The following is a 122,773-nucleotide window of genomic DNA, read 5'->3' on the forward strand; positions in this document are numbered from 1 at the left end:
TCACAGTACAATGGGTGAGATGGTAAGGAACTTCCTTGATGCTGTGAACTGGATGCCGTAGTCCATCTGTTCCCAGTGAGTAAGCAAACGTGCTTTCCCTTGGTCTGGCGTCTCAAACGGTGTGCCTTTGACGGTGTGCAAAAACAGATACATCACCTAAAGAGAGAGAATTGCGTTAACAACAGACAACTAAACTTAGAATACAACTTCTACATATTTTCCATGACGTGGCTTTATTAATTCTACCAATTAAGTGATTTTTAAATGCTCACCAAGGCTGCATTTATTTGATCAAAATTACAGTAAAAACTGTAATATTGTGAAATTCTGAAGGATAGTGTGATACTGAAGACCATGGGAATAAATTAGATTTTAAAATATATATTTTTAATTGTAATAATATTTCACAATATTAGTGTTTTTATTTTATCTTGTATCAAGCAAATGCAGCCTCGGGAGAGCATAAGAGACTTTATTTCAAAATCTTGATTATTCCAAACAGACCAGGTTGTGTATGACATTGGTGAGCGTCCACACCACAGGCACACTGAGGAAAGGGATGCTGAGTAAGACTACATGCAGGGCAGTGGTGAGCAGCAGGTAGGCCAGCCAGATCCCCCGGCTGTTCATCACCCGTGTGTTTGGGTTCACCTCGCTGTGAGCAACGCCCACATTCATCCTGCAGAAAAAACAACAGCCGTGATATGCTTCCCTCAAACACCCAAAGCCATTAAAAAACAAATAAGGATGCCCTTTAACAGAGCACACACTCTTTACAATGAATAACATGCGTTATCACGTAGACATGTAACTTCCCCGACGACAACCTGTTTGCGGTTTATTTAGGGGTGTATACCACGGACCAAGACTAGTGTGTACTTTGCGGGGTCTTAATGCGTAGTATGTACAACATCCATGATGATTAACATCTGAACACTGTTAGCTATCCAGCTAATGGATTCAATAGTAGTACAGTCGCTGCTGCTGATAAAAGCTGAAGAAACCCCGCCAATAAATATAGTGAGGTTTGAAGTAAAAAATGAAGCAAGCAATGAACACAGCACAAAATACAAGTTAAAGTACGTTAAAGTTTTGTAAATAAAGAGCTAATGTTGTCACATGAGAGCCACCCACCTTGCGAAGTAACCAGGAAATAGAGCGTCTGCGGCTAGGTTTCAAAACCTAGCGAGCTGCCTATGTAGACAGCATCCCACGCGCGTGTAGGGCAGTGCGCGTGTGCGTTGACTAGGTAAGCAGCGCACTAGGTGTTGAAACACGGCCTCTCTCCGCCCATCAACAATGGGTATTTTATTTTATTTATGTATGTATTTCTTAAACTTCTGTTACCAGTGTTTCTTTTTTTTGTTTTGTTTAATTTGTCTCAGCCAGCTTGTTGGGAATGTGTAATTAATTATTTTATTTTCAGTTATTAGGGCCCGAGCACGCTCCGTTTAATATTTATTCCTTTCTATAAATTAATTTAAATAAAATTGTAATAATCTAATTAAAAATCTACATTATAGTTTATATTGCTTTATTTGTATAGCTTGTATTTTTTTATTAAGTTTCAACAAGTATTGCTATTGTTGTTGTAGTTACATTTGAGAAATTAAACTTCATATAGGCTGTATTAAAAATATTTCATGAGAAGTTATCAGAGATATCTAGAGGTTAAGGTTCTCTGGTATTGGCAATAGTCCTACTTCCTCTTCATATATACCCTGACCACAGGAAAATTTCACACGTTTGCCATAATAATAAGAGTGACCGTACAGTTAAATAATTTAGAGTGTCAGAAAATGTCTGATGATGATGCTTGCACTCTATTATATTTGTAATTATAATTTTGATGTAGACTACTATTTCTTTATTGTTTTTGCCTCTTGTGTCTTTCCTGTCAAAAAAACAACACACTGTATTATCTGGAAAAAGTCAATAACGTGTCCTCTGTCTTTGCTTGTCTTGTGTGTTTGTTGGTAAACCAAGTTCCCTTTTGTAACTATATATGACATCATCCTTATGGGACAATACACGCATTCCTGAGAGAGCTGAGTGGTGGCAGCATCTGAGTTTGGGACATATTTTGCAGGAAGCTTGCCACCATAAAGAGTAGCATGAATGTTTATGGAAATCACATCTTCCCTCTCCTTTTACAGAGAGCTGTTGACTTCAGACTGGGAAATTTGACAGCATTAACTCTGTCATTTCCTTGTTGATTAGAGTTCTAGTACTAGTAAAAGTAATTAGCTAACATGTTAGTTCTTCAATGAATTTCTTTGTTCCCTTAAAGAGCAATACGCAACAATGAAGACAACTTATGAATACAGAGTTCTGAAATACTTGTTCATATATTTATTAGTTATAAATTACACACCTTCTTGGAAGTTACATAAAATCATCATACAATAAATACAGAAATAAATAAGAACACAATAAATAGTTCTATAAATATATCAAATCATGTCACACATGAATCCTTAATGTTAATGCAACTTTGAGTTGAATCTGTATTATTATAACACAGGAGAACCTTTGTAGAAGCAGCAAAAGCTGTTTGAACATTTTGACCAACATGATCACTACTAACATGTAGGTTATACCTCTCTTTCTTTCCTCTCAATCTAACACTGTTTCATCTCAACCATAGGAGCTACTGGGGATGCCAGAAAAGAGAAGACGCGTGCAGATATGATAGAGAAGGAGTAGAGCCTTTCCACACTGTCCAGGCACAGAGCGTTGTCGTACCAGTCTACTGCAGTCAAAGGAGCATCAACCACTGGTTCCTGGTCATCAAACAAGACAATAATGAAATTAAAAGGGTTTACAAGAGCAGTTGATAAAGTAACACATTTACATATGAAACTTTCCAGGAGGATAACAGATAAGGATGTGGGAATAACTTTTTGCCTCTAGTTCTATGAAACGTGGCAGGTGTGCGTTACATCAGAAGGAAGTACATGAAACGATTTTCTAGCAAAGATTTTGAATAAAAACACACATACCTCAAGCACCCGCAGGATCTCTCTGGTGACATCAGAGATGTTGTTGGCCTGCTCTCTCCATCCACTGCAAGCTGGATTCTCAAACACACCGTCCTTGTGAAAAATTCTGGTGTAGTTTTTCAGAGCCATAATAATTCGTGATTGACAAGTCTGAAAAGCAACAGACAGATTACAACATTTGACAACACTTTTATATAAGCACACTCTCGGAACAAATTATACAAAAGCGGTAGCCTATCCTTTAAAAAGGTTCCATGTACCATTTAGGTACTAATATGTACACATTTGGTACCAATATGTACCTTTAAGGCACTTTTTAGGTACAAAAAGTGTGCCTTTTTTGAAAGAGTATTGCCCTAGTGACAGCTTTTATAACTTTTTTTCTGAGAGTGCAGTGCAGTATAGCCTATAAAACGTATGATCTACAACATGTGGAATCATTAATAGACCAAAAAGAATGCATAAATTATCCTGTTACCTCTTTGTTGTTTTGAAGGTTCCAGGGATCACATGTGTCAGTTGGTCCTATAGACACTGGAGCGTCATCAATGATACTTGCCATTTTAGGAGACTCAACCTGCACAGAGCATACAATTGCTTTATTATAATCAACAACAAAAAATGTTTGCTTAAAATGTCTGAAACACTAAAGAATGAATTTAGAAATTAAGAAAAATGTAAAATATATTTATTCTTAAAGTAGGCATTCATACCTTGTTGTATAAATTTCTCGCCATCTCGTTTAGTTTGATAGAGAGCTCTTTACACTTCGTGAACTTCACCTCAGATGCGGGAGTGGGAGCAGCATTGGTTCCTAACGCCGAAAACGCGACGCAAACTACAAACAATAACGAAGGCGACATAGTGACAAATTGTCTTGTGCAGTCCTGTTAGAGTTATCCTTTCTTCTGGAGAGGTTGGAAGGTAAAGCTATTGTAGTGACATTGGCTTCGAATTATATAGGCCTAAATGGCTGGTGAGTCACCAGGAGTTTCCCCGCGATCTCAGGTAGAGATCTAATTAAGTGGTTTCGCTTTCATTAAAAATATTGGTAACACTTTACAATAAGGTTCATTAGTTAACTACATTAGTTAACATTAACTAATAATGAACTGCACTTATACAGCATTTGTTCATCTTGGTTAATGTTAATTTCAACATTTACTAATAGCCTACTTTATTAAAATCTTGTTAACATTAGGTAATGCACTGTGAACTAACATGAACAAACAATGAACAGCTTTATTTTCATTAACTAACATTAACAAAGATTAACAAAAACAGTAGTAGCCTAAATGTATTGCTCATTGTTAGTTCATGTTAGTTAATACATTTACTAATGTTTAATAAAGGAACCTTATTGTAAAGTGTTACCAAAATATTGTTCCTCAAATACCAGTCTCCAAGATGCTCAACATAATGCTCGAGAAAACTTGTTATTATTTTTAAAATCTTATAAGTTATTAAAATAATAACTTAATAGCCTGATTTCGTTATAATGGAAGGCCAAAAGAAATCATGCTAGTGAATCGTAATAATGACATACTAAGTCATAATTATGAGATTTAAAAAAATATAAATTCTGACATATCGAGTCATAATTATGACATTCTTAGTTATAATTCTGAGAATAAAAAGTATGACATAAACATTTAGGCTATGGCATAGGTTACGAAGTCATATATTGTCTACTAAATTTCAAATAAAATAATTAAAAATATAATCAAATGATATACCAAGTTAAATTATGACATTCTATGAATTTGAATGTCATAATTTCTACTTTTTATGTCATAATTACGATTTACCAAAGCATGACCATGTGATAAAAAAAAAAAAAATGAAATGGTAGGGGGAATTCAATGCTTTTGCGTTCTCAATTTATTTATTTATTTATTGCAGTTTTCTCACAATTTTTGCAATCCCTCTTAAAATATATGACTTCTCCAGCAAAACCTTTGCGTTTCCCAAGAAACTTTGCGTTAGTTAGCAAAGACTGTTTTTATTTATTTATTTTGCTAGCGAATAAAAAGTGGGGAACGCAGACATTTTGCGAGCGAAGGAAAAGTTTCTTGGAGAACACGAAACATGTGTGAGGTAATAGGCTACGAAAGCATAGCAAAATATTTTTTTTTTCCATCACCATGTCCATGTTCCTTTAGGGGCTCCGTGACATTACACGTTAGCCTAATGATTGCGCTTAACAGATGCATTCAAACATAAGTCACGCACCTTACAAAACTAATTTCAGACTTGCTTGTGAGGCTGCATGATGCATGAATCATCTACAACATAATATAGAGAGACCTTTGATGAAAACAATGAAATATTTAAGTACCATGATAGTAGGACTAATTTCTAGCGAGAAATGACATAAAAAGTGGAAAAGGTTAGTAAAAATGTAGGCTACATTTACACATAAACTGACCACCACCAACAACAACTTTCAGATGCCATCTTTATTTTATTGCTTAACTGTAACAGAATTCGGTAGCCTATATTAAAGGCAGTGAAGGATACATCTATGCTGCCTTCAAACATTGATCAGATGAAGGTATCTCAGGAGACAGGCAGTGAAGCTAACATTGGATTCGGACGTGCCTTGATGCTTTCCTACCAGAAGCAATTTAAGGCCTCAGATGCAGCCATACACAGACAGTCCAGTTTGCGCTTGGATTTACATCCAGGAATTATATATCAATTAGTACTTTGATTAATTTATATATAACTATATATTAAAATGAAATGTAAAAACTCTCTCACACATACTAAATACATATATAAGTTAATGGCAATATATATATAGGCTATATCACCCTATATATATATGTAAATGTATGTATGTATATGTGTATATATATATATATATATATATATAGTTTTTTATTTCTCTGACAGAATCTTTTCCCCATGGTATCATGCTGATTGTGCCGTGAGTTTGTGGAATTTTCTTGAAAACTTGACCTCTGATTGATATTCGTACAAATATTATGAGTCAACAGCTTCCTTTTTAGTGTGAAATGCAAAGAATGTCCACTATCGGTAGATAAGCACACTTTGTGATGTACTAAAATGAGAGCCATAACAAAAGCATTACGGGAAGTGTGATGATGTAATAATTTTTAAATGTAATGCACCCAATGCTGAACCACTGCATAGTAACGTAACTAACAAATAACAAACTTGGCAGTAGCTCCTCCTGAATTTCTCATGTACTTCTGAACCAAGGTATTTTTGGAGTGCAACTCCATATTGCTGTTAAAAGTCACCAGTACATTACCATTAACTTAGAAGTCAGTATTACTTAGTTACAGGAATTTTCTTCCACCTCAAGCACATAAGACATTCGTGAGAATTTGAGGTGGTAAATCTCTTCTGTAGATCTTCCCATTCACAAATTTTTCACCATTTCATTGACATTACAATGGAGCAACACAATTCTCCTATTTAGACAATCGAAATGATAGAACTTCCAAAGCTGTAAACCTATAACCACTCACTGTTCTAGAATCCTGAATGAGATAGTTCCCCCATTTGAGAGTTTTTATTAGGCTATTAAAGGAAGTGAGACTATGTCCGCAAACCAAGCCTTCTGTCCTGAAGATGGCAGTCTGTTGTGGTATCATTTTTATAGATTTTCTGGTAAGGTTTGTTCTGGCCCTACCTCAACTCACCACCACACCTATCTCATTTCTCTCACTTTTTCACGAACATCATATTATTTGATTTTAAATGTCATGTTTTTTTTGTTTTTTGTTTTTTTTTAATAAGATGTCCTGTGTTTTTTTTGTTTTTTTTAATTAAATTGTATTAACAAAAGCCTTGAAATAACTACTGAGTCTACTGAAACAAAACATAGAGAGAGAGAGAGAGAGAGAGAGAGAGAGAGAGAGAGAGAGAGAATATATAATAATAATAATTTAAATATTGTTCTACAACTTTTCCATAGCGGAACATTTTCTGTTATTTGTTTATTTTTTTCAGAATTAAAAACATATTTAATAGACAGGCAGACAGACACAATAATATTTTCATTTTAGCGACCGTTTTAGAGCCGGTGATAATCCCGGATGCAGTTCGATCTCACCCGGAAGTGTGTGCTTGTTTTTGTTTTGACTGAAGGGAGGTGTGCACATGGATCCGAGGATAACTGTAGTCTAAAGGTATGATTTATCCTGTTAAATGCTCAAATTACACATTTTAAGGCCCTTCCTGTTACGCTGTCAAAAGGATTTTTTTGCTATTTGAAATCGTGAGTGTAACGTTAGATGTCAGACGTTCCACGCAAAGAAAACAAATAACATTGCTCTTTAATTCAGAAGTTTAATGCACACCCGATTTAAAAAGATTTTTCTTGTTTGTACTGCGGTAGGAAACTGGAAAACTGTCGCAGACGGTAAAATAACGTCTCGTTCATTTACGTAGAGTCCAACAGTAACTTACTGTTGTGTTTCAAAACCTACAGAGCTGTCTACCTAGACTGCAGTATTGGGTGTCATAGGCGTTTCACTCCGAATTGGAATGCGCTTATTGAACTCATGGTGCTCAAAAATGCTGTCTAGGTAGGCAGCTCACTGTAGGTTTTGAAAAGAAGCACATACGTCTCCACAACTGGGTCCATTATCTAAAAGGGTGCCTTTCCATTTTCCGTTTCTGGCTGGATGAAGGACCACCACCTTCAACTTAAGCTTGCGAAGACAGAGCTGCTTGTGTTCCCGGCCAACTCAACACTACACCACAACTTCTCCATTCAGCTAGGTTCATCATCCATAACTCCATCAGTTGTGATTGATGATCAGTTGAACTTCACAGACCACATTGCTAGAACTGCCCGGTCCTGCAGATTTGCCTTATGCAACATTAGGAGGATCAGGCCCTTCCTATCAGAGCATGCTACGCAACTCCTTGTCTATCCAGACTGGACTATTGTAATGCTCTCCTGGCTGGTCTTCTAGCTTGCACTGTCAAACCTCTGCAACTGATCCAAAATTCTGCAGCTAGAGTGGTCTTTAACGAGCTGAAGAGAGCGCACGTCACTCCTCTCCTCACAAAATTGCACTGGTTGCCAGTTGCCGCTCGTAACTAACGTTGGCCTACTGAACAACCACTGGCTTAGCTCCCTTTTACCTAAACTCATTACTTCAGGCTTATGTGCCATCCAGAAACTTGCGCTCTGCAAGCGAACGTCGTCTTGTGGTGCCATCTCAAAGAGGCACAAAATCTCTTTCTCGGACCTTTACCATGACTGTTCCCTGCTGTCAATGATCTGCCTAACTCAACCAGAACTGCTCCATTTTCAAGAAACGGCTGAAGATGCATCTTTTTCGGCAACACTTGATCCATTAATACTAACACTTTCTCTTCTATTCTATATCTATTTATAAAAATAAAAAAAAGTACATGTACTGCGTTAGATTAAACTGAGAAGGGTCATAGCACTTGCATATTGTTGTCCTATTGTTAGTTTCACTGCTTTATTGTTCTCATTTGTAAGTCGCTTTGAATAAAAGTGTCTACTAAATGAATGAATGTAAATGTAAATTTCTTATAATTTTTTTTTTTTCGTTTTTATTTTAGCTATTACTAGCCTGATCAATTTCATGACACTAACTAAAAAAAAACATTTAATGCTAATTAATATTAGCAAAATATTAAATAAATTGGTAATATATATATATATGTATAATAAATATGAGCATTAAAAAATGTATGGGGGGGGGGTATGATTTTATCATTCTTGATTTTAAGAAGAAATTGGAAACATAGAGCTGGGAAACCGTAAAGCCATTTCATTAAGGAGGAGGATGAAAGTTAAATAAAAAGTTAATTGATTTTTTGTTGATGTATTAAGAACAATACCTTTAATGACACACACACACACACACACACACAAAAAGAAAGAGTTAAAGCTTTTTGTTAAAGTCATGTTTTTTCATAAGTGACACAAAAGGCACCCTTGACCTCATTCTGTTGTCCCTCTAACTCAGCATCACCATCCTCATGATGAACTTCGAGGGTCTGGACCCGGGCTTGGGCGAATACGCACCCGGCATGCACGGCAGCCTGGAGCCCGGCCTGGACTCTTCCCTGGACCCGCGGCTCGACCCCGCGCTGATGCAGGGTGTGGAGCTCGACCCCGATGCGTTAGCCGTGCCGGTGTCCGACTCCGTGCACATGGTGGAGGGCATGTACTCGGAGCTGCACAGCGTGGCTGCTGAGGTCGGGATCCCCGTGACGGCCACACACTTCGACCTGCAGGAGGAGCTCCTGTGGATGGGGAACCACCGGGTGAAGTGACGCATTATATCTGCATTTATGTCATTTACCGAAAAAACACACCAAGCGAGACAACAATGAGACTACATCCAACATAGAAAGTGTTTTCACCAAAAATTTTGCATGAATGGATAAATGTTTCTATTGAAGTTGGGAGATTTAAAGTTAAAGTTTAATCTCGCTCCAAAAATTCAGCTGTGCTTTTGATAGTGATCCAATGCAGTGTCTCTGATGTACTTCCACATTCAGATGATGTCATTTTATTCATAAGCCTGAGCCGCAATACTGACTTGTGTGTGTTTGTGTGTGGTTGTTCTTTCCTCTCTTTCATAACAGGGACATGCAAGTTCCTTCTTTGGTCCGACAATGGGCCGCTACTCCTCTTTCCAGGTACACATGACTGATGACATTCGCCACATCCAGAGTATGGACACGGGAGTGCTGTTTCTGACCAAAAACAACCTCAAATGCCTCACGCGAGGAGGTTTTATTATGTTTGATTTTCCGTGAGTTGCACACCTACATTTACATGTCCAGATAAGCACTGGTGTGTCCTCAAAATGGGGTCATACAGAAAATACTGTGAATACTGTAATAAATGGTTTTATTTGCTTGTGTATGCCTATGTGTGGGTGTTCATTCTTTCATTTTGTTTTCAGAATGGAGGAGGGTGCAGACATGCACAGTTTGATTCTGAACGATAACAACACATTGTTAATGGGGGGTCTGCAGAACTATGTGGTAGAACTTGACCTCACCACAGTACAGGAGACACAAAAAGTAAGGTGATACAATACCACTTCGGTAATACTTTACTAGCTCTACCTATTTTTATAAAGCATTTATAAATGAACTTTTTAAATAAAGAATAAAGTTAAAACATTAAAAAAAAAAATTGTAAACATTTTATAGTTCATTTTTAAAATAATGTATATATATATAATATATATTTTATTAATTTGATTTTTTTTATAGATCATTAAACAAATACAATCTCTAGAAAGCATATTTTCTTTGTTTCTTTTAGAAATAATGATAAAAAATATATATAAAAATACATTTTTAATATTTTATAGTTCAGCTTTGTTTATAACTTTGTTCATTTTTATTATTATTATTTTTTTTGTCTATATTTATTTATTTAATTTAATTTATATTTATTTTTAATGCCATTAATTTCATTCTTTTAAATTTATATTATTTTGTATATTATTTAAAAAAAAATTTTTTTTAGATTAATACATCTATGGATGTTTTCAAGACTCATTTTACAACGTTTATTATCGGATGTTTCAGAGATCTTTTTCTAAAGTGTTCATTTCATTTCTACTGTCATTCTAGTTTACTGTTGAAGTGCCTGGAGTCGCCATCATGAGACAGTCCAATCGCTTCTTTTTTTGCGGTCACACATCCGGCAAGGTGAGTGAAGGAGTAAAACGAAAATGGATGTGGAACACACAGTTTCCTCCTTTCGCTTTTCCCACAGAAATAGAGGGATGTGGTGTGTGAAAAGTTTGCTGTTGTCTCATGTTTCCCGTGCTGCCTACACTTTAGCTATAAACACGGGTAGAATACATAGGGCTTTTTCTTTTTGTTCATTCATACATTCCTAAATTTCTCAAATGCAGATCAGCTCAGACTATTTGGTAGTTGGAATTTTCAGCTTGTCCACAAAATTAAGTGGAAGAGCTTTATGTGCATGGATCGATCTGTCTCACCAGAGCAGTTTGTGTGATCACATTGCAGTTCAATGAAAATATTTATTTCGTTAGTAACTACAGCTAATGTCATTTGCCAACATTTGTTTAAATATAGTATTTTAAACAACATTTTTTTGTAAGTTTTTTTTATCCATGCAGTTTTTTGAATGAGGTACATATTTGTATACAGCAATAAAACTAAAAGGTGACTAACCTAAAATCTTAATGCTGCAAATAAATTTCATTTGTTTCTGGTGTAGATTTATAGATAAAGAACGATTCCTCCAACCATTATTGTTGAATGCGTTCATCAATATGCATAACCTTAATTAACGGTATATGTAAGTATATAAGTATATGGTAAAAAAAAAATATATAGTAATCAATGTTAAATTAATCTCCCCATTTTCATTTCTGAATTATTTGTCACAGGTGTCTCTGCGTGATGTACGTACATTTAAAATGGAGTATGAGTTTGACGCGTTCTCCGGAAGCCTGTCAGATTTCGACGTACACGGTAACCTGTTAGCGGCATGTGGTTTCTCGAGCCGTGGCCTGAATGGACTGTCATGTGACCGGTTCCTCATGGTGTATGACCTACGCATGATGAGGGCCATCAGCCCACTGCAGGTCCATGTGGACCCCGTTTTTCTCCGCTTTATCCCCACATACACCTCCCGTCTGGCTATCATTTCACAAACAGGTATGATGCATGTGTGTGTCTCAGAAGTGCTAGTACTGGTATTTACCTAACTATCACCACTAAAAAGAAAACATTAAGTGGTTGCCACACCCCAGTCAACAGTCAACTGTCAACAGCCAACTGAAATGTTGTGGGACTTTAATTTGCAACTTGCAAATGATTTTCATCAACCTATAGTGGTCTTCTTTGGGCTACCGTTGTTGTTCCCAGACTCATGTTGAATCTAGTTATTTTTTTTCTGAAGCTTGCTGATTTTATATCTCCATTAGGTGCAGTTTTTCAGCATTTAAAAGTCCCACCTTGCTTTCATTTCCCTTTTGGTGTTTGTCATGTTGTCCACATAGATTTTCAGTCACATTTTTGGGTCACATGAACTAATCCTGCTGAAGCAGCTCAACAGTGTCCCAGAAATGCATCGCAATGTCCTTGACTTGAAGACATTCTTACACAGCATAATGTGATGTATTTTCAAGTCGAAAAAGAACAATGTTGGCTGGAGTTTGATTTCTATCCTTTGGGGTTTGGTTGAAATCAGAAAAAAAGGAAAGAAAAGTTGTTAGAGAAGCAGAGTTCTTAAATAGTTTTTAAAGTTTGCACAGAGGTTGAACATATGTGAGTATTTTGAAACTTGTTGCACAACTTTATTGCCTTTACAGTGCTCCAGACAGGTTGCAAATGTGCACAAAAAAATTGTGATAAGTTAAAATGTATTTTGGAGAAGTCCATGTGTGGTAGATATCATCTCGCTAGAGTTTGCTACTATATGAACTATATGCAGATATTTTTATTCAATTAAACAATACTGTATTTGTGAGCAAAATTAATTGGTTTGTAATTAAAAGATAAAAGATTGTAGAAAAAATGAAATGTCTTCTTTACAAAAACAAAGTAATTGATAAGACTCTTTTACTTACTCTCTCACATACTGTACATATAGATGATGTGATGAATCTTAATCAGCATCAGTTTGATAAATATAACCTTTTTGTTTGAGAAACATGGGAGGAACAGAATCTGATGGCGAGTAATTTAGCTGTTGAAAACCGTTTAGTTTTTTTAGTGACTTAGAAGTTATTGATTCTATGCGGTATGGGGATGGATCTTAATCAGTAACCAAACGCCTCTTACAAACGGGTTCTTTTTCATCTTAGTCAAAAAGATTCACACAAAAAACCCTTTGGTTTTTTGGTTTTGAATCAGGTTCCAAATGGACTCACTGATTTGTGAGATTCATAAGTCACTTAGTGACCAATGAATCATTCAGAGCTGTTACGGAGTTTACAGTTGACTCCATTAAACGGCAAGCCATTTTTCCATTATATCCGTTACTGTGATGTATTAGTCTATTAACTTACTAGTTGTTCATATGACGATGTATGATTGAAGATATCTGTTTACAACAGAGTTTTGGTAATTAATAATGGTATTCTAAAAAAAAACATTCAAATATTATACAAAAATATTATTGCTTATTATTTGTCACTGAGGTCATGGTGTGTGTGTGTCGCTGTAGGTCAGTGTCAGTTCTGCGAGCCCACCGGCCTGGCCAGTCTGGCTGATATCTTCCACGTCAACACTGTGGGGCAGCTGCTGATGAGCTTTGATGTGTCGTCCAGCAAACAGGCGCTCTCCTTTGGGGACTCTGGTGGCGGTGTGCACCTGTGGTCCAGCGCCCCAGAGGTGTCCTTCAACAGTTACTCCAGGGAGACGGAGTTAGCCCTGCCCTGCCTGGTGGACTCCTTGCCCCAGCTGGATTGGAACCATGAGCTGATGCCTCTGTGCCTTCTGCCAATGCCCCTTACCAGCACAGAGCCCCTGCTCTCTGATTGGCCCACCGCCCTTATCACGCCCAGCCCCAGGTATGACTGAGCCTCATTCTGCCTTATATATGCTAATGCTCACCAAGGCGGCATTTATTTGATCAAAATACAGTAAAAACATTCATTTCAATATTACAATTTAAATAATAGTTTTAATACATTTTAAATTTTTAATTTATTCCTGTGATGGCAAAGCTGAATTTTCAGCATCATTACTCCAGTCTTCAGTGTCACATGATCCTTCAGAAATAATTATAATATGCTGATTTGGTGCTTAAGAAACATGTTTGGAAACAGTTGTACCACTTGATATTTTTGTGGAAAACATGCAGATTTTTGTCATGATTCTGAACAACATTTATTTGAACATTGTAAATGTCTTTACTGTCACTTTTAATCAGTTTAATGCATCCTTACCAAATTATTTCTTTCTGACCCCAAACTGCATATATAAATATTTTGAAATATTTGGAAAGGATATAATGCTTGAAGATCCATGAGAATAAGGTTATTATTATTATTATAAGATATTTTGTGTATATCGGATATAAACTCTTATGTCACATTTCTAATCCAATTTTGTGGAAACATTGCCTTTTCAATCAAATTATAAGTAAAAAAAGAAGATAGAAATTGCTGCTGGTATTTCATTGGAAATTAAAGGTTGATCATACTTCATTGTGTTCTTTTGTATACTGCATGTTTTGGCAAATGTAGTAGGTCATCTTGGTATTCTATGCATACATTCAGTTTGTATACTGTGCACAATATGTATACTATTTTTTGCAGAATGTCATACAGTAGTATGGTGTTTTGCACACATCCCCTGTATCCGAGTGTTATTGAGTAATACTGCCCCCTTCAGTATGTCTCAGGTCATGACCATAAATACTAGAACTGGATTTGTTGTGATATTCTTCAATTTGAGCAAAATTATATCTGGTATCACACTTTTTTTTATTGACACCAATTTTATTTATGTAGTTTATGAATATCAATTCCCTCCTCAACAAATGAGATGTGTGGCGGTTTGTTGATGTTGATTCTTTTCACTGTGTCAGACGAGCCCCTGCGGTAGATGCAGAGATTCTTAGGACTATGAAGACTGTGGGCTTTATTGGATATGCCCCCAATCCTAGAACCCGTCCCAGAAACCAGGCAAGCATGTGCTCTTTTCAAACTTGATTCTAGTTTATGTTTGAATCATCTAAAGATGGCAAAATGCTGAATTGAAATGTTTCAATGGTTTCAGCATCATTAAATGTGTAAACATGGTTACTAAACAATTATTGAGTAATTAAAATTAATCAAGACAAACATTTTCCATATGTTATGAGTAAAGTCATATCTTACAGTATTGTAGCTGATCTAGTGTCTTTGGTATGTTATTTGACAATGTGTCAATCATTTCAGTTCAGTAATGCTGTATAACCGGTCATTTCTTTACAGATTTTATCTCTGTTTTTCCCAGGTTCCTTATAAGATAAAAGACGTAGAACTTGAGTATGACAGCTATAATCAGGTCCCGGAGTCTCCTATTGGTCGAGATGAGGAGCCGCATCTTTACATGATTCCAAAGAAATACAGGAAGGTAGTGATGAGCCATTATTGTGCATAAACCAATGATCTTGGTGATGTTTTGTTCAAATAATTACATACCACTTGAGCTATTTTGTCCATTACAAATGTTTGCATGCAAATTCCTTTTAGATGAGATTATGTTTTATATATATTGTTTTTAGAACAAAAACTGAACTGAAGTCAAAGAAAGTTTGCTGCAGTTGAATAATAAAATATTAATAATTAATCACAATGCCCTGTTGTGGGATCCGTAGTGATTCTCATGTTTATTAAATACACCTGAAACACTGGGATAAGGCTGTTCTGATTATGTGACTTATGTTTATGTCAGGTGACCATTAAATATTCCAAACTGGGACTGGAAGACTTTGATTTTAAGCACTATAACCGGACTTTGTTTGCTGGTCTGGAGCCTCACATACCCAATGCTTACTGTAACTGCATGATCCAGGTGAAAACACACACACACACACACACACACTTTTACTGCAATATTATATATTTATTAATAATTAAATATAACTAATAATCAGTATACAAGTACATACATATTTTAAAGTAAAGTAAATGCATACATATTTTATATATTATATATTTTAGTTGAAATGCAATTTGAAGTTTGTCTGATGAATCTGAAAAAAGAAAAAAAATCCCAATACGTCACATGCCGATTGCTCTAAAAAGTCCTTGGGATTTTTTGTGCTCTCTAAGGAATTTTGTGAATGCATAACTTTCACTTTGGATGTATTGGCCCTCTAGAATTGTATTAATAGTTAACCCTGTGTGTGCTGTGACAGGTGCTGTACTTCCTGGAGCCAATCAGGTGCCTGGTACAGAATCACTTGTGTCAGAAGGAGTTCTGCCTGGCCTGTGAGCTGGGGTTCCTTTTTCACATGCTGGACTTGAGTAGAGGAGACCCCTGCCAGGTATACGATAGAGCTTGTCATCCAATCAGAGTTCATCACCAGCTTTGGTTGCATATCTATTCCATCAGAGCTGTCAGTCATGCATAGCGTATGCACATGCACATGCACAGAGCATTTGTTTTTTTGTTTCCTTCACAGGCCAGTAATTTTCTCCGGGCTTTCCGGACAATTCCAGAGGCATCGGCGTTGGGTTTGATCCTGGCTGACTCTGATGAGCAGACAGGGAAAGCACGTCTGGGACGTCTCATCCAGAGCTGGAACCGCTTTATTCTCGCACAGCTGCATCAGGAAACACTGGAGCAGGAAGGACCGCAGGCGTACAGAGGAGCCAGCAGCAGGTGTGGACTCCACAGTGGAGCTGCATCATTCATGAAACACAAGCCCCATCAATACAATGCAACAGATTACACAACACTGAGTTAAGAACAATTTGTGTTTTGTGTCACTGGCAGTGCGCTGGGTTCCACAGGCGAGTCTGTGATTGGTCGGTTGTTTGGCTGTGAAGTGGAGAACAGCAGTTTGTGTCGCTGTGGAAAGGAGACGGTTCGCGCTTCTTTGACTCTGCTGTTTACCATGCACTACCCGGAGCACAGCTCTCAGGGTCAGAACCACCACACCACACATTATATTCACACTATATAGACCAGTTTTTAAAGGTTTTGGGGAGAGTGGTTTGATTTAGATTTTTCTTGTTCTAGAAACTAAATTAATTAAATAACTGGATTGCTTTTTTAATTGGATGTGGACAGATAAGACGATAGAGGAATATGACTTCGCAGACATCCTGAAGAAGAGTATCTGTCTGGAACAGAGCACACAGGCCTGGTGTGAGAACTGTGAGAAATACCAGCCAACAGTAAGTCATTCCCTCTTTCTCTTACAAAATTTGATGAATGATTACAATGACTTCTGAAGGATCATGTGACACTGAAGAAATGAGAAATCAGCTTTGCCATCACAGGAATAACATTTTAAAATATACTAAAATAGAAAAAATTTATTTAAAATGTAACAGTATTACTGTTTTACTGTATTATTGGTCAAATAATTGCAGCCTTGTGTGTGCATAAGATACTCCTTTCAAAAACATTCAAAAAATATGGCTGAGTGTACATACAGTATATGGCTAAATACTAAATGCATATCTATTTTTAGGTGCAGACCAGGAACATTCGCTGTCTGCCTGATGTTCTGGTGATCAACTGTGAGGTGAACAGCGCTAAAGAGGCAGAGTTCTGGAAGGCACAGACTGAGGTCAGACCCATATCCCTTTCTGTTGCCAGAATATATAGTCATGTGTTTACAGACATAAATCTGCCCTTAAATGTTCTCTAATTCTTTACACATCCGCTTGCGTCGTGAGTTAAAAATCCTCATCAGCAATGCAACAGCCTGTTCATTCAGCTGGTCGGTGTATAATTGGTGTAAAAAACTCTAGGCACATTGATTTGTCTTGATTTTCCATTCATTCAGCAATGAATACTCTTTTTGTTTACAGTATGCGTTCAACAAAGCCCTGAAGAAAGAGGCTGCTGAACCTCAGAAACCCAAAGAGCCTCTACCGACAGAATGGTGTTTAGAGTAAGTGTGATGATTGGAGAAACGCGCATATGTATATGTATGTGTGTGTGTGTATATGTATATGTATGTATATATATATATATATTATGTATATGTATGTATATATATTATGTATATGTATGTGTGTGTGTGTGTGCGCGTGTATATGTGATGTTTTAATTTTTATTTTATTTTATTTTTCATGTTATTTCTGGTTTCATTTTTAGTCATTTCAATATGTGCAGTATGTGCATTTTAATAGATTTTTTATTTTTAATAATACTATTTAAATTGAATTATTTCCAGTTAATAATTTTAGTGCTTCAACTTAAACTGCAACTTCAACTTAAATGCAACATTTCTAATTTTCGTTTAAATTAAGTTTTTCAACTAATGTTTATATTTTATTTCAGTTTTATTTCAATTAACAGAAATATTGAAATAGTTTTAGTTAATGATACTAAACCTGATACATATATATTCTAATTATATATGTGTGTGTGTGCACGTGTTGTGTACAGGGAAGAGCTGTGCAGTGTGGAGGGCTTGACATTTGACTCTCAGGCGGAGGACATGAGGCACGTGTGGATCCCTCTTAGTCTGAAGATGTGCATTAGTAAGTCTCAGGGCCTGGAGGTCAGCTGCCTGTCTGAGGGAGAGGAGGTGAGGAACGCCTTTTCACTCTTTCCAACAGATGAACTTCATTAACCATATCAAGGATTGTCAAACCTCAGACAGATGACATTGGAGGTTATTAAAAGAAAACTCTGCTCAACCAAATTGTGACTTATTTCTTCTCATAGCTGACTGAAAGTGCAGAGGCAGATGGGGCTTCTGTCTATGACTTGGTCGTCACTGTGTCTCATATCCAAGATGCTCGGACCGGAGGAAACCTGGTGGCACATATCAAAGTGGGCGAGACCTACCATCAGAGGAAAGAAGTGAGCAAAGTCTTTTAAGCACTTATAGATATTCGACATATGTTGGACATGAACTGAGTTTTCTGTGTCTTGCTTTCAGGGAGTAACACACCAGCAGTGGTATCTGTTCAATGATTTTCTGATTGAGCCGATTGACAAGGTAAAAATACCAAACATCAGTCAAATTTACTCTTTACACACAACCCATTTAATGTATTAGTTCAGTAAATACTGTTTTTTCATTTTGTTTCATTTTATGACACCGAATTGTTTCACGAAATATATCTTCATTAGGCTGAATCAGCACAGTTTGATGCGAACTGGAAGGTTCCGGCTGTACTTTACTACATCAAGAGGAACTACAACGCCAAGTATGATTTGCGAAGTATGTGATACTTTATCTGACTTTAAATACATCTTCTCTTTAAAAATGTGTCAGTTATCACACACACACACACACACACACACACACACACACACACAAAAAAACACACATTTTGCTTGCATTTTATTATAATTATGTAACATTTGTAATATACATAGCAAGGATGCATTAAATCAATCAAAAGTGACAGTAAAGACTTATAATGTTACAAATATTTCTGTTTTAAATAAATGCTTTCTATTAATCAAAGAATCATGAAAGATAAAGTCAAGAATCCACCAAAATATTAAACAGCTCAACTGTTTTCAACATTGATAAAAATAATAAATGTTTCTTGAGCAGCAAATCAGTATATTAGAATGAATTCTGAAGGATCATGTGACACTGAAGACTGGAGTAATGAAAATTCAGCTTTGCATCACAGGAATAAATTACAATTTAAAATGTATTCAAATAGAAAACATTTATTTTAATTTGTTACAATATCACACAATAATTCAACTGTATTTTTGACCAAAAATACAGCATTGGTGAATATAAGACACTTTCAAAAACATTAAAAAATCTTTCTCACCCCAAACTTTTGAACTGTACTATAGTGTAATCTTCTCACTAAAAATGTTTTAATGTTTTATTCCTGCATCTACTCCATTTCCTCATAGTTAAGAACCCTATTGAAGCCAGCGTCCTGCTGACGGAGGCCTCGTTGGCACGGAAACAGAGGAAGAGTCACGCCACCTTCATCCCCCTAATGATGAGCGAGATGCCGCAGGCTGGAGACCTTGTTGGATTAGACGCAGAGTTTGTCACACTCAACCAGGTCAGTAGGAAACACTAATATTTGGTAATTACTGGCATTTTTTTTAAACATATTTTTTCGTACCCCAAATATTTAATGCTTTCGTGTGCTTGAACAGGAAGAGGCAGAACTGCGCAGTGACGGGACCAAGTCCACCATTAAGCCCAGCCAGATGTCTGTCGCTCGTATCACATGCGTGAGAGGCCAGGGTCCCAATGAGGGAGTGCCGTTCATTGATGACTACATATCTACACAGGAACAGGTCAAGACTCTGTCAAAACATTCTAAGGACATGTACACACTGTAAAGTTTCAGGAGTGACAACTGCATTTTAATATGGGAGTGAATCCCCTAAATTATCATTGTGTTTGTGTGTACTGAACACAACTCCTGAAACTGTGATGACACCTTGGTAATCATAGCAACAGTCTGGTATCCGCTATTTTACAAAAATAATGATATTACAACAACAAAAGACTCATTGGCTGCGTCCGAAATCACGTACTCTCTTGAGTAGGTACTTATTTTGAATAAGTAATTACCTCACGACCACAAAAAAAAAAAAACATTCTATATAGTATGAGTGTATTTAGTATGAGTGTAATCTGGACTTACTACATTCGCCATGTTGTCATTATCACGTGACCTAACAGCGTCAGTTACATCTCTTCACTGCCATTCATAAATCCTCTCCCACGGCATCATGGGATGGTAAAGTGTCCGAAATCACTTCCGAAGCTCTCCAGAACAAGTATGTAATCCGGGAATTTTTGTGCCTACTCTTTTATGAGTACTATGAATTGACATACTTTTTTTTTGTCACATACTGTTTTTTGCCTACTATATAGTAGGGAAGTTTGCGATTTCGTATGCAGCCGTTGTGTTTTGCAATTGAAACTGGACCACCCCCGACAGAGGTGTCGTGTTCGCAGAGCGCTCTCTTGCAGTGTTGCCATGTTGCCATGTCCACTTATTATAAGTGTTTTTGGGGTTGTTGTTTAAGCTTGGCTCATAAAACATTCAAGAGTTATTAAAATGGGAACGTGAGAGTCACGATATTTTGATCTTATTTTCAATATAAAGCATTTGGATTTATTTTGGTTCATTGGGGTGAGCTTGTTTCTTGTTCAGTGTTTTTTTCCAGTCAAGGCCCATACCTCTTTCCCTGTGATTTTCTTGCGCTGCACACATGCAGAAGAGTAACATGTGTGCATTTAAATACGGCAGTAACAACAACTGTTCAGTCCGGTTCCGTACAAACTGCACATTTTTGTAAACGTGGTTGTCACTACCTGCATTTTTCTGGATTTAACTTGATTGTAGAATGCGGTTGTCATTCCTGTAAATTACTAAACTTTGTGTGTACAGAAAATGTTTAAGCACTAAAAGCTGATTTTAGCTGCTGTGTGTATGTGGCCAAAATGTAACTCGCATAATAGGGAAATTACCTTTGGATAAGGGCTTTTTAATGACCTCATAAAGTGAGAACCGCAGTTTTGTGCCTTATCAGGAGAGATCTGTTACTGTCATTATACCGGTCATTATTTTTGAATAATTTAAGCGCAAGGTGAATCACTGTACTTGACTAATGACTAGTAGTTTGCTTTCGGTATTTTTTGTCAAAAACATGAAATCATGTTCAAAATGTTTTGGAAAACACTTTCTGCTTCTTACTAGTTACTTTGCATGTACAGGTGGTGGACTACCTGACTCAGTACTCTGGTATCAAACCTGGAGACCTGGATGCAAAGATTTCATCCAAACACTTAACTACTCTGAAGTCTACGTATCTTAAATTGCGATTTCTTATCGACACTGGCGTTCGCTTTGTCGGCCACGGCTTGCAGAAGGATTTTCGGGTCATTAACCTGATGGTGAGTTGAATTTGTCTAAGTTAATATTTTATTTAGTATGTGGAAAGTAAGTTTAAAATGGAAACCAATATTAAGCCCCTCAAATTTTGTAGGTTCCAAAAGACCAGGTGATTGACACCGTCTACCTCTTCCACATGCCCAGGAAACGTATGATATCTTTGCGTTTCCTGGCATGGTACTTTCTAGGTGGGTTTCTCGCATTAACTTTCCTTATCACCTGACCTCATATGTCATTTTCCGTGTATCAGCGTTTTATGGCTTTTGGAACATTTGTTTAGATCTGAACATCCAGGGTGAAACTCATGATAGCATTGAAGATGCACGGACTGCCCTACAGTTGTACAGGAAGTACCTGGAGCTGAGTCATAACGGAGGAAAAGAGGAGTTCCGGAAGGTTCTCAAGGCTCTTTATGAGAAAGGACGCAAGCAAGACTGGAAAGTCCCAGACATTGACTCTGCAGACGGTCAAGGTAGCCCAAAAAGTACGAATCAATGACATGGCAGTGACATTATTTCACATAATATATATCATTGCTGATGTCTATATACAATAATATTTTTAGAGGGTGATAAACTGTTTAGAAGTAAATATTTTGCAATGCATTCACAGTTGACCAGTTGCTAATACTGATATCCTTTGAGCTAATTTGCTAATATACTGTATAGATAATACAATGAAATACATTGAAATAATACAATGAAATGCACACTAATTTTATATCATATTTACTTACACGTCACATTATTCCTCATTTAAATCATTTCAGCCTAAGGCATACATGACAAAAATGGGTGAAGTTGCAATGTTGAGTTGCATTAGTAGTGTGATAGACAGATTTATCTTTCGGTAGATTTTTATAACTGACACAATGAGGAGGTAAATCTTCTGTAAACCGCCCAAAAAGGCAGAATATTGACCAAATATTGGCCAGTTAATTAGCCTGGGAAATATTTTTGCCTTATCGCTGCAGTGTAATTGCAAAAACCACATAACAAAGCATGTGCTTGTCTTTTTTTTAAAACTCTTTCTTTTGTCATTTTTGTCATTTTTATGTGTGTACAAGTTTAACAAATGTTGTTAGATGGACTTCTGATGCTCTTTTCCCTCTGCAGGAACAGCCGTGTTTCCCTCGGTTATGGGTTTATGATTCGACTCTCGTGTTGGTTATATTCCTGCCAAACAGATGCCAGCTCACGTCATTTCTTGTACAGCCTTTCAGTGTTCACCATCAACATGTCTTGAGCCAAAATTGCCACTGAATAAGTATATGTCATGTCATTAGGTAGCAAATCTGAAATAAGGCATGTTATTTTGTGATATAAAAAGTCTGTTTTGCCCTTTAAAAATTGGGGAATCAAAAGAAATGTAAAAAAAATAAATCATCATGTCATGTTTTCTCCACAGAATTGTGTATCCTGTATGTGTCTGTCAGGAAGAATATGAATAAGGGGGACAGATTTTTTTTTTCCAGGACTGAGACTTTAAATTGTGAATTTAAAATGTGTGAACCAAGTGTTGACTCCACAGTGGCCTTTTGCACCAGGGTATTTATACTGAGTCAGAAACTTCACTAATATGAATTACTGTTCACAGAATATGGATTAAGCTCTCAATGGATTTACTGTTATTTTCTACTTTGTATCTATGATGTACATTTCCATAAAGTGGCAGCTGAATAAAGACTTTTGGGTAAATCTCTGAGTCCATTTGAGGGCTGATGTAGTTCTCAAAGTAAAAACCAAATGAAAATCTCTTTATGTTATAGTTATGTTCTCAAAGGCCATATGCAAATGACACTTCAAACTATAAAATGCTATTCTATTAAAACACATAAAACAGCAATAGAGTGCAACAATAGAGTTGAAATTGTTTTCCCGGCCTGGTTAAGTCACAATAATGAATTTAAAAAAGTCATGGCAATTTATATAATTCATAAACATTTTCTGGATTTGCTCTGCTCTCTAAAATACTCAATTAGCTGGATATCGTTCTTGTGCTGTGTATATTATTCTCACAAGAAATATTGATTTAGGAGTCAATCATTATCTTGATTTTGTCTCTCTCTTTTCAAATAAAGTAATATCTTTGATTTAGCAATAATTTATGATTGGCAAACTTTTTGGGATGTACAGTACATGTTTCTGGTCTGGTTTTCTTATCTTATTCAAGTACCATTCAAAGTTTAACACATTGTTCAATGTTGTTAACCAGAATTTAACTGCAATTTACTTTGCTGCTGGGGAGATGTGAAGGATGTGAATATGTTTAGCCCTTGACACGGTATGTTCTGCACTCTTGCTCTTAACTAGAGTGTAACATGGCAACAATGATATATTATTTCTGTATTATTGACTGAAAAATGCATGCATAATCTATTCCTTACGGCAAGTAACTCTGTGATCTCAGTATAGTCTACACTAGAAACATTTATTTTCCTAGTCTATCCATATAATGTTCACTATGCTAACAAACAATCCATATTACTGCACAATATTTAGTATGATTTTTCAGTCTTTATGCTTTATTATACATTATTTGCTTGATTATCATGTTTTTTTCTGTGTGTTGAAAAAAAAAAGATTGACAAACAAACAAAATATTACAAAATGTAAGTCTGTTTTCATATTCTCCTATTAAGGGCCATTAAGTACTCACAGGTATTGAGATGGTTGTTAGTAATTATATAAAGGTAAAAACTAGATGTGAGGTGTGCATATATATTTTTAAAAGACAACATTATGCAATTACTGTAACCTTGCTTTAACATTCGCTTGCATTGATGCAAGTAAAGATAATTGAAAATGTCAAGAAATATATTGTTTTTAAAAGCAGTCTTTTGCACTGCAAGTGTGATAGCTTTGTTTTATTTTGTTAAAGTAAAATAAATTCTATTATATGAATTTAATAGCATTTTTACAAATATTCTAAATGTGATTGTCTGTTTTAAATTAGTTAGTTTTCATTATCCACATTGAGCATATGAATATATAATTCTCTACAACACAGTAGTCAACATTTGAAGTGGATCAAAAAAGTTAATCAAAGTTGTCCTAAGACTGTTCCAAATTCTCAACTTTGATGAAAGCTTTTGATCCACTTAAAATGTTGACTACTGTATAATACTTGGATTTATTCATAAAATAAATTATCATAATTCTTATAAAGAAATTGTTTACACTGGCTGAGATTCTTCAATGAGCAATTACCGACTATAATAATATAACAATTTAAAGAATTTTCATAGACAAATAATGTCTCTTGTCCTGACTGCTTTTTCTATACATTCAGTTTCTTATAAGACTTTCCCGGATGCTATTGTTGCTCGTGGAAAATTATTTCATGATGGAAACTAAAACGCTCCATTGTGAAATGGAAACAATGTTAGAAAAAACGTTAGACTCATTAGGCTACATATATTCAAAATAAAAACGAAATTGTGCTAAACGTTACCTCAAAACAATTCATAATGAATTTAAAATGGAGGGAAACGTTGTGGTAAGTTTGTCATATTCGTTCCCGCATGTAAAAGTTGCACTTAGTGCAACAAACCTTTGGACGTTGTAAATTAGTCGAATGATAATATATTAATTGTATCTTGTCAAATACAGTATTATTAATGATAATAATAAGACGGTAGCTATAAGTTAATTTTCAGAAACTTTAATTGTTCTTTATCTAGTAGCCTAAGTTGAGCTAGGCTTGCTTACTGTTTTTGAAAATTGCTATTCTACGAAATTTAGATTTGTTTTTTAGTTTATTTATAGGACTCAAGGTAACGCCATGTGAGTGTTTGGGATATTTTAAATGGTGAAAAATAAGAGTGAAATCCAACCCTGAAAGTTGGCCAAAGTGGCTGACGTCACGTTCCCACAATGCACGCGCCCATCAAGCTCGAGCTCGAGCGCTCGCCGCCGCTGTGTGTTTAGAGGGAAAGAAACAGCAGGCCCGAAAAATAGACACATTATTGAAAACAAAAATAAAGTATCCACTGCGAACAGTTCTCGAGAATTCATCGAGATATGTCTGAGAAACGATTTTTTTTATTTGCACCCATGTGAGGTGTGAATGGAGAATGCATGTGAAATGCAACTTTTGCGGGGATCAAAAGTTTCTGGTGAGCACAATACTGTTTTTTATGCAAATGTTATGTGTGAATTTAGGACCGCGTGGACTGTTTGCATTGATGCCCGAATGTTTGAAACCCTCAGAGAGTTTCGTTGATAGTATTTTTAGACTTTTGAGAAGACAAATGTGTGTCATTTACCCATTTAAGAGGTTTAAATGTTGCGTGCATGAGCAAACAACATTAGCTAACTTACGCGACACTGGTAGTGTATTTAATGTATTAATTTTTTTAAATGTTTTAACATGATGGAAAACGTGAATGGATAGTCTGATTTGTGTTGCTCTTTATTACGGATCCTTCCGATTTGACCATTTAATCACAATGTTCCGCGGTTCTTGAGAGATTTTGCTGAGCGAAACGTGCCACGGGTTTCTGACCCCGAAACGTGTCAGGAGTAAATATACAAAAAGATGCCAGTTAAATCAAAAAGTTTTTTTTATTTTAAATAAGTTATTATAAAATAAGACACAACTTTATATATGACTATAATAAATTGAGTGCAGTTAGTTTGATATTATTTTAAATTAATCAGATTTACCACAAACATGTCATTTGAAAATGTGTCATTGCATGAAACTGTGAAATGAAATGGGGAACAAAATGCTGTTACTATGTAATTAGCATAGCCACTTGATTGTAAGCCATTTGTGATTTTGGTAACAGTACAATAAGTTCTCATTTGTTGATACATTACCTAATATGAATTAACAATGAGCAATATATTTTTACATAATTTATTAACCTTTGTTAATGTTAGTTAATAAAATTGCTCATGTTAGTCCACAGTGCATTAACTAATGGTAACAGATACAGCTTTTGATCTTAAAAATGTAATAGAAAATGTTGAGATTAATAAATGCTGTAGTATTCTTTAGTTTATGTTAACTAATGTGGTTAACTAATGTTAACAAATTAAGCCTTATTTTAAAGCGTTACTGTAATTTTAAATATTCAAAGCTGATAGGCAAACATTTTTTTTTAATTAATTATTGTATTATGGTAATTATACTCTCTATCTACATGAACAGTTTTGTTTGAAAATTAATACATAGAAGAAGCACATTTTGTCCCAACTGAACTCTCAAGCACCTACATTTATAACATTAAAACTAAATCTGAATATTGAAATAAAATAGCACAATACTTCTAATGATTGCTTGAATGATGTCCATCCATTCTCTAAAAGGGAGGGAGTAATAGTGGACATGCATTATCCGGAGGTCTGTCAAGATAATGAATGTGCTTTTGTGAGAGTTGAAACAGGTAAACAAACCCTTTATAAATGTCACTAACTAATCATCATGACGTCCCTTCAGGGTGTTTTTAAGTTTCTTGTGTTGAAATCTGCTGCCATTCAGAAGCAATTTGGTTCAAAGTCTGTACTGCATTGCCATCAAACACTTCAAGGTTTTGTTTAATTTGTATAAAAAAATACAAAAGGTTTTATAAATAAATACAAAGTTCTTTTATTGTTCAAATACATTTCTAAAATGACACAAAAAGAGTAAATCAATTGCAAATCCTTTGTCTGTAATATTTTTTTTACAGTGTTATTAAACGAAACAAATTATCTTCATGATTTGAAAAATTTTATAATTCTTTTTTACCAAATGAAAAAATTCCATATCAGAAATTCTCAAGTGGACCTTTTTACTTTTCAGAAATATGTGTTCTCTAAATAATATTTGTTGAAAGGAGACAATAGAAATTGATGCATGTATGTGCTCCAGGAATTTTAAAACAAATGTTGTATAGAAGCATAGATATAAATGTTTTATAATTATATTGCATACAATTTTTAAAAATAGTTTTTGTTTGTATAATCTAACAACATTATGGCTGTACATTTCATATATATTTTTAAATAATCGTTTTTGTTTGTTAGTTTACCCCAAAATGAAAATTCGATCATTTACTCATCGTTCTTCTGTGGAACACAAAAGTTATTTTGAAGGATGTTGGTAATCAAACCTTTTTGGTTACCATTAACTTACATTGTGTAGACAGTTTTTCCCCCAAAATGACTTATTTTATGTTCCACAGAAAAAATTCATACAGGTTTGGAACGACATAACGGTGAGTAAATTATGACAGAATTTTCATTTTTTGACAAACTATCCCTTTAATGAAGCACATAAATCCATTGTGGCTTTATTTTTTTAGATGAACCTTATGGTAAAAAAAAAAATCCTCAACAGCTGCATCTTTGTGTTTGTGTGCAGAATTTTGAACATGCAAAAAAACCACCAAGAAAAATCACCTGTTGGAGCTTCTTCTCAGGTACTTGTGAAAAAAAACTATGCATGACTGACTATGATTGTACTCTCTCTTTAACCTTCAATTATTGTGGTAACTGATCTTCTTTGGCTTTTCCCAGAGTGACATATGCCCTGAAAACTACACATATAAATGAGAAAATGTTCCATGGCAAAGACCAGCTGAACGGACACCTGCAGAACCACGACCCCAACAAGCAGGAACTGCAGTGTGAGGAATGTGGAAAGTGTTACAACACTCGCCTGGGTCTAAGACGCCACGTGGCCACACATGCCACCTCTGCCGGCGGTGACCTCACCTGTAAGGTCTGTCGTCAGGTGTTCGAGAGCATGCCGGCGTTACTCGAGCACCTGAGTACACACACTGGCCGGCCGCCCCCGGGGACTGTGGTTCGGGAAAGGAAGCATCAATGTGAGCGGTGTGGCCGGCGCTTCTTCACTCGCAAAGATGTACGGCGTCACGCAGTGGTGCACACCGGCCGGCGGGACTTCCTGTGCCCGCGTTGCGCCCAGCGATTTGGCCGTCGTGACCACCTCACCCGACACCTGAAGAAAAGCCACGCGCAAGAGTTGGAGACCCTGCCGCCGATGCCCATTAAGGAGGAGCCTAGTCCCACCATGTGCTCTGTCGGATCTCCGAAAGATGCCACAGAAGCGTTTTCCATGGCCATGTTCAACCCGCAAGGCTTCCCGAACGCATCTACCTCAGGGGTCAATCATCATCATCATCACACGATGGTGTCTGGCCCCCTGTCCAGCCCCATGGGTGTGGGCTGCTACCTCGAGCCAAACAAGCCTCCGCCGCAGCAGTACCAGCAGGCTCCCAGATATCAGCCGAGCTGCACTACCTCATTTCTAAAAACAGAGATGGAGAACTTCTTGACCGAACTCCAGTGCGGGCCTATGCCGCCGCAGGCCGCCGTGGCGACTGCTGTCTCCCGGCCAGGCGACCTCCTCCCCGAGGGTCTGGGAGCTCAGAGTGCCCATTTCACCCTCAGAAACTCGGCGTTCACCTCCGCCGAGCCGCCTACCACCTCCGCCAACATGGACCTTTCGCACCTGCTGGGCTTCCTGCCGTTCGGCTTGCCTCCCTACAGCACTCCCCTGGGATACTCCACCACCACCAGCGCCGTGTCCCAAAGCCCTACCTCTCAGTTCTCTGGGCCACTTACCTCATTTCAGCCACAGTCACTGCATGAGCCTCAGGCTTCAGGGCACTTAAACCAGCTCTCTGGTTTCTCACCAACTCTACCTCGATTCCATCAGGCCTTCCAGCAATGATGTTGCCTGTGTCCACTATGACCTGCCAGTCAAATGCATTGCCAAGTAGCTTAAAGGTAATGAACTGGATACATTAAGTGGGTGCGAGGTCTTCAAATGGATCCTGTAGAAATAGATGAGATGATCACTAGGATAGATGGAGTTTTGCTTTTAGAATAGTTTTAACTTTGTGGTTTTTCCTAGAGGGTCTTTTGAGTAACTGTTTTGTAGTGTTAAATGAACTCAAAAAATTCATGAACTGAAAAGTTAGCAAAAAAATACCTCAATATTTTTTGTCACGAAGGAAAATAATGCTATTACAGTGTTCTCCGTTGTAAAACGAAGCACTTTTTTTTTATCAACGGCACTTCTGACTAAAGGTGTGGTCACATTTTTCGTTGCTCTGCGAATTTTTGCCGACGAAATACTGTCATTTAAATAGAAATCCACGTGGGGGCGAACGACCAACATTGCCGCATTGATCAACAGAAAGCTGCTTGGTGTGACACTGACTTCTGTGAAAGCGGTGCTTCATACATCTGCACTATTGACAAGTAAAATAGTTTTGCCTGTGAAATTTCGCAGAAAATTCACTAATGTGATCGCACCATAAGAGTCAAGTTGAACTGTGGCCGTAGATGTACCTCTCAGCTCACGGTCACACAACACAAAAAACCTACCTCTCTAAGCTGAACTCTTGTCATGAAAAGGTTTCAACCATTTGACAAGAAATGAAGCAAATCCTCACGCTAATTGCGTGAAGAACATTATCTCGTTTTGTTTTTGTTTTTTTTAGAAAGCTCAATGGTTTTAGTTATGAAAACTTTAGAGTCAGGTGATTAATTAGCATTTAATTAATTAGCTTGTGTTGATTTTAGACTTTAGATAAAAGTTTTTAGGTGCTGTTGTTCACATCCTTAATGCTTATGAAAGGAATCACACTTATGTGTGGAGACTCGTCTCCTGTGAATCCCCATCTCTCTCTGTTCATTCCAGAGTATTTTGCAAGTGAAATGCAAAAAAATAAAAAGTATTGTTTATTGGAATTGAAAATCATAATTATAAGTATACATTTGTTTAAAATTAGCCCATCCTGACAAATTCCCAATATGGGAACTAAGTATAATATAAACTTTTTTTGTTGTTGTTTAGTAATAAACAAGAATTGATCATATATACGCCCTGCATATCACTGTAAAAAGTATCTTGGGCAAATAATTGGTAATTACACAAATGATTCTCACACTACCAAGTTTTCCCGAATGTTTTGCCTGGATTCAGTATTTTCAGACAAACCCTGTTATTGCTGAAGCACTTCATGTATCTCTCCATGCAAAACCAGGAGCACTGTCAGGAGAGAAAAAAAGTGTTTTTTTCATGTAAATTTGAATGGCATTTTAGCACTGCTTCACTGTCTATTCTTTTGGCTCAGTGTTATATGCACCAGTGACCTATAAGGTAACTGTTGGTATATGTTGTTGTCAACTCCATTTTGTTTATGCCATCTGAAGGGGGTGAATTCATTTCATGAGATCCTTCTGTTCCTCCCATTTTTTGTTAGTAAATCATCATTACAAATCATGCCAATTGCATTTCCTCCTTTGGCTGAACTGAAATGGAATTGGCCTCAACTCAACTGTGATGTTTAGACTCAGACTAATCTACCTCAGTGAGATGCACACTGTGCACAGCTGTACTGTACCTTTAGTGAGAAATGTAAAGTTTCCATTGCTGTTTAGCTGGAGTAAACAGGTGTTTTACATCTTTAAAATTCCAAGCATTGGCATTTTTGTGTTTCAAGGACTGTTTGTTTGCATAAACATTCTGAAAGCAAAAGTGAATGAGTGAGAGATGAAGGTGCATGCAGAAACAATGTTAAGGATGAATTAAAAAATAAAGCATCTTGTAGAACTTGAGTTTCTGGTGTGCTTCATTCATTTACTGTTGGTAAAACAAAGTTTTTAGCAAGCCCACTTCAGTATTTATGACAGTTATATTTAGGTTATACTTAAACTTAGGTGGCTTTTAAAAGAAATTTTATTTCGAAATGTAAACTACTTTAATGGTTGCATGGCATTGCAACAGGCTACTGAAACATTTTAAAGGCTTAATGATATATAAAAGATAAATACATAAAATTAGATGACAATGATTGTAAATAAATTCATTTACAGTTTTATACATCTAGCGTTTCTACTTTTTTTTTTATAACTGAACCACTATTTTATAAAATACAATACAATCGTATAAACACTTAACACTAATGTATACTATTAGAACTGCAAAAAAAAAAAAAAAACGTTGGTACTACATTGTGTTCAATACTCAATTGTGCACTAGTATTGATAGTTGTGAGCCCTCAATTTAGTAAAACCAAGAAAGTTGTTGATTGTAAACGTCAATCGGTTGTTCGTGTCTTCACTTTTCCATTTCTCGAGAGAGAAATCGGTTTCCAAATAAAACAAGAGAAAAGCAAATTGACTTTCAGGCAAATACAAGGGCAGCTAATTCTCAGGCAAACAGGAAGTGGAACAGATGTGAAGAAGGACCCTATTAATAACAAGCTGTCGAATACTATACCACACCGGCGAAATATTTGAATTTAATTGATATCTTCACACAATGAATGGCGCCTGTTTACTAAAGTAGCAGCTGATTTATACCTGTAGTCAGTTTGTGTCGTACGGCCGTTGCTTGTCGCCTGTCAGCTTCAGTCTGGCTTTGGCTGAACTGGCTTGAGATGGCAGACGAGGCTCTCTTTCAGTTCCTGCACAGTGAAATTATTCAGTATGTCAACAGTGCAGAAACTGGGGAATCGGTAAGAGCTGGAGATATACTGAAAACACTGTCACAGAAACGTAGAATAGCGTATTAGAACTGAGTAAGCCAAGCACAATAATAAAGCAACTATTGTTGGAATGTTGCGTGTTGAAGTAATGTAGTGTACTTCTGTGCACAGGAGAATGGACGATGTGTTTCTAAACTTGAGAACATGGGGTTTCGTGTGGGACAAGGACTTATTGAGAGGTATCATAACAGACATTTACATCCTATTCATAATCCAATCAGATCATCTGATGACATCCTATAATCAGATGTTATGCTTGTGCAGTTCTTTTTTAGTTTTGTACTAGAACAGATTGTCACTTGAATATCCAGACTTTAACTCTGAACAAGTAAATGGGTTGTTTTAAATCAGTTCGCAGAAGTGTAATAGACCGTTTAATTAGTAAAAATATAATTTTTTTCTTGAGAAGATGTGTCTCAACAGCCATAATTTCTGTTTGCAGGTTTACCAAAGACACGCCACGTTTCAAAGATGAGCTTGATGTCATGAAGTTCATCTGCAAAGATTTTTGGACCAGTGTTTTTAAGAAGCAGATTGACAACCTGAGAACAAACCACCAGGTGTGTACAATATCATGGAAGTCCAGCTGTTTTTATATATATATATATAACAAAAACATCATTGTTATGTCAATTTCATATAGCATAGTGAATGTCTTTATTGAATAACATGACAAAATTGTTTTTAGGGTATTTATGTGCTACAAGATAACAAGTTCCGTCTGCTGACCCAACTGTCTGCTGGCAAACAGTATCTGGAACATGCGCCGAAGGTATAAACATAAACAACATATTTTAAAATGAAACTCCAGAATCAATATCTTTAACACATATCATTTATATATATATATATATATATATATATATATATATATATATATATATATATAACATTAAAACATTAAAAATAGTAATGTTTACAAACTTTTGACTGGTACTGTATATATTCTGTGTTTGGTGATTCTCATTTATTTATGTCTACAGTTTTTAGCCTTCACCTGTGGACTGGTCCGAGGAGCACTTTCAAACCTTGGTGTGAAAAGTATAGTCACGGCTGAAGTGTCAGTCATGCCTGCCTGTAAGGAACAAATTATATGCAAAAAAAAAAAAAAAAATGTATTGTACTTTTTCTTTTATGATATTACTCAATCTGTAACTGATCAGCAATGAAGTTATTTTTCCATCAAGCTCTAATTAATTGTTTCTTACTTGTCTCTCTCCATCCCTCTTTCTCTGCACCTTGTTTGTTCTTAGGTAAATTCCAGGTGATGATCCAGAAGATTTGATTCACTACAAAGAAGAGTATTGCTCATAACACGTGCATCTGTTTTATTGCCTTGCCATTTTTTTATTGCCTTGTCCATTTTATTGCTAATGTCACTATGATTATTTTTTATTTGCAGTATCTTGACAACTACTGGCATTAAAAGTGTTTTGGCATGCATCGTCAAGCCTTATTGTACTGTATTTTGTTAGTGTTTTGATAGTCATTATTCTCTGCCCAAATTCACTTTGTTTTGAAAATTTATTTGCACTGATAACATTAAAGCTGGAATCCTGGTATGAGTTTGTGGTTCATTTTTGGAAATTAATAAATATTGGGAATTAAGATTAAATGTAGGAAAATGTTTGATGTTAACAATAAGGATTCATTTGGTAACATTAGTTAACTATATTAGTTAATATGAACTAACAATGAACAATCCTAGCATTTATTAATCTTAGTTCATGTTAATCTCAACATATACTAAAATATTTATGAGGTTAAATGTGTTTACAATGCATTGTGAACTAACACGAACATTTTTATTAACTAACATTAACAAAAGTTAATAAATTGTGTAAAAATGTTGTTAGTTCGTGCTAGTTAATTAATGCATTTGCTACTGTTAACAAATGATACCTGATTGTAAAGTGTGATCAATGTTTTTTAATAGCAAGTCATCACAAAAAGATCACTTTGTAAAACAGTAGAAGATTATAATCCGTATTTAAAACAATTACTGATATATTTAAAAACATTACAGTCGTTTTTTTAAATGTCCTTCGTTTATGCTGCTGAGCTAGTCACGTGGTTATTGCGTTCTAAACGTCACAAGCGCGGAGCTAATAGGAAATCAGACGCGAATCGTTAAGCACTCTGATTGGCTGGTTTGTAAACTCAGTTCTAACGGCACCAACATTCAAACTAAGCATTCGCTTCGAGTTGTTTGTGACTGCAGGATACGAGCTGTCTGCTGTTTAAACGTAATATATCTTTTTCAGCCTTTCAGGTTGCGATAGGAGACAGAGGCATTGATTTGAACTGTAAGTGTTTATACATTTTGATGGGTTGTGATATTTTATTTGACACGACTGCTGCGTTTAAGATTAACGTTAAGTTGGTGTGGTCGTTTTGGGCTGTAACGTTAATCGTCGATAGCCAAGCTTTTTATTGTTTGATGTAATAGAACGACTGAATTGAAAGTTTATCTCCTCGTTTTATTACTGCGATCTTAATCTATATGATTATATTATTTAGACTGCGTTTGTTTTAATTTTAACGTTACCCTTTTTCGCGCTAATGAGTAATGCAAGATACAGACTTTTCTTTCATAATAACTGGTTTTAAAATGATAGTGTAAAATGCTAGTCTGTCATTGTAATATTACTTATAATATTGATACGCTTTATAAATAAATATGATATCCTTAACTGGCCGATACTGCTGCATTACAGGCTAGGCCTTTAGTCTGAGCTCGGCCATTAACTGCCATTTTGCGCCACTCTGCAGGAAATGCAGTTCCAGTGTTGTTCTTCATGTCCCTTTATGACTTATTTGATGTAAAATATTGTTATAGATGACGTTTGACTGTGAAAATACGTGATTTTTACAGGAAATTCGACGGTGTAAATATGGAAGGGGGCTCTGCTGATGCATACACATGGGATGCCCCTTCTCATGTTATAGAGTCTATAGATGATTTTGTCCTGGACCCTCAGGATAATGCAGACCAGTGGTTTGGTAAGGCTTTTTAATTATATAATATACGTATTTTTGTTCCTGTCATGAATTAGAATGTAGTGTATATTTTGTTAATTTTAAAATGATCTTTCAAACAATATTATCCTGTAGTGTGACTTGCTGAACGCCTTCAGCACAATTTTTCACTATATTATTGTATATGCAGGCTTGGTATCTCAGCAATCTTAGGACTTTTATATGAAATATTTGTACTTATCAGAATTTGTTACACAACAGGTCCACTGAAAGGACCTCATGAAATCAAAATGTTGACTAAACTAGTAAAAATTTCTTTGTTCTGTTTTAATTTTAGAATTGAAGGCAGCTCCTAAAAGCGGTGCTGTGGAACAGCTAACCACCCCATTACGGACTGCAAATCCTTTTGATGAAAACCATGATACAAACAGGCCCAAAGCTTTGGTATCTCCTATGGTCAAACAAGTTGAGATGACAAGCTCAGGTTGGAAAAAAACTGCGTTGTTCACTTAGAAATCTCTCTTAAGTATGGAAGCTCGTTTCTGTTTTGGAATAAAGATAATAGTGACACTTTATCCAATAATTCTGAAATTGTGAGATGGTCGCACTGACTTTTTTTTTTATTCCATGGTGGAAACAAGCTTAGATACTTGAGGCCTGTTTACACAGAGAATCACAAAAAATATGATTACAACTTTATTTTAAGTTTTGTTGCCTGTCTTAAATGCTCACGGTCTTTAAAATCAGGTTGATTCTGATTGGCTGTCCGTATTTTCATCAGCTGGAAAAATAAAACCTGAAAATGATTTTACCTATCATTATAGAAGTTGTATTGTGCACTTCCCTATTCTCAGAATTGGAATGATTATTAAAACTTTATAGTAATTGTCTTTGGTGTGTACAGGCCTTTAGAAACCATTTGAAAAGGTGTTTTTGCATGTCTATTCTTAACATCTACTCTGCTTCAGATGTCACAGAAAGCTCCTCTTCAGAGGTCCCATCTAATATAGTCACATCATGGGGGAACAGCAGACCAACTACAGCTCCTGGCCAGGCCCAGAAAGCTGTTCCTGCTCAACCACGCAGGTAAAGAGAGATCTGCTTATTAGAGATGCACCAGTCGACCGGCCAGAAATCATGGCTATCTTTTTTTCTTTTTGGTCGATCTCTATTCCGGACTTGCGCACAAACTGCTTTGCGATCATTTACCTAAATGTAATTTATGTGGAAATATTGTGAAGTCTTGAAACAGGACGTTAACACAGGCCAGTGACAGAACCTGCTGAAGACAGGTGCAAAGAGAAGAACAGTGATGTCCCAGCAGAGAAAATACTGTACCAGGCACAGCAAGTTCACGGTTTGCGATGCCTGAAATATTAAATTGTTTTTTATTTTATTAATGTAGCTCTAAAAGCAACTGTCTATCTTCGGAAAACTTTCAATGGCATTTTCTTACCTCTGTATAATGCCTGTTTATCAGTGCCTATACAACTAGTCAATATTTGTTCTCACTCTCTTCTAACTTTAGCAATGTTTCCACCCATCTATTTTTATGCTCATAAATTCTAAGTATGCGCTCGTTTGAGTCGGATAAGTTTATCCGATAAGTAAACGCGGGCATGAACTACGATGGAAACGCATTTACCGAGTAAATTCCTTGATGCGCACAAGAAAAAAAAAATCATGTGACTGCGATGGGACAACATGACATGACCAGTGTACTGATCTCATTTCACCGTATCTGAAAACCTGTTTGGGTTCTCAAATGCCTGAGCAAAGTGTTGTCAAAATGGTTGGGTATAATTCCCTCCCAGAACTCTTAAATGACTGCATTCCCAAACAGCAGCAGCTGCTTCTGAAAGCAAGATAAAGTGTTTATTGTGTTCCGTCTGCGCAATTAAGTAATTTATTACAGGCCTATACAAAAATGATTATATACAGTGGCTTCTCCTACTTTTCTTGGTGATATTCAGCAGCAGTTTATCAGCAAGTGAAGTTTTTTGTTCTCTTCGACTCACTGGATTAAACGGTGAACTGGAACGGTGCTTTATTCGCAAATGTTTTATGCAATATCTCAATTTTGCACATAAGTTAAATTCACAACTTTGAATGGAAAGATGGCTACTATCAGTTTACTTTTCTTCCTGCAGAGTGTCTAAACGGCCAGTGGCAAGAAATGAAAATCCTACAGCCATTTCAACACCCCCTGTTGTTAAGAAAAGAAGGTATGTGTTCCTGGTATTTGGATTCATTGTAGTATATTACCGAGTCCTCAATTAGCGCTTTGTCTTGCTGCGTAGAGTTGTACCAACTGCCACTGTGAGGAGAGTTTTTGATCAGCGGCGAAGGTAAAACTAGAGGGTACCTAGTGGGGATTTAGTAGACTTCACTGGTGAACTGGCTAGTAATGTGGGGTGTTACTTGAAAGTAACAATATTTTGTTATTTTACTGTTGTTGTTTATCTCCTCATAGAAGCTCAACATCCAGAACTGTGCGACGCAGTGGTGCTGGTGCAAGGAGCAGTGTCCGGCTGAGGAGCAAACCAGCCATTGCCTCCAAGACCTCAGATACTGCTTCTGCCTCCAACACTAAACAGTAAGTGAGAATCTTATTAGACTGCATACAGTTAGCAAAGTCAAACTACGCTACAGTTCAAAAGTTATTTTGAGTTTTAATAAAATAAATGAATTATTTTATTTAGCAAGGATGCATTAAATTTTTTTCAAATTAAGGCTGTTCTTTTGAACTTTCTATTAATCAAAGATCCTGAAAAACAAGTTTCCAACAAATTAAATTAAGCAGCACAACTTTTCAACATTTACAGTAAGATATGTTACTTGAGAATTTCTGAGGGATCATTTGACACTGGATTAATGGCTGCTGAATATTCAGCTTTGCCATCACAGGAATAAATCAGTTATACAGTTTTGTACATTTGATTTATCTTATTTTTTATTGTTAAGGAACTGGAACTCACCTTAATGTCTTGTCAAATGATGTATACAATCTTCAGTGTTGTATATTTTCTTATTTTTTTTAAGTAAATAGTTAAACTCTGTTTTCTTTGAACTTCAGACAGAAAAGCTCAGAGCAGCAGGAGCTGGAGCGCATCGAGGCTCTGCAGAAAGAGGTGGCAGAACACCGTCGTAAGAACGAGGCCAGCTACAGGGCTGCCCTGGCAGGAAGTGAGTCACTGGCAAAACTTAATTCATCTACTATTTGTAATGAAATACTGCCTTTTTAATTTTTTTTTTTAATTTGTTGTTCTGGTATCTTAAAGGTCAGCCTCTTAAGAAGCAAGTGCTGTCCACCACCATTCCTAAAGAGTTCAACTTCCGCTCTGATAGCAGGCTGAAGAACCACACGGATGGAGGCTCTGCAGATGACAACTCGTACAGGGAGATCAACTTCACCTCTCAGCTCCGCAAGCACCCATCTTCCCCTGTGAGTGCCATCACTAGGATGGGTCTGGATGATATGTTGGATTAAGTTGCTTGATGATTTTTAAAAATTTGACTGCTGTCGTCATTCTGTAGTTGAAGGCTCCAAAGGGAACAACCATTCCCAAACCCTTCAACCTCTCCAGAGGCAAGAGGAAGCATGATGAGGCAGGAGCCTACGTGCCAATGGCCCAGCAGATTGAGCAGTTCCAGAATCGCACACCCACCCGCTATCACCTGCGCAGTCGCCAGAGCCAGGAGAGAGGTGAGAGCCTGTTTCTGGTGGCTTTGAATATTGATAGCATTGCATTCTCATAGCGTTAAATCATTCAATTTATTTCTTAAAATATGATCCTTAATTTCCCCTTTTGACTAATTTTCCCTGTATTTATTTTGCAGGACCATCACCAGTGAAGACAGAGAAGCCAAAAATCACACACCCCAAAACGCCACAGCTAATGACTCGCCAGCGACATCGTCCCACTCTGGTGAAAAGCTCTGCAGAGATTGAGGCTGAGGAAACAGAAAAACTGCAGCAGTAAGCTTTGCTCAGATGTTTTGCACATACCTTTGAGCTTCAATAATGCTTAATTTTAATGTGGCATGAGTAGCCTGTTCAAACTTTCCTTCTGTCCCCTCAGGTTTAAGTTCAAAGCTCTAGAACTCAACAGAAAGATTCTGGAAGGAGCTCTAGTTCCCAAAAAGCCTGCTAGTAAAGGAGTCACCAAGTCTGAAGGCTTCCATCTGGAGATTGAGAAGCGACTTCAGGAGAGGCAGGCCTGTAGGAAGCCTGAGGAAAAAGAGGACCACACATTCCATCCCAGACCGTTACCAACACGAATTCTGGAGGAAGTTGTGGTTGGTAACAGTTCCTTCAACCCTCTTTTAAACGATGTGCCAAATTAATGTCATTTTTATAATTCTGTTGTTTTAATTCTTAAAGGGTGTCCCAGAGAAGAAAGTTCTACATCCAACCATTCCAGAATCACCTGCGTTTGCTCTTAAAAACCGTGTGCGAATTGAAAAGAAAAAAGAAGAGGTACATTTTTAATAATGTATGCTTTATATAGAATATAATGAAAATGATATTTGAGTCTCAACTAATTTCTTTGCACCTCCAGGAAAAGCCTCCTGCTCCTATTAAGGCACTTGCTGTGCCCCACTTCCTGCCCTTCCATCCCAAACCGCCAGTCAAGAGCCAGGTAGAAATGTGCCCTTTCTCATTTGAGGAACGTGAGCGTGAACGAAGGGTCATGAAGGAGAAGAAACTGGAGGAACTGAGACATGAAGAGGTATTTTTTTTTTTCTGGACCTGAAAGTGTCTTGACACCATGAACCTTCATAATTTATATTGTGCCTAAATGCACTGCCTCGCCAAATCTTACAGGTGCCAAAGTTCAAGGCCCAACCCCTTCCTGACTTCCATGAAGTGCACCTCCCTGAGAAAAAGGTAGCAGAGCCCACCAAACCTGCTCCTTTCAAGCTGATGGTTGATGAACGAGGAACTGCAAAGGGAGAACGCTGGGAACAGATGGTAAGATCTTTTGCCATTTCTCCTCCTCTTCCATTGATGAATGCTTTGTTCTACTGGACCACACACATCCCATGTGTTGACTTAGCAGTTGTTTGCATACTTGCAACTAGTTAGCCAGTGGAAAGTCCCTTTAAATTTGTTGCCTCTGCTTTTAAGTGGCATTACAGTCTGTATTTTAACAGGTTAATTCCATTTAAAATGTTTCCCCAGATGAAAGAGGAGTTGAAACGTCAGGCTGAATCAGCATGTTTTAAAGCACGGCCAAACAATGTAACTCACAAAGAGCCATTTGTTCCAAGGAAGGAGAATCGTTCAATCCTAGGTATGCTGTGTTTGTGGTGGATGGTTTTTGTGCTCTTACCACTTAGTGTTGTACTGTCTCCACTTCCCTTGGGCTTGTTGGCTTTGTGTGTTTTGATGTTGAAGTGCAGAGTTAACTCCAAAAACAACTCTTGCTTCCTTCCAACTTTCACTGCTGCATCACTGCTCTCACCTCTACCTGACCGCTTCACCTGGTCCTCTTTGTTCACATTTGGCACATTCTTAAGCCAATACTACTAATTCTACAGTTCCGGAGGGCTTCCTTTTGGCGACGGAGCGGAGAGCTATGGAACGCCTAGAGTTCGAAAAGGAGATGAGCGAGAAGGAGTCCCTGAAGGCTCGCATGGAAGAGGAGCGGGCTAGAGAACAAGAGGAGCAGGAAAAGGAGGAGATTGCAAGGCTACGCCAGGAGCAGGTAAGAGATTCCAGAATGAATTGTGCTAAATCAGAAGCACAGGTGAGAATTTCTTTTTCCCTGTAGGACTAGAAATTCAAATCTTAAAGGGATAGTTCACCCAAAAATGAAAATTGTCACCACTTACTCACCCTCAGAGTTGTTCCAAACCTGAATTAGTTTTTCTTCTGTTGAACACAAGATATTTTAAAGAATGTTGGAAATCAAACAGTTGACGGTAGACATTTACTTCTATAGTAGGAAAACAAAAGTCATGGAAGTCAGTGGCTACCATGAACCGTCTGGTTACAAATACTCCTTAAAATATCATCTTTTGTGTTCAATTTGAGGGTGCGTAAGTGATGACAACTTTTGCTTTTGGGTGAACTGTCTATTTAAGTCATCTGACTTATTTGTGCTAATTACGGTTTTTTTTTTTTTGTAAAACTGTTTGACATTGAAAGTTACTTTATTTTTAATTGATTCCATTTTTTTCTTTTCAAAAGGTGCGAAAGGCCCAGCCAATAAGACGCTACAAGCCGATAGAGCTGAAAAAGAGTGACGTGTCCCTCACAGTGCCCCAATCTCCAAACTTTTCTGATCGTTTCCGCATGTAAATGCGGAACACAGTTACATTGACTTAATTGTACATAGTTCTCTTATGTTTTGATAGTGTTTTATATCACTCTTTGATGTCTTTGTGAACATTTAGAGTAGTTTTTATCTCTGTGGCTGATGCATTAATCCTTTGTGGTCAAGTCAAACGATTTTACAGTTGGGTGTGATGCTTGCCCCAGCTAAATTTCTTAACTTTTCCTGTATATGCAGATTAATTTTTCTGTCCTTTTAACTCTTCTTCTGCATCTCAAAATAAAGAGTCTTTAGTATATAAATGTTGTGTATGTGGTTAATGATTAGTGCCTCAACTTGAATAAAATGGTTTATTTGGTCCCAAAAACGACCACAGATGGGACAAGTCTATAGAAGCAGTTTTTGCTTAAAGGAATAGTTCACTTAAAAATGAAAATTATTTACTCCCTCTCAAAATGTTCCAAACCTGTATGAATTTCAACATTAAGGAAGATATTTTGAAGAATGTCATTAACCAGACAGTTGATGGACCCTATTGACTTCCATAGTTAGAAAAAAAAAAAAATACTATGGAAGTCAGTGAGGTTCATCAACTGGTTACTGACAATCTTCAAAATATCTTCCTTTTGTGTTTAGCAAAAGAAAGAAATTCATACAGGTTTGGAACAATTTGTAATTCATGTTAATTCAGTAAAGGGCACAGCTTTTATTGCATTAATGACATGACTGCCAGCATTGCATGGTTGAACGCTAGAGGTACGTGTCTCGCATTCGTTCAACTCGTGCATTGTTGTGTACTCTTTTTGTCTTGGAAAGACTTTGTGCCCCCTCCCCTGGGCCAGCTCTGCGTGCCTCTATTATCAGTTTGCTGTTTGCGAGCCCCCCTTCTCTGGTCTGCCTATTTCTGGTGAGGTGGCCATGGAGCAGAGATAAAAGAGGAATCTGACAGACTGGCACTCTGTGAGCTTCCACAAAACGCCAGAGATCAATCTGTCCAAACACTTGGCGAAAAGCATATGTACTTTATGCTGGGCTTCTCATTCTGCACAAACATCTTTACAGGTGGGTGTAAAATATCTTTTCGGTTGTAAAGATGGTTGTAATTTCAGTCAGTTACTCTGAGGTTGTGCAATTTATTTATTTTTTTATCATTCTTGTGTAGTTTTTGTAACTGGATGGGAACTGGAACATGGAATATTTCAACTTTTAAAAAGTTAATTTATCATACCAGAGGACAGAAAAATTGGTGTCCAGTTAGAGCACCTAAAATTAGTTTTCCATTTATATGTTAGCTTAAAGACTTTAAGTAATAAAGTCCCATAAATATTTCTAAGTAAAATTAGTAATATAAATTAATATTAACTTGGTTTTTAGTTAACTAATTAGTTAAAATTAAATTTTATAAAAAGTTTAATAAGTTCATTGTCCATCTAGGCTTTAATTCCCCGCTTATTTTACTAACCTGGTCTCTCAGTCTGGTCTTGCTGAGAGACCGTCTAGGACCAGCAAACAGAAATAGTCTGGTTTAAATTGAAATATTTCAGTAGAGTTTATACTGAAAGTTTGGAGTAAAATCTGAAGGCCTAATTGCAAATTTGACCTCAAAAGTACTTTTTGCTTAATACCTGTATATTTGTCTCTCCCTCTAGCACAGCTTTAATTCCATGTCTGTCAAAGGCTCTATGAAATACCCTGTGCCTCCGTCCAATCCCACAACCCTGGAGGCCAAGGTTGATGACCTGCGGTTTAAAGTGGAGCAGCTCCTTCTGAGCCCAGGGAAAAGTTGTCCCATGTGTGCGACCTGCGTCCAGCACAACACACTGCAGGAGACTGTGACCAGCCAGCTGTTGGCTCATACCAGACTCCTGGATTCTCTTGAAAGGAAAGTCTTGGAGATGAGAACAGCCTTGGAGGACCTGGCACGTGGTATGGGAATCAGAATGCGATGACATTCAGGTTTTCAAGTGTCTTGGTTTTAAAAAACTTTTTCTTTTTTTACACTTTTCTGTTCTGTCTCTTAAATATGAAAGGTCTGGAGGACAGACAGTGTGAGAGAGTGTCTGTGCCTTTAGTGGCTCTACAGAGACGGAAATCCCTGCCTGTTCGAACCTCTGCGGTCAGTGGAAAGGACTAGAACCAGAATTGCTTGTAAACTGTTATATTAACTCATACAGTTATTGCATTAATCAACATGGCATAAATTACATTTACCATGTGCTTAATATCTGTTTGTAAACTTTTTCTTCTTTTTTCCCCCCCTTTTTTCTCTATTGACAGGAGGAAGTCTATGTTCGTTTAGACAAAGACCATAAAATGGTGCCCCATTCCTTTAATAAAACCTCAGAGAAAGGTACTACGATATTACACTATATATGCTGGGCAGCATTCATTAGTAATGACAGATGGAGCGTGGCCATGCCATGGGATTGTCATGGTCAGTTTTGATGGACATAAATCTGAATGACGGGCTTGTTATCGTGTTAACTATTTATGAACTACAGAATGACAGAGAACCACAAATCACCTGACCAAGGAAACAAACAGTTTATAGCTCTTTATGCCGATCGTCACATAAACAAAACAGGAAAACTGGTCAGAAACTGACGGTGATATCTATGGAATTTTAAGGCAATCAGAAAACCTAGCTAGTTTTTTTCATTGTTGCCATTTTATTCGATTTAAATATCTAAATGTTCGTGAGAAGGAAAAAAAGAAAAGCGGTATATATCGTTATCGTCCTTGGTGCAAACATGCCTTTATATTGTTTATTCTGTGTGTTTGTGCAGGTGTTTTGCTAGAAGTCAGTGAAAACAATGGAACGAGAAGAGAGGACCATCAAGCTAGAAAAGATTCAACAGAGGTCAAAGTTCAACATGAACCTAAATTGCAAATCAAAGGAGAAAGAGAAATATCCACAGTACCGCCGAGATCGAACCTATCTCAATGTCATGAGCAAACACAGAAAATGAATAGGCTTGAAAATAAGAACCAGAATGACATCCTGATACCCGTCATTGCTGCTTCAACGGTGATCCAGAGGACTTCTGGTATTGCTCCACCAAAATCAGAAGCCCAAGATGACAGGAAAGTGTCACTATCAAAAACTAAAGCACCAAAGATGACATCAGCATCTGTTCCTGTGACAACAGCTGTTTTGCCCAACACAATCAGACCGAAGCATACTGAAACAGTGAATGTAACCCTACCGAATCATACCATACCAAAGATGACTGGACTGGTTGCTCCAGCAATGCCTCCATGTACGACTTCATTGGTACCCAACAACCCTCCCAAGCTGACTTTAATGGAAGTCCCTACAGATTCAACACCAACCCAAAAAGTTCCCCAAACAAGTCTGGTTCTTCCAGAGACTGCGCAGAGTTTGGGAAAATCATCAGTAAATACACCTACCACAAAAACGACAACGTCACAAGATGCAACATTGTTTCCGCCAAGCCACAAACCACCAAAAACAGTGGGTTTGAATGTGACCACAGCAACAAAAGAGGCTTTCTCCCTTCGACAAGTGCACAGCTGCCCTAACTCTTTACAGAGGTAAAACCAGCTAGGGATGCATTGCTTTTCTGAAAATTTTAAATGCAATTTATCACTGTTGCAGCAGCTGATGTTACATGTAGTACTATAGTAGTAACTATAAATTATGTATAATCACATGCAACTAAACCAAACCAAGTCCTAACCCTAATGTATGTACATGTAGTTACTTAATATTACTCAGTACTTAAATGTATAATTACACCGTAACAAAGACACCTTCAAATAAAGTGTAACCAATATTTCATAAAAAGACATTAGGTTTTAAATGGTAAAACTACACCCGATTGGTATCAATGTTTTAACTATATTCTGTCCCCTAAACCTAAACAACCCTCACAGAAAACTTTCTGCATTTTTACATTTAAAAAAAATCTTAAGTCGGTTAGTTATTATGATTTATTACATGGCTTGGTTGAATTCTAATGTAGAATGCGGTCTGTTATTTCTTGATAACAGACCGCTGCTAAGTATAACACACCGTTGCCATGAAAAACAGAGCCTTGCTATGGATGCAGGATTCTAACCGTAGAGACGGAACGGACTATTTTCTTTATCGTTTTTAAATCAATAAACTCCTTTTTAAATAAATATATTGTGTCAAATTATTGATTTATTTGGTAGGTAGCCATGTAATAAGCAGGTAACCTCCGCTTCGCGTCGGGATCCTGATCAGCCTGTCGGGGTTGTATTCGCTATAACAACCGCCTCACTCTACATTATCCCTTACTTATAAGCTGTTTTCCTCATGGGGACCAGAAATGTCCCCACAAGGTCAAAGATTTCTGGTATTGTGAGACTTGGAGACATTTTGGCCTCACAAAGTAGGGGTTACACACACAATACCTTTAAAAGGTTTGGGATCAGTTAGTTTAAAAAAAAAAAAAAAAAAAAAATATATATATATATATATATATATATATATATATATATATATATATATATATAAAAATGACAGTAGCCTATAGACATTTATAATGTTACAAATGATTTCTATTTCAGCTGTTCTTCTAAACTTTCTAATCATCAAAGAATCCTGAAAAGTGAATCACGGTTTCCACAAAAATATACAGTTTTCAACATGGATAATAAAACATGTTTCTTGAGCCCCAAATCAGTATATTAGAATGATTTCTAAAGAATCATGTGACACTGAAGTAATGATGCTGAAAATTTAGCTTTGCCAACAACAGGAACATTTTAAAATGTATTGAAATAGAAATCTGTTTTTACAGCAATTTTAAACAAACATTTCACAAGAGACTTCTTTCAAAGACGATACTAAATATTACCCTAATTATTTGAGCATTGATATACAATAAATACATGTATATATGTATATAAATATCAATGTTTTTCTTATACAGATTTCAGGTCACTGGAGGAAAGGCAGATTTGGTCCACATGGTGACGGCACCGCTGGCTAAGAAAGCGACTGAAGCAGTTGGAGCCGCAAACCACGTATCTGGTGGGATACAGATTAAAATAAGTCCAGCTACAGACAAGAATCCAGTACAGATGAAGAGCAATACTCCTTTAAAAACTTTTTTTAAAGTAATAGGTAAGTAACATTTGTTTATTTAATTTTTTTAAATAATGTTTATGATAAAAATCTAAGAAATTTAAGTCAAAGGATATTCGTAATTGACAATGCCAGTAAACGTTTGCCTGAAGAAATCATCATAACCACAAAATGACAATCTCCAGTTGTGTAAATTTGTTTTCAAAGGTTAAGCTGACTGCAAGGCTAATATAGCCTGACCTTAGACATCTGAAGTATCTGGAATATGATAATCCTTTGTCCCTGGCACATTATTGCCCTATTCTCTCCTGCAGCTGTTCCCACTCCAACCCAACATGAAGAGCATTATAGATCAGATATCAACACCATTAACATCTCATAGTGATCTCTGACACAAGATTCCCAAAAAAGTAGACTGACTGAAAGATTGTTGTCTGAAAGAACACTTCTAATAGTGTCCTTCTGGCTCTTTTCAGATGATGTTTCACCTCAGCCTGCCCCTTTTCCTCACCGGTTTGTGTCGCTGAAGTCGAACCCTCCACCCTGTGATACGTTCAGTATCCACACCAGAGAAGTGCTGGGAGGGTGAGCTGAAAGCTAGCAGTAACTGCTACGGAGTTATTCTACATTTATTTCACCTAAGTTATTTTATTAGCAAAATATTGTCGTAGTAAAAAGTCATCCTAATCTTTAACCATCATATTAAATTGTCAGCGGCCGTTTTGGCAAGGTGCACAAATGTACCGAGATTAAGACAGGGATGAGGCTTGCTGCTAAAATCATCAACACAAGAAATGCCAGAGAAAGGGTAAGTTGACCAGATCTGTGCTGTGCATGTTTTAATACTTCACAATATTTCTGACAGCATTTGCACATTAATTAGTGCATTAAAATGTGCCATCACATAGACTACATGTTGCTTTCAAGCTAGTATTTTGCCACTACCAAAATTAAAATTTTTACCAACATAATTGATTCCTGTGATGAATTTTCAGCATCATTACTCCAGTCTTCAGTGTCACACGATCCTTCAGAAATCATTCTAATATGCTGATTTTCTTATCATTTCTTATCAATATTGAAAACAGTTACTTAATATTTTTGTGAAAACTGTGATACTTTTTCCCCCCAGGATTCTCTGATGAATAAAGTTGCAGAAAATTTCAGAAAGACTTGATAAATAAAAGTATTAAATTCTTTAAATCGTAACTTAATATTTTGAGTGGTATAGTGTACATAATATATTGTCTCTAGATGTATCAACAGATTTCCATTTGTATAAACCGAATTTAGATAAGCAAAAGCACATATTTTCAGCTGTTCCAAATTAGCAAACATTCTTCCACTTGAAAATGTCTCTTCTAGTCTTGCTGAGTCCTGAAATGTTCATAATCTGGATCTGTATTATTAATTGCTTTATTTACCTGATACTAGATACCTTCTTTAGCACAGGTAACAGCTAACACAGATAATAACACAAGGAACAAAAACATAAAACATGAAATTAGAAAATAACTTGATAGCAAATATCTAAAAGTTGTTTCTGTTTTGCAGGACATGGCACTGAATGAGATGACGGTCATGAACCAGCTCAGTCACCCTAACATCCTCCAACTTTATGAAGCCTTTGAGGTCAAGAATCAAGTTGTGCTGATTTTGGAGTTGTAAGTAGACCCAGATCTCAAATTATTAGGAGCTAAAGCGCAACATGTGAAGGATGAATATCATAGAGATGGTCCTGTCTCTTCTTTTTTATTCAGTGTTGAGGGAGGGGAGTTGTTCGAGAGAATTGTGGATGAGAGCTGTCCGCTGACTGAGGTGGATGCCATGGTGTTCGTGAAACAGATCTGTGAGGGTGTCCAGTACATGCACCAAATGTATGTACTTCACCTGGACCTCAAGGTAAGAGATGAAGCAAAAAAGGAGTCACGTTGTTCAGTCAGATTTAGACTAGTGATTTTGTTTTATTTTCTGTGAGGGTTCAATAGGATTATAGCATAAGCCTTTATGGTAACTGCTATTGTAGAGATGGGTGTCAAAGGGAAATGTGAGTCATAAATGGACTTCGCTTGTCTGCACCACGGATAAATTTAAGACGAGACTTGTCTTTTCTGCGTCATGGAGAAATGTAAGACAACTTTTGCTATTATGGTCTACTCCATGATTCCAAAACTGCATGTAATAAGAAGAAAGACAATAAAATTGTAATTTAATAAAGTTTACCAAAAAATTTTTTTTTTACATATGGGGGGCCATTTGTGATGCTAAATTTAGTTTAATATCTAAATACATTTAATTGAGAAATCGTAATTATGAAATGTTTAACCCTTGTGCATCCTTGAGGACATTTTTGTCCTTTTCAGTTTTGTTTTTTTGATCACTTTGCCTGTGTTAATGCTAACTGCATAAAATTTGGCACGGGTGTGTTACTATTTCATCACCATTTCCTTTAAAAAATCTATTTTGCACTAGTTACACAAAATACTTCCTCTCAGGACCTTTTGGACAAAAATGGCCCCATTGAAAACCATTAAAACTGCATTTTTTAATCCCTGTGCCGTTTAACTATAAAATGATGCAATCTTCTTTAATAGGCTTTCATTCTGTTGGCAAGGCTTCAAAATTGACATTTTTACAATTTTTTATCAGATGGTGCCATTTTTTCAGATTAGGCCTATAAAGCAAATACTCGCTTTATTCCTGTTTTCTGCTTCGGCATATTACAGAGCCAACTGGATAAATTATGCAACGATAATTATGTGGGTTTGTTGGTATGGATGTCTAAGTGTGGTTTGTATGTGTGTAATAAAATAAAAAGTGTGTTTGTGTGCTTGTAATATTTGAGAGAGGAAAAACTCAACTGCAAATCGAAAATCCAATCACTGTGTTTACCAGTGAAGTTTTGCTGGCATCCAATGGGGAAAGTCTGGTACTGCGCCCAAACAAAATCTTACTGAAAGCTCATTTTTTGAGATATCATCCTCAAATTCGGAACACAACCTGTTTAGATTTATGGCTTTGAATTTATATCAGTTTTAGAGTTCCAAATGTTTCATAAAATATATATTTTATATAAAATATTGATTATAATGTTCATAAATATTTTTCATAAACTTAAACTTCTATAAAAAAATTTTGGTTGCACTTTTTTCAATTTTTTCACTTCAACAACCAAGGGCCAAGGGTCTTCTTTAAAATGAGACCAAACTTAAGTATTTGCTCCCAAGCATAACATTTTTATGAGAGTTTTTTGACTTACACATAGGTCCAAAAGGGACAAAAATGTCCAAGTTGTTTTTGTTTTTTATGTTAACTGCATTAATTTTGGCATGGGTGTCTATTTTTATTGTAATTTTACTATTTCACCCCCATTTCATTTAAAAAAAAAAAAAAATGTTGCACTAGTTACACAAAATACTTATTTACCGTTTTAGAGTTCAACTTGTTTTATAAAATATATATTTTATATAAAATAATATTCATAAATAATTTTCATAAACTTAAACCTATATAACTTTTTTTTTGGATTTACTTATAAAAAAAATTGAACTTCAGCAATAATCTGCCAAGGGTATTCTTTAAAATGATACCAAAGTTAAGTCTGTGCTCCCAAGCTTCAACTTTTTATGACAGTTTTTTGACATGGACATTTTTGTCCTCTTTGGACCTATGAGTAACTTTTTTAAATTGATGCACAAGGGTTAAAAACAACAATTTGATCATTGATAGTCATTTTAAGTTACTTAAACTGCAAACAGCCATGACCAATGACAACTTTTGTAACATTTGATTGACAGCAGATTGGGTGCCACCTCCTGGTTCAACTGGAAATTGAGAAATTGATAATATATAGCAATATATAACAGAAAAAGCTACTGATTAATTGAAAATCCAATGCATACTTAAAGAAAAAAAACAGACTTAAATTAGAATTAAAGTGAATTTAAACTAGAATTTATCATCATTTCTAAAATGTCCTTTTAGTTCTTTTATAAAGTGTTTTTTTATTTTATTATTATCAAACTGTAGCCTCTTTTATTTGCTTTTATGTATTAAAAATGATTTATGGATTTCTTAAACTGATGTATCAATATTTCATATGATAACTGAGGGTTGCCTCATATTTACAGCTTTCATTCATAGTTTCTTTTCTTTGACATCCTGCAAACAGTTTATTACTTCTTTTTTCTCAGCCGGAGAACATCCTTCTTGTTAATCACTCTAGCCATCAGGTGAAAATTATTGACTTTGGACTAGCAAGGAGGTATGATTTATACTTTTACACTACTATTGTATTGTGCTTGTCCATTGTTCAAATCAAGATTAGTGTTGTCATCAGCCATTTTGGCATATGACATTTGCCTTACATACTTTTCCAATGACCACTGTGTATTTCTGAATGTGTTGATCCTCTGAGAGTTCAAATATTACAGCCAAGGCTTACTTTTATGGTTTAAGTGACTCTTCTCCTTATCCTCCTCCAGATATAAACCACGAGAGAAGCTCAAAGTTTCATTCGGAACGCCAGAATTTTTAGCTCCGGAGGTGGTGAACTTCGATTTTGTCTCCTTCCCTACAGATATGTGGACTTTGGGAGTCGTCACATATATGCTGTAAATCACAATAAGCTGTGTGCATTAACATACACCAGAATTAAATATCATTTTGAACAATCATTTTAATTTAAAGGAGCTGTATGTAAGAAATGTATTTCAATTAATCATAAAATGGCCCTGATATGTCACTAGACATTAAGAAATCAGGTTCATTTCAAATACTTATATCACTGACAACAGTAGTACGGCCAGGATATTGTCATTTAAAAAGTGAAGTTGCAGCCCTCAACTGATGTTGATGTTGTCATCTTGTGTTTTGGCCTGAAGCGCCACCCTCCACCTATCTACCAATCACGAAGTCAGTAGTGTTTCGGCATCTGGGTTGCCAGCTCAGCTCTAGTTACCACAGCTGCAGCTACAAACGTTCGTGCTGGATCCTGCAGCCTATCTGGAAACCTCGAGTCAGGGGGGAGGGGGAGGGGATACACCGCTCTACAGTAATTTGAAAGTGATTGCAGTACCAGTTTTGGCCACAATCTTACATACGGCTCCTTTAAAATCACCATAACACTGCAAAAGACTCAAACGTGCCTTGATTACAAACATTAAAATTAGTTTCATAGATTGGCTAACAGTGCCAAAGCATCAAACAAGGCAGTAAATGAGCATCCAGGGTCACTCACTCAACTGCTTCTAATTAAAGCAATACCGGTGTTATGGTGTATTATGGGTAGTCTCCAAAACAGAAAAAGGAACTTGTGCAACCCTCTTAGCTCCATGTTAACTGAACTGTTGAACTGGAGAAACAATAAAAATCACAATCAATTTCTGTTGTTGTAGCTTAAGTGGCCTCTCTCCTTTTCTGGGGGATGATGATGGACAGACCCTCAACAATGTGCTTCTGGGCAACTGGTAGGCCACTATTATATTAATTCTATACAAAACACATTAGCTACTCACAAAGAAAAATGTATTTACAAGTCATACCCCCGGTTTCACAGACAAGGCTTAAGCTTAGTCCCAGACTAAAATAAAAATGTTTGAGCTGTTTTAACTGAAAGCATCTTGCACTGATAACTTAAAATATGTCAGTGTCATTGTTTTGTCTCAAAATGCACACCTGTAATATTTTTTTCTAAGGCATGTTTATAAAAGCTACTTAAATGCCCTAAATGAACCAAGGCCTAATCCTGGCTTAATCTAAGCCCTGTCTGTGAAACCAGGCCGTAAATTCTATGGAGCCCAGAACATGACGTGAAAAAAAATGATGCAGGTATATCTGGAAAATAAATACAAATTGTAAAACAACACCCTCTGTTGGATGTGTGTAGGTACTTCGATGAGGATGCGTTTGAGCATGTGTCTGCTGAGGCTCGGGACTTCGTCTCCAACCTGCTTATCAGAGAAAGGAGGTGACATTTAAAATACACTTACAAGTACACTTAGTCCAAAAACTTGTAATTGTATTCCGACAACTTCCGAGTGACTTGGAATGATTTACAGAATGTCCGAGCTGCTCATTTCCATACAATGAAAGCGTACAGTGACTAATTGCATTCAAGCTCCAGAAGGGTTGCGAAAGAACCATAAATCACACATGATAAAAGTAACATTTCATACAACTTATGTTATATATTCCAAGTCTTCTGAAGATGTCTCCTCTTATTTTACAGTGGTCGAATGAGTGCTACACAGAGTCTCAAACACCCATGGCTCAACAACATCAGTGAGAAAGCCAAGAGCAGCAACATCGTGCTCAAGTCACAGGTTCTCCTCAAGAAGTATATGGCCAGGCGGATGTGGAAGGTGAAACGCTGAGGAAACATTATGGTTTACCACTTTAACACTGTTTTAAGATACTAAACACTTTCTCCATTTCTCCTCCTTCCTCTTCCACTTCACTCCTTTGTACAGAAAAACTACATAGCCATTGCTGCGGCCAATAGGTTTAAGAAGATCGGAAGTTCAGGTTCCCTGACAGCGCTTGAATTCTGAGAGTATCCTGTGCTCACTATGTGTGCTTTTATAAAATGCAGATCATGTCTTTGTATTGCTTGTGCTGCATTGCCATCCACCATTCATATCTGAACACTCACTGGCTGCCAATATAATCATTAAAATTGCTTTGGTAAAACATACCAATCTGTAACATGCATTAAAATGTGTAAACAAAATACATTTTTCTTGCATTTCCTTTCTGCATCATATTATTTAACACTGATGTTTATCAAGGATTCAATAATTTATCACTTTTGTCTTTTCCAAAATGTAATTCTGAATAAATAAGCATGTGGATGGAATATTCATATTTTGAAAGGTATTTTATTTACCTGTATTTTACCAGGAAGTCTCATATAGTATAGTAGAGGAATACCAGTGGTGTGATCATTAAAATAGTTTAGTCCAAAACTATGAGAGAATACTGATAGCCTTAGTCATATTTTAAGAAGTTTTTAAGAGGACGTGTAAACTCACGAACAGGAAATATAAACAGGAAGTTTAAAACGCTATCACCACCACCACCACCACCACATTAATACAATGCAGAAGAACCTGTTTTTGAAATATGGCAAAACATTTGTCAATGTTTGTCTGGTTAAACTGATAAAATGCTCTTTTCTTTTCCTTGCCATCTAAATAAAGGAATGTTATGGGTTAAGTAAGCACTGTCATGCCCATTCAAATTGCACATATGCTGCTCAGATTTTGAATGCAACTTCACAAAAAGAAATTCATTTTCAATTTTTTCAACTATTTGAAGTAACTATTTTTCAAATAACGATTCAGTGATGCAACTTTTTTTCAAATAGTCATTATTCATTTATAATTAAGCATCAACAGAGACATTGGGCAATGTGTTGTAAAAAAAAAAAGGAAAAAAATCACACATGGTATCTTAAAAGAGAACTTGCACAGAGATTCAGAATTTTCCTGGAATTAAAATTGCACCATTGATGATGTCATCCACATGACTGCTAGGTCATAATTCAGTGTAAATGATGCTGATCTTAACTGACTCAAGCTGTGTCTCAATCCGAGGGCTGCATCCTCCAGAGGTCAGAGGATGTCTCGTTTCAGGACAGGAACCATTATAAAATTGACCGTTATTCCATTTGAAGCATAGATTGTTGTAATTTCTTAATGACTTTGGAATGTCGTGGTGAGTTTACTGAAATGAAGCAGCTTCATTGACATACGGCCGACAAAGCTGTTTTATAGCTGAATTGAACTCATTTCATAATGGATGTACTCAGATACTGAATCAACTGATTTTAACCGAATAATGACTGTTGTCTTTCAGAGCTGCTTTACAGCAGAATTGAATTCTGCTTGCATCATTCAGTGGCGTCATGCCCATTCAAAGTGAGGGGGCACGTGCCCCCTCAGATTTTTCCTCCCTGATAATTTTTTTGTCACAACTTTATTCCTATTATGCTCCATAATATACCAGAGCCTATAACGACTCAAATGTATTCTTCTGGATTTGTAATAAATCGGTCATCATCAGCCCGCCCCTTTTTCCTAATATGGTGTCTGTGTATATCAAATCCAGAGCGCTACGCGCGTAGCGCTCTAGAATCTTGGCTGTGTATGTTCAAGCAACTCACTCGTCTCGCACGTTGAGCTGGCAATGTTTTACAGATGGTCTTGAAGTGGTAAGTGGGCAAAGCAACAAATCGGCATTGAATTAGTTATCGGATGATATTAAAAGGTAGTGGGATTATTTGTGGTTGACCTGGAAATTTTAACTTGATCAAAAAGTTATGGATTTAATATTAGCTGCGAATTCAGAGCATTAACTTAAGTTGTGTCAGTGTAACGTTATCGATAGCTAGCCTAGTCTAACCATAAACTAGTTGGCTAACCTTACTGCCATTATTCAGCACTGAAATCTGTCAAACTTCTTTCAAAGTCCTTCATCACATATTAATATTAAAATAACTTAATTTCAGAGCACCACAAAGTCAGACCTCAGCACCTTTATGTACCTTTAATGTAAGATCGTTCTTAGGTCACATACCAATTTAAAATCATAACATAAAAACTGCAATGGTACTGTTTTTAAAATCATGTGTAGTAGGCCTAAGTGAACTATAAGTGTGTTTGTAAACATGCTTTAATGAAGTAGACTTCAAAAGCTTTTGAATTTGAGCTTACAGTTCTTTCATCAACCTGTCTTTTACATAAACTTACAAAATAGATACTTTAACTTAGTCCTCAGATAGAGGAGGGTTGCTGCTAGCTCCGTTAAGGTATTTCTGTCCCTCCCAAACTGCATTGAAATGGTATGTTTAGCAGCCAGAATTTAAAAAATTTCAGGGGGAGAGACCCCCTGACCCCTCCTAACATGATCCATATCACCCGTCAGAAAACAATTTCAATGTCTCAGATTGTGCCCCCCCAGAATTTTGGCTTGCATGACGCCCCTGGCATCATTGAATCGTTATTTTCCTGTTTATCACTGTAAAGCTGCTTTGAAACACTCTGTATTGTAAAAAGCACCATATAAATAAAGGGGTCATTTCTTGGATAAGGTAATATTCAAACTAGAATTAAATTTCTAAATATCCCACATCATTAGGCACATATCAAATCCTTTTTTCAGGTTTTTTACTCGTATTTTAAACACCTTTTATTCTCAACCCTGAAACGGACAAAAATAGAATTGTTTAAAAGAAGATTTTACTCAAAACTTGTTATAAAACTAACATGTACCTACTGCTCATGTGTCCCTCACAACAATTTTCGTATACTAATTTTCACATTTTTATTGGATTGGAGTAAAAAAAAATTATTTGGATGTTTAACTATAACCACAATTTTATTGTGTTAGTTCTTAACATGTCAGGTGGTAATCAGCAAGAAATGCCTTCATTTTTAATTGTCTTCCTGATTTTTTCCCAAAAAGAATAGTGTGATGGAGTTGAGACGGGAGACATTGCTTGACGATGTTTAAGTGGATACATCGCATCAATTATTCTATTTAGAACAGTTGTCATGGTTTTGGAAAGTATATCTTTACTGAAACCATGACTATATTATATATTTTTAATTAAAAATATTAATAAATGAAGTGAAAAACTCAACCCTGTCACAAGTTTACAACCCCGAAACAATGAAAAATATTATGTGACGGGGCTGAGTGTGAGGTTTTTTTTGCTAAAAATGGTCACTGCTCCTCGTGTAGAGTAGAATAGACCGTATAATGAAATAAGTACATTGTATATACTTATGGATTAAAATAAAATGTTGAAAAATAATCATTTTCTTTCCTAATTTTATATGATGGGGTTGAGTTGTTAGGCTTGACAATAATGAAAGTAACACAAATAAAATACTTACAATATTGCCAAAAAACTGCAAAGCACAAATTCAGTGAAGTGCCTCCGGGACATGACAAAATGCTTAGTGTATGATAGAAATTATTTTATGATAAAACACTATTTTTAAAGACATTATTTTGTGATAAAAATGATTTAATTGCAATAATTATTGCAAAAATTATTTTCATTCGTTATAATAGACATACCAGCTTTTCATTTTGGTGAACCACCACTTTAAAAAGTCTGGGGGACTGAAATAATTCCCGAATCCTGAGAATGACCCAAAGGTGACTTGATTTGAGTTAACTGAGAGAAACACTAATCTAATTAAACCTGAAAGTCTTCTACATTTGTTAGGGTATGTAAAAACTCTTAAAAAGAATGGCTCTGATTAAATTGAATGAAGAATTCCCTTTCCATGACAGCACACGCCTCTAGATAAGGTTGGCTTCCTTCAAATGTTTGTAGTACATTTCATCCATTCCAGTGGTCTGTTAAAATGATTTTATCTGGCCATGACAATGTCACAATAAAATGATATCACACTGGGTGTGAATGTGTAACGAGAAATGTGAAGCTAAATGCCTTCTAATCTCTCCTGGTGTCTGCAATATGTCAAATGATGTTTACAAAACTGTAATAAAATGATAGATTGACTTTAGTTATCATAACGACTATAACTCTTTCTTAACACATTTATTAGTGGTATGGACTTGTTAGGGTTTTATATTTGATATCAAAATGATATGATGTGACATCTTTAATTTATTAGGTTTTGCTCAGTGGTTTTGGACCACCTTTATACCTTTTGGTGAGGATACATGAAGTTTATTTACTAATAATACTTGCATCCATATAATAGGCTACACATTCTTATAAACATATAGTCTATGTTACATTTACTTTTTTATACTTCCATTGCTGGCATTGGCTGTTCATGGGATGTCACATGGTGGTGGTGCTCATGAAAGGCTATTTTCATGATCATATTATGTGATTATACATAATTTCTTATAAGTGCAGTCTTGTCTTTATGAGTAAGACTTTTAATTTCGTTAAAAACAACAACAACAACAACAACAACAACAACTGAGTAAAATGTGACGCTTGTATTGTTGTTGATAACATCTGTCAACCATTATATACCATTTTACGTGTTTTTATATATATATCTGATATAATCTGACTGATTATATCTACATGATTTACTTAGTTCAGCCTCATTGCAGTAAGGGGTGGAGTGCAGTTATAGGAGGGATCACATTTACACAGCGCACACATCGACTTCTCTCACATCCGTGATCTGTTGCTTCTTGCTTGGATAGAAAGCATCCAATTTTCACTATACAGGTTTCCTGTACGCTAGACTGAACATTTTAACCCGAGGTAAGCGATCTCTCACTGATTAACGATATTTTCTCGGCAGGCGCGAGAAACCTCTGATTTTAAAATTAACGTAATTTTTTCAAGTAACTTTGTCTCGAGACTGAAGTGAAGGCCACATTTTTTTTCTTCGTTTGGGTTTCTTGTTTTCTTAAGTAATTAGTTTTGACTGGAAATCCTCGAAATTACACGCGGGGTGTAATTTAGTTAACCAAATGAATGGCCATATTGTTTCCTGTCCTTCGCGAGCAAGCTTCTTATGTCGTAGACTGAATTTCAACATGCTCGTCTTTTCTGAGAGAGCGAGGCTCTAAAACTCTTCAAAACTTCAGACATATTGGTGGGTGTCTTTGTAAGCATGCGAAACCTTTATTTTATCAGATTTAAAACGCCATGATGTGAAGTTGATAAATTGGCGTAGGAGTTGAAAAATAAGACGTTTGTATAACTCACGAGGAAGGGATTATCAAAACAAGAAATACCTAAGTATTTTGACAGCAAGTGTCGTCGTCATCATCATCATAAACATTTATTTATTTACAACTGGTTTACTGACGCAGTTAAATATAATGTAGGCATTTTAAAGCTAATTTGAAAAACAAAACAAAAAAACAAACTGCATTTAAAACATGGAACTAAACTCTGACTGTTAATCTCGTGACCGCAGTCATATGACGTTAAAACAGGTTACGCTTTCTCACGGTTTTACTTTGTTCCTTGTTACTGAAGACATGTCAATAGTTATAGCATTTCTCATTTTACCAAATTAATATTCTGTTCGCTTGGCTAAAGAGAATGAGGACTATTATTACATTAGGCTACACACTGCTTTGACTCCAAAACCCATATTTTACCTACATTTATTTTGATTATGGGTATTTTTCGTTGTAACTGTTATACCATGCAATGACAATAAAGGTAAAACTAAACTAAATAAACTTATTTTGTCTCCAAAAGCGCACATTCAGCATCTTTTACAGAAGAAGCGTTGAAATTTCCAATTTCTTAAAATACATAAAAAAAACACAAAGTATGGTGATTTAGCATTTTGAATTCTTTTGTTTGTCTCTTGAGTTACTGTCTTGTAATACTTTGTCATATAAGAACTGTCATCACACACTGGATGAGACATTGGGTGCGTCTCAATCAGCTCTCTAGTTCACTATTGGCACTGATTAGGGAGTCAGTCATTTTAAGGGCTGTCGCAATCGCAAAATCTCAATAAAAAAAAAAAAATCCCACAATGCACTGCAAAAACATTTTGTTACATTTCTGAAGTGTGAAACAAAACACATAAGCCAACTCAATAAATATAATGACACGTGATAGAAGATTTTGAAAAGACAAACCGCTTTTTTATTATTTGTCCGCATAAATACACATCACTAGACCGGTAGCGAACACGTCTAGTTAACATTTATAATTAATATTCGCCTGAAATTTTGTAAGGATATGTATCAAAACAATGTGTTTAAACAGCATAAAAATAATATAAAAAACATACAGGTTTTGCCTGTTGTTGATTAATACCAGCGGTGCAGTCACCGTTGCATGTTGATGATGTAAGAAGTCATGTCGCTGGAAATTGAGTAATCACTGTCCCGATGAGCCAGGGTCCTTACTCTTACCAGTGCCCGGATTCGTGTACACTATATACTGATTGATTCGGGAGCTAATTGATACACACCTGTTGCATTTTAGTCATGTGGCTAAGTATAACATGTCCACCCTGGAAACTCTTGGGGGAAAGAATATCATTTTTGAAAAAGGATATAGTCATCTGTAATGTTTTCTTTTTCAATCACAGCTTAATAATATCAACATGAAATATGGACATTTCAATTAAATGGTATAGAAGGATAAAGTTCTACATGGGCACTTTTTATTTTTTTAATGGGAATCGTTGTTTTTTCCAGAATTTTTTTTTATTAATGAGAATTTGATTTTTATATGGAAATAAAACAAAAAAAATCTGGATATTTTGTCACTCAGTTTTTAAAATAGTAAGAATATAAGATTAAAATAACTTAAACTTCACCGGGATGACATGAAAACTTAAACATCAAAGTTTCAATGGCCAAAATGACCCTTATATTATTTATACTTTGTTATTTCTTCTTTACATATTCTTGCCTTTTGACACTGTTTTAGTTTTTTACTTTGATGGTTTGCTAAAGGATATTAGACTTTCCACGATATACAGTTAATTATTAGCCTCATTTAGCTTGTGTCAGAAAACTGACCTATATTGTTCCAGCATGTTTTAACCTTGCAGGTATTAAGGGCAGTTGGTGTGGTTGTAGGTACTTTCGTTTACGTGTTTTTACCTTCATTTTATTTTCAGGACTTTTATGAAAAGCGCCATGGCTGTAGATGGAGGAGCAAAATGTGTCAAATACCTGCTCTTTTTCTTTAATTTCATCTTCTGGGTGAGTAACAACTAGTGTCTGTATTATTAATGTCATATTTCGCATTAGCCAGGGCATGTGCCATAACTGCTGACCGTTTCCCTGATTTGTCGTTGACTTTTTTGTGAAAGATTTAGACCAAACCATTCTTTCCTAACACTTCCTTTTTACAATTCATGCTTGCGTCACCTTTACTTTAGCTTAGCTTTGACGTAAAAGGAGAAGCAAAATAGACTTTTTTTCTCTACTTCTCAAATAAGTCTTATGGTATATGCAAAAATCACCTCAGAAAGTTTTAAGAGGTTCTAGTAACTAATGACGCTCACTTTTACCACTCAGGGAGTTCAGGGGGCCTCCACAGGGGGAGTTCAGTTCCTCTTATGGTGACTAAGAAATTTCCCAGCAATCAGGAAAACATGTTTCCTGGCTATGCCAGATGACTGGAAAAACATCAGTTTGTGTTGACATGTAGATCAAATATGGATGTAGACCTGTTGCTTATGAACATGGGTTTACTCAGAAAGTGGTTAAACCTTCTTGTTGGCACATTGCATGCTTAAAGGGAATGGTTATAATTGATTATAATTTCATCAAATTAATGTGTCCCAACTTGTGCAAAGACACAATGCAGCCATTTAAAGGTGTGAAATTAAAATGTGCATAATGCAAAAATGTTTGTTTTTGTATTAGAGTGTTTATGACTGTCCTTTAGCAGTTAGCTGATAATGTAGGCTTCCTTTTAGGTAATGGAAACATAGCACTTCATCCAAGCAAGTTTGTTTGATCACACAAAGCACTGCTTGTTCCACATACTCATCTTGTGCTGTTGGTGTTGACATTGTTTGGTGTCTAAGCGTTCCCTGGTGTAAGCGTGCACACCACACACTCTGTTTACAGTGTAACCTGAGCATTAAGTGGAATGTTTCCTGAAAAAAAAAAAAAAAAAAAATTCTTGCATGTGCAGCGCTCTGTCCTTCAAATTGACAACATAGCTGCAGCTGCTAATGGCCTTTACTTGTTTGAGCTGACAGCTTGTTTCTCAAATATAGCTCACTTCGCATCTACACAATCTATGCTTCCTGTGATCACACACACATTCATGCTGACTTTGGACAGATTACATTTTCTAAACATCATTTAAGCTTTTTAAGATGGTCTGAGATCTGAACTGAACACATTTATAGACTTTTTCCAATGACTGGAGAAGATTTTAAACCCTGACTGTGAACACCAACTGAACGCAACTGTCTCTGACTCGGCGCGTTTGGGCATTATCAGTCATGTATCAAATTACATTCATAATCGGCCTTACAGTTATGTCCCTGGCTTAAGATTGAGGGTATTAGTTATCTGGATGTGTATGTTAGTGGATGCATATGATTAATTCTATTTTATTATATATTACAGCATTATGTATATTAAGGGAAGGAATTATTTAGGGATGTTGATGTTCTGAGCAGTTTCTGGAATTCTTAAGTTTTAGATTTCATTTACTCACAAGTTGTTAAACAGGTGAAAATCACTAATGAAGATGCAACATATTTAATATGTTGCATCTTCTTTAGGGAATTTCACCTTTAATAATTAAACAAATGTAAATTAATTGTGTGCCACAAAAATAGCTTTAATTATGGTATTCAATGAACATCAAAATAATGCTGTGAAAATGTCCACAATCACAAAGAAGCAATAGGAAATTTTATCCACAAGTTTTACAGAGGTTGTGTGGGAAGAACACAGATGTGTACAGTACTATTCAGATGGGTTTGAAAACAGTACATGTGTGAAGCGAATGTACTTAACTTTCCCAGGGAAAATTTGTTCCGTCTGGAAATTACTATTCTACATGGAGACTTTCAACTGTACTTATAGACAGCAATTGAAACACGTTTCACATGTTTCGTACTGTTTTTAAAAAAAAATAATTAGCCTAAACAATTTAAGTAAACGTCTTTTTGAACTACATTTACATTGGATGGATTTCCTGATACAAACCAGACATGCAACCTTTAACAATTCCAGTGATGTACAGAGAATTACAGTTGTGTTTGCTTTCTGAACTAGAAAAGAAAATTGTGGTGCAGGTTTGTGCTGGGAATTTGATATTCAAATGTCTCTCATATATATTTCTCAGTGAGAGATTGTAAAGTTCAGCCTCAGTCATGTGATTGATCTTCCTATTTACGATGGCATCATGTGATGTGATTTCTCCATACGAATTTCAACGTTCATCTGTGACTCATTCAGTCAAGTAATGCCAAAGGCCAGCCAGAATATGGTTGGACACCGCTCCTTATTTAGGAGCACATATCATGTGTTTCTTTGTAATAATAGACACTCCTGGCAATTTCACTACATATCTTTATTTCATTCAGCAAATTAAACAGGATTCCTCCTGCTATTGTTTCCTCTTTGTCTATACCATGCAGGTGCCTACCTGCTGCCACTTATTACCCTCAAATATTTACACGGGTGTTGCTTTGTATGTTTAGCCGGACCAGTGTAGTCATTAAAGTTGTTCTGGGTTGTTGACTAGCTGTGACGCCCATATATTCTACATTTGTACAGCTGACACATACATATTACTAAACATCCTTTACACTTTCTCAGAGGTGCAGTTCAGTACTAATTTACTTGGAATATTTACACAGTACGTTATCTGTGTGATGGCACGTAATTTTCTGATTGCTGACAAACTTTACATAGCTTGATGAATAGATATTGCGAGCCAACGTCATTGGCAAAGGAGTGTACCGAAGGTTTCAAAGAATCTCATGGTTCTAACAACTTTCCCACACCTAGTTACAACTCACTTTTTAAATGTATTTTCTCTCTTTAATGCTCACCAACATCCTGAAGTGAAATTTAGGGTTAGGGAACAGAATAATGCAATTTTACACAAGGTACCTAGTTGATAAAACTATTAATTAGTACTTATTCTTAATAGAAAGATAGCAAAAAAATGCTAGTGGTTCCCAACCCTGGTCCTGGAGTGTCCCCAGCACTGCATCTTTTAGATGCCTCGTTAGTAAAGACTCCAAGCAGAGATGCGGTGCCTTCATAAATCCTCTCCTGTTGCATCATGGGATAGTAAAGTGTCCATCAAATGCACGCTTCAGAATCTTGAGGGAAGTAGCAGGTCATCCGGGTACTTTTTGATACTATAAAGTAGGTTAGTAGCCTATTCGATTTTGGACGCAGCGATGGTCCTATTATTGGGAGATACGAGGGTCTGTGGCTCTACCTTTGAAGAAGGCGTAACGGCCAACTTGGATCATGTGTGCCTTAAAGGGATATTTCACCGCTGGAAAGATGAATGTGTATTTAAATTGGGTCATTTATGTAGTAGAAATGTGAAATTATTTTAGTGCCTTCTAGACTGAGAAAAGCCAGAAAATGTATTTTTGGCTCATGTGGATGAAAGACAACAACTCCCAGAATGCACTTGCTTCGCTGCCCTACAAGGCCACTCCCAAGCCACGCCTACCGGTTACAGTAGTATCGGAAGAAATGATACAACTAGGCTACTAGTTGACTCGAAACTGAAAAGACAGTGTTTTATCGTGAGATCCCCCTATGGGCGGGTTGAAAACATGCGGAACGAGCTCCTACTACTGGCTGTAGTCTCTAGTCTCTGGCCAAAAAAGCGTGACGATTTTTGCGTCCTCGGAGGTTTTTTTCCAGACAAACAATACAGAAATCTCTCGTCTCGGGGGACATGAGGGAGGGAAGCACAGTCATTCGAAAATACTAGCCGGTTTTCTCCTGATACAAAGCTTAATGCTAATCTGTGAAATATCCCTTTAATAACCAATCACATGACAGCCCTGACGTCATTGAATTTCTTTCAGAGTTGAAACAGCCCACAGACAGTCAGTCACTGTTTGTGGATATGAATGAAAGAGAAGTGACTTCTCTTATAAAACAGCATTTTCTTTCGGTGTACACTAAAAATAGATCAATCCAAAACAAATGTTTAATGGTAAACATGTTGAACATTAGCTGATAGACTGTCGATTCATTAAATAAGCTGCTTTTGCTAACCTTGGAGGCTTGCCTTAAAGCAACTTTGCTCCATGACCTTAAATGGTTGTTTCAGATAACTGTGCGTTCACACCGCCGCTGGCGAGAGCGTCAAAGTGGCCGGAAGTCATTTGTTTTCAATGCGAGTCGGCGGCGAGGGCGGCGCTTCTTGGACGGCGAGAGTGGCGAGAAGAGTTGAAGTCAGGTTAACTTTATGGTAATGAGCTATGACGCGGTTCGGCGGCAACCAATTGGAATGTAGAAATCCTCTGCTTGAGAGGATTCCAGAGAACGCAGTCAAGTAATTCAATCTACGTCAGAGCGTCCCCGCATCTTTCTACGGCGTTGTTGGCAGGGCGGCGAGAGCGAATAAGAGAGATATCAAAAATGTACTCCAGGGTAGGGAACCATTGAATAGGCCATCAGAATTGGTCATTTTAATAATTGGATAATTTGAGAATGCAAATACATGATATGTCTTCTGTTCACTGTTTTTCACACTGACTTTTCCACTCTCTCACTGTCTCTCATCCCCAGCTGTGTGGCCTGGCCTTAATAGTTGTGGGGACATTGGTCCGTGTTTCATTCGTCAACACGGCCATCCTCAAAGAATACTCTGGCTCTCCTCTAGTGCTGATAATAGTGGGAGTCGCCATCTTCTTCATCGCATTCTTTGGCTGCTGTGGCGCCTGGAAGGAGAATCACTGCATGGTCACCACGGTAAGGATATGTGACAAATATTTGTGTTCTAGTGCATGGATTGATATTTTATTTACAGTGATTGTAGTTGATGTGAACTAGTCATTGTTTGTTTTGATCTAATTTACCTCATGTGGGACCAACATTTCTGTAATAAATGCTGTAATCGCATTTGTATATATATATATATATATATATATAGTGAGGAAAATAAGTATTTGAACACCCTGCTATTTTGCAAGTTCTCCCACTTAGAAATCATGGAGGGGTCTGAAATTGTCATCGTAGGTGCATGTCCACTGTGAGAGACATAATCTAAAAAAAGAAATCAAGAAATCACAATGTATGATTTTTTAACTATTTATTTGTATGATACAGCTGCAAATAAGTATTTGAACACCTGAGAAAATCAATGTTAATATTTGGTACAGTAGCCTTTGTTTACAATTACAGAGGTCAAACGTTTCCTGTAGTTTTTCACCAGGTTTGCACACACTGCAGGAGGGATTTTGGCCCACTCCTCCACACAGATCTTCTCTAGATCAGTCAGGTTTCTGGGCTGTCGCTGAGAAACACAGAGTTTGAGCTCCCTCCAAAGATTCTCTATTGGGTTTAGGTCTGGAGACTGGCTAGGCCACGCCAGAACCTTGATATGCTTCTTACAGAGCCACTCCTTGGTTATCCTGGCTGTGTGCTTCGGGTCATTGTCATGTTGGAAGACCCAGCCTCGACCCATCTTCAATGCTCTAACTGAGGGAAGGAGGTTGTTCCCCAAAATCTCGCAATACATGGCCCCGGTCATCCTCTCCTTAATACAGTGCAGTCGCCCTGTCCCATGTGCAGAAAAACACCCCCAAAGCATGATGCTACCACCCCCATGCTTCACAGTAGGGATGGTGTTCTTGGGATGGTACTCATCATTCTTCTTCCTCCAAACACGTTTAGTGGAATTATGACCAAAAAGTTCTATTTTGGTCTCATCTGACCACATGACTTTCTCCCATGACTCCTCTGGATCATCCAAATGGTCATTGGCAAACTTAAGACGGGCCTTGACATGTGCTGGTTTAAGCAGGGGAACCTTCCATGCCATGCATGATTTCAAACCATGACGTCTTAGTGTATTACCAACAGTAACCTTGGAAACGGTGGTCCCGGCTCTTTTCAGGTCATTGACCAGCTCCTCCCGTGTAGTTCTGGGCTGATTTCTCACCTTTCTTAGGATCATTGAGACCCCACGAGGTGAGATCTTGCATGGAGCCCCAGTCCGAGGGAGATTGACAGTCATGTTTAGCTTCTTCCATTTTCTAATGATTGCTCCAACAGTGGACCTTTTTTCACCAAGCTGCTTGGCAATTTCCCCATAGCCCTTTCCAGCCTTGTGGAGGTGTACAATTTTGTCTCAAGTGTCTTTGGACAGCTCTTTGGTCTTGGCCATGTTAGTAGTTGGATTCTTACTGATTGTATGGGGTGGACAGGTGTCTTTATGCAGCTAACGACCTCAAACAGGTGCATCTAATTTAGGATAATAAATGGAGTGGAGGTGGACATTTTAAAGGCAGACTAACAGGTCTTTGAGGGTCAGAATTCTAGCTGATAGACAGGTGTTCAAATACTTATTTGCAGCTGTATCATACAAATAAATAGTTAAAAAATCATACATTGTGATTTCTGGATTTTTTTATTTATTATGTCTCTCACAGTGGACATGCACCTACGATGACAATTTCAGACCCCTCCATTATTTATTTATTTATATATATATATATATATATATATATATATATATATATATATATATATATTTTTATATATATATATATTTTTTTTATATATATATATATATATATATATATATATATATATATATATATATATATATATATATATATATATATATGCATGCATCCCTCCCCCATTTTTCCAGATTTTATCAAAAGTATTAACAAAAAGATTAATTTCATATAAATATTTCCGATTTGTCTATTATTATTATTATTATTATTATTATTATTATTATTATTATTATTATTATTTTTATTTATTTATTTATTTATTTATTTTGATCTATTACTGATTTAATTATTTCCATATTTTATTGTATGATACATTTAAATATGTAAAGATAATAAAGATTCAGGAAGTACATTTTAAAATAATAAAACTAATAATAGATAATACTAATGCAATAAATACTAGTAATGTGCAAATTGACATTTTTATTTTATTATTAAAATCTGGCATGCATTGCGGTAGTGAAAATGAAAATTTTCATGGAACTGGAACCAATGACAAGTAAATGTATAGGAGTGTATATGTCAACTACTCTGAAATATTAAGTTTATATGTGGGGTTATGTTTTAAATAAGTTTATTGGTGTAGCACACTAATATGTAGTATTGCCCAAGTAATTTAGTACACATATAAACAACATCTTGGCAATTTCCACTAAGTTGCTGCAAATGCTTTTGTTTAAATGCTGACTGCTGTAAAACTGCTGTATGTCTATTAATGCTGTTGACATGGTCAACACATCGCCGACAGGTTAAACCAGATTCCTTCTTACACAACACTTAATTTGAAGAATAGATATGTATCTGCATATTTGACTGAAATGGAAAACAACCCAAGACTGACCAGCTCTCAGTAAAATCATTCAATTCTTTAAGATGTAATTTCTTGACTTGTCATTCCTCACTTTTATCATTCACCTCTCCTCTCTTTGTTTTCTCCTAGTTTGCTGTTCTTCTCTCCCTCATCATCATCATTGAAATTGGAGCCGCCATTGCTGGATATGTCCTCCGTGAGAAAGTGAGTACTCTTCTAATTTCTACTTTATTACTATCAACCTGTTTTCCAGGACCATTTGGCTCCTAATAATCTCTGTTTTTCTGCAGCTGCCTGATGTTGTGGATAAAGGCCTCAAGTTCATGATCACAAATTACAACAACACAAAAGACGACCGTGATGCCGTTGATTCTATGCAGAAGGCGGTTAGTAAACCCAAATCTATCACGTTTCGGAAAGTCCAAAAAGCCTGCTTGTCTGAACAAGGCCTGTGATCCTGCTCTGATTTCCATTTTCATGTGAATGACGCGTGTCTCGAGTCTCTCCAGCCTTGTTTGCTTATGCCATCTGTTGACATTAAACTGACATCCTGCTTCCTCATGTGGCTAAACCTCAGTTCAGACCCTGTGGTGTACTTGCTCTCTGCATTTTGAATGGTTTTTAGTTCAGTGAATCCATTCAGCTGGATCATATGCTCTCTTTAGGTGATCTCTGCTTTTGAAGGGAAATGTATTAATGGATTCACTCTATGTAAAATGATGTGTTTATTTGTTTCTGTGTTGTAATTTAATTTAGGGCTGTCAAATAGATTAAAATAATTACGTTTTGCCATTAAAACAATCAGCTCTTTTTTATATACACACACCAGACTGAATATGAATTTATGTCTTTCCTATAGCTCAAGTGCTGTGGAGGAAACAACTCTGCTGATTGGGTGAACTTCAGCTCCACTCACACATCGGTCCCAGACTCCTGCTGTATAAATGTAACCAAGGACTGTGGTATTGGAGCTATGCACGATGGCAAAAAAATCTACACAGATGTAAGAAACTCTTTGTTCTTTATTATTGAACTAGTACACTAGGTTTTGGCTACTTGACTCTTCTGTACTGTGGCATTTTCACAAAGTCTAAAAACTTTAATTTTTTATAACGTTCAAAATGTTTGGACAGAACATGTGAGACACTAGAGACTAAGACTTTGTGTTTGTTTAATACAGGGATGTAGACCCGCTTTGGAGAAATTTCTAAAGGATAAAACTCTGTGGTTTGCTGTGGGAGCTCTGGTCGTTGCGTTTGTGCAGGTGAGAGCTGCAATATTGTTTTACCTGTTGTCTGCACACAAGAACGTCACTGCAAACTCCCCTTCTTCGTACATTGATATTTTTTTGTTTGTTTTTTGTAGATCACGGGGCTTGTGTTGGCCTGCATTCTGATGCGAGCCATCCGCAGCGGCTATGAGGTCATGTGATCACGTCCAGTCACTTAAAGCTTAGAGACCACTCAGTTTTTTTTTGTTTTTTTTTAACCATTATATAAATGCAAATTATTTTCCCTCTTGATGTGTAAGTTGACAATACACATTTTCACTGAGAGTGAAATATATATATCTTTTTCTATGACTAATCCAGTATATTAGTCTCCTGTTAAGTCTGATTTATTATTCTATTAAGTATTCTGTCTTTACTACCATGTTGACATTCCTTTGGGTTACAGGACAACAATGAATTACTGAAATGCCAAATTTTATACATTTACAGAACATTGTCAAATAAAAGAATGAAATGTTCTAAACAAGTTTGTCCTATTTAAGTTCATTTTATTATATTTGAGTTACTAATATTTGTTACTACTGTAGTTTCTGAATCAGTGCTAGGTTGATAAGGGATGCAAACAGAGACCATTAAGTCTTTTAATAGAAGTTCTGATATTTTCACGTTGCGTTGACTATGTACTATCATACTTTTCAGTGACATGTTAACACTGAACCAAACAGCATTCTATTTTTATATAAAATACAAAATAATGCAACACATTTGGCAACATAAAAAGATAACAGCATTTATTGCACTGTGTTTATAGCTGTGTTCTTAAGTAAAAAGGCACCTGTTAAAAGGCTGAATAAGATAATTTTAGAATCTGACAAAACATAACTTTAATGCTTTGACCAAACAGCCCAGTGCACACAGCAAACAACTTCTTATTGGATAGAACAAATAACAAGGTGCAATAATCTTTGTGTAATTTTGGGATCTCAAAAATAAATATTAACATAAACTTAATTAAAATGAGTATATGCAGCATTATAGAATTTAGCTTAATATATTAAATAATGCACTTTATCTCCAGTATTCAGGCTTTGTAAACCTCTTTCCAGTTTTAACATTGGATTTAAACCATAAAAACTGGGTTGCTTTACATATTAAACATCCCATTTGTCTTACTAATACACCAGAAAAATGAACAAGATAGGTGATACTTGTCCTTGGTTCAGTGCTGATTTGAAACATATACAAAATGCCACAAAACAATTCACAAATGATTGTGCTCCACGACCAACTATATTTAGAATGAATGTCTCAAGACCAATGAGCTTTAATTCCAAATGGATGCATTTGGCACACGTTCAGTGTGATTTTTGTAGCGTGATCTCAGTGTATTGTTTTGCAGTGTATTGTCACCCTGTCTCTATGGAAGAAAAATGAATGAAATTATTCCACAAATTCCAGAATCTCAATTGCATCTTTCAATGACAATGTCTCTCCTGTCTGTTCCTCACTGAAGTAAACAAAATCTCCAAAAAACAAATTTAAAGCACAGCACAACATTTAAAATGGAATTATTCAGAAACATAAAATTCCCTTGATTACAAAAGTAACATAACTAAGCCAAAGGACTGGTATAATAAAGCTTGCGTTGCGCTGCTTCAATTTGCATACAAGATTCTTTTGTTCCCATGTTGCATTTTGGGTGTGGTGGTGGAGTCATCTGCTTCCTCTCGAGGTCAGTGACGTTGGTGTTTAGGGTAGTTTACAGTGAGCAGTACCATACAGTGCAGATAGAGGGAGGTCTCTGACTCTGATCAAACAGGAAGGAAACGCAATGCCACAATGAATGTGCGACACAATTGTCATGTCAATAGTTTCAAAAGCAAAACAATGGTTTACTCCGTAATATTTTTCATGCCATTTAACAAACCCATTAAAAATATGATTCATTCATCACACTGCATTGCATTGTGGGATACAGTATCCAGGGCAATGCAGTGCACTGTGTTGTAAACTAGACATTTTGTCAAATGGTTATTGCATACAGCAAATTTACATACAGTGCACAGTATACACACTGCATAAATGGTAATCTTGCATTCGCACCATGTCGGAATTTCCGTAATTATGAGATTCAGATTTGTAAAGTGTTCCCCAAATTGTACCACCTGACCACTGAAAACGTCACTTGGAACCATTCCAAATGGTGGTGCTTCAGCAGAAAAATGTAGTTTAGTAGTTAAGTCAATTTCTGTTTAATAATTCCTTTAATTGACTATTGATAATGTCTTACAAATGCCAGATTAATCTAAAAATAATTGAAAAACATACAATACAGTTTGATGTAGCTAGAACAGTTAGATAACTAACTTAAACATTTAATGTTTATTAAATACGCATTTGCATAACAACTGTTACTTTTTTTTATTGTGGTTTTGTCTGTACTCGAATTATACATTAATTTTGTGTGGTGTTAACATAGAAACAATAATCTGAGGATGTGAGCAGCTAGTTAAACGTTGAACGCAATATAAGCGTAGTATGCTAGCACTCTCTTAGTAGAACATAGCCTTGATTTCCTGGCCTACGTACCTTTGAGGTGTGTTGAGAACTGCAACCACTGTGTGAGCCATTCCCGGCACTGCGCGGGACTCAGAAGCTCTGGATTCAGCCCTCTCACGTAACATGCCTAAGAGACGAGACGTAAAAGTGACACATTGTCCTTCAAAAATCACAAAATAAAGGCTGCTGGCAGAATGTAATGGGCAAAATAAGGAGCGACCTCTGACCTCTCTGAGCTCTGCGTCATTTAACTGATGCAAGCCTAATTGAACAATGCTGCGGTCAAGCTGCATGAGCTCTAAGGCATGACTGTTCAAGCGTCGACCAATCCAGAAGCCTGGGAGGCGGGGCGTCAGGAACAGCAATGGACAGAGGTGTCTCTGCAAATATATTTATATGTTCGCATTTAGCAGACTTAAAAAAGGAACAAAAGAAACTTGTCAAAGAGACAATGTAATATTCAGTCAAGTTTATGAGACAACTAGATTAGGAAGCAAGCTAGAAAAGTTTTTTTGTTTGCATTTTAAATACATTTTTAAGTCATGATGAAACAGAAGTAGTGACAGAGCTTTTCTTCCATTATGTGGCGTACATCTAAGTGTAACGGATTATCGAAAAAAGGTAGGGACTAGGTTCTATGCATCGTTGTTGATTGGATTTTGAGATTTGCACTGAAGGCTGATGAACGTAAGCTAGCAGAGGAGGGGTTTAAGTGGACTAAGGGTACATGAACGATAATGATGTACTAAAAACGGAAAAGTTTCCTTTGCGTTTTACATTTTTTTGCGTACAGACAACAACGTTGTCAAAAGGATCCCCGTTCACCCGAAGCCACAAAAAACAACAAACAACGCTGTATTAAGACAGGACAGTATTTGTCGATGCTGCCTTGTAAAGAAACACTTCGCGCCAATAGACTGAACACATAATATGCATTCGCATGACGTCACCGTTTTCACAAATTCATGTTTTTGTAGTTTACATGGAGACTATAATGGTATTGTTTTTAAAAAACTTGCATTTTCAGGCCCCAAGAACACCATTGTCGTGTAATTGAACGGCCAAAACGCATAAAAAGTTTTCCGTTTTTAGTTGAAAATGAGTCGTCTAAACGCCCCCTAAAGGACTGGAGAGGTCCTGCAAATGTCACCAGAGAGAAGTCTTTCGTTTTCACCTGAAGGTCCAGTTGACTAGATGAATGAAACATGCACAGATGAATTGTTCACAATAAGATTTATATCATACATTTAGAAAATAGTTTTAAAAACTTTCAAAATGCAATTCATTGTGCAGCTGGCTGATTATTTGGAGCTCACCATCTGATCTGCATACATTTTCTTGATACCTAAGGGAGGTCCGGAGAACAATGTTCTCACTGCATGGACATCAGACACTACAGGATGGACTCCATGTCGCACCTGCAGACACATTTATATTTATTTAAAAGTCAACATCTGAATAAAACAACTCAAAAAGGCTATAATTATACACATGAGTAATATCATTAATTAGTTCAGGCTACCTTACTGCAGAGCTCCATGAGGCGGCTTTTAAGTCGGCTGTCTTGGACAGAAGTGGACGTGCTCTCCAGCCCCTTTACTATAGGCCAGTGGTGCTGTGCCCTCTGGGAGTGGTACACCCTCTGAAACTCCACCAGCTGCTGTGGGGTCCAGAAGTGCCGGATCAGAAGCTGGCGAGGATAGAGGTACCTAGAGGGCAGAATTGTGGAGGAAAACAGAAGCAAAACAACACCCTCCATTCAATATGGAATTAAATCAATAAAGAAATATTACACTGCAATAATACTATAAAATTAAAGGCTGAATATTTAATAATAATCATTATAATAATAAACATTACAACTATTACAAATATTTTTATTTTCTTATTAAAATGTTAAACATTAAACAAATCAATAAAGAAATATTACTATTGCAATAATACTGTAAAATAAAGAGCAGAATATTTTATAATTATAACAACAAACTATTTTTATTATAATATTTTATTATTACATTTTACAAATTAAATCAATAAAAATACTATTGTACTGTAACATTAAAAGCGTATTTATTAATGATAATGAATTTATTTTAAAACACATCCATTTTTCCCTTGGATTTATACTCTTCACATCCCTGAGGATGAACGGATTATTGAATCAATGAATGGAAGAGTGACAGATAATAAAGCAAACATTTAATACTCAATATTCATCAATCAGTATCAAAGATACAGAAATACTTCATAATTGCAAAAAACATAGAATAATCAGCAGTGTAGCATAATAAATACTCACATTAGGATAAAGACCAGATAGTTGGCGAAAGGAGGTATTGATATGATGACCAAGGGAATGGCTTTGATTAAGTCCCTGCGGACCTGAAAGCAACACACAAAAAATGACATTTTAATAAAACTTATGACAGCAATATATCCCGTAAATGTCTGCTTCAGTTCTTCAACACACCTGCCTGAGTTTCTCTAAATCACGGTAAGGCACATTCTGGTGCTCTACGCTGTCACTGAACATGCGAGTCATGATTCTTCTCACTTCTTGAGCATCTTGAAACAGGAGCCGGAACCCTTTATACAAAAACACAAAACCTATATCATAACATATCTTCCAGAGATGTTTGAGGTTTAATAATCCAGTACTAATTTTAAAATACCTTTCATAAAAGTGTGATAGAGAGCATAAAAGCGTGGAAAGCGCCGCTGCAAGAACCTCTCATACTTCTCATTGACCCACTTCAGCCTGGACACAATGCTTCGACCAATCCCACGTCTTGCTTGTGAAGGTGAGTAGTGTCTAACAAACCACAAACTACTAGACAGACAGAAATAAATATAAATAAATAAATAAAAGATGATGTGTTGCTGTCACATAAGGGCAGGGCATGTACTGTATTTCCTGATTAACCCAATGCATTTTATTCTATTTCTACAAAAACTAAAGGGAGAATAGACAATGAGAAATACTTAATGTTGTCTAGTACTGTTATTCATATTCATATTCATATTCATGCATATTCATTTTATAACGACTAATCTATATGCAAATTCTCCTAGCTAAGGGAATATGCCTTCAAATGATCGATGCCTATAAAGAATAATTTATATGAACTTATTATAAATAGTACCTGGATTTTGTGGAAGCCAATCTAGGTGTGCAGAGACTTGCTTTGACCCCGACAGGTTGTTTTCCATACAGTAAGATCACAGAAGCCCCGCGGCATACCCCTCTACAGGACAGCGCCATCTTGGACTGAGCAGCTGACAGTTCTACGTGGGCGTGTCTTCAGAGAATGGAATGCGGGCGCGGCACTGTGATTGGCTGCTGCAATAACCACATAAACAGTAACCAATGCGCACCACGGTTTTTTTTTTTTTTTTGGCATTGACCGGAGTATTTGTGTGATAGGAGTCTTTATTTCAAAACTGATGATGAGCAAAAAATTACAAGCACACTAATGAGGTTTATCACTTATAACACATAGCCTAATGATAACCAATATCTTTATTATAGATTAATGAGGTAATACTTTTTGGCTGAAACCTCATAATGGCGTGTTTAAGAACTCACCACACTCAAAAAAAATGTTCTCCCATTTGCAGCCATCTAATTTAACTTAATTTAATATTTGAATAGTTTTATTGTATTTTATATAAACCCGTTTAGGTATATTTTTTATTTGTTTCATGTCTGAATTTGGAAATACAGTATTGACTATGGTACACAATTATGAGATTAAAACAATAATGACGAAACAAATGAAGGCATTTAAGTGGAGCATTTAAATTTAGAGTTTAGGGACTGTTCGTTTTTTATTTAAGGGGCTAACTGTTACCGGAGGAGTTTTGAGATCTATTGTCAAAATAGACTTGACCCTCCCTTCGCCAGCAATACATTTTTCTATGACTCTCCAAAATGATTGTGGGAAAAAAGGCATGACCCTCCCCGATAATTACTTCTGTACTGGTTTGCGCTTGGCAAAGATCTTCAGATAGCCATTGTTTTTTTTACAACCATGACAAATTACTTTAACCTTTAACCTCTTCTTTCTCATCTTACACATTACACGCATTATGTAGAATAGATCCAGACCCAATACTGTAAAACTCGACGTACATTCACATCACATGTTAATGCAGCGGTAGAGTTACACTCACAGGACACTGCACTTATTCGCAATCACAAAAGTTAATTATTTGCTCGTGCTTTAAACTTTACCGGGTAAACATTTCATTGTTAGAGTGAAATGTAGCATTTTACACACAGTATTGCTGGTGTAGGTGTGTCTAACCCATTTTAGGAACCATTTGTGTATTTAGAGAAAAGAAATAGGGGGGTATAATCCAGGCAGATGGGTAAAAACGGGCCTGCCCAAATAAGACCCCCCCCCCCCCCCCCCCATACTAAATCTGCCCATGTTAGTATAGTGAAATGTAGCATTTTACACACAGTATTGGTGGTGTAGGTGTATCAGACCCATTTTAGGAACCATTTGTGTATTTAGAGAGAAGAAATAGGGGGGTATAATCCAGGCAGATGGGTTGAGACGGGCCTGCCCAAATAAGACACCCCCCCCCCCCCCCCCCATACTAAATCTGCCCATGTTAATAGAGTGAAATGTAGCATTTTACACACAGTATTGCTGGTGTAGGTGTATCAGACCCATTTTAGGAACCATTTGTGTATTTAGAGAGAAGAAATAGGGGGGTATAATCCAGGCATTTGCACCTGCCCACACTGCCAAAAGAACCAAAACCTGGTTCAGTGACCATGGTATCACTGTGTAATTACTGTGTGATTTTATGTAATATTCTAATTTTCTGAGATTTTGATTTTGTGGATTTCACAAGCTGTAAGCCATAATCATCAAAATTATAACAAATAAAGGCTTGAGATATCTCACTTTGCATGTAATGAGTCTATATAGGCTAATATACAAGTTTAACTTTTTTAACGGGAATTACTGAAATAAATCAACTTTTTGATGATATTCTAATTATATGACCAGCACCTGTATGTGTACACGTTTTATTTTAACAAAAGAAGGTTCGTATTGATAAACTGAATTTATTTTGTAAGGCACAACACTTTATTGCAAAAATCAGCTAATACACAGGCCTACTGGGTTTGCATCTAAGCAGAAAAGAAAAAAGAAGAAGAAAAAAACTGGAAAAAGACGCCATAGACGCGTTATCAAAAGAGATTTGCAACGGACATACCAGTCTCGTTTACGATTATAGGGTTGAAAAGTAATTAAATACGTTTCTGAGTTAGCACTGCCATCTACAGGAAAATGCATAGATTTACGTCAAATTGAACGTTTGGAGTTGGAATCAGTGAAGCATTTGACCGGACTTTTTTCAGCTGCCATCTACTGGAAACACAGCGGTACTGTCCGCGTGCACGCGACAGGGGGTAGTCTCGTGCCGGGGGGTCGGAATTAGGCACAACAGGGTCAACATTTCATTGGCGTTCGTTCTGTTCTGACATGATGTACTTTTTCTGAGCAAGTACTAACGTTACGCCCGAAGCGCGCGCACGCGCGAACAGTAAACTGGATTTTTGTTGGGTCAGCCCCATCTGCTAGAGATGGGGGGGCCGAGACTGAGAGAGCTACATGGAGCTACATTGAAAAATATGCACCAAACAAGCCACTTTGAAATTTTGCTGTTTTCATCAATACAAAAGTTGGGTGACCCTCCCCCTAGACTATAAAAAGTTGGATGACCGTCCCCTCAACAAAGAATAAAAAGTCATAACCCTATTTTCCTCCGGTGGTCCATTCCATAAATACCGAACGGTCCCTAAAAGCAATTGATTGACAATCTCAATTGATTGCAGGCAGCAGATAAGCAGGTGAGCACGCGTAATTCCTCAAGACTACAAAAAAGTTGTAAGTTAAGTGCTTTTAACATTTAAAAACTTTAAAATGCAAATTTACATTGCCCGGCAACATTGCTCAAAAAGTTGCCCCGTGTATCATCACCTTTAAAACTACCAAAGTTTCCAGTTGTGTGTGTGTTTTTTTTTAAATGCGAATGTTTTTGTTTTAAATTCACTGACTGTTGGCCTCGCTTTTTCCCAAGTGGTTTGACCGTCCTGCTCAGCACGTGCCGCTTTTCCACTGATCAGTGTGTTGCTGTTGTTTTATTTGGTTTAATTTCACATTTGGCGTGTTTCCTTTAGTGTGCCATTTTTATCAGAGCTAACGGAAGACGCAAGGCCACAACCACCCAGACCTCCAGAGGACGCAAGCATGGCCACTTATAGATTCGGAAGTAGCGTCGGCCCGTCTGGAGTAAACTCTGAAAATCAGCCGCGAAGCTGGAATGAACAGAGCGGTAATTTAATAGTTGGACTTGCTATATCACTACGTTTACATGGACAACAATATTCCGATATTATTTCTGATTACATCAATCCGGCTAAAGTTATACTCGAAGTAAACACAAATCGAATTAAGACCGTTTGAGTATTCGCATTTTAGGCGCATTATCGAAGTGTATTATATGCATGTAACAGTTACACCGTCATACTATTAAAATGTGTGTGCGAGTTTTCGCCGCATTTGTCGACAGGACACAAGCACTGCAAACAAGAGAGCATAACTTCAGAATTTGTATCCGCCCTCGCCTATTTGCACGAATAGAATGACAAATAATTAACTGCACTTGAAGCTTTTGTAAAATAAAAAACACCTAAAACTGTATATGGTATTACGGAGGGAACATCGTCAACATGTCAAACGGGAACATGAAAGGAATATTCTAAAAGCAGTTCATAAACGCCTTAATCAGAATATTATCTCATTCAGAATAAGGTAAATAATTAGATTACTGCTGTCCATGTAAATGCTGTTAAGTCACATTCATCAATTTATCAAAATTGATCATATGCTTCTTTTGCAATCAGATAAGTACAGTTTCTATGTTGCATTTGATAGCTCATCTTGTTTCCAAAGCTTATGGTGAAGACACTTGCACTGATGATGCCGACCCCAACAGGATTGTGCAATGCCCATATGACAAAAACCACCAGATCAGAGCCTCTCGCTTCCCTTTTCATGTTCTCAAGTGCAGGAAGGTCGGTGATGGCAGGGGAAACTTTCTTCATTTGTTTCATGCATTTAAATTGTGAAAATACTGCTGCCTTTGTTTGTTTTAACTTTATATGTTTACTTAATCTGTTTCAGAACCACCCCAAACTGGCCAGTGAGCTGAAGACCTGCCCCTTCAATGCCAGACACTTGATTCGCAAGCATGAGTTGTCTCATCACATAACAAACTGCGAGGACAAGAGGTCTCTGAACGCTGAAGAGGGTTAGTGTTGCATGTGTGAATGTGACCCTCTTGTCGTTCCAATCCAGTAAGACTTTCGTTCATCTTCAGAACACGAATGAAGATCCTTTTAATGAAATGAGACCTTTCTGTCCCTCCATTGACTGTTACACAACTACCACTTTTGACGCTTCAAAAAGTTCATAAAGAGATTGTAAAACTAATCCATATGAATTGAGCGGTTCAGTCCAGATATTCTGAAGAGACACGACAGATTTATATGATGAACGGATTGAATTTAAGCTTCAATTCACATAAAAGCATTCATCAACTCGCACATCAGTGATGGGAAATGGAAGCTCAAGCATGTTTGCTTGACGTGCGAGAACCAATGAGGTTCATTCTCGTGTTACGCAGCACGTTTGAGCTTCAGCAAGAACCAATGAGTTTCATTCTCGTGTTACGCAGCACGTTTGAGCTTCAGCAAGAACCAATGAGGTTCGATCTCGTGTTACGCAGCACGTTTGAGCTTCAAGAAGAACCAATATGTGCATAGAACCAGACCTGCCATTTTGCGTAGCGGATACGCATTTTGACTTCAAAGTACGATGGTACGATTTTTTACTCTAAACTACGCAAAAACCTGGTGACGCCTCTGCATGCGCAGTCGTTAAATCAAACAACAGCAAAAGAAGAAGAGTTCGACCAATCATAGCGCTGGGTTCATTCCCCAAATAGAAAGTGGGGATGATTGACAGATGCGTAAGGCCTATCATTAAAAAGAGACTGAAAATCGACACCAATAAAGAATCCCGCTCGATTCCCCCCTTCCTCTCCCGCGGCCGACATCTGACTGATTTCATAACATAGACAGTAACTTATATGTTTCATAAGCGAGGACAGTACAGTACAGTCGCGGTACTTCTGACTCCTGAAGGTATGCTCCCCCAAAAAATAGGAATCATCCAGAAAGTGGGTATTTATTCATTTGAATGGCCTGGGCTCGATGTGAAAAGTTGAAATATTGTATTGAGTTAATTTATGGATTATCGCGCATGGATTATCTTAAAATACTCCGTTATTCATGTCACTCAGAAAAGAGGAAGACATCATTCAGCCATGCAAATAATAAAATGCTCAAGTAATGCTGAACAATAAATCTTAATAAATTTGAAATCGCTATGGCTTAGTGATTATGAAAGTGATGTGATTTGCATTTGTGGATTACTGATGAGCGCGAGTCTGGAGAAACGGGCGTTTATTTATTCATTCTCACTCAGTGTTGAGAAACGTAGCCTTCATGTTACGTTATTGTGTTAATAATAACTAAAGTACCTAACGTTAATTATGTTACATATTTATTTTGTATGGGCTAAGTTTAAAATTTGTTCTTGCTTGTTTTTTTTGTCAGAATGTCAGAAAGCATCTTGTATTATCCATCCGTGTTTGTAAATAACACAGCCCTCATATGTCGGATTCGTCTAACTTATACTTAATATTCTTTTTAGAATAAGTGATTCGTTTTGCTATTATTGGACTCCTGTCTATTCATTGTCAACTGTTTTCTATAAATATGTTTGCATTGGCTAACATTTATTCAGCTAATGCGTGTCCTGTTTAAAATGTGCAATGTTCAAATGCAAAGACAGCACGTCACAAATAGAAGCCCTTTTCCCTGTGGTATTTAGTATCATTTGGATATTGGAATAATAAATTAAGTAGCCTATCCTAATTGTACACATTTTATCTTACTGTTTTCTAGGGGTTTCTTAATTTTAGACTAGTTGACCAGCACACAATATATGCAATGCAATGTAATGCATGTCCGTCGTCGTACAAACTAACTTAAAATATCTTAATTTGTGTTACAAAGATGAACGAAAGTCTTACGGGTTTGGAACAACATGAGGGTTAGTAATTTATTTGTGGGTGAACTATCCCTTTAAATTGCACTTGTTGAAATGTGATTCATAGAAAAATATGGTAGTCCATTTAAAGTTGTCACAGAAGATTTGTAGCTTAAATATTACAAATTAAACTTGAATGAGTTCTAAATGTTAGCTTTAAAGCTATATATCTGGCAGGTCATTTAAATGGTCATGCAATGTGACTTTTTTGGGGAAACTTTATTATTGTGCATGCTGTTTAAATGAATTAAGATTAAACTGAACTGAAATGGTGAAATCAAAAGGTCTTTTTAATTTTTTTATAAAGCCGTTAAAATTCATTTTATCTGTGATCTATGCATTAATACACGTTTTGTCAATCTTTTTTTTTTTTTTTTTTCTTGTCCAGGGAATATAGAGGTCCTGGAGAAGTTCCAGGTGCCCATTAACACCTGCACAAACCCTTCACCTAATGAGGACTGGGAAACAGGTCTGTGACCATACATGTATATATATATTTTTTTAATGCATTTGTTCTATTGTAGATTTTTCCCTAAACCTAACTACCTGGATCGTCTCCAATCGACGTTCCCTGGGTCGTCTCCAATCGACGTTCCCTATGTAGTCTACCTGGGTCGTCTCCAATCGACATTCCCTAATGTCTCCAATCGACGTTTAATATGTAGTCTACCTAACTTGCTTCCCTAACTAGCTTTCCTGCTGCGCAGCAATGATCGACAAACAGACTTCAGCAAATGTCCTTTAAATGCTTTAATCACGGCCGGGAGATCTCAGAGCAGTTCTCCAGAGCATCTCCAAGAAGAAGCAAGGCTGGAGGATCTCAGACAAATTCCATTGAGAATCCCACCACATAACACGAATACAACAGTTTTTATAGAATAGGGGGGTATGGCAAAATGATATGAATTTGATTGGTTCTTCATATGCAAACCCTTCTGTTACTAGGTAAAGCAAACTTTGTTTTAATGATTACTTCATTGTTAATGATTACTTCATTGTCACAAGGTTCTAACCTAGTCATCTGTCTAGTTTCATTTCCCATATTTGTTATTTTTACTCACACAACCAAAGTCAAAGTGGTATGGCAACACAACATACAAGCATTCAAAAACACAGGACAGAACGTTTTAGTACATTGTGTTAGTTTTGTTAGGCCTAAAAAGGGAAGTAAGGTTAGGTGTTAGAGTTAATATTAATTTGATATACGGTTTACTATTTTTATTCATTAAAAATCCACCACAGTTCTTATTCTAGGTCTCTATTGTATATCTACTTTGGCATTGCCACTCTTCCTTATTTACTATGTATGGTTTCTGATTTATGTGTTTGGTTTTGGTTCAAATGAATAAATACCCACTTTCTGGATGATTCCTATTTTTGGGGGGGCATGTGATTGCAGAGACTGATGATAATGCTGCCTTGTTTGTCTGGGGTGAATCCAACAATCAGCTTGCTCAAAACAGGTGAGTCCTTGTGCTTTTTTTTTACTTTTATTCTTTTCTTTCTTTGTTATAACATTTATACATCAGAAGTTTGTTTATATGGAGTTTTGAAAATCTTTAGTCATGGCACCATATATTCAAGATGGTGTGAGTTTAAGTTTGATTCCTATAACATGAACCACAAATATATATACTGTACAAATTGAAAAAGGGGCATATAAATAGTTTATTTGAAGCGTTCAGTTATTTCTGCATCACAAATGGAATTGCAAAAAATGCTTTTCAAAACGACCATCCTGGACACACAGGTGAACAAGCAGTTTCTGAGCATTGTTTTTTGGAGAAATGAACCTAGAAATAGTTTGTTTACAGTTGTCTCTACACAATAAGCCAGTATAGAAGTGTTTTTAATGGCAAAATGTGTAATATTTGCTTTACGGAGATTTGTGCTCATGTTTTTGTTAGGCCAGAGCCATCTACCACCATCAGTTTATCCGATGGACTACGGGCACCACGGACTCTGCCATGGAAACTCTGTAAGCACTTGAACACTCTAAATTTTAACCAGAGGTGCATCCCAATTTGCATACTTGTGCACTTTTCTTGTATTATAAATAGTGTGGGTAGTGTGTTCACACTGAAAATTCCAAAAAGAGAAAGTACACTTTAAATACTCAGATGGTGCACTTAATTAACCGTAAAAACACTGAGTCTGAAATGGAAAGCTTCCCTACTAATTAGTATGCGAAAAACAGTATGCCAACAGAGTAGTGCTTTTCAACCTTGCATAACCTTGCATTCGGTATGTCCGAATGCATAATATTCAAAACTTTAGACGAAAAGTCCCTGGATGACCTACTACTACCGGCGAGATTCTGAAGTGCGCGTTTGCTTGACACTTTACTATCCCATGAGGCCACAGGGTGTATCGTGTCAGTAGCTGCTTCATATGCATCTTTAATGTGGCGTTGGCTATGCATCGATGTGTATCGCATCGGCCTCAGTTATGGAGATTCACATCCCTACTGTGAAGAGACTCAACTGATGCTGGTAGGTCACGTGATGGTAACATGGCAAGATGTTCTATGCCTGAATTTCATTCATATTAAATAGAACGTTGTTTTTTTTGTTTTTTTTGTTTTTTATCAGTCGTGAAGTTTTGAATAATGTGATTTTGAATAAGATTTTGTAAGTGTGGAACGTTGGACGCTTCATGCACTCAACTGTCGAAGGTTTAATAACCTAGTAGGCGGCGAGCTACATAGGCCTACCGTGCACCCCCCCCACCTCCCAACAAAACCATACTTTTTTGAAAGGTCTGGATGTGTAGAATATGAATCTGAATGTTAACATTGAAAATTTTGGGTTGCACTACCTGTTTTAGCCCTGTGAATAGGGAAACCCTAAAAAACGATTTTAAGCGATTTTAACACATCGAGATAGTCCTAGTCAATCAGAACAGCTTTTAGGTGATCCAATACACACTCAAACTTAACATATGGAGACTTAGGTCAAATATGCTGCTTATTGGTAGGTGTCTAAAATTAACATAGGTAAGGCTTTATGTTGATATAATGAGCCCATTTCATGTATAGGCCATGACCTAGATTCGCCTATCATGCACCCCAACCCCGTCCCCTGACAAAATCATGCTTTTCTGAAAGGTCTGGATGTGTAGAATATGAATCTGAATGTTAACATTGACATTTTTGGGATACACTACCTGTTTTAGCCCTGTGAATAGGGAAACCCTAAAAAACGATTTTAAACGATTTTAAGCGATTTTAACATGTCGAGATTGGCCTAGTCAATCAGAACAGCTTTTAGGTGACTCAATACTCTTACTACACTAAATTGATAATTACTTTAAATAGTTGTTTTTAATTATTTTTTATTTAATATAGTTAAGGCCTTGTATGGATATAATCGATCAAGGACCTTTTCCATAGCATCAGTTAATATGCTAATGTGCTAACATTCCAACATGTAAAAGCTGACTACGAAATTATTCACAGCTCCTCCTCACCCTCCCCATCTTTATTTTAATATAATTGACTCCTCTTACTACACTACATTGATAGTTACTTTAAATAGTTGTTTTTAATTATTTTTAATTTAATATAGTCAAGGCCTTGTATGGATATAATCGATCAAGGACCATTTCCAAACCTGTCTGGGTTGTTCATCCAATGACAAAATAAGATATTTTTTGAATTTTCATTAACAGTTTCCTCTGTGTCAGACAGGTATATAAAGACTGTCCTGAAAGACTGTTCTTACTCACACAGACAGATCCTCCAAGTCTGCATCCTCTGCCTATACAGCAAGAAATTTGTTTCACTGAATTGCTCGATGTTTGATATTTTAGTTTACAATTTAATATAATTGACCCCTCTTAATACACTACATTGATGCTTACTTTAAATATTTGTTTTTAATTATTTTAAATGACATTTGATAGATTGATAGATATATACTTTATTCATCCATAAGGGAAATTTTAGACGTCCAGTAGCTTATACATACACACACACACACGACATATCTCACACACATAGATAATCTAGTCGGTTATGTAGTTGGTTTCTTCAACATAGTTGAACTGCTCATTTATGTCTGAGTCAAGACATGAGTCAGTGGGCCTAGTGACTGCAGGTCCTTCAAGGCATAGGGGATGTCATGGGAATAAACCAAAGTCCAGATGCATTGTGCATGTCCCTGGTCTTGTATATGGACCACTCGTGCAATTATGGGCAAACGCAGATTCTGATGCAAGATTAGCCAGAATGAAAGAAATACGTGACAAGAGATTAGCTGAACCACTGGAATCTGCTCACAGAATGACTGTAACCTGTGAACTTATACCAGACACCATTACAGAAGGTGATGGATATCACAGAGAATGCTACCAAAGATTCACCATGAATCTCAAAAGACTCGACCAGAAGCCTGAACTATTAGCAGCAAGTTCATGCTGTCAAGACATGCTGTCTGGAACAGCTGCAGAAACCAAGCATCATGAGCTTCGTCCAGCTGAGATGTTGAAGAGTGAAAAGTTGGTGAGGAGAACAATTGAGGCAGTGGAGAGCTTCCTTATTAGATGGAATTACAATGTTCATGCTTACAAGATCCTGGGCAGAGGGTGGCCATCTCAACTCATCAGCTTTTGCAAAGCTTTCCAGAATCTCCTCATGTAGATAATGGCCAGTCTCCTGGATCATGTCTTTGGAACCAAGTTCATATGCACACTGCACTAGGTTTGTAATGTCACTTTGTGAGTTGTACACAATGTATGTCGAGAAACAGCCTTTTTTGTTTAGCTTGCAGAATGGCACCTTTTCCTTGTATTGTCCATGTGTTTCTAGCTTAGCTTTGAGCTTTTCCCCACGAAATTTGGGATTGGGGAAGTTTGCATTCCAGATGAGCTATGTAGATTTTGGTCAGACCAGTCAATTTCATCATTTTGTTGCTGCCGATGATTTCCTTGTCAATTACTCGAGATACAGCACCAAATGCCTCACCATGAGCTTCTACTAGTTGGATTTGTTTGGCCTTGTTTTCTGTGCTTGCACTTCTCCATTTTTTTTGTGTGTGTATACTGGACTCTACAGGATTTGTGGTATTTAGCTTCTGTAGCAAATCCTTTCCTCTAATTCTGAGAAGCAAATTTTTGTTCTGCAACTTTGAGGACTGTTCTCCACCCATCACACTCAAACTTTCTTAACCCCTCAGTCGTCCATATCCCTTTATTTTTGACCTTCTTCCGTGTAATTGAGTTGCAGAATATACAGTCAGGTGTGAAGAGCACCTTGTCACCAGTTGAGGCATGACTTTGCCTTGAACTTGCTGCTAATAGTTCAGGCTTCTGGTCGAGTCTTTTGAGATTCATGGTGAATCTTTGGTAGCATTCTCTGTGATATCCATCACCTTCTGTAATGGTGTCTGGTATAAGTTCACAGGTTACAGTCATTCTGTGAGCAGATTCCAGTGGTTCAGCTAATCTCTTGTCACGTATTTCTTTCATTTTGGCTAATCTTGCATCAGAATCTGCGTTTGCCCATAATTGCACGAGTGGTCCATATACAAGACCAGGGACATGCACAATGCATCTGGACTTTGGTTTTGTCCCATGACATCCCCTATGCCTTGAAGGACCTGCAGTCACTAGGCCCACTGACTCATGTCTTGACTCAGACATAACTGAGCAGTTCAACTATGTTGAAGAAACCAACTACATAACCGACTAGATTATCTATGTGTGTGAGATATGTGTGTGTGTGTGTGTGTATGTATAAGCTACTGGACGTCTAAAATTTCCCTTTGGGATGAATAAAGTATATATCTATCAATCTATCAAATGTCTTTTAAAATAATTAAAAACAAATATTTAAAGTAAGCATCAATGTAGTGTAGTAAGAGGGGTCAATTATATTAAATTGTAAACTAAAATATCAAACATCGAGCAATTCAGTGAAACAAATTTCTTGCTGTATAGGCAGAGGATGCAGACTTGGAGGATCTGTCTGTGTGAGTAAGAACAGTCTTTCAGGACAGTCTTTATATACCTGTCTGACACAGAGGAAACTGTTAATGAAAATTCAAAAAATATCTTATTTTGTCATTGGATGAACAACCCAGACAGGTTTGGAAATGGTCCTTGATCGATTATATCCATACAAGGCCTTAACTATATTAAATAAAAAATAATTAAAAACAACTATTTAAAGTAATTATCAATTTAGTGTAGTAAGAGTATTGGGTCACCTAAAAGCTGTTCTTATTGACTAGGCCAATCTCGACATGTTAAAATCGCTTAAAATCGTTTTTTAGGGTTTCCCTATTCACAGGGCTAAAACAGGTAGTGTATCCCAAAAATGTCAATGTTAACATTCAGATTCATATTCTATACATCCAGACCTTTCAGAAAAGCATGATTTTGTCAGGGGACGGGGTTGGGGTGCATGATAGGCGAATCTAGGTCGTGGCCTATACATGAAATGGGCTCATTATATCAACATAAAGCCTTACCTATGTTAATTTTAGACACCTACCAATAAGCAGCATGGTAGATATTTGACCTAAGTCACCATATGTTAAGTTTGAGTGTGTATTGGATCACCTAAAAGCTGTTCTGATTGACTAGGACTATCTCGATGTGTTAAAATTGCTTAAAATCGTTTTTTAGGGTTTCCCTATTCACAGGGCTAAAACAGGTAGTGCAACCCAAAATTTTCAATGTTAACATTCAGATTCATATTCTACACATCCAGACCTTTCAAAAAAGTATGGTTTTGTTGGGAGGTGGGGGGGGTGCACGGTAGGCCTATGTAGCTCGCCGCCTATAGTAAAGGGGCTATCAGACTCCAATGCTGAATGACAAAATAACCTTGCAACATTTATACACTAGATGGTTGAGTACATAGTGCTTAGTATATAGTGCATTATTTGGGTCACAACCAGTGTTATTTTTTTTGTGTGCTTTTGAACAAGTGCTCTTCTTAGTTACGAATGCACCAGTAGATGGCAGCAGCACTCTTACCTGATTCAAACAGTTCTGTTTTGTTTTCTTAGTTCTGTGTGTGGAAACATTGTCATTCATACATTTCCTTTTCCCCTCTTTTTACTAAGGATGTGTCACCACTGGATGGACTTCAGCAGAACAGCTTACTTTTTAGAATACTTTAAGCGCTGTGTGGTTTCTAGCTTAACCTGTTTGTAGTCTACTTATCTTTTAAAGCTTTTAATTTTGAAGTGTTGTGAAATGATAAAAATATTTCCCTTTTCCTATTTTCTAAAAGTTAATGCACATCTGTAACTGGCTAGCCCCTTATATATTTCAGTATTTCATCTTTCAAAGAAGAAACCATAAGTATAAATCTTTCTGGACTATTTGTTTAGACTCTTTTGCATTTCCCAGCAAAGGTAACCTTTAATTTTGACCTGTATGATTCATTAAAGGTTTCTTTAAACATCTGTCTGTTGCATTTCTTTTACCATGCAGTTAAAGCAACAGAGATTAAAATAATGTAATCATTACTTTTGAGGATTTGATTATTAATTTAGCTTCACATATAACCATATTTACTGAAATTGTTACCAGAGTGATTTTAATAAGTTACGCTTATGAGATTGTAATACTTTGTAATTTACAGTTGACAAATTGCTGTTTTGATAATGTAAAAAAACACCATTTTAACATTTTGGTGAAACTTTACTGCAAGGTCTCATTTGTTAGCATTGGTTAATGCATTAGTGAACATGAACTAAATTGAGCAATATATTTGTTCAGTATTTATGAACCTTTTCATAAAACACAGTTGTTCACAGTGCAGTAAATAAGATACAACTTTGTTTTAAAAAATGTAGAAAGTTCTGTTTTAGCAGCCATTGAATTTGTTTTAATTATCCACTTCGTATTACAGTAAGGAGTCATTATTGCAATTTCTTTTAAACTTGTGAGAACCTGATGTTCTCTCACAGTGTGCTTTTTGAGCGTTTTTAATTAGTGCGTGAACGTTCTGTCCTTTTTTCCCGTTACAGTGGCTGGTTTGAGTCACTGAGGCGATGGCTAGTGTAACCCTGCGTCTGTCAATATGAATGGAGCATGAGTTAGTGTGGCAGGGCCACAGGTCTGCCCCCTCTTCCTCATCTCCTGTGCCTCGTTTAACCCGCACAGACAGCTGGCCACACCAGCTCTCCCCTGCTAGCTGCACTGACAACAGACATTTGCACAAATGACTGTGTGTGTGTGCTTGCGTTTGTGTGGGCAGGACTGATTGCTCGCCCCTCTGGCTTCTCTGTATCTGTGTGCCTGTTAAACACAGCTGTGTTGCGCTTCCTGAAATGCACTGTTGCTCCAAGGAGCAGTTTACAATCTCGGTTTCATTTTTAAACTTCGCACTTTCGGCATGTGTGAGCAAATGAAATGCAATGCAATGCCAAGAATGTTTTCTTGTGCGTCTTCGATTGATTGAAATTCAAGCAGTTTCCTGCAAGATGATATCCTATACGTCATAGGATATTTAATTTAATTTTATCTGTTTTATTGTAACTTTTTTTCTTTTTTATGCTTGTATAATTATACATGCGCGTTTTTTTTTGACAGCCTGGAATATTTGTACATGTATACAAATGTCACTGCAGGACCTTTTAAATTAACTGTAAATGGCTACAAGAATTAAGAATTATGAAACTTGGTCACTGTTTTTGTTTCATCATTTAAAATACACTCACTGCTATTTAAGTTTGGTATGCTCACCGAGGCTACATTTATTTGATCAAAAATACAGTTAAAAACGGCAATATTATGAAATATTATTACAACTTAAAATAACTTATTTAAATATTTGAAAACAATTTCTTACCAATTTTGAAAAGTGTTGTACTGCTGTATATGTTTTGTGGAAAACATGATGCATTGTTTTTAGAATTCTTTAAAAAAATGGAAAGTTTAAAAGAAAAAAATTATTTGAATTAGAAAACTTGGTGCATTATAAATGTATACTGTCACCTTTGATCAATTTAATGCATCCCAGAATAAAAATATGAATTACTTTCAAGAGCTCTCATTGACCCAAACTTTTGAACAGTAGTGTACTACTCTGCATTAATTTCCATCAAATTTTGAGCAGTACGTTTCTCACATGATTTATTTTATTTTTATAATATAATTTCATGAATGGTATTTGAGAAATGCCACAAATAACAAGAGCATTTTTCACCCATAGCTCATTAATATGGGAAAGAAAATTGCCCCTCTCCTCAATTCTTTAATCTTAAACCCTAACTAAAGTAGAAGCTAATCCGATTACATGCAAGACATACTGCAACGTGACTCACAATAAAGACCCCTCATTTGCATCTGGTTTTCTGTCCTGCAACAGATGCTGAAATTACCCAGCGTCATGCTAGTCTCTCACACGCTTCCATTTGCTCAGCGTTGTGTGCTTTGACACGAGCGTGTCAGTTCATCATTAGCCTGTGCCTTGCATCAATGACACTCTGCAGAATGGGACCGCTATGTGTGGAGCTGACTAGAAATGGGTCACTTCAGCCTGTCAGCTATGCTGAAAGAAAAATAATGCAATAATGTAGAACTAATGTTTTTGTCTCATTCATCTGGATTTTAAAGGGGTTATTAATAGGCTTTTCCTAGTTGATAAAATTGGACATGAATGCATCTTCTGAAGCAAAATATAGTGTTATTGTATGAATGCCCTTTCTCTGGAATGCTGTAAAGTATTCATGAGGTGCAAATATATTCTGTCCTTCAATTAATTTTCCCCAGAGAGCAATTCTACCAGCCCATGCTTTGCCTTTCCGTTCTGTCGGCGTTTTAGTTACATCAGAGAGTGTCTAACATTAGCGCTTCAATGCTGTTTACTGGACCAATAATAGTAATTTAGTAGAACTTCATTGTTCAGTGTATTTTTTTTTTTGGTGAAAACTTTCTCACTGCATACTTCACAGAACATAATTAAAAAAACAAACTGTGATAGTTGTAGCTACATGAAACCTATGGAAGCCTAGTAAATTATAACTGTCATACCTGACCTTTTATCTCTTTATTTATGGCTTATGTAATTTTGACTGACTCATAATTTAGACTTTTAATGTCATGGTTTTGACTGACAATTTTGGCATGTCATAATTATGACTTGGTGTCTTCATTTTGACCTTTTATGTCATAAGTGTGACATTTAATGCCATAATTATAATTTATCAAAGCCTAAACGGAACACATGCAATGAAATGTAGAATGCTGCAGTGTCTCATTACTGCGTTGCATGTATAATTCAGTAAGTGGCATACAGTTCTCATCTCAAACTTTTTACATTAAAATTTTATATTTTATTTCAGTGGTCTACTTTAGACATTATACTAACTATAACATAACTTTACAACTACATATCAACTAACTCTCATTAGAGTATTAATAGACTGTCTGCTTAATATCTGCTAACTGTATTTTGATGGTCCCCCAACAGACATTCTACTGACTAGAAGTAACTCTGCAACTACATGCTTGCATGGACTTATTCTCCTTACCCGATCCCTAACACCGAATTCTAACCTTACAGTCTACTAATACTCTACTGAGAGTTAGTTGACATGTACAGTAGTTGCAAAGTTACTCATAGTTTGTAGAATGTCTTTAGTGGACCATTGGAATTTTAATTCATATGTGACCCTGGACCACAAAACCAGTCACATGTGTAAATTTTTACATTAGATTACTTAGATTAATACATAACATACAAGCTGAATAAATAAGCTTTCCATTGATGTATGGTTTGTTAGGATAGGACAATATTTGGCCGAGATACGACTATTTGAAAATATGGAATCTGAGGGTGCAAAAAAAAAAATCGAAACATTGAGAAAATGGCCTTTAAAGTTGTCCATTTATGTTCGTGATTGTGCTGCATTCACTCACAAAAATAAATTTCTTATATACTGTATTTACGATATTTACATATCTTCATGGAACATGATCTTTACTTAATATCCTAATGATTTTTGGCATAAAAGAAAAATCAATAATTTTGACCCATGCAATGTGTATTGTTGGCTATTCCCACAAATATACCTGTGCAACTTGTGACTGGTTTTGTGATCCAGGGTCACATAGTCTTGTGTAATTATAATCTTTGGTTGTTTGATCAAGCCATGAAATCTATTAATTCATGGAAGGTATTAAGCACATTGCACTGTGGTGTTAATTGGCATATTTTGGCAAATGTATAAATCATGTGTATATTTTATTTGTACAGATACGTCGGTCCACGTTATACAAACTGCATACTGCAAAAATATGAACATAGCCTTACTTTAGCTATTTGTCTGGTGCAACTTATGTTTCCTGTTACCTCAATTAATGCAGAGCAGTGATGCACTTAAATCGATGTCATGCACTTAAAACATTCAATATTTACTTGGATCTCTCTAGTTGTTAGTGTTCTTGAAGCACAGATGGTAAAATCAGTTGGGCAAGGACTCTTAATAAAGGTTCATTATTTACATGCAAATGATAACTGAAGGACTTAGAGCTTAGGTCGAAGTCTCAGCACTGTCTGGGTCACGATCTGCGTAAGCACTGTGAAAGGGCCACTCAGCAGGACTCGATGTGCTGCAGTTTGAGACTGCATGTTTGAAAAGGTTCAGCAAGACATTATGACAGAAACCCATGGGAAGCACAGTCATGCAGAGCGAGTGGGTGGACATCCAGCAAGAATTTGATTACATCACCGTTTCTTAAGACTCAGAAGTTGCCTTATCTTACTATTTAACATGATTGTTTTTGTCATTTATCACACGGCTTTCTGGAATACTTGATTCTGATTGGTCAATCATGGCATACAGCTTTTCCGGGTAACTAAAACTGGCGTGTCTCTAGTATCACTTCACGGACTCAGTGTTTTGTTTCATACAAACACAACTCGCACCATCTTGCATCTTGACGATTGTATTAAAAAAAAGTATATTGCTGTAATATTGTTTTAATGTTACCTAGGCCTACATCTGATATAGATGTGCAGTAAATGGAGAGAACAATAAAAATAAATAAAACTTTAATAATTAGTTATAACTTTTCCACATATGGAAAATTTTAAGAAATGCAAGCACGTTTTGCACTCAAATACAAAACCTAGAATTATTTCAAAGCAAAGTTTGTCTACTTAAGATGACCTTGATATAAACACCCATGAAACTCCATAGCATGCCTTTTATCAGAAAATAAAATGTATAACTATACGCAGCCAGTAACTCGAGCTGTCAATTGTCATTAAAATCTTGTTATGCAATATTTGGTGTGCTGTACAAACATTTGCGCTTTGCAGAACTGGCTGGGCTTAAAATGCCTTTTGCTGTCAATCACATTTAGACTCATTGGACTGAACAAAAAGGAAGGGATTGGGGGGGTGGGGGAACCAGTCTGTCACTTCCTGTTCCTCACACACCACTGGAGTGATGGGTCGCTCTGTCCTGACTGTGATGGAAAGGTATTGCAGCTGTTACTCCCAAATTCTGAGCGAAAGTCTGGGCCTCGTGGGTCGACGGGGATCTTATTAGAGCGTTTGCATTTGTGCATGCAAAACAGAGATAGGCATTCCTAGGGAGAGAGAACCATACCAACAAAGATGTCTTGACAAAATAACTGAATTAAAAAGGATGAGAGAGAGTGGCCAGGTTCACTGTCTGGACATCACGGTGTCTCATGTCAGTTATTAAAGCATCTGTGGGAGTATGATTAATGCCATACTAAAGCATTATTCAATTAAAGTCTATTTGAAGATCTTTAAATACTACTGGCCAATATGTTGTTTGTCTCCAATGCTTTCAGTAATAAGAGATGCTTTTGTGGAACACTAATAATTTGGCTTATTCAACAGATAACTGATGTAATTGAATTTTTTACTCAATCGTGTGTGTGTGTGTGTGTGTGTGTGTGTGTGTGTGTGTGTCATGGAGCCAAAACATGCAGGCATCAATGATGAGCTCACCCATTATTTTACCACAATTACAGTTATCACATACTAAGATTTTGCTAAATGTATAACGGCTCTGCGACAGTGAAAATTCAATCATTCATATGTGCGAACACATTAATGACACCAGAACATCTCCAAAGAACTATACTCTAGAATTCTTCCAAATGAAGGATTCTGTATAGAGAATGTAGAGTGTCAGTCTAGGATAACTGAAGTGAGATGGTGTGATTAAATGCAGCAAGTTTTACTCCCAAAGTTATGCAGTTAGTCTCCAGAGAGGCTTTTTTTAGACCTTGTCCCTTGTGGCTTTTCAGCAGAGCCGTGATTTTGTATAACATCTGTCAACGATGAATGAAAATACTGATTACTTTTGGGGAGTTAAAGCTGTCAGATATGATCTAAAAAGAAGAGATTTCATAGATGGTGAATGGTTTTGGATTCACCCCTAAGTAGTTTAGGGCATCTTTATATTGTGTTTTTCTCAGTGAGGTTTGGTGGCAAACAGTGACTTCCTGTGTACTACTATAAAACTCCTTGAGTTTTACACAATCGCTTGTTGCGTAACAGTTAAGGTGGTTGCAACCCACCTAGTCCTTTTTTTTAATGCTAACATGTATTGTAGGGACCTCACGTTTTTTCCCTTCTTTTATACTCTGACATTTCCCCTGTTCCATAGCCTTTCTATAGCTCTGTCAGTTCGTAATGCCACGTCACTTCTCAGGACCGTACCGCTGTCTGACAGCCACTACCACCGGGAGTGACCTTTTCTTCCATTCCTTTCATCCATGCTTGCACTCGCTCTCCCTCTATCTTTAAAGAAGGGCTGAAGAAATATAAAGCAATCACGGCATCAATCATTCAGTGCCTCTCTGAGGAAAATTCATGAGATTCTCTCTTTTTAGCGTCATCATGATCTTTGTGATATTCTGAGAAGAAAAACAAGATATGCAGACTTATAAAAGTTTATATTTTTTATTTCATAACTTGAAAAATGTAAAACATTTAAACAATAGATGTGTATAAAGATGCGTACCCATTATATATACATTCATAGACAGGCCCATATGAAATCTGCAATAGTTTTGTTTTTAAAGAAACCAAATAAACAACTTAGCCAAAAAAACTATTTAACAAAGACATCAGTAAACGATTATGGAAAGTTTATTAATACACATTTGAGTGATTCTGAGAATGTAAAGTTGATGAGAAATGAAAAAAATCGAATTGGCTCTAAGGATTTGTACACTGTACGGCCACTCAAGAACATTCCACGACTGATCCCTGAACCAAACTTAAGTAGATTTGGATGTCCATTGATCATCAAGCTTCAGTCTGTGCACTGAAGGCATCACCATCTTTGCCAAAATGGCTTGATAATTTAAAGAATTCATGATTTTCTACATACAGTCAAGATTTCCACTTCCTGCAACAGCAATGCTGTTTGACCATAGAGATGCGTTGTTCTGCTCATAGGCTTTGCCTTTTGTGCACCAGACATAACGCTGGTCCATAAAGTTCTAGTTTGGTCGCATCACTCCATAAAACATTATTTCATAACACCACAGATATATTCAAATGAAATTTAGCATATTCATGTCGACCTTTTGTTGTTCTTGGTCAAGAGTGGCATTTGGCAAGATGTCCCAACTTGAAGGTCATGCTTATCTAAGTGTTCTTCTTATACTCTGCATTGGAGGACAAAGGGCCATAATCCAAATTAGAGATTAAGTGTGTGTGTATGTGTATACAATGCTGAAAATTATTTTTTTTTAAACTATAGGTAAATATAATGTATATATATATTTTTTTAATGCTATTGATTCCTGTAATGGCAAAGCTGAATTTTCAGCATCATTACTCCAGTCTTCAGTGTCACATGATCCTTCAGAAACCATTTTGATGAATGGAAAGTTCAATAAATTGAAACTGACTTTTTTTAAACAACATAAATGTTGTTAATAAAAGTAAACAAAAGTAATAATTTATTTTCAAATAGATACTGCCTGGGCCTTGTCATGGCTTGTTTATGAATGAAAAGCGGAATAAACTTGAATAATGTTATTTATGGTATTATATCCAACACATATATGGTATAGTGGTGCATTACGAGCTTCATTAAAAGCACTGAGATTTAAAAAATCAACAGCGATCGGTTACATATGTCCGGATGGGGTCTTATGAGCCGAATGTGCTAGGATTGGGGTCAGTGATATAGCACACAGCCTTAATCTCTAATTTGGATTATGGCCCCTTGTCCTCCAATGCATGTACTGTATTTCAGCACCATCCTTTTTAAGGCAGTGACTTTATAGTAACGTCTTTGGCGTGTTCTGAGCTGTCACGTGTATTGCATTGAATGGCTTTGGCCATGTTGTGACGATGTCATGCTTTTATAGAGCAGTGTGTGTACAAATAAAGAGGAATTGATTTTAGAGATTTATGCAACATTTCCGTAAAGCTACTTATAGGTTTTGGTTTAATAACACCGATATACAATGATATTTATGCAAATAAAACAAGGCTGCTGTTTTTGCAGTTTGTTAATGTGTTTTGCATACTGAGAGCCAGGTTAAATTACATAATGTATAGTTTACTTTACACAGCTACTAAGACATTTATTAAAAGCTTTGCACCAAATTGTGGTGTAATGCAGCTACGAGCTACGGCAAAAGGAATAGATGGACCATCGGGCCTCCATGTTAACTCATTTATTGTCTCATCTTTCTTTTAATTAATTTTCATTCTTTTCTCATAGAACTTGATTCACATTCTTGCTCTGCTGAAGACACTTTATGGTTGGACCTCTTCGACAGACCTGCAGAAAGGCTGAATATATTCATATTTATGTGTATTCTGATAACAGGCGTCTTTCATTAAAGATATCAAATTAATATATTATCTGTTATATAATTAAAATAATCATGTTTTTGTCAAAAACCTGAAACGTGATGACAACTCAACATGATGGACAGATGTTATATAATTAATTGTTTTGTTTTGATTCGGCCTGATTCAAAGGTTCCGTTTGAAAAATTCCAAAAATGTCCTTTAGAAGCTAAAATAATGTTTTAGAATGCAGAATGAAATTCATGTTTAATTTCATTTCAGTCCATTTTTTGCATGCAAATTCACACAATGATCTTTCTCCAACCCATTAAAAATGATCAAATTATTTCAATTGAATCAATATATGCAGTGCAAATGATGAGTCACATAAATCAGATACAAAACATTGAAATTGTCATTCCTGGATTAATGAATTTGGTTATCTTTGTCTGGTCTTCTTGTTTCAGGTGATGTGTTTTGATTGAATATGTAGACAAATATTTAACACATGTTTGACCTTTAAAAAAAAAAAAGAAAAGAGTCATTGTCAAAGGTTCTGGTCCAAGATGAAATGGCCTATATAAAAATCCATGTAGTTCAGCACTCATGGAAATCATACCAACAGGTTTCTTTCATTAGATGACCAGTTTGTGTCAGTTAAGTCACTGGTGATTCACGACACAGTCTATTCCACTCATGCAGCAATCATAATAATTTCCGCGTCTTTGGAAGGTCTTCTGTCCTCCACCAGCAGGTTGATCATACTCTCGGACTTGATGAGTAGATTGCACCCTAGGAAGAAGATGCCGAAAACGACTGTCAGTGACAGCACACAGAGAACCGCTATCTGCACCAAACGCATGATGAACTGATCGCGCTCGTCCTGAATCGGTGAACCGAACCCGTCGCTGGTGGTGACCACCGAGAGGTTGCAGCATCCTCGGACGCTTTCCAAAGGATGCTTCGCTGTAGAGATCGTCCGGTTCAGTAGTCCGTGTGAAACATTCATGTCGATTTTTTTGTGGCGTGTCCAACGAGTAGCTATTAATGTTTTAAAACTTCCAAAGGATAACGGGTTTGCCAAAGTCACTTGTGCGTTTCCGTGGATATCATGTTTTAAAAGTAACAAACAGTCGTTAAGGTGTCGGTACGTGGAAGATAGTCTGATTTATTTGTGTTTTATGATAGAATGCAACATCCAAGCATCTCCGCAGGGATCTTAGTGATGTCTGGGAGAGCGCGCACTCCGCTATTTCAGTGCGCCTTTGAGCGCGCGCTGAGAGGCGCGGCCACGCGCACACACTTTCTTCTGAACTCACAGACCATAGAGGTTTGGAGGGAGGGGTGTCTTAAAAGTACGTGTGTAGGCTACAAATAACTGTTTTGAAAGCATTTTCAAACAAAATGCTGTAACCACGAAAGCTGCATTAGATATGGCTCTGAATTCGCTGTTTGTAATGACCACAATTTCTATTAAGAACGCCTATATATAAAATGTGTCCATAAAATATATACAATTATCCTACCTATAAAATGTGTGAAGAAAATTCAAGATACATCAAGGTAAATATCACTTCTGAACAGAATATTTGTTTCGTGCGTCATTTCTTATGGCCTAATTTATTTCAGTTTGCATAAAGTGTGAAAATGGCCTAAAGTAAAAGGCCTATTATTTATTTGTGCGTATTTAGGATGCTAGCTATGAAATTAGCCTTAGCAAGAAACGAGTCCAAAAATGAGTGAAATAAAATTTCCACCACCAATATTTTAGCCATAGTGTTTTGAGATGTGGTGAAAATTACATTTGTTGAAGACGGTCTAGTTTCAATTCTGCAGTGACGATCCACTGTCGAAAATTGTTTGTTACAAATATGAAATTATTTAATGAATGTGGGGTCTTACTCGTATTTGAAGAACCATCTCGCTTGGCTAGTTATGTACGTAGCCACATATTAATGGTGTATTCAAATATCTTGGTGTATGTCTACATCGGAACGCTAGATGGCAGTATTACATTGCTTTACCAGTGTAATTGGCTGTACTCAACCATGTAGAGATATGGCTCTGGCTGTACCTAGGTGTGTAGACTCCAAACAGTGTCAGTTCACCTAGAATGCTTAATTTGAAAACTCATTTTAGTTATAAAACATGTCAATGCAAAATCGCAGTAGCTTAACCAACTGTAACTGTGAAATATGTTATATGTTAAATTTTTTATGTTAGAAAATCCAAGAAAATGAAAGCAAGCATTGCATACGTCAGTTTAATCAATTAAAAAAGCAACATAAGAATTTAATTAATTAGCTATATGTCTGCTTTGGTATAGCCATACACTTTTACAACATGGAGATACAAATGTGCACAGGTTCAGAATTGTTTTTAAAAACAATTTGTGTGCATAATTTCATTTAGGAATAGCATTATATGCACATACATTTCATTGTGTTTTTTATGTTATATTGCATTTAAATCCCTAATAGCATAACTTATTTGAATGCCAAAGTAGCAGGAAAGTATATGCACAAATGTGACTTTCAAGTGTTACCCTACATACTTGATGGAAAACATCAAACAATGTTTGTTTGATTGTGTCTCTCCTCTGTACAATAAAGCACATCTGAAGTTCATCGCAAGCAAATACATAATGCTTATTCTTACATAATGTTATGTTATTTGAACTATTTGAATGTTTAAACAACAATCATGTTGTACTTTAATCGCACTGATGACTACATTGCTTTCATCAGCCATGAATCTGTAGATGATATACACATCCTCATGCCAGCAGTGCCGAGAAATGCTCCTTCAGCCTTTTGCTTTCTAGAGCGAGATATGTAATTGCTGGTTTACAGTTACTCTCCTAGAAGAGGCTAATGCTCTTCGCTGATGCATGACACATCCTTTTGACATTATACTAAATAATATTATACAACAGTTTGGTCCCATCATTCAAAAAAGATCACGTCGTGCCAAGAGTGCTGAAATACACAGCAGCACTTTTCAATCTTTGTTAATGTTAGTTAATAAAAACTGTTCATTGTTAGTTCATGTTAGCTCAGGCCCAATAAATATGAATAGATACCGCTAATTACTGAAATTAGCATTAACTAAGAATAATATATGCTTTAGAATATTTATTAGTTAATTGTTGGTTTATGTTAACTAAAGTGGTTAATTAACAGTGTTGGGTAAAGTTACCTTTAATGGGAATGCATTATAATATTGCGTTACTCCCTAAAAACGTAACTAATTATGTTATTAGTTACTTTCTATGGTAATGTGTTACTTTTTCTCACCCGGGCTGGGACTGCTTGTTTTTAATAATGGAAAAAAAGTTGGGGGGAAAAACCCAGTGAAATGATTAAGAATCAGGCTGAAGGAAATCCAATTTATTCTGTGGGAAAAATGGAAAATTATTTTCTGCAACGTATTAGAAGTGTGAACCCGGAATATTGGTAGCTGGTAAAGTAGTCACCACCATGTTGTTAGCAACTTGTTTCCGTTTTACCGTGGTGCAGGATTTTCCTCATGTCCAGGTGAGAGAATGGTGTCACTTACACTTGCCAAGTAGCATGATAATCCCAGAGGGGCATGACTTCGCGAACACGCACTCTGTTACATCTAAGTGCTGTTATTGATTTCATGTGATGAGAGGTTATTTTTAAACTCAAGGCTAATGTTAGGGACTGGCAATCCCCAGCCATGACACCCTTCTGAAAGCCCAAAATATTCCTCTGGGGAACAACGTGTACACTGAGAGGAATCTACGCCTGTAGTGCGTGGAAGAGATGTGTATTAGCAGGTTAGAATGTGTTCACATGTTTGTGTAAGATACAAAACACTCACATGAATGGGAAAAGTTAGGAATAAGCAAACTAATATTATTTATTATTTCTTTAAAAAAAAAAAAAAAAAAACAGTGGAAAACAAGCAGTTCAGGTTGAATACTATTTTATATTTATGTTGGCATACTGTACATGTTTTACTTTTCATTCATTTGGATTTTGTAAAAGAATAAACCTGTTCTGTCAGTTTCATAGAAGTCCTGAGACAAGAACCTGCCTATCGTTGGTTGACAAAACATGTGAAATGTGTGAAATGCCATGTTAATACAAAAAGAGAAATTTTTACTATACATCACATGAAATGTGCAACATTCCTTTCTGTTCTCACTGTCTCTTGTGGTCAAGCTGGTTTTCTAACAGCTGTGTTTTAACAATGCCGTTGCTGGGTGAACAGTCCTCACTCTACATATTGTAGCATTCCCTGCGGGACGTGCCGCTCTGAGAGGGGGTTCCTACGTGACCAGCTGAGCATTATTATTTCCATTTATGCATGTATGACATTTACTAAAGAATTACATTTTCCTTAATAAGATGAAAGATCTCAATATAGTAAAAGTGACTAGTTCTGAATTTGTCAGAACAGATCAATACATGATTGTCCAAGTGGATCTTATTATACTTATTATACTCAGTATTATAGATCTTTTTTATTTATTAATATATTATTAATGATTATAGTATTAATCACTCAGAAGTGATTTCTGAGAAACGTTAACATTAACAAGGGGGAGGGGCTTGTGGTGCATAGCATGTTCTTGAATTTGGGGGCGGAGCTATTAAGATGGGGTGTGATCCTTTTGGTTAGGTGCATGTTTGTTTTGGTGATTTCAAATGTTATTATTTCCGTTTGTTTTAATGTTATACATTTAAGCTGTCATTTCCTAATGAATTAATTTTTATATGACAAAAACTCAATATACTAAAAATGACTTACTATTGTAGTCCATTATAACATCGATAAAGACAGCCTTCATGCTTTCAATATGGAACTAGGCAAAACTAGACAGACTTTCTTTTTGAATATTATAAACAGCAACTTAAACAACACACACACTCTTTTTGCTACTGTAAAACCCCCAAAGTCACATTCCCAGTGAAATGCTCTCAGACAGCAAATGCAGTGAGTTTCCTTCCTTCCTTCTCTGAGAAAATCAATAATATCAGAAAGGTGATCAGTGCATCCTTGAGTTGCTCTGGAGTCAGACAGATCAGACCACAACCTCAGAAAGTAGTTACTATGTAAGATTTCGAAAAAAATTGATGGCAACATTTTGGAAGAAACCGTACAGCACCTTAACACATCAACCTGCGCTCTTGACACACTTCCCACATTTTTGTGTTAAACTGTTTAGAAGCAGATCTCCTAGGAGTGGTAAATGCCTCACTTCTCTCTGGGAGTTTTCCAAACTCCCTGAAAACTGCAGTTGTCAAGCCCCTCCTGAAAAAGAGCAATCTGTATAAGACCGTATTTAGCAACTATAGACCAATCTCAAATCTTCCTTCCATAGGCAAGATCATTGAAAAAGTTGTCTTTAATCAGCTGAACAAATTATTAAGCTCGGATGGATACTTTGACAATTTTCAATCTGGTTTCCGACCGCACCACAGCACAGAGACAGCGCTCATAAAGATAATAAACGATATTCGCTTAAATGCTGATACAGGCAAATTATCAGTGCTGGTACTTCTCGTCCTCAGTGCTGCATTTGACACTGTTGATCACAACATACTTCTTGACAGGCTGGAAAACTGGGTTGGGCTTTCTGGGATAGTCCTAAAATGGTTCAGGTCATTCTTAGATGGGAGAGGTTATTATGTGAGTATAGGAGACCATAAATCTGTGTGGACATCCATGACATGTGGAGTCCCTCAAGGCTCAATTCTTGCGCCACTCCTGTTCAATCTGTACATGCTCCCACTGAGCCAAATAATGAGAAAGAACCAAATTGCTTACCACAGCTATGCAGACGACACACAGCTCTACTTAGCCCTATCACCTAACGATTACAGCCCCATTGACTCCCTGTGCCAATGCATTGATGAAGTCAACGGTTGGATGTGCCAAAACTTTCATCAGTTAAACAAAGACAAAACTGAAGTCATTGCTTTTGGAAACAAAGATGAAGTTCTCAAGGTGAACACATACCGTGACACTAGGGGTCAAACAACTAAAAATCAAGTCAGGAATTTCGGTGTGATTCTGGAGTCAGACCTTAGTTTCAGTAATCATGTCAAAGCAATAACTAAATCAGCATACTATCATCTGAAAAAATGTTTCCAGTCAAGACTTAGAGAAACTTGTGCATGCTTTCATCACCAGCAGGGTGGATTATTGTAATGGACTCCTCACTGGCCTTCCCAAAAAGACCATAAGACAGTTGCAGCTTATGACGCTGCTGCCAGGATTCTGAGCAGAACCAGAAAATATGAACATATCACGCCAGTCCTCAGGTCTCTACACTGGCTCCCAGTTAAATTTAGGATTGATTTTAAAGGTGCTCTAAGCGATGTCACGTGTTTTTTAGGCCCAATTTTTTTTTGTCACATACAGCAAACATCTCCTCACTATCCGCTAGCTGCCTGTCCCCTGAACACACTGTAAAAAAACGCGGTCTCTGTAGACAGCCCAGGCTCCACAAACGGCAAGAAAATCAAACTGGCCCAACCTGGACCACGAAACATAACAAACAGTGTTCCAGCCAATAACCGACAAGAATGATTTGGGGGTGGGGTTTGGGGGGTTAGTGCGCGTGCACATGGTGTGGAGAGAGGAGGAGAGAGAAGCATGAAGAGGGAAGTTAGCTAGAGGAGAGATGTCCTAGACAACGACAACGACTAACGTGAGAATTATATTCTCTTGAATTTTGATATGGCCGACACTCGACCAAAGAGACAACGTTCCGATGAACAAATAGCAAAGAAAAGGGAAAAGGAGAAATAATGCGCGAAGTCTCGAATTTACATCGGAAAAGCATTCAAAAGGTGGCGAGAACTCTGCCGGCAGAAGGGCTTCCAATCCGAAATTCAAGTTGCTCTGTATTTGCTGGACAGGTGGGTAAATCCAGTTTGGTTTTTCTAAATGGTTCATGACTGTTTCAGGAAGCACGGGAGGGAGGGGGAGGGGATGGGATGAGGAGGAGGGAGGGTCAAGCTAGCCTCCATTTTGTTTGACAATACTTCGAACGTCAACAAGAAGTGACGTCACCCAACATCGCTTAGAGCACCTTTAAAGTATTATTACTGGTATATAAATCACTCAATGGCCTAGGACCTCAATACATTGCAGATATGCTCACTGAATATAAACCTAAAAGATTTCAAATTTAAAGATTTAAATTTAAAACATAACATTCAAGGGGAGATTGGCAAAGAAGACACACCTGGGTACAATCATGAACTAATCAACAAGAAAAACTACAGAGGACTACAAATCATGGCACAGAACAGGAAATAACATAAGTCCACACAAGACAAGGGGGACACAAGACAGGAATCATGACAGGATGCTTGTAAGTTTATTTGATATAAACACGTTCTCATTCAGTCTCCCACCGAGATCACACTACAATATTTTACATGAATATTTGGCGAATCGTCTCCCATTTCAGGCAGGAGAATGAACTGATAGTGTAGACTTGTAAGAGCTGAATTGTGGTGTTTGGAATCAAGAATTCTTGTGATTATTCTCGAGAATAAGGCTTTCTCTGTTGAGTGGGAAGGCTCATGTCCGGGAGCTGTTCTGTGATTTCTTTTATTATCTGTCCAAGCATTCATTCGAATGGAACGATTGAGTGTTGAATTGAAACAAGTGCTGGATGGAAATGACTAGAGATCCTCATTTTTAACACTTGAGTCATACAACATTCCTCCATCTTTATCTACATCCTTCTATCCTATCTTACTCCATTATAAGTATTCTATCTCTCTCTCACCCTCTCAACACCCCTAATTTACAACTAGCCATATTAGCATAGATGAAACATGACACATTTTCACACTGCATGATATCAGCCATGAATACCACATGATGCTCAATCTGGATTGGTTTAGCATGTTCAGACTGAGTCATGAGTTCAGTGTGTACAGTAAATGTTCCCCTCTGCTTTATGCTCCGTTCACTCTCGATCATATGGCCACTGCACCTGTTTGGTGCATAAGTCGTCAACAACACTGTCAACTCTTTCACTGAATCTACATGGGCTCACAGTTTATAAAAATAGCCTTGCTGTCTGTCCCCAAGTGAGAAAGGCTGCAGGCATTGGGAATGAATCAGAAAAGAATTATATTACAAATAATACAGTTACTAATGCATATTTTAGGCTTAAAAAGATGTTTATTACTTGGTAGTGCACTGTACACACAGTGTCCTTGGATGTTGATTTGTCAAGATTTATTTGCACCAAAGCAGCGTGCACAACTTGAAAGGCTATCAATGCCTATCTTATATATTCACACCTGTTATGTGGTTATTAGGGTTTTGCATGGTCATTATGTGCCTCCTTGTTATTGGGCTATGGAAGACCTTAGAACAACCTTTGGGATCTTTTCCAAAACTTGCAGCTCTCTATCGAAGCTTGAGCTGCCCCTGTCGGTCTTGTTTTATATCCCAGCATTCTCATGTTCTCAAGGCTATCTGTGACCAGTACAGGAGATTGGTGGAGGTTGATATACTATATATATATATACACTACCGTTCAAAAGTTTGGGGTCAGTAAGATTTTTTAATGTTTTTAAAAGAAGTATCTTCTGCTCAACAAGGCTGCATTTATTTGATAAAAAATACAAACAAAAACAGTAATATTGTGAAATATTATGACAATTTAAAATTTTCTATTTTAATATATTTTAAACTGTAATTTATTCCTGTGATCAAAGCTGAATTTTCAGCATCATTACTCCAGTCTTCAGTGTCACATGATCCTTCAGAAATCATTCTAATATGATGATTTGATGCTCAAGAAACATTCATTATTATTATCAATGTTGAAAACAGTTATTTACATTTTTATTTCATGATGCTATGATGAATAGAAAGTTCAAAAGAACAGCATTCTTTGGAGTTAAAGCAGTGTTGTTAAATTGTCACCATGGAAATGTGCTTTTCAACACCTTGTTTTGACGTTGCACCAAAAAACTTTAACAGATTAAACCAAACATGGAAACCGTGGATATTTTTGTATGTTGTCCCTGGCCCTGCCCACATAACTGCTGTAATCGGAGTGATAGTGACTTTATCCAATTACTTCTTATGGATGAGCTCTGGTATTTTTAATTAGGGTACTGCCATGTCCTTCAGATGTTCCTATAAGGTTGCCAGACAATTTCATAACAGTTTTATAGGTATTTATCTGTCTATATCTATATCTATCTGTCTGTCTCTCTGTCTGTCTCTCTGTCTGTCTGTCTGTCTGTCTGTCTGTCTGTCTGTCTGTCTGTCTTAATGAACTCATTTCATAATACTACATAAACCAGAAAAATGTCTCTTCCCCTCTCATTCATCATTGTCAAATTGACAATGGAGCAGATTGAGTTACATGCCACAATAATGAGCTAAATGTATTTACCACAGGGTTTCCTCTTTCCTCTCACTGTCTGTGCAAGGTGCTCACAAGAGCTGTGTGATTCTTTACAAAAATATAAACATTTACTCCAGACAAGTGGTTTATACAGACATATAGTTCACTGAAGAAGAGAGTTTTAACAACAAACTATGCAAATGATTATATAATATAAAGTGTTTCAACGGCCAGGTGTCAAAAACTCATTGTTTCTTGGGATATCCCTTTTCCTGTAATGACTCACTTCATGAGGTGTACTGTAAGCCACTTTCAGACCAGTTTCATTGCCACCACCCAGATATTATGTATTATATAGTTAAATTTAGAATGGCCTGGGATATTACATAACATTTCTGCCCAGGGTCACTAATGTTGAGGATCCTTCTCAATTTAAGCCCCAGAATGCATCTGTTGGTCTGGGCTGCTAAAGCAAGGTGTTACACAAAGTCCCTGGCACTTACTCTGTCTGCTCAGTTGTACTTTCCTTGGTGGTACCATCAGTCACATACCTTGGCCCAAAATTAGGCTACAGAATTCAATGTTCTCTGGGGAGGAGGGGATATGTGATACCCTGCAAGCCTTGTGGTGTGTAACGTGACAGTCAGCCATCAGACAGGCCCAGTGTTATGAAGCTACCGCACAAAATTTAAAATACCTTTTAAAGACAGCGAGGTTGCCTCTGAAGTCTGTTGTGAGGGTTGACATGGAGTTGCTATATTGATTTTTTCAAAGTACTTCTTACTGTGTTGTTATGTGGTATATGCTGTTATAGGTGGGTGTTGTGATGGTTGCTAACAAACCCATGTCTTGTCATTAGACATGTCTTAGACATGGTCCGGATCCCTCCTTCAATGCAAGTCTATGTGATTTTTTTGCTTGCTTTATCATCCGCCACACACACAAAAGGCCTAAATTGAAGATTTATGTATTTGAAATGCATATAAAATGCATATAAAATTTTGTCAGATATAATTGAAAAAGGTAAGATTTCTGTAATAACTGAATATGTTTTAAATACACAATAACCAAGTTTATATATTACCACAGGTAGCCATATTTTAACCATGCTCATACTTTTTAACTGAACAAATTTTATTGTTTTCACAACAAACAGATTTATGCTGATGAATAGATGTATTTTGAAAATATGATTATTTAAATCAAATCAAATATATGCAAATATTTAATAATAAACTGCAATTTATTTATGCATAAAACTTTCATACCTGTTTTATTTATTTAAGTCTGACAAATATGCATCACATTAAGTTTATTAGTATATTAGTATTTGTGTTAAAACTGTGTCATTTAATGGATATTTTGAATTCGCATCTGTTGCACATTGCAAAGAACTTTGCTCCAAATGAATAGTGTAAAGTCTGACTCTTTACCTAGAGGCCAAGTTTACCCTTCAGAGTCAGGGGTATGTTGAAATCCCTTACACAAAATATGAGCAATAGTAATTTCACTGCTATTGTTGACCTCATAAAGCAATATAATGACGTATGTGATAATCTGGTTAAAAATAGCCTGATAATAAAAACGTAAAACACTTCTAAATATAGTTCAAGATCAACGTCAAACTGATGTGACCTCAGAACTTTAGGTCTGAATCATTCACTTGACACAGATTAGCAGACTAACTGCATAATGGAGAATGTTCAAAACCATAACTTCTTTCTAAATGGGGAAAGCTATTCACCAGATGACATCATGATTACTCAGATTACAGCTGTTATGAAAGCAATATTGAAACCCTATATAGTAAAAAGACAAATACTTGCAATTTATTCTAGTTTTTTGTTTTGTTTTTCATTGATTTGTGAGAATTTAAGCTATATAAGCTATTTGGCTGCATGATGAAGAAATAGAAATCATCATGTTGTTCTAAACTTGTTGTTCTCTGACTTTCTTTCTTCTGTAGAACCGCAATGGTTCAATTTGGCCACGCCCAAAATGACAATTTTTTAAAATAAAAGTCATGCTTCTATCCATGAGATAACTTAGTGTGCAAAACAGACTGAATTTTAAGTCATTATTTATAGTCTTGTACTAGGTTTCTTTGGCATGTTCATTAGAATGATTCATGAATGATTTGGTTACACTTTATTTTAAGGTGTCATTGTTACAGTGTAATTATATATTTAAGTACTGAGTGATATTAAGCAACTACATGCACTTACTATAGGGTTAGGGCAGGATTAGGATTTGGTTGAGGGTCAGTTGCAATTATGCATAATTTACTGTTATTTCTATGGCAAGTACATATGTAACAAGGACACTGTAAAATAAAGTGTTACCAATGATCCAGTTCACAAAACATGATTTGTTCACAAATCAGACTCACTGACAACATAAACTTATATTGGTTTGTCAGAGAAATGACTTCAGAAGAATTTGAATAGAATATAAAAGTTATCAATAAAGGCTTGTTTTATATATCATAGAAGAAAGAAAAGCATGGTTTGGAATGGCATAAGGGGGAGTAAATGATAACAGAAACCCTTTAACCATTACAGAAGAAAACAGTGCAAATCTTGCTTGATCTGTCTCATCGATTAAACCAATTTTAGTTTCAAAGGCTATAATGTAAAGAAATGTTTAGAAGCACCATGATTTTTTTTTTTCAAGTTTTATTTTATGTAGAGAGCTGCACAAAATCAATGAAAGATAAGCAATACCTCTCATTTTATGTAAAAAATTCAGAATGCCTGGTCTTGATTTTGTCATTGTGAGAAAAAGAGTTACAGTCTGTAGGAGCTCACCTACCTATTCATCCTTAAAATACATACATACAAATATAATTACTCTAAGGTTTGACTGGTACACAAAACTAAGTCAGGCATCTGTAATAATACTCAAAGTATTTGCATGAAAGAGGCTGTACGTGGTACATGTACAGTAGCTGCACTGGATCTCTTGTGACCTTTTAGAAAATATTCATTAGCTGTCTTTTATATAAACTACTGACTCAAATTACACTTTTTAGACAATTTTGTCATTGCATCTGAAATATTAGAAAAGTGTACCACAGTCCTCGAATGCAGTCACATCAGTCCTGTACTCAAGTGTATCAGTGTATCTCTGTTTTCAGCGTAAGCACTATGGTGCATGTTTTTGAGCACGTTCAAGGGAGATAATGCTTGGGCACTTGAGAATATTTAAGGCTTTGTATGATCATTTAAACATCCAAGAAAATGCTGTTTCTGTTCCCTGTTTTGGTCCATGGCCTTTCTAACTTGAAGTTGGAAGATGTTTTACTGGATTCTTGGATGCTTTCTATTTGGATTATGCCCTCTGAACATTGCTGTAATACTGATGGGAGTATCATTTCTTTCATTCAGAGGTTACATGTAGAGCATTTGATTTGCACCATTGGCAACTCAAGCCACCAATTTATATGAGGATTTGAAACTCCATGTCTGTTTAGAGTTACCAAAATGTTCCACCAAATGCATTTTTCTTGTTATGTGTCTGTTAGTGAGTTCAATGTTGAAGACTATGTAATGAAGGATCCCAAATGCAGGCCCAAGTAGAATGTAATCTTTCTCTGATTCCATTCCAAGAAAGCAGAGAACAGTAAGCGATACAGTCCTTTGACTAGTAAAACCATCAAGAGTTCCCCAAACATCTCATATCCAGTTCTTTCATCAGTTTGTCCATTTATAAAATCTCTTTGGCGCATTCAGAATGGCAATGTGTCCATGAAGATTTTATCCACAATGGGTGGAGGTGGGACCAAGTCTTCCAGTTTAAGATAGAAGATTCGCTGGAGGCCCTGGGTGCACAGTGTTCTCAGCTCCGGAAGCTTGCCCAAGAGGCGGGACAGGTAGTTGGGCCGGGTGGCCTCAGGGGCACTTGTGGAGACGTGGTCTCTGAGACACGTGACCAGGCGGTTTTGGAGGTCTTCGATCCGTCTGGGCTCTTTCAGGCCGTGTCGATCTGTTGGTCACAATCAGGGTTAGAGATTTGTTTGGGATAAAACATATTTCTATATCCTGTGAAGAAAATATAGAAACAGACTAAAAGACAGTAATTTACCTGTGATTATGACCAGTGTGGCAAGACAGGAGAAAGACGACAAATCCAAGTTCAAGCGATGTAAACTCTGAGAGAAGTCCATAATGGAGTCAATCCAGTCACCAAAGCTTCGTACGCACTGCGTCCGGTGCAAAACCACACCGTTGCAGAAAATAAGTTTATCTGTCTCAGGGTTTGACCTAAATGAGATAAATGAATTCTTAGTCACCTCACACAGTACTGTTAAAATACTGAATTTATTGTCATATGAACTGACTTGTACCTGTAAGCTAGCCGAAGTATGAAGAGCTCGACAAATGCTGACTCAAGAAGAAGCTCTTGGTCCTCCTTACAGAAGGCATTGAATCCAGGGATGTTTCCAGCCCACTTCCTGATCACATCCATTGACCCTGTTAGCAGGTCATAAAATTGCTGTATGTCATTGGCATCCTCCTTCTCAGACAATCCAGATACTGATTCCTGATACTAGACAATGACCAAAAATACAATATATGAATTAACATCGCAAGTGTACAGAAATATGACAATAATTTTATTTCAGATTTATGAGGGTTAAAACACTAAGAAAGCTTAAATTTTGCTGTCAGATTGTTGTGAAGCTTGTTCTGTCCTCACCTTTGAATAGTCTAGAGTTCCACTGGCAGGGTTTGAGTCCATATGGGCAGTGACGAGAGAGGCAATGATGTTCACAGGTGAAGAGACAGACAATGAGTCCTGAACAGCTTTTGGCTTGGACGGAAGACGACCTCTTCTACCTTTCAGGCTGTCTGTTCTCACAACTTGAGGGAAAATATGTACACTTATTAAAATTGCTTTGATGGTATGTGGGTACTTTAATTTAAAATATATATATATATACATATTCTCACCTTCTTTCACCATCCCCACACCTAGGCACTTTTGGAAGCGGCAGAACTGGCACCTGTTTCGCCGCCTTTTGTCCACTGGGCAGTCCTTGTTGGCGAGGCAAACATACTTGGCGTTTTTCTGTACTGTGCGCTAAAAAAAGCAGAAAGAAAACCTTAAAGCTTGTCATCAAAATGAGCTTAATGCCCAAATACAAAATGCTGAGGTGAGTTAACATGACATGATTAGCAAGAATAATTTTATCACTCTCTCTCACCTTAAAAAAGCCTTTGCATCCTTCACAGGTTCGCACTCCGTAATGCTGACAGGAAGCGTTGTCTCCACACACCGCGCAGCGTCCCTCGTTTCCTGTGGGGCTCCTTATTTTAGGAGACAGTTGCCCATCCATCAGTCCTGAGCCATCCCGGCTGCCCTGCTCCAGGCCGAGTGGGCTAAAGGGAAGCGGAGAACCGTGTTGCTGGGTCTGAGAAAAGGGATCCTGATCTGGAAGCTGTGGCTGCAGCGAGCCGTGATGAGAAAGCTCGTCGACTGTGACGTGCCCGAATGTGAAGAAAGAGGCAGTCTGGTTCAGAGGCTTCTCTGAACCCCAGCATCCCTCATCGGGGGAGCAGGGACCAAATGTGCTATCCCAGGCAGACATGTGCTGGAACCCCGGGGTAGAGGGTGACGGCGCAGACGGCGGACTTCCGAAGCAGTTTGACCCACCTGAAGAAGACAACGTCTCATCAAGGTAGCTCAAAGCGAATGTGCCTGGGTAACAGCCGTACACCTGGAGGTCGTCCAACTTGAACGAGTCTTGCCCAGAGGTGCCACCAGCAAAGGTAGAAGCAGCGCCTGTTGCGATCTGGCATGAGTAGGTATCAAACTCGCCAACGTAGCCTCCGACCAGAGAGGTGATGCTGGGCAGGGAGGGTGCGGAGAGCTGGTCCAGCTGGTCAGTCACATCCATGGCCAACCTGGAGGTGAAGTCAGGATTCAAAAACTCTGAGCTGAAGAGGGAACTCTCATAGGACTGGACTCCATGTTGACTTTGAACACAGGTCATTTCTGTAGAACAGAACCACAACATCTACTTTTCAATACCGTAGATATTGCTGCGGAAAAGTCAAATGCCTCGAGAGCTAAACACCGCTTTCTAACCTATACCTAGACAGACTTACTTGCCGGCCAAAAGGTGTATAGACACAGTTCTCTGAAGTGCCTTGATATTTCTGAGAAAGCTTAGAGAGCCGTCTGGCCTGGAAAGAGCAGCCATGCTTATTGTGTTACCACATTAAGAATGTCAGACGAACATGACATGTGGGTTGCCTCACTGAGAGGGCGTGTGTGTTTGTGAGGGCGCATGTGAGTGGGTGGTGTATGTATATGGAACTTTTTTTAGATAGACTCAAATTTCCCCAGCTAAATCAGACACAGTGTTCCATATCGTAAATGATAGGATAAAATGAGGAGGGAAAACTGTTTGCAGAGAAGAAATGCTTATATACAATCATATTACATTTCTAACATTACTGCTCCACATGGATTAAATCTTTAGACTGGCAAATAAAACATTTCTAAAATGTGCCTGTATCAATTGTAAACGTATTTTAAAAGAGTAATTCTTCAGAAAGTATTTTAAAGCACTATGCAAATGTGAAAGATAATTATGGCTCAGCAGTTTGACAGACATTCATGACCTTGCACACAGAGCAAGGTGAGAACATGATACCTAATGATCATCTGACCCCTAAACATTTCATATATTGAATAAACCAGTCAATGCGTTTGCAATAGATATGTGTTTCTTAAAGTCAAAATGAATAGGTGGTGTAACTGTATGGAAATTGTAAAAAAAAAAAAATAAAAAAAAAAAAAATTGTATCAAATGTTTATCTGCCAAATGAGTCGGTGTGGCATCACCAACATGCAGGAAGCCAAGTCATTTTGTTGACAATAAGTAAATAAGTAAACTTTTTTTTTAAATGAAGTAAACAACTAAACAGACCCCTTAAGACCCTGAGTGTCAATGTTATTAATATTAATATAATTATTATAAAGGTCACATATTTTGACCTCTTTATAAAATGACTCGTTTTGTTCAGGTGAGATTAATTCTAAGAAAACTTCTTTATATTCATGACATGAATTATATTGGTAAAACAAGATTAGCTTGACACGTTTCTTTTCATTATTGTTGTGTGTCACCAAATGAAGGTGTGTGATGTGAACCGTGTAATAGATATGTGTATTATTTAAATAGCCAAAGTACAGTCTCCTAAGTAAAGGAGAGTGTGAAGCTAAGTTGCGCGAGCACCTGTTGCATCGTGACACTCCGCATGCAGAAGCGCACCACTGTACCACACACACCCCCCTCTTAGTCTAGTCTTTCATTTCGTACGGTTTCTTAAATGCGTATGTATATCCAAATAGTTTTACATTTGAACTGCCAGAAGCCAACTCATTTTGCGCATTTAACTGTGGCGGATTGTTCTATTAGTTTCGGAATAACTCGTGCGCACCATGTAGTAAACCATTCAAAATTCATTAAATTAGACCTCAGCCTTAATTATTTCAATTCTTCAACACATACACATACTTTGGGTAACTAAAAACACATTTGCTGTTCGTATGGGATTTAAAAGAAGCATAAAAAACAGAAAGAGGAGAGTATTAACTGACTTCTGAATTGTAAAAGCAAATATACTTACGTACCTGAAAATGTATTCTGGTGAGGGGCTTGTCAGCGTCCGTATTCCAACTGATGGATAATCATGTATAATGTTCCCGGCAAACAACAAGACGGTTTTCTCATATTTCTGTGAGCGAGCAGATATATAAGCGACTACTTTATTGTGCCGTTACGTCAGAGGTGCATCCTTTGAGGCGTTCCACTGACAAATATGGCCATGCAGGGGCGGAGATCCTCGGCAAATCTTTCCGCCTGCCGACCAATCAGAGCGCTCGCTGTCAAGAGACATGACGCACACACGGGATTCCATTGACGCAAGCAATCCGCACGTTTATTGTTCTAATTATATCAGCGTACTGCTGTGCAACTGGCTGAATTTAGTTAAAAATAGTGAGGAGAAGACACAAATAACTAGCAGATAGCAAAGATGAGCAACAGAAAGAGTAAAAATAAACACACATAAACAACTTTTAATCTTTTAAACAGGATTCACTGAGTGGATTGAGGAAAATGTAAAAATTATTATTTTATTTTTTAATAAAATTTGAAGTAGCCTATATATATATATGTGTGTGTGTGTGTGTGTGTTGTTAATAAAATATATACTATATATCTATACTATAGGTTACTTAATTTTTTTCCCCTCTTAAATTCTCAGTTATTGTTACTGCTACTGAATAAGACATTTTCCTCCCCAAGAAAACCACAAAGGGCCCACGAGGAGAGGGTAGGGCTACACCTGCACAAGCTGAACGTGTCAAAACATGAAAGTGTGTGAAGAAAAAATGAAACCAGAAGTCAGCGCTGTCTGAAGTACTACAATGCAGGGTGTGTGAGGGATTGACAGTGCCAGTAAATGCCACGTCTTGTGTGCCATGTGGTGATTCTCAAGCTCAAATGTTATCCTTTTAACTAAGAATAAAAAAGTAAGCATAACTTTAAGTCAAAAAAAAAAAAAAAAAAAAATTGCACTCTTGAGCACAAAAAAAAAAAAAAAAGAATGTAACAAAATAATCAATCTAACCAGATGTAAAATTGTAAGAATCTGACATTGAAAAAAACATTGAATATATGGTGGTTATGGCCCTGTCTGCCATATCTACAGACATCTAAACCTTATGTGTGCCATAGGCCTACCTCCATTTCACTTTAACTTGCAGATATAACTCATAAGACGAAAGACATTGACTAAGTCTAAAAACATCCTGGCTCTGCATGTAGTAGGTCAGGAGTACATTTTCATATTAGTAAACAATAGGAGGAACATTTTTGGCAAGCTTTTGCAACAGCCATGACTTTCTGAAGGTGAGATGCTTGTGCTGCTATTTTAAAGAGCATGTCCAGTTCCAGAATTGCCTTCTGTGCTTTTTGAGTGTGATATATAGACACCATGTCCATATCGGTTGTTTCTCACCATAATTTCACACCTAAGATGCACAGTTTCCGTGTCATAATCCATTTTTCTCTGCCAATAACCTTTCAGTAAATCGCAGTGAGCGAGTGACCCATTCTTGCTGAATAGGTTGATTCAAGTGTGGCCAAGTAACATGAAATGCAGGCCACTGACACATATCCAGCTTAGGTATTTAAAAACAAGGACAGCGGGTCTTCAGAGGAATTCAGAGCAGGCCAACATGGTAGCAGGTTGGCAAGTTGACAAGCCAAGTTTATTCTCATTTATATACAGCATGGAGCTATTTCAGTGATCTTTATTCTTCTTAAACGTTGATTCTATTGTCCAAGTAAAATTTCAAACCAAAATAAATAAATATAAGAAATATCCATAAAAAAGCCTATGAAAATATAGGCAATACAACAAATAGCCTTCAGTCATGATGTACACATCCATATATATATATATATATATATATAGGCCTATAGGCTATTAATAAATCATTCTATAAGCAAATTTTAATAGGCTATATTATTTCCTTCTTATGATTTTGGGGTTAAATATGACATGCTCTTGGAGGGTTTAACCGTAAAACACACTTTATCGAAGTGAAGTCTTTCTTTAATTGGTCTTTCCTGACATTCTTGGTGTTTTTGCCTATTTCCATCACGCAGTCTGTATACTCAGAATTGGCTTTACCGCTTCTTTCCCCCATTATCACAAGCTGGTATCTTGTTCCTGATCAAAGACTTTTGCTCACGAGATGTTATTTCTTAAGGCAGCCGCGGAATCTCCTCCTTTCTTCCACCTGTGATGCGCAGATAGGACCGGGAGCCGCGCGCGCATCGATGTTTGTGTAGATTCGCTTTTCCTCTTTTGACCATGCGGTTGGAGAAAAGAAAGGATGTGTCTGTCTCTGTCACTGAGACCAAAAAGAGGAAGCTCCGCCAATGACGCAATGAAGCGCTTTGGCTGACGTAGCAGGAATCCCTTCCGCGAGCGCTGCCATTTGGGGAAGCCCAGCCGAATACAGCAGAAGAGCTTGTTGCTAAATGACGCGACATTTTCCATCCCTGCGTCCATTTATATCGTGCCGTAAGCCGGATCACGAGCTTAATTACTTTTAAAATAAACCTTTTTCGAACTGATGATAAGGTAAACGAGTACCGAGGGACAGTTACAGTTCAATTATCTTACAGCTGCTGAGCTGTTGGCACATAGAGCTTGTGTTGTTGAGCTGAACTGTCACGAGGGGCGGGATAGGAAAAAGACGACGAGGAAGTGGTCACAAGACCATGAGAAAAACATTGTGCTGACACGCAGTAAGCGATCAGATCGGAACAGGTGTTACGAGAAAAAAAGACAACCTACCTAGTTTAAATCAGTAAGAAAAGAGTATTTTTCAGAACTCAACGGGACATGCAAGTCACTATATTGATTTCACATAGTTTGGCCAAGTCTTAAGTAAACATTCAAGACCATTCTGTTTTGGGCCATTCTGGTGCACTCAGTAGGCTACACACTCTCCCCCTATCACTCTGTTGTGTTAATACTATTTCTGAATTTAAAACTATGCTCAAAACTCACTTATTTTCTGAATATTCTTAAGTTGTATTACATTTCGTTGTGTCTGATTGTATTCTGCTGTATGCTGCCCCGTCTACATAATTCTCCTTTACTGTACTTATACTCTCATCTACCTACTGTTGTTTTGTTTGTTATCATTGTCCATTGCCATTATTGTTGCTTGTTCATTGTAAAGCGTCCTTGAGCCCTAGCTGGAAATGTGCTATATAAATAAATGTATTATTATAATTATTATTAGCTTTACACAAACCACACTTTAGAATAAATATATTTAAAAAATGGTAGATTCACACTCCACTTTCTAGGCAACCGAAAAAGATGCAGTGCGAATGGATAACTTAAACACCACAACCCTGGTGATGAACATTTCAAAACCATGGACATTAATAGGGGATTGGTTCTCCCTCACCACTTCCACTGTTCTGGCAAGACTTTCCATTAGATGTTGGAACATGGCTGTGGGGATTTGCACACTTTGAGATACAAGAAGACATCAGTGTAGTCAGGCGCTGATGTTGGGTAATGGGTCTGGCTTGCAGTCTGCGTTCCAATTCATCCCAAAGGTGTTCAGTAGGGTTCAGGTTTATGGAAGCTCTTCTGCACTGCAACATGAATGTGCCACGTTGAAAGTCTGAGCTCTTCCATACTGAAAATGTTTGTCTTAGGAGATTACATACTTGAGTTCATGCAACTGTTAGCTTTGGCTGTATGGTGGAAAAACCCAAACCTGTTAATTATGAAGGGGTGTCCACATATCTATAACCAGCATGTTATGTATTTACCAAAAGTACTATTCATTTCTTTTGATTAAAATATTTTTTTTTAGTTGACAAAATACTTTCTGTTAAATCACCTTTTTAGCAGAGGCATTGCTTAGCCAATTCAACACACACACACACACACACACACACACACACACACACACACACACACACACACACACACACACACACACACACACACACACACACACACACACACACACACACACACACACACACACACACACACACACACACACACACACACACACACACACTTGTAATCAAAACGATTCAACCCCATTGCAAATGCAACTTTTAATGACTTCTGCAGTCTCAAAATTATTCAACCCCTTCATGCAAGCATCTTTAGTACTTAGTAGAACACCCCTTTGCTGTTATGACCTGCTGTAAATGAGATGTATAACCAGACACCAGCTTCTGGCAGTGTTTCTGAGGAATCTTACACCATTCCTCATGAGCAATAGCCTCTAGTTCAGTAATATTCTTAGGTTTACGTGCTGCAACAGCCTTCCTCAAATCCAACCACAGATTGTCTTTGGGGTTCAAGTCAGGTGACTGTGATTGCCACTGTAGAATCTTCCAGGACTTCTTCTGCAACCAAGTCTTGGTGGAATTTGAGGTATGCTTGGGATCATTGTCTTGTTGGAACGTCCAATGACAAGCTTCAGCTTCCTCACTGACGACATGACATTTTCTAGGATTTTCTGATACTTCAATTAATCCATCTAGTCTTTCACACACTGCAGGTTTCCAGTGCCAAAAGATGCAAAGCAACCCCAGAGCATCACGAGCCATGTTTAACTGTAGGCAGAGTTTTCTTTTCAGCATATGCTTCATTCTTGGAAACCGCATGCGTTTAGTACGCACCTTACAGTGCAGCTGAAACCTCAGTACCTGTTCATTGCTGTAGGTCTTTTGCAGTCACTCAAGGGTTTTTCTGACCCTGCCTTCTCAGAAATCTGGTTGCAGCCGTTGATAGCTTCCTATTTCTGCCTCGTCCAGTTAGTATAACCACTGTTCCTTCAACTCTGAACTTGCAAACTATGCTTCCAACGGTGTCTCTATAGGAACATTTAGTGCCTTCGCTATCTTTTTGTATCTTGTTCCTTGCTTGTGAAGGGCGATGATATCTTCTCTTAACTTTTTGGATCATTCTTTTGACTTAGCCATATTTCTAACATGTAGTCAAACGTGACACTCAACAAACCTAGTCAGTTCAGGTATTTCATGTGTTCTAGCTCAACCACACATGGTGCAACTAATGAAGCCCTTGATTAGCTGCATCAGGTGTGCTTCAGACAACACGTTTTGCAGATTTGTGCTGTTGTGAGGGATTCTATTCAGGGGGTTGAATAATTTTGAGACTGCAGAAATCATTAAAAGTTGCATTTTCAGTTGAATTTGGGGAAACCACTTGAAACATTTGTTGTGTTGAGCTATTTCAATCAGTTTTGTTTGATTTGTTCATTGCAAACAGCTGAAAGTCAACATTTTGCTAATAAACCTGATTTGCAATGGGGGTTGACTAATTTTGATTACAACTGTGTGTGTGTATATATGTATATACCGGTCAAAAATATAATGCTAACAAATGAGACCTTTTTCTAAAGTGTTACCAAGAAATCTATATTTTAGTTTAGCAAGGATTCATTACATTGATCAAAAAATGACAGTAAAGACTTTGTTACAAAAACAATCTATTAAACATGTATCATGTTTATCACAAAAACATTAATAATTTTAATAGATGTTTCTTGATTAGCAAATCAGCATATTAGAATGATTTCTGAAGGATCCTGTGACACTGAAGACTGGAGTAATGATGCTGAAAATACAGCTTTGCTATGACAGGAATAAATTACATTTTAAAATGTATAACATTGTTTATTATTAAAACAGAGTTTAAGAGAATTGTGCCAGTGCACTGTTCATTTTTTGAAGGTCTTCTTGGATGTTTCTGGTCATGCAGCTGCTTTTTTTGGATGAGCACATACCGTTTCATTTCATTCGAGTAACATTATGCATTACAGAACATTGCGCACTGGTCATTGAAACATATAGCATGTATACATGTATACATACCCGGTTTCTGCATTTATTCAGGCACCTGTTGTTAAATCAAAGTGATTTACGTACAGCTGTTAGCTTGCAGGATAGAGCAAGCTCTCCCTGACTGTATGTCAGTAACAGAATCATGTGGCTCTCCACAATCCAGCATGCTTGGAGAGCCTTGAACGCAGCCTGGCTTTACAATCAAATCAAGTGCATATCATCCTCTGAATAGTTGTCTCGAGTGAACTGTAGCTTAGCACACTGATTATGTAATGATATGCAAATGTAGTAAGATAAGGTCTCTTGACTTTGGCTGGATCTTAAACTTGCCCTTGTTAGGACATTGACTGCGAGCACAAGTCTCAAAAGGCTTAGCCGATGCCAGACAGCTGCCTTATACCTCCAAGCTAAAGCTATCAAATGTGAACCACCAACTTGATCACTGTATTTTTATTTCAACCTTATAATGAGGACATGTGCTGCTCTTGCATTATTGTTCAAGTCTAATATTTTACAAACAATATTCAGTAGGCCTACGTCTTAAAATCTTGTCATCCGCACTAGCTCTGACTGGCAAATTTGTGAGAGAAATTAAGTCTAATTTCAGAACAAATAATTGTTCATAAAACTGGTCTAGAAGATTCAGTCGAAATCGGATACTTCTCTTCTACATACAGTGGGGAGAACAAGTATTTGATACACTGCTGATTTTGCAGGTTTTCCTACTTACGAAGCATGTAGAGGTCTGTAATTTGTATCATAGGTACACTTCAACTGTGAGAGACGGAATCTAAAACAAAAATCCAGAAAATCACATTGTATGATTTTTAAATAATTAATTTGCATTTTATTGCATGACACAAGTATTTGATCACCTACCAACCAGTAAGAATTCCGGCTCTCACAGACCTGTTAGTTTTTCTTTAAGAAGCCCTCCTGTTCTCCACTCATTACCTGTATTAACTGCACCTGTTTGAACTTGTTACCTGTATAAAATACACCTGTCCACACACTCAATCAAACAGACTCCAGCCTCTCCACAATGGCCAAGACCAGAGAGCTGTGTAAGGACATCAGGGATAAAATTGTAGACCTGCACAAGGCTGGGATGGGCTGGGCTACAGGACAATAGGCAAGCAGCTTGGTGAGAAGGCAACAACTGTTGGCGCAATTATTAGAAAATGGAAGAAGTTCAAGATGACGGTCAGTTTCCTTTGGTCTGGGGCACCATGCAAGATCTCACCTCGTGGGGCATCAATGATCATGAGGAAGGTGAGGGATCAGCCCAGAACTACACAGCAGGACCTGGTCAATGACCTGAAGAGAGCTGGGACCACAGTCTCAAAGAAAACCATTAGTAACACACTACACCGTCATGGATTAAAATCCTGCAGCGCACGCAAGGTCCCCCTGCTCAAGCCAGCGCATGTCCAGGCCCGTCTGAAGTTTGCCAATGACCATCTGGATGATCCAGAGGAGGAATGGGAGAAGGTCATGTGGTCTGATGAGACAAAAATAGAGCTTCTTGGTCTAAACTCCACTCGCCGTGTTTGGAGGAAGAAGAAGGATGAGTACAACCCCAAGAACACCATCCCAACTGTGAAGCATGGAGGTGGAAACATCATTCTTTGGGGATGCTTTTCTGCAAAGGGGACAGGACGACTGCAGCGTATTGAGGGGAGGATGGATTGGGCCATGTATCGCAAGATCTTGGCCAACAACCTCCTTCTCTCAGTAAGAGCATTGAAGATGGGTCGGGCTGGGTCTTCCAGCATGACAACGACCCGAAACACACAGCAAGGGCAACTAAGGAGTGGCTCCATAAGAAGCATCTCAAGGTCCTGGAGAGGCCTAGCCAGTCTCCAGACCTGAACCCAATGGAAAATCTTTGGAGGGAGCTGAAAGTCCGTATTGCCCAGTGACAGCCCCGAAACCTGAAGGATCTGGAGAAGGTCTGTATGGAGGAGTGGGCCAAAATCCCTGCTGGAGTGTGTGCAAACCTGGTCAAGAACTACAGGAAACGTATGATCTCTGTAATTGCAAATAAAGGTTTCTGTACCATATATTAAGTTCTGCTTTTCTGATGTATCAAATACTTATGTCATGCAATAAAATGCAAATTAATTACTTAAAAATCATACAATGTGATTTTCTGGATTTTTGTTTTACATTCCGTCACTTACAGTTGAAGAGTACCTATGATAAAAATTACAGACTTCTACATGCTTTGTAAGTGGGAAAACCTGCAAAATCGGCAGTGTATCAAATACTTGTTCTCCCCACTGTAATATCACAGATCACATGCACAACTTTTGCTTTTTTGGGAGGTATTTGTCAGCTCTAGTCTTAATTTACTTCCATTCTATAGAAACTACATTCTTAGAAGAAAAGGTTCTATAAAGAACCATTAAGGGTTCTGTCAGGTGCTTAGAATATAGAATATTTTAGGGGTTCCCAAATGGGATCATTTTATGGATTAGTTTTAATTTGTTTTGTTTTAATAAATTTTGTAGTTTTATTTAAAATCTATGAATGAAACCGCTCAAAAACTGTGGCTAGAAAAATGTGGGGGAAAACCCATTAAACATGAAAGTATTATACAATCATTTAAGACATTTAATGATGACGAACATTTTTTAAATAAAGGATTCTTTAAAAGTGAGTCAAAAACCCTCAGGTTCTACACAGAACCCCACTGAACCAAATTTTGTCTCAAAGAGTTCACTTTGAACTGGATGTGTTGTAAAACCCCATTGCATATGCTTCCTAGAGTTCAGGCATTCCTCCAGCAGTCTTAATTCACCATTCACCTTATCCAGTTCCACTCCTGGCACTCCAGAAAATAGATAGGAGGCCATATTTAAATATAGACTGCATAAATTACACCAGTGAGCTAGTTAGGGGACCACAAGATACCGAGTCTCAGCTCTGTAGTCCACTGTGAATTCCGCTGATTGACTGAAGACACTATCATTGCCCATGAGGCACCAAGATGACATAAACACAGTGCCATTTGGGTAGGTGGCGAAGTAGACAATGACTTTAAATCATTTTTAGGTTAATTAATGTGGGATATCAAAAATTCAGAACAATAATGTTTTATAGAAGTAAAGATATTCTATTAAAGTCATAACGAAAAAATTATATATACCTGTTGTTGTATCTGTTGGAAGGTTTTGCATTAAATATGTTTTCTTTTGCACTTATTGGCCACAACTTCTACAGGACTCATTTTAGAGCCGTTATAGATCTTATACGCCCTCTGCTGGTGAATTGTGCAATAAGTTCAGCTCTCAAATGAGAAGGATGTCTTTCGGTCTTTTCAAAGCCTTTGACACTTGATACGTGAGGACATTTAGCACGTGGTTAAGCAGCGTTGGTGTGAATTCATAACCATATTAGACCCTGGTGTGCCCTTTTTGAAACCCTATAGTTTTCTAGCGCCTGAAAATGTCCTACTGGCTGAAACCAAACTACATCTGGAAATAGAGAGAAAGTGTGTGTGTGTGTGTGTGTGAGAGAGAGAGAGAGAGAGAGAGAGAGAGAGATGTTACAAACGATTTCAATTTCAAATAAATGCTGCTCTTTTGAATTTTCTATTAATCAAAGAATTCTGAGAAAAAAAGAAAAAAAAGTTTACCGATTTCAACAAAAAAAATCAGCTTTGTATGTAGGCTATTAGCAGCAGTCTTTCCCTTTATTTTTCCTCATTACATCAAATCCGTAAATACATATAATAGTTGAATATATAGGCCTATGCACTTTCATGTAACCTAAAATTACCCCTGGGATTATCTATTCATCTGTGGATGACCACTGTGCTACATGAG

At 37.0% G+C, this 122,773-nt stretch overlaps 12 protein-coding genes across 22 annotated transcripts in view; 7 read left to right on the forward strand and 5 right to left on the reverse strand.

The window, feature by feature from the left end:
* The window catches only part of ormdl2 (ORMDL sphingolipid biosynthesis regulator 2), a 6,901-nt gene extending 5,737 nt beyond the window's left edge, over positions 1-1,164 (reverse strand). Inside the window, exons 1-3 of the mRNA XM_084099193.1 lie at positions 1,135-1,164; positions 505-679; positions 5-156 (exon numbers count right to left, since the gene is read on the reverse strand). Coding sequence (XP_083955319.1) covers positions 5-156; positions 505-678 — 326 coding nt within the window. The 5' untranslated portion in view covers position 679; positions 1,135-1,164. The remainder of the gene's footprint in view (positions 1-4; positions 157-504; positions 680-1,134) is intronic.
* Positions 1,165-2,324: 1,160 nt separating this feature from the next.
* LOC311072723 (uncharacterized protein) lies at positions 2,325-4,622 on the reverse strand. Its single transcript, XM_084097912.1, has 3 exons — positions 3,481-4,622; positions 3,003-3,152; positions 2,325-2,783 (listed from the first exon to the last, which is right to left on the reverse strand). The coding sequence occupies exons 1-3, from the start codon at positions 3,562-3,564 to the stop codon at positions 2,622-2,624; spliced, it is 396 nt and encodes a 131-aa protein (XP_083954038.1). The 5' UTR covers positions 3,565-4,622; the 3' UTR covers positions 2,325-2,621.
* Positions 4,623-7,080: 2,458 nt separating this feature from the next.
* On the forward strand, positions 7,081-23,241 carry pan2 (poly(A) specific ribonuclease subunit PAN2). Of its 2 annotated transcripts, none has more exons than XM_084099628.1 (26): positions 7,081-7,165; positions 8,990-9,290; positions 9,615-9,784; positions 9,938-10,058; positions 10,620-10,697; positions 11,411-11,681; positions 13,195-13,540; positions 14,563-14,659; positions 14,973-15,092; positions 15,414-15,533; positions 15,880-16,008; positions 16,147-16,346; positions 16,461-16,609; positions 16,758-16,864; positions 17,164-17,262; positions 17,507-17,589; positions 18,090-18,231; positions 18,372-18,509; positions 18,589-18,648; positions 18,783-18,873; positions 19,536-19,693; positions 19,791-19,934; positions 21,367-21,546; positions 21,639-21,732; positions 21,825-22,028; positions 22,660-23,241. In XM_084099628.1, exons 2-26 carry the CDS (start codon positions 9,003-9,005, stop codon positions 22,692-22,694), a joined length of 3,624 nt encoding a protein of 1,207 aa, XP_083955754.1. In that variant the 5' UTR covers positions 7,081-7,165; positions 8,990-9,002; the 3' UTR covers positions 22,695-23,241. The 2 variants fall into 2 exon arrangements, with proteins under 2 accessions (XP_083955754.1, XP_083955755.1); XM_084099629.1 differs by having other exon boundaries at positions 21,825-22,016.
* A 2,180-nt stretch (positions 23,242-25,421) lies between these two features.
* plagx (pleiomorphic adenoma gene X) lies at positions 25,422-31,124 on the forward strand. Of its 4 annotated transcripts, none has more exons than XM_084099825.1 (4): positions 25,422-25,661; positions 27,717-27,749; positions 27,896-27,953; positions 28,051-31,124. In XM_084099825.1, the coding sequence occupies exon 4, from the start codon at positions 28,091-28,093 to the stop codon at positions 29,228-29,230; it is 1,140 nt and encodes a 379-aa protein (XP_083955951.1). In that variant the 5' UTR covers positions 25,422-25,661; positions 27,717-27,749; positions 27,896-27,953; positions 28,051-28,090; the 3' UTR covers positions 29,231-31,124. The 4 variants fall into 4 exon arrangements, with proteins under 4 accessions (XP_083955951.1, XP_083955950.1, XP_083955952.1 ...); XM_084099826.1 differs by having other exon boundaries at positions 25,481-26,936; positions 28,051-31,118; XM_084099824.1 differs by lacking the exon at positions 27,717-27,749 and having other exon boundaries at positions 25,435-25,661.
* A 602-nt stretch (positions 31,125-31,726) lies between these two features.
* trappc6b (trafficking protein particle complex subunit 6B) lies at positions 31,727-33,619 on the forward strand. Its single transcript, XM_084099437.1, has 6 exons — positions 31,727-32,027; positions 32,169-32,236; positions 32,500-32,617; positions 32,746-32,829; positions 33,041-33,134; positions 33,311-33,619. Exons 1-6 carry the CDS (start codon positions 31,950-31,952, stop codon positions 33,340-33,342), a joined length of 474 nt encoding a protein of 157 aa, XP_083955563.1. The 5' UTR covers positions 31,727-31,949; the 3' UTR covers positions 33,343-33,619.
* Positions 33,620-34,219: 600 nt separating this feature from the next.
* Positions 34,220-41,615, forward strand: tpx2 (TPX2 microtubule nucleation factor). Of its 3 annotated transcripts, none has more exons than XM_084098057.1 (17): positions 34,220-34,363; positions 34,933-35,060; positions 35,374-35,520; positions 36,005-36,122; positions 37,187-37,261; positions 37,510-37,632; positions 38,113-38,222; positions 38,318-38,481; positions 38,574-38,742; positions 38,877-39,015; positions 39,119-39,335; positions 39,421-39,516; positions 39,599-39,769; positions 39,865-40,011; positions 40,222-40,333; positions 40,560-40,747; positions 41,233-41,615. In XM_084098057.1, the coding sequence occupies exons 2-17, from the start codon at positions 34,952-34,954 to the stop codon at positions 41,341-41,343; spliced, it is 2,196 nt and encodes a 731-aa protein (XP_083954183.1). In that variant the 5' UTR covers positions 34,220-34,363; positions 34,933-34,951; the 3' UTR covers positions 41,344-41,615. The 3 variants fall into 3 exon arrangements, with proteins under 3 accessions (XP_083954183.1, XP_083954185.1, XP_083954184.1); XM_084098059.1 differs by having other exon boundaries at positions 40,581-40,747; XM_084098058.1 differs by having other exon boundaries at positions 34,233-34,303.
* Positions 41,616-42,215: 600 nt separating this feature from the next.
* On the forward strand, positions 42,216-53,255 carry mylk2 (myosin light chain kinase 2). Of its 2 annotated transcripts, none has more exons than XM_084098494.1 (16): positions 42,216-42,379; positions 42,967-43,243; positions 43,348-43,433; positions 43,595-43,667; positions 44,104-44,872; positions 46,240-46,433; positions 46,871-46,979; positions 47,109-47,202; positions 47,949-48,058; positions 48,155-48,296; positions 50,588-50,658; positions 50,879-51,007; positions 51,791-51,862; positions 52,282-52,362; positions 52,624-52,756; positions 52,865-53,255. In XM_084098494.1, exons 2-16 carry the CDS (start codon positions 42,982-42,984, stop codon positions 52,943-52,945), a joined length of 2,406 nt encoding a protein of 801 aa, XP_083954620.1. In that variant the 5' UTR covers positions 42,216-42,379; positions 42,967-42,981; the 3' UTR covers positions 52,946-53,255. The 2 variants fall into 2 exon arrangements, with proteins under 2 accessions (XP_083954620.1, XP_083954621.1); XM_084098495.1 differs by having other exon boundaries at positions 42,218-42,379; positions 42,972-43,243.
* A 4,241-nt stretch (positions 53,256-57,496) lies between these two features.
* Positions 57,497-69,151, forward strand: cd63 (CD63 molecule). The gene is made up of 8 exons (XM_084099289.1): positions 57,497-57,660; positions 60,002-60,086; positions 64,626-64,808; positions 67,524-67,598; positions 67,685-67,780; positions 68,254-68,397; positions 68,575-68,658; positions 68,760-69,151. Exons 2-8 carry the CDS (start codon positions 60,009-60,011, stop codon positions 68,823-68,825), a joined length of 726 nt encoding a protein of 241 aa, XP_083955415.1. The 5' UTR covers positions 57,497-57,660; positions 60,002-60,008; the 3' UTR covers positions 68,826-69,151.
* Positions 69,152-69,157: 6 nt separating this feature from the next.
* Positions 69,158-74,450, reverse strand: letmd1 (LETM1 domain containing 1; the record flags this gene model as incomplete). 2 transcript variants are annotated; one of them, XM_084099287.1, is made up of 9 exons in its annotated part: positions 69,158-70,432; positions 71,215-71,311; positions 71,412-71,564; positions 72,501-72,602; positions 72,707-72,893; positions 73,484-73,566; positions 73,655-73,770; positions 73,857-74,014; positions 74,328-74,450. In XM_084099287.1, 9 exons carry the CDS (start codon positions 74,444-74,446, stop codon positions 70,359-70,361), a joined length of 1,089 nt encoding a protein of 362 aa, XP_083955413.1. In that variant the 3' UTR covers positions 69,158-70,358. The 2 variants fall into 2 exon arrangements, with proteins under 2 accessions (XP_083955413.1, XP_083955414.1); XM_084099288.1 differs by having other exon boundaries at positions 69,230-70,432; positions 73,857-74,011; positions 74,328-74,446.
* Positions 74,451-77,033: 2,583 nt separating this feature from the next.
* gtsf1 (gametocyte specific factor 1) lies at positions 77,034-87,799 on the forward strand. Of its 3 annotated transcripts, none has more exons than XM_084099291.1 (8): positions 77,034-77,093; positions 77,387-77,541; positions 78,162-78,283; positions 78,393-78,519; positions 80,773-80,853; positions 81,784-81,847; positions 82,292-82,362; positions 87,455-87,799. In XM_084099291.1, coding segments are annotated over exons 2-8 (552 nt in total). In that variant the 5' UTR covers positions 77,034-77,093; positions 77,387-77,456; the 3' UTR covers positions 87,457-87,799. The 3 variants fall into 3 exon arrangements, with proteins under 3 accessions (XP_083955417.1, XP_083955416.1, XP_083955418.1); XM_084099290.1 differs by having other exon boundaries at positions 77,040-77,056; positions 78,144-78,283; XM_084099292.1 differs by having other exon boundaries at positions 77,040-77,056.
* Positions 87,800-96,394: 8,595 nt separating this feature from the next.
* rprm3 (reprimo, TP53 dependent G2 arrest mediator homolog 3) lies at positions 96,395-97,370 on the reverse strand. The gene has a single exon (XM_084099438.1). It carries the CDS (start codon positions 97,151-97,153, stop codon positions 96,839-96,841), a length of 315 nt encoding a protein of 104 aa, XP_083955564.1. The 5' UTR covers positions 97,154-97,370; the 3' UTR covers positions 96,395-96,838.
* A 10,595-nt stretch (positions 97,371-107,965) lies between these two features.
* Positions 107,966-113,339, reverse strand: nr4a1 (nuclear receptor subfamily 4, group A, member 1). The gene is made up of 7 exons (XM_084098197.1): positions 113,150-113,339; positions 110,712-111,502; positions 110,458-110,587; positions 110,204-110,367; positions 109,851-110,053; positions 109,589-109,767; positions 107,966-109,489 (listed from the first exon to the last, which is right to left on the reverse strand). Exons 2-7 carry the CDS (start codon positions 111,498-111,500, stop codon positions 109,233-109,235), a joined length of 1,722 nt encoding a protein of 573 aa, XP_083954323.1. The 5' UTR covers positions 111,501-111,502; positions 113,150-113,339; the 3' UTR covers positions 107,966-109,232.
* Between the last annotated feature and the right edge of the window lie 9,434 nt (positions 113,340-122,773).

The sequence above is a fragment of the Abramis brama genome, assembly GCF_963993115.1.
Source record: "Abramis brama genome assembly, chromosome: 22".
Lineage (NCBI taxonomy): Eukaryota > Metazoa > Chordata > Actinopteri > Cypriniformes > Leuciscidae > Abramis > Abramis brama.

Coding starts and splice junctions, on each gene's coding strand:
- nr4a1 (XM_084098197.1), bottom strand. CDS start 111,500: ATGACCTGTGTTCAAAGTCAACATGGAGTCCAGTCCTATGAGAGTTCC. Junction 110,368..110,457: donor TGTGGGGATGGTGAAAGAAG/GTGAGAATATGT, acceptor TTTTCCCTCAAG/TTGTGAGAACAGACAGCCTG. Junction 109,768..109,850: donor ATACTTCGGCTAGCTTACAG/GTACAAGTCAGT, acceptor TATCTCATTTAG/GTCAAACCCTGAGACAGATA.
- plagx (XM_084099825.1), top strand. CDS start 28,091: ATGTTCCATGGCAAAGACCAGCTGAACGGACACCTGCAGAACCACGAC.
- pan2 (XM_084099628.1), top strand. CDS start 9,003: ATGATGAACTTCGAGGGTCTGGACCCGGGCTTGGGCGAATACGCACCC. Junction 14,660..14,972: donor GAACCCGTCCCAGAAACCAG/GCAAGCATGTGC, acceptor TGTTTTTCCCAG/GTTCCTTATAAGATAAAAGA. Junction 15,534..15,879: donor ACTGTAACTGCATGATCCAG/GTGAAAACACAC, acceptor GTGCTGTGACAG/GTGCTGTACTTCCTGGAGCC.
- gtsf1 (XM_084099290.1), top strand. CDS start 77,457: ATGGCCACTTATAGATTCGGAAGTAGCGTCGGCCCGTCTGGAGTAAAC. Junction 77,542..78,143: donor AAGCTGGAATGAACAGAGCG/GTAATTTAATAG, acceptor TGCATTTGATAG/CTCATCTTGTTTCCAAAGCT. Junction 78,284..78,392: donor ATGTTCTCAAGTGCAGGAAG/GTCGGTGATGGC, acceptor AATCTGTTTCAG/AACCACCCCAAACTGGCCAG.
- mylk2 (XM_084098494.1), top strand. CDS start 42,982: ATGTCTGTCAAAGGCTCTATGAAATACCCTGTGCCTCCGTCCAATCCC. Junction 44,873..46,239: donor TGCCCTAACTCTTTACAGAG/GTAAAACCAGCT, acceptor TTTCTTATACAG/ATTTCAGGTCACTGGAGGAA. Junction 51,863..52,281: donor AATGTGCTTCTGGGCAACTG/GTAGGCCACTAT, acceptor GGATGTGTGTAG/GTACTTCGATGAGGATGCGT.
- rprm3 (XM_084099438.1), bottom strand. CDS start 97,153: ATGAATGTTTCACACGGACTACTGAACCGGACGATCTCTACAGCGAAG.
- cd63 (XM_084099289.1), top strand. CDS start 60,009: ATGAAAAGCGCCATGGCTGTAGATGGAGGAGCAAAATGTGTCAAATAC. Junction 67,781..68,253: donor TTGATTCTATGCAGAAGGCG/GTTAGTAAACCC, acceptor TCTTTCCTATAG/CTCAAGTGCTGTGGAGGAAA. Junction 68,398..68,574: donor GCAAAAAAATCTACACAGAT/GTAAGAAACTCT, acceptor TGTTTAATACAG/GGATGTAGACCCGCTTTGGA.
- LOC311072723 (XM_084097912.1), bottom strand. CDS start 3,564: ATGGCAAGTATCATTGATGACGCTCCAGTGTCTATAGGACCAACTGAC. Junction 3,153..3,480: donor ACCTTCAAAACAACAAAGAG/GTAACAGGATAA, acceptor GTTGCTTTTCAG/ACTTGTCAATCACGAATTAT. Junction 2,784..3,002: donor AGATCCTGCGGGTGCTTGAG/GTATGTGTGTTT, acceptor TTTGATGACCAG/GAACCAGTGGTTGATGCTCC.
- tpx2 (XM_084098057.1), top strand. CDS start 34,952: ATGGAAGGGGGCTCTGCTGATGCATACACATGGGATGCCCCTTCTCAT. Junction 35,521..36,004: donor AGTTGAGATGACAAGCTCAG/GTTGGAAAAAAA, acceptor ACTCTGCTTCAG/ATGTCACAGAAAGCTCCTCT. Junction 38,482..38,573: donor GCAAGCACCCATCTTCCCCT/GTGAGTGCCATC, acceptor GTCATTCTGTAG/TTGAAGGCTCCAAAGGGAAC.
- trappc6b (XM_084099437.1), top strand. CDS start 31,950: ATGGCAGACGAGGCTCTCTTTCAGTTCCTGCACAGTGAAATTATTCAG. Junction 32,618..32,745: donor ACCTGAGAACAAACCACCAG/GTGTGTACAATA, acceptor AATTGTTTTTAG/GGTATTTATGTGCTACAAGA. Junction 33,135..33,310: donor AGTGTCAGTCATGCCTGCCT/GTAAGGAACAAA, acceptor GTTTGTTCTTAG/GTAAATTCCAGGTGATGATC.